Source organism: Abramis brama (assembly GCF_963993115.1).
Source record: "Abramis brama genome assembly, chromosome: 12".
Lineage (NCBI taxonomy): Eukaryota > Metazoa > Chordata > Actinopteri > Cypriniformes > Leuciscidae > Abramis > Abramis brama.
The window spans coordinates 23686650-23809708 of record NC_139974.1 but is presented as its reverse complement, the minus strand read 5'-3'; the positions used below and the strand labels follow the sequence as shown (position 1 = coordinate 23809708).

The window sequence follows — 123059 nt, the reverse complement described above, 5'->3', positions numbered from 1 at the left end:
TTGCTCAACCTGTTTGCCTGTCTTCCATATTGTAATTAAAACTTTGTATTTGTAATAATCATCATCATCATCTTCGTCTGCCTTCCTGCAACCAACCGTGACAGCAGGTTAGCACAGGTCACAGCGGTGAACTAACAGTTTGAAAACAAAACAGGAGCACCAGGATCCTTGACCTTCCTGCACTGCAAAAAATGATATGACCAATAAGTTATGACAGCATATGTTTTTACATTGAACTCATCAAAATAAGTCAAGCAATTTCTATTTTTGTTATAAGTTATACAAGATTCATCTAATTTTTAAGTCAGTTTACAGTAATTTAAGTTGAAATGACTTAAACATCCAAGTTACTTGTACTTAATTTAAGTCAGCAACTTTTTTATAGTACATTTTACAATATGTTGTGTTCCTGTAAAGATGATTTTCACTGTAAATGTTCCTAAAAAAAAAATCAACAAATAATTACCACTAAGCCACAAAAAGCTTATTGCATACATTTAGTGAAGTCTCATTTTGTTGGGTATATAAAATGTTGAGTGGTCTGAAAGTTTTGCCCTTCAGTCTTATAAAGAGGCACCGAAGAATGCCAAAAAAATGTCTGAAATATAACAAATTAGTTTAGAGGAGTGAAAAAGCCAATTATTTATGCATTCAGTGATGAGTTTGGAAGATCAAAGCAAGACGTCATGTCATTATCAGTGTTTACAAAACTGAATAGACTGGCTGCAGATACAGACGTAAGTTGACCTGTTATTAGTATTATATCAAGACTGAAATGGCTGTTTTATGGGCTTTTTATTGTTGAGTTGAAAGTCTCTTTACCAAAACCTGTTCCTATTTCTTACAGATAAAGCATTATATTGTCATAAATATAAAAATGATATCTGTATTAAGATGTTTAAAAAACAACAACATGAAAGTAGTTTTTTTGTTTTTAGTCTTATACACCATGAGGGAGTAGGGTGCATTTCATTTCAGCACAATACCGTTATTACAAAAAAAGTCAATTTTAGATTTCCAGAAGGACGTTTAAAAATATAAAAAAATACTTACAGAACAATATAATTAAAATATAAAATAAGAATACAGCTGCAAGCGGCAATCATCAGGGTCCAAGCACTAACGGCCCATGTAGATGTTTATCAATCCAACTGAAATGTATCTTATGGTGTGGTTTTTATTGCAAAGTCTATCTTAAATCTTTACTGAAATTTAGGGTTTGATCATAATATGCGTGATAATAATAATAATAATAATGCGTTACATTTATATAGCGCTTTTCTAGGTACTCAAAGCACTTTTACATATGGAAGGGGGAATCTCCCCAACCACCACCAATGTGCAGCATCCACCTTGATGCGACAGCAGCCATATTGCACCAGAATGCCCACCACACACCAGCTTACTGGTGGAGAGGAGACAGAGTGATAGAGCCAATCAGTATATATATGGGGATGATTAGGAGGCCATGATGGAGAGAGGCCTATGGGCAAATTTGGGGAAACGGTTTTGGGGAAAGTTACTTTTAAAAGTAACGATTACAATATTGCGTTATACTCTTATAAAGTAACTAACTGATTTACATAGTTACTTTTATGGAAAGTAATGCATTAAGTTACTTTTTCATTACTTTTTCTCACCTGGACTGGGCTTGCTTGTTTGTTGTTTAATAACAACGGCAACAACAAAGTTCTGTTTTGGCAAATGTAAAGGCCCTTTCATATGATGTTATTAGCTGCTGAAATTTGATTGGCTGCTGGCGGCCATGTTTTTTTTGTATCCGTTTTTTTGTGTCTTTGGCCCAGTTTCACAGACAGGGCTTAGATTAAGTCAGGATTAGGCCTTAGATACCTAAATGCCCTAATTGATCTAAGGCCTAATCCTGACTTAATCTAAGCTCTGTGAAATACTGTGAATACTGGTGTGCATCTTGAGACAAAAAAGGCACTGATATATTTTAAGATATGTCAGTGCAAGTTTGTTTCAGTTAAAACAGCTCAATATGCATTTTAGTCAGGGACTATAGTCTTAAGGCCTATTTATACTTCTGCGTCGAACTGCCGCCGTAGCTACGTCGTAGGCTGTGTGTAGCGCGCGTACCCTACGGCGTACCCTGACGTGCACCTCTCCAAAAATGTAACAACGCGTCAATTCTACGCGGATGCAAGCGATGTGATTGGTCTGCCAGAACCCCTCCATCGGGGTTTCACATGCTCCCTAGGTGCGCGTCAACGCGGACAATGACGCAGAAGTATAAATTAAAACCAACTCGTTGCCTACGGCGTGTAGGCTCCGGCGTAGGTCCGACGCAGAAGTATAATGAGGCCTTTAAACCTTGTCTGTGAAATGTGGATAGTGTGTCAAGTTTAATTAAGCTTGGACATTGCATTCAGCAGCTGTAGGTCAGCTCGTAAAAATGGGCATTGCCTTGGCGGTTAAATAACTTTGCAATGCTTCAACAAATCAAAATATTTTTTATACATTTTTGCCGGCACCGTCCCAAGCTGCAGCTGCTGTGTGCCTATTTTGGTGAAGATCGGACCAACGGCCATGGAGGAGCTTTGAACTGTTGAACTGATTTTTAGGAACATTCAAAATGGCGTGAACATTTTGTTGGCAGAAATAAAATAGAAGGAATGGCTCAAGGATTCTGGCTGTAGGCCTACAATAATTTTGTTTCTAGCCCTTATGGTTCCAAAGTTATGATCCAAAATGTAAATTGCCTTATTTAATGTAAAGCTTTACAAAATGTAAAGCGCCACATACTGGCAGAATACAGGAAGCAGAAGAAGATTATCAGTGCCTTCGGTGCTTGCTCGGGCCCCTAAAAACAATGGAATCGGTAACCTATGAAGGTCAGCCCAATGAGCCCATCAACTGCATAAGGTATCGAACGAACTACAAATCCCACAATCCTTAGCGACATCCGGTATTTACCCAGTATTCCCCGCGACTGTGCAAAATGGCGGTGAATGCAAGCACAAACACAGCTGCCTTTGACTGCCCGTCATGGTGAGATGAGAAACTAATTACATCGTTATTGAAATTAAAATAAAAACATGCATGCACGCATGTTTGTGGAGCGGATGAGTAAATTATGACTGCATAAATAAAAACAATGCAACTCACTCCTATATGATCATACAGGCGCGGACAGTAACTCAATACACAGCAGCATATCAAACCACTCAGCATGAATGCATTAAAATATAGCCTATTACAATATTTGATCTCTCTTTTATGTCTGATTTATGGTATATATAAATCCAGGGATGTAGTGATGCATTGGCGATTCCGGTGTTTAGTGTTGAATAAAGTTCATAGGACGAATCAAGCAGACTAATCTGCCTTTATTCTACTTTAATATGATAATTTATTAAGATATATAGTACATCAATCTTACAAATAAATGCACTCATGCATTTGTGCATAGAGCATATATAAGTTAAACTGTTAATATGAAAGTTCTAAGAGATTAGAGAATGAATTAATTTTGTCCCATTGATTGATTATTAAATGAAATTTAACCTCAGGGCAGGAAAACCTCCACCTGGACTCCATCTGGACGTGGTTAAAGGAGACAAATTAGTAGAGGTAAGACTGTTTTAACTGAGTATAATGGAAATTATTATTATGACCCTTGAACTTTGACGTGGTGGGCTTGTTTTCACACTATATAAATGTTTTCTGCTGAGTCAGTAAGTTTTGAAAAATAAACAAGGTTCCAAAACAAGCATGGAAATGTGTAGTAGTCACACACTTTTGGAAAAGTCATGGAAATTCATTGGTGAAAATTGTGTTAAACTTCTGCTTAAAGGTTTAGTTCTTTCAAAAATGAAAATTCTGTCATCATTTACTCACCTTCATGTTGTTTCAAAACTGTATAATTCACTTTTTTTCTGTGAAACATAAAAGAAGACATTTTGAGATAACTGTTTGGTTACCAACATGCTTCAAAATATCTTATTTTGTGTTCCACAGAAGAAAGTAAGTAAATCTGGTTTGGAATGACAAGAAGGGTGAGTAAATGATGACAGATTTATTTATTTTACATTTTTGGGTTAACTATCAGCCCTCTCTGAAATTGGCTGTACTATCAATTTGAACTTTTATTTGAAGATAAATGAACGTTGACCCCATAATAATGGTATTAATACTTTTGTGTCAAACTCATTTGAATATTGTTGGTGTCATATTCTTATATGTCTTAATAACCCAGGCTATATATCCTTCTTGTCATCTGCAGAAGTTGATTATTGATGAGAAGAAGTTCTATCTGTTTGGGAGGAACCCCGACCAATGTGATTTTACAATAGACCACCAGTCATGCTCGCGTGTCCATGCGGCGCTGGTCTACCACAGACACCTTAAGAGGGTCTTTCTCATCGACCTCAACAGCAGTGAGTGCAGCTCCGCAGAAGACACAAATGTAACAAATTCTCAACAGAATTGTTTAGCTTTCATCTTATCTTGATTTATCCTTGTTTAGCCCATGGCACATTTCTGGGCAGAATTCGCCTTGAGCCCAACAAACCTCAGCAGGTGCCCATCGACTCGACCATGTCGTTTGGGGCGTCCACGCGAGTGTACACGCTGAGAGAGAAGCCTCAGACACAGAGCAGCTCGGCTGCAGGAGACAGTAAAGGAGTGGAGGATGAGGAGCTGAAGGGATTGCTGGGACTGCCAGAGGAAGAGACAGAGCTGGAGGTGTGTGTGTCTGTGTGAATGAGTCACATACAGCTGACCTCATGGTAAATTATGCTCTTTAGTGGTCAGACTGTTATTGATTACTTTTTGGGTGTTTTCACACTGGCACTTTAGTTCGAGACGGGGCATGAAAAACTAGTAATGTGAAAACTGTCACACAGACCCGGGAGCGCACCAGTGTACCGAATATCTGTAGAATACGCCTGTTGGAGGTGGTCTGTGTTCGGTTGCACTGGAACTGTGGCGCGATTCGCATAAATGTGAATGCAACTCGAACTCAGGCAAATACTTGCTTAGGAAGTAAAGTAAATGCACGTACATTTTAGTCAATGACGGCGGAAATAAAATCGGAGATATGACTCAAGGATTCTGTCTCTCTTAAAATAATTTTGTTTCTAACACTTATGGTTCAAAAGTTATGATCCAAAATGTAAATTACCTTTTTATAGCGCCACCTACTGGCAGAATACAGATAGAAGGAGATTATCAGTACCTTCGGTCCTTGGGTAACCTATGCAGGTCAGCCCAATGAACCCATTAAATGCATGAGGTATCGAACAAACTACAAATCCCACAATCCTTAGTGACATCCGGTAATTACCCAGTACCTTACGACTGTGCAAAATGCTTCTGTTAAAAGTGCTGATGATTTACCTTGGATGCAAGCGAGAGTGAGTGTGCAGTGTATTTGTGCATAGTGAGTGCAATCAGAGCAGCAAATGAATGCCTCGTAGTCCGCTGTCGGTTTGCAAGGAGCAGAAAGCCGCTTTCATGCAATGCACATTCGGTAAACCCAAGTGTCATTCACTCTGCTATACTTAATAGTAGCAAATTGATAAAAAATACAATATATTGACCCGTATCCTGTTTTCTATCATGCAGTGTTCACTTTTGTGATCATGTAAGGTGAATGAAAATGCACTTGGGTTCAATAGAATCAGGTTGGCTGTGAAACCAGACTAACGCTGCGGGGGAAGCTTGTTTCTGATATAAACTCGCAATTGTGAGGGAAAAAAAAAAACAGAATTGCAAGTTCATATCTTACAATTCAATTAAATGGAGGGGGATTATTAGGAGGCCATGGCTGATAAGGGCAAATGGAGGGAATTTTGTTTGAATTGCTTATTCTAAAAAAAATGTTTTTAAGAAAAATGTCACCTTTTTCACCTTTCCAGAGTTTGCAGGTATAAAATATACGGACTGCGTGTCACCCCAATTATTCTAGAATGATTAATTCTTTTCACATTCAAATCATCTAGTGAAAAGAGTGCTGTTCACTGTGGTTGAAACATCTTATGTCACTTTCAGGGTTTCAAGAACTTTCGAAATTGTTATTTCCATTATAATAACATTTTTAATAGTCAGTGAATATGAATTGTGTTCTTGTTAAAATGCTTAATCACAAATGACAGGAATTAATTTGTCAAGTGTGTGGGAACCTTCTACTGTTATATATTTGTATATGTATGTTAGAGCTGCACATTTAATCATTAAAAGATTGCAGTCTCGATTCAAACACCCATGCGATCTTATTCCTAAATGTCAAGGATTTGTCTATTAAACCTTTGACTAGTACGATCACAGAGAACGTTCAGATCTGCGTTGGTTCTGCCGCTGGGCCAGAGAGAGCAGTTGTCATCATGTATAGATATGAAAAGATATGTCTTTTCAACCACACAGTCTCATTATTTTGTCTTTTACAATAATTCATATTATCGCAGAAATACTAGAATAAAGTTTATAGTTTGTATATAAACAATATGGTAGCGATCAAAATAGAGGAAATCACCTTTTAAAAGTAACTTGACGCCCCCCCAGGCCCAGAATATTTTGTTGAATGAATATCTGAACAGGTAATATATCAAAAGAAAGAACAGAATCTCTTTTTTCTGCATCTTCCTCGCACATGTTTTGATTAGGAGATTCAGTACTCTTTCAGAAGATGTGTAATAGTGTCCCCTACCATATAACAGTGAAAACACAGAAAGCCGGAAAATTCCGTCAATGGTGGGGAAAGAGTTAAATATATATTTTAAATATTTGTTTAATTGTCTATTCAGAATCGTGATTTCTGTTTAAAAAGAAAATCATTATTCTCAATGTGTCCAGAATCATGCAGGTCTAATGTACAGTACAAGTCAAAAGTTTGGAAACATTATGATTTTTTTATATTTTTGAAAGAAGTCTCTAATGCTTATCAAGGCTGCGTTTATTTGATCAAAAATACAGAAAAAAAAGTAATATTGTGAAATATTATTACAACTTAAAATAATAGTTTTCTATTTGAATATACTTTAAAAAATAATTTATTCCTGTGATGCAAAGCTGAATTTTCAGCATCATTACTCCAGTCTTCAGTGTCACATGTGACATCCAGTCTATCACATGATCCTTTTTGAAATCATTCTAATATTCTGATTTATTATGAGTGTTGGAAACAGTTCTGCTGCCTAATACATTTGATGAATAAAAGGTTAAAAAGAACTGCATTTATTCAAAATAAAAAAATATTTTCTAATAATACAAATCTTCTTTACTATCACTTTTTATCAATTTAACACATCAAAGTATCCTAAAAAAGTATCACAGGTTATGAAAAAATATTAAGCAGCAGAACTGTTTCCAACTTTGATAATGAATCATCATACTAGAATGATTTCTAAAGGATCATGTGATAGACTGGAGTAATGATCCTGAAAATTCAGTTTTGCATCACAGAAATAAATGATAATTTAAAGTATAATAAATTGAAAACCAATTATTTTAAATTGTATTAATATATCACAATATTACTTTTTTTTCTGTATTTTTGATCAAATAAATGCAGGCTTGACGAGCAGAAGAAACTTCTTTCAAAAACATTAAAAAATAGTAATGTTTCCAAACTTTTGACCTGTACTGTATGTATTGTACATTCAAAGTACAACATGTCTATACTGATGTTGCAGATATATTCATGCAAATGAAAATCAAACAGTGTGTCAGTTTAATCAGATATTTGTCATTGCATGTTAAATGTGCTTATGTGAAATCCCGTATGTAACACGCTTGATGCAAAATATAGAAGTGTCACTGGAGTTTCATGTGGTTAATTCCTAGTTTTCTTAATGTCCCCCCCCAGAACCTGACTGAATTCAACACGGCTCATAACAAACGCATTTCTACACTCACCATTGAGGAAGGAAACCTGGAGATCCAGAGACCCAAGAGGAAAAGGAGAAGCTCACGAGTGTCTTTTAGTGAAGAAGAGGAGATCATAAACCCAGGTACACAAACAACTACTCATAGAATGTAAATATAAATGTAGATTGCTGTTCAAAAGTTTGGGCTCAGTAAGAATTTCTTTTAGGAAAGAAATTAATACTTTTATTCAACAAGAATGCATTAACTTGAGCTAAAGTGACATTAAAGACATTTATAATTTTAGAAGAAAAAAAAGATCAATATTTTAAATTAATGCTGTTCTTTTGAACTTTCTATCAAGGTATCTTGATAAAATGTTTATTAATAAAATAATAATCACAGAGGGCAAAATGTGTTTTTTAAGAAGAATTACAATTTTTCATTTTAAGAAGAATGCTATGCAAACACTAGTTGTATATCATTTGAAAGTACTACGGAAGCAAGGAAGATGCATGAACATTAATTTGTGTTAATGTTATGTTTAGTTTTTCCTAAAACCCACCCCATTCAGACAGTGATACACAATTGTGGACATGTCCACATTCTAACACTGCATACAGTGGGCTTAAACAGCTTGCCATTTTACAGCAGATTTAGTTCACAAACTGAACTAAATATAATTTTCATTTACAATATATAATCTTAACATTTTGCATTAGTAACTTACTTTTTGCGCCAATAGTCGTGTGGGCACTATATAGGGTTCTTCATTTTTAGTCTCATGTGAATTCAATGAATTGTTAACTGGAAACTCACTCCGACCTGATCATTTGAGTTGTTGACTCAAGAACAGATGCAATCGGATTGGTCCAATTCACAAATGAATCATTAGGTGTGATTAGCAAACCGATTTAAAGGGTTAGTTCACCCAAAAAATGACATGTCATGTCGTTCCAAACCTGAAAGACTCTCGTTCATCCTCGGAACACAAATTAAGATTTTTTTAATAAAATTGGAGAGATTTCTGTACCTCCATTGGCAGTATACGCAACTACCACTTTGATGCTTCAAAAAGTTTATAAAGAGATCATAAAACTAATCCATATGAACTGAGCGGGTTAGTCCAAATTTTCTGAAGAAACAAGATTTGTTTATATGATAAACAGATTTACCCGTACACTGCTATCGCATCTATGAGTGGGAGACGATATCTTCAGTTCAAAATAAGGAGGAGCGACATGTTTTTGTGAAATGTAGGAGTAAAAAGTATATTTTGCTTTAGAACGTAGTAAAGTAAAAGTTTCCCAAAATAAAAATTCTCCTATAAAGTACAGATACTTGCAAAATGTACTTAAGCACAGTAACAGAGTAAAAAATACTAAATTACTGTCCTAACTATGGAACCCCTGAACCGCAACGAAAAAACAAAAAAAAATTGACAATGACGAGAATACACATAGCATTTCGAGAGTAAAGTCAAAATATTTCGAGATCAAAGTTGAAACATTACGAGAATAAAATCATAATATTTTGAGAATAAAGTCAAAATTACGAGAATACAGTCTTCCGTAAAAGTTTTTTTTTTTGTAAAGAAATGCGCTTGTGAAGTCTAACTGCCTCGGGCATGGATCTAAACATAATAGTAGCTTTTTACTTTTATCTGGGCTTTCAACAGAATGAAATTCTACAGGTGCTAATCTACCTAAAAAAAACCTGAAACAATCTATATTGTTAAAAGCGCTATATAAATGAAGGTGACTTGACTTAGATTTGTCTTAGGATTTTACAAAATATACTGCGCCAGAATAGACTTTACAGGCGAAAACACTTTTCAGACTGGATGGAGAGAGCCAGCTTTATATCTGAGGAAATCACGGGATTTGGTACCTCCTCCGGCGGAGTGTTCATGCTCGTCTATAGGCAACGCCATCTGGGTCGAGAATACTTAACAATAACCGTACTGTCTCCCTCTTCACTGTAAATCCTTTCTGGATACATTTTAAGTGCATCATTCTGTATCCAATCATTTGGCCGGATCCCGTGGTTTCCTCAGATATAAAGCTGGCTACATCCAGTCTGAAAAGTTTTTTTTTTTTTTTTGCCTGTAAAGTCTATTACGGCACAGTATATTTTGTAAAATCCTAAGACAAATGGCAATGTCATGTTGGTAGATTAGTACCCATAGAATTTCCTTTTGTTGAAAGTTTCTATGGAAGACTCGTAATTTCGACTTAATTCTCAAAATATTTCGACTTTAATCTTTTTTTTTTTTTGGAATGACTTTATATGATTTTATATAAGTCTTTATATGCTCTCTTCTCTCATTCTTTGTTCATGTTGGGACTTTTGTTAAAAAGCTCTTCTCTTTCCACAGAGGATGTGGACCCTTCTGTAGGACGCTTCAGAAACATGGTGCAGACAGCTGTTGTTCCTATTAAGGTACAATCATTGGCCTGCTGGTTTACGTCGTTGTTTTAGCTTGTCATCATTGATTTTAATGGATTTGCGAACAGCCGTTCTCTCAATTCAATTTAAGTTGTTTGTTGCATGGCTCGCAATCAGGAAATTGCATAATGCGGGAGTAATGGCTTCTAAAAGGCTTCCTCATAGTCTGACTCGTCATATCTATCTCATATCTTTGGATGCCTTTAGGCCTTTGTCTTTCTTTGCAATAGCTTCTTTTCTTTTCATGCTACTTAGGGCTGTTAAAGGGGTCCTATAATGCCCTTTTCAGAAGATGTTAAATAAGTCTCTGATGCCCCCAGAGTGTGTATGTGACGTTTTAGCTCAAAATACCCCACAGATATTTTTTTGCGCCGTTTTTGTATACGTCCCTTTAAATGCAAATGAGCTGCTGCTCCCGGCACAGAGGGCGGAGCTTCAAGAGCTCCTGTGTGTTAGCAGCTCCGATTACCTCACACAGACACGCACTGAATATTTCAATAACGTTTAGCCTTTTAAAAGATGGGGGACTCAAGAAGTGACAACATGTAGAATGAAACAGGATTTTTCAGAATGGTTAGTTGATGAATTTATGTAGCTGATGTGGAGTTAACTGTCATAATCTATAAATCGCGCTCCCTGGTTTATGTAAATTTTAGGGTTAGTGATGTCACCAACCCATGAAGAAGCTCGTTGTAGTCCCTACCAGCCGTTTGTTGTAGTCCTTAAAAAGCGATTTCTGTAAAAGAAAATATCTCCCTTTCCTTTGAGCGTCGTAACTTTGCAGATGTTGTTTATGTTCAAACAGCAACATTACACACTAACTACAATTAAAAAAGTGAAATCATAATCAACCACCCCTTTAAAGATTTTTTTTTTCTTCTGTACCGCAGAAAAAGAAACTGGAAAGCCACAGCACGCTGGGATTGGACGAAAGCATAGCACGTCGGTTACAGAACTTCCCCCTCAGTGCTGGGCTCTACGGCGACCTGCCGCCCACCAGTCACGAGGCAGGCGGACAAGGGGGCGGAGGTCAGGGAGGAGGGGCATCTGCCATCATGGGTGGGATGCCTTTGCCCTTCCCCAACCCCGCGCCAGAGGTGGATATCTCGCCCACAACAGTGCAGCCCCCCACTATGTTGAACCCCACCCCTGCTCCTGGACCCTATTCGGCCGAGCCACTCAACGAGCCTCGCAAGAAAAAATATGCCAAGGAGGCGTGGCCTGGCAAAAAGCCCACCCCCTCCCTGCTGATTTAACATGCCGTTCCGCTACTCAACAGGTTAAACACAACCAACAAATGACAGATTTGAAGATTACATCTTGGAGTTCATTTGAAGTTATTGGTTCCAAACTTTATACTTGCAACATTTCTGATACATACTTCAAATACATAATTCTACCTGTGACTGGTTGAGGCATTACTATGAGGGTTACTCATGGTGTGGCGTCTGAAGTTGACACTATAAACTCTGATTGTATCTGTTGGGGAGAGGGAATGTCACAAAGTAATATTTAGTTATAAATCCAACCCACAACTGGAAGGAAAAAAATTCCTTTAAATTGAATTGTATATAATTTATCAAAATGGAAGTACAACAAAAACTACCATGATGTTTAAACACATTAGTGAGGATGTTTGGAGAAAATGTTTAATTATGACATTTTGTAATGCAAAGAAATCTTAATGGTTTTAATTTCATTTACTTCATGCTAAATTTAATAGCCCGGACACAAGTTTTTTTAAGGCTTAATGGTAATCCTGGCCAACATGTCAATGTACAACACAACCAGTCAAAAGTTTGGAATGATTACGTTTTTTTAAAATTGCTTTTGAAAGAAGTCTCTTATGCTTACCAAGGCATTTATTTGATCAAAAATACATTGAAAATAGTAACAGTACTGTGAAATATTATTACAATTATAACTACGTTTAGTGTATTTGATCAATTAAATTTAGTGTCTTGCTGAGCATAAGAAATTTCTTTCAAAAACATTTAAAGAAATCTAATTTATTCCAAACTCACAGGTTGATTGTTTCAGGCTTTCCTGAGATGAATGTTGACCGACTACAGTAGGAAAGTTTGGACCAGATTCAGTAGATATGAGTACACTGCGTTTTACTGACATGTATTTAATACATAAATTTTGCTTTTTTTTTAAAGCCTATAAGAGCTTATTCCCTGCGCAAACGTGCCACAGAATTTGCAACTGAACGTATTTGACGTACAAACCAAATGTTACATTATGAAATGTAAAGCTATAGGAATTAAGTCTGTCCGTTTGAGCAAAGTGTTTAATCTATTTCACTGTTATCATGAGGCAGATTGTATTACAAATAGGATTTTTTTAATGAAATGGTTCAGAATACTGAGGCTGTGTATAGCCTACATTGACTTATAGAGAGAAATACAAACTCAACATCAAACTGACAAAGAGAGAACAGGTGATTTGTGTCTAAACCCTGGGAGTTGCCTTGTAATGTGAACTTTTGTTTAACGTTTTTATATATATTTTTTATATCTGAATGTGATGGACTTGAGTGAAAAGCACAGATGAAAAAGACTAAACATGAAAAGATGAAAGGAATTCCTGTTATTGTTGGATTATTTGTCTAATAAACAGTATTCCTTGCCCTTAACATTCTTTGATAATAGGTGGGTTCTTTTCTCCTTCTTCAAGGGGCTCTATGTAGAATTCAGAAACCCTTGTCATCTAGTATGACCAACTAACAGTTAGCTATTAGGCAATCAGTCTTACTTTTTGATGTCAAATTAGACCAATTTGCATTTTTAAGTAACTGACTTCAAAAAAAAGTTGATGACAAACGAGTTTATGCAACCAGCCCAGTGAAAAAAAAAGAAAAAAGTTTGCTCTGTGGTTTACTGGCATCATTACGACAGATTAGGAAATTAAAATGATAGTTACTGTATATATTTGATACTAGGTATGGCTATGTGAGACTATGGTTTGAATTAATCCCCTTTATTTGCATGACACAACATTACGGTACAGAATAGCTCTTTCGGCATTATCCTGAACATTGTATAAGTTTCATGTGTCAAAATGAAAGAGGTTCTCAGGAGCTCACATACTTTTGATTTTCTATAGGCAAAAACGTCTTCATAGACAACCTAGGAAGTCGAGGATGGTCTTGTTTGTTTTGTTTTGTTACAAGCTGTTCACTCATTAGCAAATTATAATAATAATAAAAAAAAAAAATTAATACATGAAAATAGTACATATAGCAGCTTTAAGAAATTCACCAACATTGTACAATGGATGTGGGTGTTGTAGAAAACTGTCCCAAGTCAAACCGGGTCTGTATATTCTGATTATAAATATCTAATCTGATGGTAGAAATCTCTGGGATTTTTTCCCCACCTAATCAAAAATCATAAACCTCTGATCACTTAGAGAATGTAATTGCAGACTTTAACAAGCTTCAAGGTATTAAATAGCCTACTTTGCAATTTTCGCAATTATTGAGTAATTTGACACTCTTCAGGATGATGAGTGATGAACAGTTTTCCATTGTTTGAAATCCACAAAAGCCTTCAATGTAGAGAGGATAAGTAATGAAGTTTGTCCACTAGAGGGTAATGTGTGACAAAGCTGTCTATGGGCTTCACATTCAACACACAAATGCATGTATACAAGCCAATGGCAAGATGTGAGAAAGCTGCAAATGGGAAAGATCTTTTTGGGTTTTTTGACCAGCTATCCATTCATTCAAACTGCAATTTTCCTTTAATATTAACACAAAAAAAGAAAGAAAAAAGAAGAAGAATATAATTAATGAAAAAAGATTCCTATGCACTCTAATTAGCATTTAGGTTCTTCATATGGAAGGATATTGCATTTCTTTTATTGCTAAATTCGCACACAATATCGCTCTTAGTTCCCGCGTTCAAGGTCTCAGCTGCCCTGTCATTGTTTCGGCAGAGTGTCTTTGTGTCCCACTAGGGGTCTCGCGCGCTCCTCTATGACTGTACTGTCTCACTGGCGCGGATAAATGGCACCTCATTAATCAAATGTGCATGAGTGCGCTCAGGTTGCCATGGCAATAATTATCAGAGCTGCCTAATTAACTTTCTCAATTGCTTAATGATATACGACCCTATGAACTCCCCTCTGTTTCTTTCCTCTCTATAATTCGTGCTGGGGTTTTTTTCTCTTCATTTTTTTCCCTTTCCATTCTCGCTGTTAACCCGTGACCACCATTTTATGAGAATAAAACAGGAACAGATTGCCAGTAACACTGATGTTAAAGTTGAGTCCACTTCCAGCTCTGACTTTATGTAGTAGGCTACCACACTGCTGCGACAACAGGTGGGAAAAATACAGCTATAAACGATGAAATACAGCTGTAGGCTACTATTAAATTACATATTGTGTTATGGAGAAATCTCGCTAATGTGGGTTTGGGACAGATAGCTACGCATCGTGTAGCCTGTTCACGCATCTGTTGATTTACAGAAAATTATAGTATTTTAAACTCGTCCCTCAGTGTGTAGAAGAAAGAAAAATGTAATGTGATGGAATATTTAAAAGTGTCACTATAATAACTTGTTACTTGTCTAAATCTTCATTTTAAGATGGGATTACTTTGCATGAAGGAACTGGTTATTATGGGACATATGCTGTCACGTTATTAGGCTATGTGGAATAGGCTACATAAAGGGATAGTTCACCCCAAAATGAAAAATCTTTCATCATTTACTCACCCGCCTCACGTTGTTCCAAACCTGTATACATTTCTTTGTTCTGCTGAACACAAAGGAAGATATTTTGAAGAGTGTTTTTAACTAAACAGTTGTGGGGCACCATTGACTTCCATTGTATGGGGGAAAAAATACTATGGGAGACTGTGTGTGTCTGTGTTAGGGGGTGGGAAAAGTACTGTAGTAGCAGAAAAGCAGAGGTTACCAAATACCAAGATAAAAGAAAAGAAAGTATTTGTAGGGCTGTGAATGTTAATTAGTTAAAGTATTTCAAACACAAACTTTTTTTAAGAAATAAAAAATATATAATGAATTGAATAAATATGCAAAATATTCAATTTGAAAATCTGTGATAATATAGCCTACTAACCTCCTTATTTTTTCAACGCAGAGGTAAGCTATTTCCTGTTAATGTGCAAGACTTCTGATTCATTATGTAAATAACTAGAAGAAGAACAAAGTGCTGCAATGGTAAAACTGTTAGTGCTGCAAACCAGTGTTTACGATTAATGATTATAAAGGTGATCGAATGTGTTTACATACCAGCTCAAGGGAACTTTTCTGGAAAGTTTTCTTTGGCTTATAAACACCTTCGAACATTGGTGTGTGGCGATTATGTAGCAGGTAGGTGAGTCTCCACCTTCTTTGACATGGAAATCCAGTTAGTTTCTTGTGTTCAGTCTGTTGAGGTTAGACACAAGTAATAACATGAACACACTGGAGAGCTGTGTTATATTGAAGTTGTAATTCTAATTGAAAGCAACACTGTCACTGTTTATGTTTAATACTGTAAAGTTGCTTGCTTTAAAACAATCAATTGTATAAGTGCTATATACATAAACATGACTTGATTGCAGAGCTTGTGCAAACATATCCACATCGTTATGATCAGATGCTTTCTTAACTGCTGTTTTCTCATAGTCACTTTTGTTGTATGTTTATTGTGTTATTGAGTGGAACGCTCGCAGCACATATTGTATTCACATACTCATCTAATTGACACTCTCATCAGACAACACTGGGATGTGGAGCGTAAGCAGATCGTAATTGTATGAAAGAGATTGTCCAAATTCATACGAATTAGCCACCAATTTGGCGAAACGTATGTATGTTGCGCTAAAAATGGCTGTGCTCGCTCTTACGTTAAAAATTAGTGGGCAAAGAAAAGATACACTGTCAATTTAATAAAATGAAAATTTTCCAGATAATATTTTAAGAATTGCATTGGCATTCACAACTGCAACAATATCAAAGTTAATTATTTTAATTTGCAATAAACATGTTATCTTAAAGGGGTCATCGGATGCCCATTTTCCACAAGCTGGTATGATTCTTTAGGGTCTTCATGTAAAGTTTGTGGTTAAAATTCCTCAATGGTTGTGTAAAACAACACCCTTTTTACCTCCTCAAAAACAGCTTTGTTCACAGTGATCTGTTTCGGTGCATGTCTCTTTAAATGATAATGAGCAACTGCTCACCCCACCCCTCTCTTCCGTGGGGCGTGTCGACACAAGACATGTAAATTGCTGCCTTGGTGGACAGTATACAAATGGCTGAGGGTGGAAATATGCTAATACGGGACAGTCCGTCATTGGTCGTGGGTGGAGCCATTTGGTCAGAAAATCCAAACGGCTTGATTACTGAGAGTGTTCAGACTTTTTAGGATTAAAAAAGTGAATGGATTTTTTTCATTGTATGGTGGTTGTGTCCACACACTGCAAAGACACATTAATAGGCAAACACCATATAAAAGTGAATTTTGCATTCGATGACCCAGTATAAATGGGTCATTGTAGATTAAAATATATAGCAGTCCTCACAAGGGGATCACACTATTTTGGGTTCCTATACATCAAAAGTTTGAAAACTCCTGTTGTAGAGGGGACCCCTTCATCACGTGGCCTGGGGACAATGTCAACTACAGTCCTGTATTAGGAGAGTAAAATCAGTTACAATCTTGTTTCAGGTTGAAACTTTGAAATATTTCTACTTTTGTAACAATGTGTTGATCAGATGAACCTTTTAAGTGTTTCCTCATAGTGATGAAGCACACCTGCCATCTAAATTATCGTCTGTGGTAATCGGCATTTTTTCCAACATACAGACATTAGATTGAAACAACCCTTTAATATTCTAAAGTCCTCGTGCGATCACTGATATCTTGAATCTCTACGAATCTCTGTAACTATGTGTGTATGAGTGATGAGCGCCCGGGGCTGCAGGTGACCTCGCGTGACAGGTTGACTGAAGGGGCCGGTGAAGGCCTGTCATCTCCTGTTCACTCACTCAGTGTCTGACGCAGCCAGGCAGAACTCTGCACAACACCTGCTGACACTCACGCTGGCCCTGTGCCTTCATGTCATACACACTACCGTCAGGATGCACTCGTAAGGTTACACGCTTCTTATACTATGCACCCGCTGCCAGCATGTCACAATTGTGTCCCACACAGTATCTCTCTGAAGATCTTCTCAGAACGCATTTATCAAGACTCCAACTAACTATAATGTTCGTTTGCATATATCTCCCTGTGTTTTGTTCTAGGAAACACGTACTCTACGCCTGCAGAAGTAATGCTAGAATTTCCTTAAAAAGTAAAGAGCCATTAAACCAAACTTTTAAGTATTTTTCCTACCACCTGATAGATATCACGGAAGACAATGACCTTTTTGCCCACTTAATTTCACAGAAATTTTGCTAATGTGACTGCACCTTAAAGGTGCAGTATATGTAATTTTTTAATGTACTAAAGCATAAAAATACCATAATATGTTTGCAAACATGCTAAGTTCACATACTCGTTTCTCTGGAAAAACAATGCTACAGCCAGTTATTTTACATGTCGAAATTTCTGTTTTTATTTTGGTCTGTGTGATTCCGCCCATTGCCAATTTATCCAATAGTATTTCAACACCCTGGGTTGTCAGTTGGTGTAAAACACAGCGTATTGCAGCCATGGAAGCCAGCAAACAAACTGGGTCAGAGATCGCAGATTCCATACCTGACCTAAAAAGCCTCTATGAACATAGAGCATATTAAAATGCGGATAAATCAACTCATCAACTTACAGTGTGTAAGTCTCCTCATTGTCCATTGTGCTTGGTCCTGTTGCATGTCCTCAATCTGGCAACCCATGTGAGAGTGGAGTCTAAGGAGGAGGGGGATGGAGAAACAACCCTCTCAAATATTTTGAATTTGGACTTTCAAACGCTAGCTGTCAATATTACATACTGCACCATTAAGGCTCACATATCAGTCACTTTGAGTGTTGAAATTTACATCAGTGGCTTAGTTTTGCGGAAGCTAGTGAAATGGCTAACATCATGACATCTTTTATGGTCTTATAGATCGTGTAGCCATTGACAATAGTGAATATTAGTAAATATAGTGCAGAATGACCAATCAGAAGGTGAAGGTGAAGGTGAACTAATCCAGCCAGATGGTATAAATGGAAAAATCCCGTAACCACTTGTGTGAATTTCTCGCATTAATTTATGTGAGAAAACTTTTTTTTTTCCTGCTGTTGGTTGGGACTGTCTCTTGACCAGATGTCTTGCACCTCGTCAGCGTTGTGTTGTGTAGTAGGTGCACTGCTATGACAAGACAACTGATGACAAGAAACTTTGTTGAGTAGTGTGAGCACTTACAGTCATGTAGCGTGAGCTTCTCCCTGTCGACCAACAGAAAGAGGCATGGTTTGAAAGTATGAGCCGTGCTTCATTGCTAAAGTACTGACAATCCAAATTTTGCCTGAAAAATCTAGGAGAAATTTCTCTAATGTGACTACATTCTAAGAGATTAAAGAATGCAACAATGTGGAAAATCTAACCAGCGTAGCTTGTGTTCATGTATCTGTGTAGAATATTACTCTTTCTCCCAGTTGTCTGTGTCTTTTAGATTCCCATCTTAGATTGTGAAGCCAGCAAACTAGGGAAGATTATCATGGTGACACCCACTGAGTTGGAATTGTAAGGGATGTGCCTCTACATCCCACTTCATTGAAGTCCCTTCCTCAGCTGAGGAGAGAGATTAATCGCTTGTGTTGGATTTTGTGCATTAAATCACTCTCTTAGCCAGCGAAATCTCCACAATTCCCTATCTTATTATATCATTCCTCTAGTTCAAGTTCACTTCCAGATCTAAATCCTGCATGTGAGCCCTATAAAGTTGGAGGCCATATTCCAGAGTGGTTTCCACATCTTAAGAACGAAAAAAGAAAAAGAAAATTGGGACTCGACTCACGCATTCAAGCAGGAAGTATTAGTCAAAGTACCGTGTGTTGCCAACCCAGAGGGAGTGAGCCCCAGCACTCTTTCTTTGGACAGGCTCCCGTAGCCCCGAGCCAAACGCTTTTCCCTCCCTCCTCTCTTCCTCACATGCGGTGACATTGGGAGCCCACATTGTTGGCGGTGTCCCAGGTGTGAGGAGGAGACGCATTCCTGGGATGGCCATCGGCTCTGCCGGGGCAGGAACGCCCAACCGCCCCCCTCTCCCGCACTTTCCCGCCCCACTCAGACAAACAGTCTAAAAACTGTGACTTATGTAACGAAACACCAGCCAGCTGAGAGAGGAAGGAGGGTTCGTTGAAATTAAAAATGTCATAGAACTAGCCAATGATAAGGGAAACTTGAGGACACATCAGGAAGGAAGAGAAAAGAATGAAAAAAACAACAACAATGCTTGCAACAACACTTGCTACAAGACTCAAATTTCTCATATCCCAGCTCAATATGCAGAGATAACTATAAGTAATAAATTGTAGGTTGATTTCCCTGATAAGTGTAAACACTGCATCTATGTGGTGTTTTAAGAACATTAATCTGTTCGGGAATCCTGACCAGCCTGATATTGCAGCATTGGCTCAAACCAATGGCATGAGTTTGGGTTGTGTTTTTTTTTTTTTTTTGTCTGACCAGTGGCAGACAGGGGGAAACTGTTTGGAAACCTCTTTAGAAAAAGTCAATATTTTTGCAATTCCAATTGGTGATAGTGGTGCAGAAAACAGGCACTTCAGCTTTAAATATTTATGTTACGCATTTTACATTTTATGTTAATGTTTATGGCATTATTGACAAGTAAAACCCACAAAGACACCCTGATGGTTTTATAGTACCAAAAGATTGTAATAGCTTAAAGCTACAATATGTAATTTTTTTCGCCGCTAGGGGCCGCTAACCTCTTACAATAACAAAGGCGTATGTTGATGATGCATAAGCAGAATTATGGAAAAGCCGTCATGCCGAAGGATCTAACAATGTTTATGGATGAGTGAATACATTTATGTTTTTAACATGACTGTGGTATGAAGCAGGTCGCGATTACTAATGAGAGACAGATAATCAGCGCCACACGCGAGTCCCGCGGATATAAAGGAATAAGGACATTTCATTCTACCGAACCAAATTACCTGCAAGTGCTGAATAATACTCACACAGGTCAGTTTATTAGACAAATTAAACTTGTGAGGTAACGCAGCGCTGTTTCACTTGGTCTACACTATCACACTAAACTGCATTTGAGTGTGTTGAAAGTTATAATGTTATTCTATGTGTTAGTTTATCTGTATGAGACTAGCAGTAAGCTAGATCAACATTAGAATAACATACTGATCATATTCTAACATTTCATCATGTTGAGCTATATAACATTGATTAGTTTTATGTACATTTGCTCACCTCTACATTAGCGCGTCTCTGTCAAATCGAAGTTTATCACAGATCTTTCTATCTCCTTTTGTCCCAAAGTCTGCTTGCCATGGTCCATAATGTTTGAACAAAACAACAACAGCGTGAGTGTGCTGCTAGACGTAACGCAGTTGTCCACGTCTGTCGCCATGGTTACTATGACAGTATGAGCGGAAACCAGGGATAACGCGGATATTACGTCATTGACAGGCGACAAGTGGGACAGGGCGACAGGGACGAGCCATTATTTAAAATTGGAATTTCTCTGAAATTAAAAATCTTTGGGAACTTTTGGGATATTGTAAGTACACAACTGCAGGAAATATATCACACTGTGCAAGTGATTTTTGGATATTTTATTACAAAAATCGTACATATTGTAGCTTTAAATAGGCTGCTATAATAACATTATATAATTTAATGGCATATATCGTTAGGAATTATAAAACTTATAGGCACCAAGGGTTAGTTCACCCAAAAATTTCAATCTGTCATTAATTACTCACCCTCATGTCATTCCAAACCCAAAGACATTGTTCATCATCGTTCATCTTCGGAACAAAAATGAAGATCTTTTTAATGAAATCTGAGAGCTTTCTGTCCCTCCATTGACATTCTATGCAACTGCCACTTTCGAGACACAGAAAGGTAGTAAAGACATCAGGTGACATTGCAGTTCTTCTTCATCATAAAAGTTTATTATCTGCATGTTTCTTAAAGCCATGTCAGTCTAAACTTCTGATCACACACATCCGAAGCACGCGCACAGAAAGCTGGATGTCAGACAGCGCGTCTCATGAGTATTAAACTAAGTTCTCTTTCACGTCTTGTAGCGCTTAAACTGTCAAAAACACACAAAGTTCATATAATGTTATGTCAATGAATGTAAACAGCAAGTAAATGAATCGCATATGCATATTAGATCTGTGTGTTAAAGTGAAAGCAGCATAATATACAGTACCTACTGCTACATATGTATGCTGTTAATATGAATCAAACAACAAAAGAAAAACAGAAAATCACTCATTGCTCTTGATTGAATAACTTTAGTAGCTTGAATAAGAATACATTTCTTACTTGAATGCTGCTGTTAAATGCTCTGGCGAGGCGATAAACATGGCAGACTGTACAGTTCACTCAGGGCAGGGTCTATGGTAATAGGGTAGAGTCAGTCAGCAGTCGTGGGCGGGGCCTGTGCAATGTGACATCATATATGCTAAAATCTGAAAACGGCTTATTCTGAGACACTGCTTATGACATGGGGATAAAAAAAAAAGGACTGGGTGGATTTTTACCATTATGGGATGGTTGTGTGCACACACTGCTGACACACATTTATGTTCAAACTTTTAATGTAAAAACAAAAATAAAAACCTTTAATGGAACCATCAATGCCAATAAAGGACCTTCATTTTTAAGTGTATACGTGACTCAGGTACCTCGATCAATGTAAATCTGTGGGATTTGAGATATCTGTAGCACAAAATACACACCAAAGGGACTAGAGGTTTGTTCAAATGACTAATCCAAAGAATGAGCAATAGTAGTACTGATGCTTGCCCCAGCAAACACCAATTAGAAAAGTACAAAAGGGAATGTGACAGAGACACAAATAGAGATAGAGAACAGAAAGTGGGGTTAGGGACAATGCAGTCATACATCCAGCTGTAAATCATTTTAAGCACATTTATTTGATGCCCTAGTTTTGCTTCCCTATGACAGACCCCTTAGTGCAAAGCACGCTGGTTTCAGCACAGTGTAATCTCACTGACAGAGCTCTGATGTGAATGCTTGAGGCCCGGTTCAAACCCAACAGCAATTGCATGTTTACTTCCTTTAATTTGCTGTCAAAGATATTCTCTATCACTTCAGCGAGTGTGTGCGTAAGCGTCAGTATGAGATAAACAGTTGAGAAGAGCCATTAAAGATGGAATATCTGGTATGCAGATATACAGTAGTGTGATAGAAAGCTCCTAGCTGAGATCACAGGTTGTGTACTGTACAGTATGTGTGGTCTACAGGTTTCAACTTTAGTCTTTTAAAAAAACATATTTTAACATAAGAAAGATTATTATTTTTTTTTATTTTTTTTTCAAGAATCTTAGTTTATATATATATATATATATATATATATATATATATATATATATATATATATATATATATATAATGCCGTATCAAAATTTAGCATGACACCACAATCAACACAAGTTTTCAGTCCTGGGTCTGTAGCCTGAAAGGTTTGTTCGTTGAAGAATTTGGCTTCAGGGCAAACCGTTCCAATTCCATGTATCTTTCGACAGTGATGAGATAAAGAAGCTTTGAAATGGTCCCTTGCATAATTATTCAAATATTTCACCAGCCATATATCTTCAATGCTGACAGAAACAGGGTCATGTCAAGAAGAAAGGTATTAAGCCTGATTTGAACTTCACTAACATCATGAAAGTAAGAACATCTCTTACATTATCAGCAATTATAAAAATGTTTTTTTTTCATATGCATATTTAAAATGTATACTGTCTTGTACACATTGCACTTTTACAAGTATTCTACATAAAAAAAATAAACAACCAAACGCTAAATTATTTAACACTCAGGCCTAGGTGGAATTCACCCCCAGATTTGGGGTGGCAATATGCAAATGGACTTAAAGTGTATACTACTAATCCACTAATCCAAGATGAATTTGAAAAATAATAATTCTTTTCAATCAGGTTTTCACAGTGCTTTGAATAGTTATAGTTACTTATTAGTTGTCTCACCATGTCAGAAAGGATGGAAGTATCTATCCTTGAAAATCATCATTTCACCTGTAGGCAGTGTGTAAAACTGAGCTGAGAGTCCTTTACGCTCTAATTGCTAGCATTGTGAAATTTTTAACTAAAAGATTTACGTGAGGAGGAGGGGTATTGTAGGACTTTGTGAATGATGTTCCTTCTCTGTGAAATATTGCAGAGCTTTACTGTGGAGTTCTGCAGGTGCAGATTCCGTGTGGGCCTGCTAATAAGCTTAGATCAATTGTAGTGAGGGAGGATCAAGTCTAAGCTTCTTTACCACACGAAAAAAAGGAGTTTAACATTTAAGTAACTAAATCACAATTACAAATGAAGCTGCGAAGGTGGGTCACATTAGATTAGCCACCTTAGCCAATTAGCAGTATGCGTCAGCTACAAAGAAATGTCTGACGTGCTCCAGAGAAGCCAGATTGAAGGTGCATCAGTCAAAAGCTACAAAATTAGTCTTCAAAAATGATTCCACCTCTCTAACAAGATTCCAGAAAGGCCTTCTGAAGAATACTCCACATTAGGACATTGAAATCTTTAGGACATTTGCTTTTTCTTTACAGAGACAGTGGCGAGTAAAAGGAAGTAGGAAATCAGAAAGAGAATGAGATTGAAACCTGCATCTCCCACATGAGAGCATGGGCTTAATGTGTCAGAGTCTATGCACTATAACCACTAGGCCACAGCTCAGAACTTTAACTAGGGAAGATTCAGTCAGTTTTTCTCAGTGGAGGTTTTTTTTGTTTGTTTGTTTAGTATAAAAAAAATTCACACAAAAATAAAAATGATTTTATTAATTTCTCACCCTCATGTCGTTCCAAACGTATAAGACTTTCATTTATCTTTGGAGCACAAATTAAGATCTTTTTTTTATCTGAATGAGCTTTCTATACCTCCAGATAGCTATAACATTTTGAAGCGTCAGTTGTGTACTAGTCAATGAAAGGACAGAAGGCTCTCAGATTTCATTAAAAAGATCTTCATTCGTGTTCCAAAGATGAATGAAAGTCTTAAGTGTTTGGAATGACATGAGGGTGATAAAATAATGAAAAAATATATTTTTTTGAGTGAGCTAACCCTTTAAGCATTGAACTGTTGAACATTTCCGCCATTATTGGCCTGGAAAAAAAAAAGAACAAAAAAAAAAAGATACAATTTATTTATTTATCACCAATCTTTTTTTTTTTTACTTTTGTGAAAACGTGCCCAAATAACTGTCAGTAAAACAATTTTGCAACACACACAAAAAAAAAACAACAAAAAAAAAAAATTAAGGGGAGAAAAAAATGTTAAATGTTGACATTTATTAAATTAGCCCTTATCCTGAGAAAGCAGGTTTTTATTTTTTGTTTATTAATTTTTTTACATTGATTGTAAAGTTGGCTTTTTCTAAAAAAAAATAAATAAAAAAAAAAAGGTATACACTACACTATGTGGTTGAACAATGAAAAAAAAAATGATATTGAAATGTTGGCTTGATGGACAGAATTTACACATAATTGTAATTTAAGTTTTTTTCTAACTAGGTGTTTTAAATATACACACAAAACCACAGCGAGATTAAACTGACATTTGTGTAATTGGAAGGTTAACAGTAAATCTTATATAGCGTTTGTGACAACTAGCCCCGGTCTCCTATATGTCACAGCATAGGGTCTTATGTTTTTGCCCCTCAGGCTCTTTCACAAAAAAGACAAATTCATCATTAAATCTGTTAAACTGGCTCAAGCTCAGTGTTTTCATTCCATACTGTAGGAGTCACACCACATTCCTGTTACAACTTCATTGTGGTGCATAAAAATCTCCTTTCCAAAACCACAGACCCATGTGTTATGAATTAAACCTCTGTTTGTTCTCATTTACAACATTTCTCTCTCTTATCCCTACCTTCCTTTGCGTGTACCTCTCGCTCACGCTCTCTTTTCCACATTTTGTGTTGTAAAAGCAGCATTTAATCACGATGAAAGCATTCCACTACAAAGCATTGGAGGATTAGGTTGCCATTGACGACCAGCTGTCAATGGTCCACCGTTACGTCACCGTTGGGGGATTTTCCACCCGAAAAGGGGGTTACGGCTTTTATACGTGCAGATTGTTACCGCCCACCTGTATCGCAGGACAGCCAATGATCGCAAAGCAGCGTCTGTAGGCAGGCGGTGATTGGCGGAGCGCGTCTGTGAGCCCCTCCCGCCTGTCAGATTCAATAGAATCTGATACGCGCGCTCTGGCTCGCGGCGTGGGCGGAATCCCCTCGGTCAATTTATCAGCGATTCACACACGAACTGTACACTGAATGTCACACTCACTCGTGTCCCGCCCACCGCACTTGCTCATAGACAAGAGAAACGCCTGCCAAGACCCATCATATCCAAAAGAAATACACCCCTCCTCATTTTTTTTTTTTCATTTTTTTTTGGCGCTTCAGTGTCTCTCATGGATAATGTGATGTTGGGGTGGAGATTATCTACTGACATGCATCCATGAATAGCTGCTCCCGACTGTTTTTCATGGGAACTCATCATGTGGGCAGTAAAGCCGTGTTAAATGCACTCACGGTCAGTGCAGGTCTCGCGCATGGCAGTGTGAGCGCGGGTAATTTCACGCACTCTGGTCACATCCCTCCGCCTGTCAAAGCAACAGGTTGCATTGCATTTCCGAAAATGAACACTGACAAAATACAGACAAATAAATGCAATTGTAAATAAATTCAAGTCTAAATGCATTGCAATTTCGTTTTTTCTTCTTCTTAAAACCTTTCAATCTTTTGAGATAGGGTATAAACAGCTTGAACATTATTCATTCAGGCTATTGTATAGTGAGGATTTTATCAAGTAATTCCTAGTTACCCCCCCCCCCCCCCCCCCCTCCCACACCCCCAGTGTATGTAAATAGTCAGTACAGTGGTTTCTTTTGCAATTTCAGTAGTAGCCCAACTATTGCCTAGATAGCACTTGACATCTCTAGTATCTATTCAGTATGTCACTTAGTACTTATAATAATTGCTTAGATATAGCATTTTTCCCTTTCCTATCCCACGACGAATGACTATTGCATTGTTACTTCTGACAAATGATTTTTTTTTTTTTGCCACTGATATCTTTTACACAGATCTCCATAGAATTCAACTATTCACTTTCAACTTGTATGTTATTTGTTATCTTTATTTATAGTTAATCGTTATTATCTATTCCAATGTCCCCATTTGTATTGTAAAAAAAAAAAGTTCCCTGAAATTCTTAAGTACAATCAACTTGGTTGTTTAGGTCATTTCAACTTACATTACATTAAACTGACTTAAAAAATGAGTTGAATATCGTATGACTTATAAAAAAAGTTGAACATTGGTTAACTTATTTTGATGAGTTAAAGCAATGCAAAAATATATGTTGCATAACTTATTGATCATATTCATATCATATCATATTTTCACAGTGTATAGTGATAACTTAACCTGTTTATTAGACGGTAATGTGTATTCCATTTGGGTCTAGCAACATTTTTGTGTGTAATTATATAGGCTATTGAATTAAAAATGCACGTAGTGTATATTTATAATATAGCCCAATTATAGTTGAAATATGATTAGCTACTTAGCTATAATAATAATAATAATAATAAAAAAGTAGTTCGTTTTAAAGAATAGGCTAAATGTTTTGACTTCACTTGCCATACGAGATGGACGTGCAAGGAAATTCTGCAAATGTAAATCTTTCTAAAGAGGCATGAATGTTGTATGGTTGAAGATGCGCGTCCCCCGGATAAACCTGTTCTGGAGGGAGTGACTTGATTCAAGCGCCGTCCAATTATCTGATAGCAGCATTTATCCGCCGCTACAGCCCCGTCTAGTCATCCGAAAACAGGCGTGAACCGATGTGGAAGGAATGTTCGTCTGAATGTTTTATCTAACGAAAAGGAAAGAAAAAAGAAAACGTGTGGAGAAATTTATTATCGGGAAAAGACGCGGCTGAATTGTGCCGCTCCATTCACGCGACCCTATTTTTAGGGCGCTCTCGCCGTGTCTACTATCAGTAATAGTGACTGCGCTCGCGTGAGAGACCGCTTACAAATCTGCAGAGAGAGAAAAAAAGGGGACGGGAGAGCTCCAGACAAACGGAAACTGTGGCCAGACTCCAGAGGAAGTCAATTGATTTCGCCCTTCTTGATGAGATAGATTTACAAGCTTTGCCCAGCGTGTCTGTCAGACCGTCTGTCAAAGCAATCAACAGTTGGTGCGAGCGCGCGATTAAAGGGACTTTGCATGCACGAGACGCTTCAGTGATGGGTGTGTGATTTCAGCACCTCAGTCATATGGACACCCGCTTGCGTGTGACTGAATTGTTCAGTAATATGGAAGACAGACTGTTGCATATCGTGATGCCTTGGATGCTTTTGCGTGTTTAGTACATTACAGCAGACTAGAGACACAAGAATGAGCAGTCTATTCACGGCTCCCGGTGCTTTTGCTTTTATTCACGTATTGCATTTGGTGTAAAAAGACTACAGACAGAGATCACACACAGTCCATCTTTACTGGATTTAAGGGTATATTGTTGTTTTCCCCTTGACCTTGCCTTTTGAGGCGCAAAAGCAGCATGTTAATGATGGAGAGCAGCGGGATAGACGCGCATCAGGTTGAACTGGACGCCGACTATGAGCCGCACTGCCGCCCGAGGTCGTGCACCTGGCCGCTGCCGTGTCCGGAGGAGGAGAGCCGAGCGCTGCCTGTGAAAGTGGAGCCGCGCAACGTGCCGGCGTGCCGGAGCGGAGGGGCGCCGACGGAGTTCAAGCATCCAGCCGGCGCCCCTGCCCCTATCGCGGCCGCCCCTGCGTGCATGTCCGGCGCCGCGCTGGATGTGGCCGGCCAGCTGCGCAAATCCAAGTCGTCGCGACGGAACGCGTGGGGCAACCAGTCATACGCGGATCTGATCACGCGTGCCATTGAGAGCACCCCCGAGAAAAGGCTCACCTTATCGCAAATCTATGACTGGATGGTGCGATTTGTGCCCTATTTCAAGGATAAAGGAGACAGCAATAGCTCAGCCGGCTGGAAGGTACAGTTCCCACCTGATCATATAAGTCATATGTAAGAATTGCATGTTCTGCGCTCGTTATGTAGTTATCTCGCATTATACAAAAGGCTTTTCGCTTATGTCAGATATAGGTATGCATTTGACACGTTGTGGTGAAGGGGAAATCTCTGCTTCTTTTGTAATAATCATGCATTTTAAACGTTTTCAGAGCATCGACTAGAATGGGGAGGGAGTAGACGGAGTAGAGTTCAATGAGTTCATTGCTCTTACAATATTTAAATAAAATTTTCTTTCTGTTTATGACGAAACAATGGCGTTTATGACGCATTAAGTTTGATTATGACGCCGTCATCGGGATGAGCTGGAGTGCGCGGGCCAAGCTCGTAAGGCAGGTCACCTGGGGGACACGCACGGGTCCGGTCAGCTTCCCCGCGCGTCGGCCACGCATGCACGCTAGCACGCCTGTCTGTCTGCTCTGAGATCTCCAGCACGCACCCTCCTCCTCCTCCTCCTCTTCACCCCCTCCCTCTGCTGTCTCCTCTTCAGCTCTGACATCCATCCAAAAGACTATGGGAAATAAAATAGGCGGTGTAAAATTGTAATTAAAACATTACATAATCGAAAAGGGTTATTTAGTGAAGCAAATGCAACCGCATAATTGCACCACATTGGTTGGCAAAAGAATAAACCACGCTGAATGTTTCAGCTGTTAATTTTTATTTATTTTTTATCATATGGTTATGTCAAAGGTTTTAATTAGATCAGATTGGATATTTTGAACTATGCGCATGCTCTCAAATGTACATGCTTCATGCAGGGACCTCTGTCTGTCTGACTCTCTTTTTCCCTCAGCACCAACATCTAACTTTGAAAATGATAGTCAGACACAGCTGAATTTGAATTCTGTTTCTCTCTGTGGTTTGTGGCTTTCTGGCAAACATTTTAGATCACCGAGATCATATCACAAAACATCCAAAGGAAGACAATTATGAAGTGACTTCTTTCAAGCAATCATTGACTATTTATTGTAGATTTTGGCCTTTGAGAACAAAACCTTATAGATCTCAGAATACAAAGCCAGAAGAACATCATACTTTTTGTTCTAGGGAACAGGAATATTTTAGAATTAATATTATATATATATATATATATATATATATATATATATATATTAAATATTTAAAATAATACATCAACATATTGACAGAAAATCATTATTAATGGTTTAAGAGGATGGCGTGCTTTTGTTTGAGTTCATCTCATCTTAGAATGTTTTTGTTTTTCAAAGTGTGTGCAATAGTTGATACACACAGGCCTTTTATTACATCATCAAAACAACAGTCTTTAATGTCTCTAAATGGGATATTTACCTCATGCTAGATCCTTGTTTTCTCATTGGATACAGGGGACAAAGAGATGGGCTAAACTAATCTTAAGCCTATAGTTTTTAAACTGAAATTAAATCTGGTTTAATTCCTTTACGTCTTGTTTGTGCTGCCCAGGGATGCACAGCTGAATGACGCTCATATGTTCCCATAAGGCGAGAGATTTGATTGGCCGGCAGGAGATCAAAATGGAGAAAAACAACTTGATTCAATCAAAATAAGGTTGTGGAAAACAGACCATGCTCACACATGTTGGCCCCATAACAGTTGGCGTCGGATTTTAATGCGCATTTAATTCTGACACATGTGGACCGTACGCTCACACAAACAATAAACACAAATAGGTATAAAACATGAAAACCGATATTTAGAATGTAAAGCACTCTCATACACACACACACACACACACACACACACACACACACACACATATAGATATAGATATAGATGATGATGATGATGATGATGATAGATAGATAGATAGATAGATAGATAGATAGATAGATAGATAGATAGATAGATAGATTATCCACCAGTGGCCAGTTGATGATGGAACATAGAAAGGTCACATACAGTCAGTGCCACTGAAAGCATTAATAGCTATTGTGTAATCCTGCGTGTCTACACTGTGGCAGCCAGTTTCACGTCTCTGGCTCGGACATTGAGCCTCGCCGTTTTTGGCATCAATTAGCTGCTATTATTAGTTCTGGGTTTCCTGTGACGGGTTGGATTATGGCTGTTGTACGGCGGACAAGAGGGCAGAGAAGAACACGCATGGCTCATTCCAATGACCATTGCTTGTGGTTCATGGAGGGATGCCTTGTTGGAGTGTTTTGCTTTTATGTTCACATTCTTTTAAAGTGTGTCTATGTGTCTGTGGTACAACATGAGGTTTTCAGATGAGCCCGGTGATGCAAAGCATCTTGTGTAATAATACGGTAAGAGTGTGTCACATCCTGTTACAGACTGTTGAGATGCAGAAAATCACTAATCAGATTTTCTCATCCTTCCAAGTATTTATTGCGTTTATCTGAGATTTAATGCGATGGGAGCTCGCCGTTAATGCATGTGTGTCTACAGCAGTTTATAGGTTTTTCCAGACACGGTTAATATTTTGAAGATGTTGTCTGTATCTCTGTCAATACCCAGAGTAAAATTTTATACCTCAGTAGTTGCTTTTTCAAAGGTCAGGAGATTTAACAGAGATATCAGTCATATTTCATTTAAGTATCACTTTGTCTGAGTTTTTCTATAAAATTCCCAAGGAACAATAAAACTAGACAAAAACGCACAATTGTTGACATACAGTAAGAGTTAAAATGAATGTGGATAGTGGCTCAGATCATTCAGTATGGGGAGATATTGATGAGAAACTTAATAGATCAGTTTGAGCCATTATTTGAGCCTTGAAAAGCAGGAGAAGCAGAAGAGTAAAAGTCAGTAAACGTCTCAATTTGATCAATCTCAATCCTTTCTTGGAGAATCAATTGAAGATATTAAGGTCTCATTTGTGATTTTTGTGTCGTATAGGTATCTATCTATCTATCTATCTATCTATCTATCTATCTATCTATCTATCTATCTATCTATCTATCTATCTATCTATCTATCCATCCATCCATCCATCCATCCATCCATCCATCCATCCATCCATCCATCCATCCATCCATCCATCCATCTGTGTGTGTGCGTGCGTGAAGGGACAGAAAAAAGGGAACAGAAGTTATATTTCTAAGTTAAAAGTAACAAAAAAAGAAACTTTGCTTTTATTGTAACTTTTTATTATAGCTCTATATCTTGTATTGAGCATTAAAGTGAAAGGAATAGACATGTAAACTGTAGAAGAGGTAATGAGCACACACAGAAAAGAAAGAGCGAGAAAGAGACGGAGAGATGTGAGCAACAGTGACAGTAATTTTGTAATAGTTGAGTGGGCTCTGTGAGCACCCCAGCTGTGGCAGCTCTGGCCAGCCTGGCATTGATGCAGGGCAGATCTCAGTGCCAGGCTATTTGGCCAGAGCTGCGGTTTAGTTGGATGCCCTCAGTTCTGGAGAAACACTGTCATTGTTACTCCCACAAAAACTGTGTAGAAGAAGTGACTGTAACACAGTTTGCAAGACTAGCATCCAGAGAATGATTTGAGGAGTGTGGCATAGCAAAAACTCCACATTTACTGTGTAAAAGCTGGATTTTCTTTAGAACTAGACCAATAATGACAAAAATGCATACAGTATAGTTGAAACATGACGTATTGAAATGAATTATAATAGCTATTAATAGAGGCTATTATTGGAGACAAGATCAGTGTTGCCAGGTTGAGGTATCTGGAAAAAAAATCACAATGACTAGTCTTATCCTTAGAAGGCACACCTGATGCATATCACACACACACACACACACACACACACACACACACACACACACACACACACACACACACACACACACACACACACACACACACACAATAGTGTCGCAATATAAAAGTATTGACTATAGCCATGATATGTAAAAGATAAATACTTCACATTTCACATCGTCACATCATAAATGATTAAGTTTTCACATTATTTTGCACCATTATTTGAACAGGCTGCCACTGAGTTCTGCTTCAGTCTATTGTTGTGGTTGTATGATTTCCATCAAATTCACACACTTCTGCACATTACAACCACGACTGTGGCTGGTTGTTGTCCATGTTTGTCAGTTGGTTCTTAAGTCAGCCAGCATAAGCTTAAAGTAGATCAGACTCTAGGCCAATAGTCAAAATAATCAAAAATCATTTTAGTCAGTGAAAAGATCCTGTTATCTGCAAGGACTTGACTGCACCTGGCAATATCATGCGTTGGCACGTGCATTGTGGTGGAAATTAAATTTGAAATATGACTTAGGATGTTCTAATAAGTATTGGTTGGGTGAGCCAAGGAAATAAAAACTTTTAGTTGCTCTGTTGGTTTGATGTCATGTATTTGCTAGCGTACTCTTAAAAACGGCTAAATTAACTTTTAGCACGTCATACATCTTTCTCTTCAAGGAAAATGGACCAAACCGTCTATGGTGTATGCAAATCTTTGTCCAGTAACATGCTCTAGGACAAGAATGTCTGTTTCTTTAACTCTTGAATGCATGAATGTTTTGCCAATAATTATTACATATTCAGGTCTTTAGTGACCCAGATCTAACATGGATGAATCTCTACCTGTTGTGATAATATAAAACTCTCCTGATATTAGAGTAACAATTACAGGAGAATCAAATAAAGCATATTTCGTTACCTTTTGAAGCTTGGAAGGATCAGCTTGAGCAGATGTTTTATATCATCACTGTTCTCATCAGAGCTCATTTCCCAGTACATTCAGCATGTAGCTCATATTCGCAATCTCAAACATATTCTCAAAACTATCATTTTTAACATCTTCAAAATCAATATTTTGATCGCTGACAGCTTCTTCACCAGATCCACCATCAAGAGCCAGTTACACTAATATTACACTAATATTTGATTGCGTCCAGTACTAGCTCTGCAGTAAATCTCTGATCCATTTCAAGTTTTGCTGATGATACTTCCTATTCTTTTGTTTTCTGCCTGCGGTAACTATGAGTGAAACGTCACTTCATCATTGTGTATCAGACATTGCCACCTTGGGGAATGAAGGTAAATTGCACTTATTCAGTTATCAAATATTAAATTATTGTTGTGGAGAAAAAAAAAATACTTACACTGTTACACACCTCGGGTCGTTTTGTACCCCTATACAATTTTTACAAAAAATGAATGGGAAAACAGGCTTTCTTGTATATATATTTTTTTCTTGTTATTTTGTTTATAATGAAGTGATTAAGGAATACTAAGAAGGTTGATGTCTAACTTTAATAAATTAATGGGAAGGAGGGTAGTGAAGGTTTCGTTTTTTTTTTTTTTTCTCATAATGTTTAAACAAATTGAATCTGCCGACTTCTCTCTAATGTATGCAGGACTTCTCTAATCATTTAGTCTGCCTATACCAAGCTCACATTTTTCTGCCTCGCCTTTTGAAAGCCATGCCCACATCTTTAAATCCAACCAATAACTGATGGAAGTCCCCGTCCTATTCCCCATCTCATTCGTACATTTTCGTTTCTGCTTATGATGCACTGACGGTTAGATTTAGGGGTGGACCTTTTGTCCTGTCCCCCTTTTTTGTGAATAAAATTGTACGAATTGATACAAATTCACCACCAATTTATCAAAACTTAAAATAGTTATGTTTTTGTTGCAATACGTCCACACAGAAAAACAACTTGCACTCATCAAGGCAATTCATCATGGGGCCTTTAAAGTGCTGTATTGGAATGTAACAATATTGGCAATTAACTTACCTAACCACAGGACATAACAATTAATATATATATATATATATATATATATATATATATATATATATATATATATATATATATATATATATACGGTAACACTTTTTTTAGTGTCCTTGTTACATGTACTTACCATAGTAATAACAGTAAATTATGCATAATTACATGCAACTAACCCTCAACCAAACCCCAATCCTACCCTAACCCTATGGTTCAATACTTAAAAATCTGTAACAATGACACCTTAAAATAAAGTGTAACCAAAAAAAAAAATATATATATATATGTATATATATATATATATATATACTGTATATATATATATATATATTGTTTTTTTTTTATTATTTTTGTTTTTTTTATTACGTCTGTCATAATTGCATAAGAAGGTTATAATCTAACTGTTTGATTTGTCCATACATACTATATATATGTGATGTCTTGTACTAAGAGATTATTTGTGCATTATTATATGCATGTTCTGGAATTGTTTATTTGCGTGTGTGAGAGACAGTCTGACGGGATTTCACGTCCAGGGGGGTGCAGCTCTCGTTAATAATTCAGATGAGGCTCGTTATCACGGCAGCACAGATCCTGCTCTGATTCCACCTTAATTAAAGCCATGAAGCTCTGCTCACACACACACACACACACACACACACACACACACACACACACACACACACATGCCCAGCCTCCACACGCTCACACACATCCTCGAGTGTCATGTGGCTGCTTGCGCCTTTTCCGTTGTAGTTTCTGTGCTTTCAGAAAAATGATACAGTAATGTTGCTGCAGACCTTGTATTTTAATCAGATTCCCTTGCATGATTTTTCACCTGGTGTTGCTGCCCATAGTGGTTTAGCATCAGAATCGAGTGAGACAGGCGCCTTCGTGACCTCTGACCCTGACCACAGTCTATTAGATAACTTCATAGAGCCTGTACACATTAAAGACAATTGACTCTGAAGCCTGGCATGTGCTGCTATTAGCAGGTGCTTACATATTTAATCAGATCTTCATAAGATTCCCCACCCCCCCACAGGAGCGCTGGGCAAACTGAGATTGATGAGCTGTAATGGGCGAGAGGAGAGCAGCCATGATTAATGCATGCGCAGAGGAAAGCCTGCCAGTGCGGCTCACTGGTGCACTCGAGATCCAGTCAGGCACTTTCAAGTGAATGAGTGACCATAGTCTCACAGAGCAAACTTTGACTATCTACATCAAATATGGTCCACACCACAGCTTGTGTCTCTACATGTCATTTAGAGATGGATAAATTTGAACCAATTATACCACAATTATGGACTTTAGATGAGGTAGACATTATTGACACAAAATGAGGCCATGGGATATCTGATCAAATTAAGAAATTTGCAGAAATTTGCAGAAATGTGGGTAGACCAACCTGACCTCTCAGAAAAACTGAACTATTTTACAAGGTGGCAATTTCGCATGAATTTGAACGATGTGAATTGTACGAAAACGTAAAGCAGATTGTACGAAAACGCACAAATGATAATTAATTTCTATGAATCAGCCACCAACAAAACAAAAATGAACCATCACTGAACTTTCTTAAGCTGGACTGTAACACTATTTTCTTCTAGATCTGCTGTACAGCCGAAACAAACTTTGTTGCATTATTTTCCTGTTATCAAGGTAAAGCTGCTTTGAAACAATCTGTACTGTAAAAAGCGCTATATAAATAAAGGTGACTTGACCAATTCGGCCAAATAAAATAGTTGCGAATAGTTATGAATAGTTACGAATAGTTTGTAAAATAGTTATGAATTGCTATCCAAGTGTTGACTTACTGGCCTTTTCCAAGTATAATATTTCTAGAAACCGTTTGGGTCCTTAATGTAAAGCCATGTTCACACCAAGACAAATGTTCTGTGCGAAAATTTTGCGCGATAAACAATTTAATTGAAATAACGTCTGTTAATGTGTCTGTTCAGACTGACTCTGACATTCACAAGCCGTCAATGCAATATAATATCTTTTTTTACGGAGAGGTGTTCTAATATATTTCCATCCCACTGTATTTTGTATTTTGCTAAGGCAGTGAATAGCAGAAGAAGAATTTGGAACCATAATGTCTTTGTACTTGTCTCTGTGACAAGTGGGTGCCAGAAATGGTCATTTTTTAAGCATATTTCTGCAAAATGAGGGTGAATATGCATATTCATTTAATTTGTCTGCCTTTTTTTTTTTTTACACATTGATCTGAACAGACAAATGCATTGCGGAAATTGGTGTGAACAGGCCTAAGGTCTATATAGGGCCTACATTTTCTTCATCTGTGTTATCGCTTGCCAGGTGAAAACATAATTGCTTATACAAATCTTTTTCTGAGCTAAATTACATGAAGTATCATTCATGTCTGTAACACAAACAGTGATGCTAACCCTAAAGCTTAGCATCAGGGGTTTGTTCAAATGAACAATCATGCAATAGTTTGCTTAATCAAATGTTAGATCCTGCCAGACAAACCAAGAAGTTGGATCCGCTCTCTTTACCAGATCCTGTCAGAAGATATCCGTTTTGTCTGGTATCCAAAAGCAGTTAACATACAGAGGGGAAGAGCAGGAAGCAGGAGACAAAGTAAAAAAAAAATGAGCAGCGTTTAATGAATAATCTTAGTTATGTAGCCTATTTATCGATGTTCAGCTGGACTTCATTCTACAGAATTTCGCTAGTCTCATTCAGAATTGGAAAGTTTGTTTAGAGCAATTTGGTTTGAAATCAGTTTGGTTTAAAATCAAATCTTTTCTCTTTATGTTTCTCAAAGGTATTTCTAGTCATGGAAAGAAAATGCGAACTGTTTCTCTCTCCGCAATCTTCACTTTCTGGCTCGTATATTTTATGTGCATAACTAAATGGTAGATAAGCGTGTGCGTCTGTGTGCGGAGGAATATTTTTATGAAGCAGACAGTGTATTTAGTTTGTCAGTTTGATGAAAATGGGTCAGGATGCAGGCCCAAGCGTTTAATATGCTGCCCGTGTCACTGCTAACTCTCAGACACGGCACATAGCCTGGAATGAACCCTTGTAGCACCTCTCCCCGTGTCTCGCTCGCTGCTCGACAGTCTCATTCTCTATCAGTGTCTCTCTGTTTTTTTTGGTTCCTCTGTCTTTTACACGCTTTTAATGATCTTTCAGAATTTCTCTTTCTTTCTGAAAAATGTATGTCTGAATTTTTATTATTATTTGGAACCAGTCCTAAAGGATTCTAAAAGAATCGAACAATTGAAAATTCCAGTTGTCTTATTTTCAGAATATCAGTTTATCCACACTGGCTTTTGATGCTTTAGACACATTTATCTGTGCGTGGGATACCTAGATGACCTACACATTTTTTTTCCAAACTGTGTAATATACAACAGAGCACAGTGTGTGGAATACTGTATCCCACAATGGTAAAATCCACTGTTCTTTCTCTTGTCTTTGTTGACTGTCAGACATCTTCAAAAATGAAGATGTTTTTTTATTTATTTTTTTATAAAATGATGACTAAATGTGGTAAATCGTGATGAACGTCTTTTGTAAACCATACAGATCGGTATACACAAAAGTCACACAGTTCACCTTGGCTTTTACCCAAGATTATATCCTTCTGATGATGGATAAAAAATGTAACAGTTCACCCAGTTTTAGAGGATGCTTTAGGATTAGTTTCAAATTATGATAGAAGGAAGCTTGAGCATTTCACTTAAAGGGATAGTTTACCCAAAAATGAAAATTCAGATATCATTTTATACAGTCATTCAAACCCTGAATGACCTTCTTTCTTCTGCTGAACACAGATATTTTGAAGAATGAAACGGTTTGGGTGACCACAGACTTCCATTATATGAAAAAAACAACATCAACTGACATTTCTAAAAATATCTTCTTTTATGTTTCACAGAAGAAAGAAAGTCATACAGTGTTCAAATGAAAGGAGCGTGAGTAAATGACAGAATTTTCAGTTTTGGGTGAATTAAACCTTTAAGGAATTTTTTTTTTTTTTTTTTTTTTTTTTTTTTTACTTCGGAATCATTTGAGGTTGTAATTTTCTCATTCTCTATGCTATAAGTGTGCAATAAGTTTGAATGAAATCTTTCTTTATGTTTCTTTCTAGCACTCTAACACACACATTCACACACTTTTTTAATTGCTTAAATTATCATCCCTATTGATTTATAGCTTCACCCCAAATTTTGACTGCATCAAATCCTGGATTCCATTAGGCATCTTTATTGTTTTTGATGGCTTGCCATCGGACTCCATCAGTGTGTTAATAGTGACATTAATCTGCGTATTAACTAGTGCCAAGGAAAGAAGGATGGAAGAGAAAACCATGAGGGAATTAAAACGAGGGAAAAGGCTGTTGGAAGAGGGGTGGTAGAATTGAAATGAGACAGACATATACTTGAAACAGTCCTTTTTACTGTTTGAAATGATTTAAATCTATGTCAAAACCAGACAGATTTAGGAGGCTCTTTTCTTGAGTGACGCCATTTGAGCTGTGAATACCAAACTATTTCATTTGAGAACCTCACAATATGACTTTTTTTTTTTTTTGTACAAAAAGAAAGTATACTTATCAGATATTGCCATGAAACATAAACAATAGCATCTTTAGCTATAGATTCACACTCAGCTAAATGGCAATACAAATAATACTGTACAGTGTAGTCCAATTCACAAATATATATATATTTTTAAATAAATGGTAGTGGTTTTGTTCTTATAAAAATTGTATTTTATTAAAAAAATATGAGAAGTCTCGTATGCTTACCAAGGCTGCATTTGTTGATCAAAAATACAGTAAAAACAGTAATATTGTGAAACATTATTACAATTTAAAATAACAGTCTTCTATTCGAATATATTTTAATATGTAATTTATTCCTGTGATGGTAAAGCTGAATTTTCAGCATCATTACTCCAGTCTTCAGTGTCACATGATCCTTCAGAAATCCGTCTAATCGGCTGATTTGGTGCTTTAGAAACATTTCTTATTATTATCAGTGTTGAAAACAGTTTTGGTGCTTGCAAATGCTAATAATAAAAACATTTTTTTATAAAAGCATTTATTGAAATATATATTGTTTGTAGCAATGTTTTGTGGTTCTTTACTGTTGCTTTTAATCAATTTAATGCGTCCCTGCTAAATAAAAGTATTAATATCTTATATAGAAATAAATATAGAAAATGAACATAGACACAGAGAAACATTAAACCCTTAAAAACTGTGATTGAGAGACACTCAAAGACATAAACTGAAATGGGTTTGAGAATTGGATGGATATGTGGAGAGACGTCTGTGTGTTTGCAGCTGTAATTGCGTGACTGTGAACAGTGAGTTGGCCAGTCTGCGTTCTTTTCCTCTCAAGACAGATAATGAGAAGCCCAAAGCCTATGTTCAGAATGACACACTATTTCCACTCCTACTACAGTATATACCCGGATGACCTACTTCATTTACCGAAATGTGCAGTATATAAATATGCAGTACAATGTTTAGATTACTGTATGTGTGACCAATGTGTGTTCAGTGAGCCAGAAGTAATACAACAGCTGTGATTTAACCTAACTGATTTATTTTTTGATCATACAACAAAAGTTAATCATTTTTACACAAAGCTAATGCTTTATGACCCTATTGATTTTTAAATGTTTATGGCTGTATAGTGTGTACCATTTCATAGAATATATATATTTTAAATATTAAGTGTATACTATGTAGTAAGCAGTATGCTAGCGTTCCATTCTGAACACAGCCAGTCTCTCTCCTCCCGTCTCTGTTAATGATCTGCTCGGCCTGCAGAGCCGAATCTGAGCGATGCCCACCGACAGCGCCACTCAGGCGGAAAGACACACACACTCACACAAAGACATATAGAAGAGAGGAATAACGCAGTCAACATTTATCCAGAATATATGAATAAACCCACACTGACACGAAATCTCTCCATCACATGTGCAAGAGCAGACCTCACCACTTCAGCACATGTAGAGTTCAGACTCTCAGTGCATGCTAATGCTGCTAACACACTTGCATAATTGTGCCAGAAACCACACACAAAAATCCACAAATAGAGTACATAAATCAGCATGAAGCAGTATAACACACTGATAATCGACATATGCTCATGCATAGTGTTGTTCCTGAGTGTTCTCACTGAAATAAGTGGAGGAGGTCAAAAGTGAGGTCATATTTTGTGTATTATTTCGTATGGTCCACACCGCTTGGTATCACCTCACAGACTGCTTGAGAAGATCAGTGGTTTGTCATTATTATCATAAGGTTTTAGAACAGCTTTAGATTTAGAAAAGAACCGTCATGTACTCACCATCCTCATCATTTCAAACGCATATGATTGTTTTCTTCTGTAAAAGACAAGAGATGTTTATGTTCTTGCAATGAATGAATGAGTACAAATGTCATTTGCGTTTTTGCATATTCAAATTTTGGTAACACCTTATTTTACAATGTCCTCGTTACACATATTGCATGTAGTTACTATAATAATAACTATAAATTATGCATAGTTACATGCAAGTAACCCTAAACCAGACCCTAATCCTATCATATCATAACCTAATCCCTATAGTAAGTACATGTAGTTAATTAATATTACTCAGTACTTAAATGTATAATTACTCAAACAAGGACACCTTAAAATAAAGTGTAACCCAAAATTTTAATGCTTAGGTTAGTTTTTATTGAATAATGATAATGCAGTAGTGTGTTGAATATGAATTTGATGAAGCTTTGGAGCAATTGTGTTTTTCTTTCTTTCATTGTAACATATTCAAAAGAAACATCCCAGTCAATCGCAACACCCATTACATAAAAAAATAAAGATACATTTGGATGATTTCTTGAGTGTATATAGGTGACATGTGTAATGTCAAATTTTGAATTAAATATTTAAAATTTCATCATTATACTGTATGTATGGCAATTCTGAGAGAATATGTTTCATACACTGTTTGGTGACAATAAATATTTCACCTATAGGTCTTTAGGAGACGTATATTAAGTGATATGCGAGTGTGTATGCATGTGAGGGTGTTGAATATTCTCAGTATGTGTGTGTGTGTATAGACTTCATCTTTTTAATGAAGTTCTCTGTTAAGTCTCCCAAAGACTTCACATTCCTCATACCCCCCCATACACACCCCCAAGCACACACACAACCAAATGACCCCTCCCCCCCGTCGCAACACACACGCTCACGCACACAAACACTTAAAACACACATTCCAAGCATCCTCATTAGCAATTCATGAGCTGAGTCTCATTAGACACTAAGTTTTAGCGCGGGCCTCTGAAGTCGATGGCTAGAGCTGTTATTAATATTTCATATGTCTTCCCATTGAGGAGCTAAAAAAAAAAGAGAAGTTGCTTCGCTTCGGCTACAAAGTCGCTCAAGCTCTCCTCTTTTACCAATCTTCCTCTATTTTCCCTCCTTTTTCCCCTTCGTTAGACTGCTTTTATGGACTGCCTCTTTCTTCGCCGCTCCATATCTCCGCCCCTCTCTTCAGTGCACAGACCCTAACTCAAACTGACTTAATTGGGCTGTCTTTGTTCGAAGAAATGTGGACCTACCTTACGTTTTCCCATAGATTCAGACCAAAGAAAGAGACGAAACCCAGAGGAAAGAAATTAGATCACTAATGAGATCTCTTTGATATCTCAAAAGTAATCTCAGATGTGTCTCCTGTAGACTTTCAGAAGAGATCTCTAAAATGTCTCAAAATTTTCTCATATTTTCCAAGATACCAAAGTCTGCAATCGAAAGTCTCAATATGAACTCATCAAATGAGCTCTATATTTTTAGTTAATGTCAGAAAATATATCGCATTTGTGTCTATTAGTCTATGAGACTTGAACTTGTAAATTAAAGATATCTGAGAAATCAAAGCTGAAGTGTGTTTTTGGATGTTGTATATAAGCATTGACTAACTTTAAGCAAGCCATCCATACAGGTGGATGATTTTCCTCAAAATAGGTCAGTGGAGCATTCAAAACATTGCTCTGTTTGTTTGAGAATCCTGACCAGGGCTGAATTTCCAAGCCAAAGCATTGCAAGCCAAAGTTGATCATAGAAACCATTGGTATAGTGGTGGCTTGATGTTTTTGGGAATGCAGCCTCAACACAGCAACACCGGCTCACCTATCGTGGACTGGGCATCTGCTGTCCAACCAATGGCAGACAGGGTAATGTATTTGAAAACAATTGTTATTTTTGCATTCACTAGAATGAATGAAGGTGGAATGATGGAAAGCTAATGGGAAGAAGTAATAAGCAAACACACAGCAGAGTGCTCTTCATGTAGAATTAGTATAGCTCTATATTTTTAGTTAATGTCAGAAAATATGGGAGCTAATATGGGAGAAATACAGCTAATATGGGAGAATCCCAAGTGAATCCTATGACCCCTATAAAGAGGTTGGGGGAACAGAGGGGATCAGGCATGGCAGACACGTTGTGCTCTGGAAATAATGCATGCATGAACAAGTCAATAATGGCCATGTCTCGAAATGTGTGCATAAACAAATGAACGAATATGTGCGTGTTTGTCCATGTGGAAGGCCAGACTCCCGTTCTCGACAGACGCCACATTCCTTGTGAATGAGAAACAGACCCGGACAGAGGGATGAGAGTCAGAGAGATGTCTTTAACAGCCTGATTCGACCGTCTCTGAGTGAATTCCGAGAGCCCCCTCCTTCCGAAACCAACTTTATTCCCACTTTATCTGTGGGAGAATATGTGCCAATGCTCCTCTGTCTCTCATTTAAACAGAGCTGTTATGAGAGCCGTAATCGAACCAAAAAACCCCACAAAGGCAGACGAGCAAGGAAGTATGGAACCAATTGTGATCTAACAGCAGTCAAAAAAATTCAGATTCAGCTTTCTCTCCTCATTTGACCCTCTTCTCCAAAGCTTGATCAATATATCATCTCCTTTTCTCTTCGTCTTCCCACGTTTTCTGTCACTGTCTCGTTTCAGGATGTTGTCTCCACAGCAGCACCGCTGCGTTTTACAGAGGTGTTGATTTGTTGCGATGTTGTTTCTTGCGTCTCCCCTGAATGTTGTTTAATGAATCTTTTGCGCAGTGCAGCATAATTAATTTGTATTCTTTCAAGTCTTTTATCAGACACACCTGTTATGACATGTCGCTTATATCAGGTGACTTGATAAATGGGAGCTGTGATGTGCCGTAGCGTTTAATGAGGAAACACGGAATTCAGTTTCAGAAAGTTCCCAAAAGCCAGGCGAGTTTTATGTTAGTTTAACGAGCGAGGCCGGGTCGCTTGACGACACAGTGCATGCTGGGAGGTGGCGTTCAGCACGCTGGAGTGTTCGCTTTGAACAATTAGAGGTAGTTTTGCGGCCATCTTGTGCAGTCGCCGGCGGACTAGCACAATAGGACGCGGTGCGGTAAGCCGCCGAGCCGTTTCATGGGAAAGAGCGCCTGAAAATGGCGCTCCGGAAGGCGTCCTCGCTCAGTCTCTTTACAAGCGCCCCTTTTATTTTCCCTCTTTCGAACTCTATCAATTTTCCCAGCACATTCTCTCCTCTGGTTTTGTGGTTTGTCTGCCACCCCTCCTCCATTGCTACCCTGCTTGCTGTGCTCTTTATAAAGTCTTTCTCTTTCAACATCATACCCATAACCCCTTTTACACCCCCAACACACCCTCACACGCACTCCGACTCTCCTACATTCAATTCCCTGTCTTCCTTTCTTTCTTTCTCTGCCTACTATGGTCAGGTCTCATGGGGAAAGACAGTTGGCAGGAAGCAGGCTTGCTGCCATAGCAACAGGATCACTCCCTCTCCCACAGGTCTCCTTAGCAACCGGTAGCTTGGCATTGTTGTAATGAGCGGACCCTATGTGCCAGGCTAACAGAGCACAAGTGTGTGTGTGTTTGTGTGTGTGTGTGTGTGTGTGTGTGTGTGTGTGTGTGCATGTGTGCGCATGCATGTACGTAACCGAGCGCATATTTATGTGCTATGTCCCCAAGATGTTTTTGGGGAGTTAATACTGAGCACCAAATCTGTTTTGTGTATTTTTGTCCTTTGACACGAAATTGAGTATTAAAGGATACATCTTAAACGCATTAATGTAGCAGGTTTTAATTAACAATCATGTGACCAGGTGCTTCCCAATCTGTTTGGGGTTTGATTAAAGCGATCAGCTCATTCCACGCCCTGCAACCGAAATAATCGATGCGTGACTTAATTAATGATTTACTAATTAATTGTGCATGCTCTGCCTGGAACAGAGGATGACTTTGTCAGTCATAGTTGTTCATGCTTGTGTTTTTGCTTGCGGAGAAAGCGACAACACAAAAGACTTCAAAAAATGTGAATCAGTAGCCTACTTTTCCCCCCCCCTATACATTTACTCACTGTTATTTACCTTTTTAGTTGAGTCAAAAAACTAATTATTTCATTTTTGTGTTATTCAAATGTAGTTCTTTTACTTATGCATCAAGCCTCACACTGTAAAAATCAGCATTTTTATCTTATATTTTCAGTAAAACATTTTAAAATCTTACAATAAAATACAATTACTATAATCCAGATTATAATATTAATATGATCATTTTTCTAACTTTTTTTGTATTTTAAGTATAAAATTTTTTTGGTTCGATTTGTGCTTAAAACAAGAAAGAAAAAAACATTGCCAACGGGGTAAGCAAAGTAAGTCTTCAAATCTTACGCAATTTTTGCTTCTCATGTGAATTTATCTTGCTTTAAGGATGTTTTGATCATTTTAATGGAAAACAAGACACAAATACTAACTAATAAAATAACTATATATAGTGTCTAAATGATTGAAAATTATTTTATGTTGTTTTTATCTCAGCAAAGCTTATACCACGACAAGAAGTGTGCATCTGTGCATAAGACCCAGGTGTAAGACGTTTCTTCTGAGTCTGTGCGATCTCCCACAGGTGTCTGTACTCTCCACCTGTTGTGTGAAAGCTTAGCTAGGGACCGTCATCATTTCAGGCTGACGCTGCTCTTAGCGCTGCCCCAGTCTGGGCTGTGTGCCACGCGACGACCGGGCAAACGTATGCCAGGGGGCGGCTGTGCTATGCCGTGCCCCTGCTACGCAATGGCGAAGAACTGGCTTTTGTGCCCCGAAGGTCTGGTCAGCTCTGGCATGCAGGGCGGATTTTCCGATCCCCTGCACCGCTCTCAGATGCTCCTTAATCTGCCTGCTCTATTTTTAAACCTCCCTCCCCTCTTTTTGCTCTATCTGTCCATCCTTCACTTCCTCCTACTCTCCCTCCCTCCCTCAGGCTCTCCCCGTTCCCAGGGAACTTGGCCCGGCTCGCCCAGCAGCTCCAATTAGAGCTCGGTCCTAGGGGATGGAGCACACTAGCTGGCTGCTCCCACCTACAGGCCCCCAGGGGCCCCGGCTCATTTTCCGTGCCCAGTCTACCTCTCTCAGGTTAGGCTAAAGCTCCAGACGCAGTCCCTCCCTCCCTCCCACCCTGGTCCCTCTGGTGAGCGGGCATTCCACAGGGAAGCAAACGGTGAGAGAGGCCTTCTGTCGCGTTGGCTGTAATGATGACAATGCTCTGTTTTTTAGGTAATTTAGGTAATTTGTTGATTTGAAGACAAAACATTAAATGTTCAGCCAAAAAGTAAAATTCTGTTATTTACTTACACTTATGCTATCCGTTTTTCCATGGACCACCAACGGCGAATTTTCGAAGGATCGTTACAAAGCTCTTTTCCATATCAGAACATTGTGTAGAAAACAGTGATCATGTCGGAAAATCTCTACTGCAGCTTTCAAGTAGCATGCAACTTTCCACATATTTAAACTGGCACATCACTTTCAGTTATGACATGCAAAGAACCAGTGGGGTTTTAGGAATAAAGATATACAGGGTTTGAAATTAACACCTGCCAAATGTGGGTAAAAATCTACTGTGGCGGGTAACACTGTCAAATCACTAGCCAATTTGGCGGTTTACTTATTATGTTTACTTACTTTGCTGGGGAAGTTCGTGAAAGCCAAATCTGTGCAGATTTAGTGCAAATAGGCTACTCAACTCGTGAGTCATCATGATATATTAAATACAGCGTATTGCACAGAATCTGCGCATATCTGGCTTACTTGAACATACACGTCACTGCACAATAAATGACGGCACACTTGTTCATTTTCATTGAAGCAATGGCGAAGATTAAAAAGCATTTGGTTAACAGAAAAGACATGGTTATTTTCTAACATCCTAAGCATTTTTTATGTTCTTTGTACTGTTTTGATCTGTCCACCTAAAATACATTTTTGGTGATGAGGATGAAAGAGGAAGGGATGAGATGGCAAAATGACAGAATTTTGTTTGAATGAGAAAGAAATGTATTAAATCCAAATTTTATATATATATATATATATATATATATATATATATATATATATATATATATATATATATTATATCTTTTTTTTTTTTTTTTTTTTTGGCTAGTAGAAGTTCTGAATGGCCGGTAACTTAAAAATTTTGTAGCCATATTGGCCAGTGAATGAAAAAGTTAATTTCAAACCCTGATCATATATATCAAAAGATTCAAAATGTTGCATGTCAGTCGTATGGAGACCTTTAATGGTGTTTTCTAACAGATGTTAATGGAACAACATGTGGGCACCGAAATAAAGATTTTTGGGTGAACTAAGAGAACAGCACAAACACTCTCAAATTAAAACATAAAATACATTCTGTATTTACCAGAAATAATGTTGTTAGCATCATTTCCATATATTAGGACTGTTATTAGTCACATTACCCACACCTTTCTCTGCTCTTCACCATTTCCATTAATCGCCTGTGAGTTCTTTCTTTTCCCCCAAACAGCCGAGCACCGCCCGTGACATCACTCACAGGAAGTGCATCTTTAGCGTTGGCTAATTTCCATCGATTGCCTCCAGACAGGCTTAGCAGACGCGCCCTGTTCCCACACAGAACTCTCATTTTAAGTCTCCTCGCCTGCAGGAGTCCTCTCTCGCTCTCTCCCGCTCGCACAATGAATGCAGTCAGCGCTTTTATCTCCTACCCCACTTGTGCTTATTATCAAATAAATGCGAGGCAGAGAGATACCCATTGACAGTAGCATGCATAATGACTGCTGGCTGTGTGAAATGGATTAATAAATAATGGGTGAACGCGGCTGAAAACAGCTTTTCCAGTCCTGCGAGCGCACAAGAATGCTCGACAGAACAATCCCCCAACACACGAGCCGTGCGTTCCGAACCGCGTCGAATAGAACACTGGGCAGAATGTAAAACAGAACACTGCCTTGAATACTCGGAGGAGTCTGCTCAGTAAATTAGAACGCTTCTTAAAATGAGAAACAGATCGCTTGGCAAATGCTACATGGAATAGTTTGCTAAAACTTTGAGGAAGATAGCATCTTAAGCATTGTCTTTTCTTTTCGACTGAAATGTTGGCACTACCATAACTGTGGCCTTTTGTTCTGCTCAGAAATTGAGTGAAATCTTAGGCACTTAGTGATTTATGGGACCTTGAAAAATGAACTGTGATCCTTCTAAATCTCATTCATTGCCCATAGTGAAGCTGATCCTAGGGCCCTAATCCAAGGCATACATCAATGAATAGTGAACTGAAACACAGTATCATAGCATCATTTGATGAAAGCTCTTTTTTGGATCCACTTTGAATGGATCATACCTTGGGTATTCATAAGTGAGTGCTTTTGGGAGATTATCTGACTAGGGATCTTACTTTTTCAGATTTGTTTATATGACATCTTTGTTCACCCTCTTTTAAAACTTTTTATTTTTGGCTTTAACACTTATATTACTCTTGTATTTACTTAAATTTTTCTCTCTGGATACAAACACAATTTCTCTCAGATTTTTTCCAAGGCTTTGTGTGTAAATCCAACCACTAACAAACCACTGTGTTAATGTAAGTGTTGAAACCATCTCTTTCTCGCTGTATGATATTTTGTTTTTGGTGTGTCAGGGCAATTGTTAAGGCTAAACTTTCCATGTAAAAGCAGCATTTTTTTTTTTTTTATGACTTGTCGTGGGCAGATGTGCCTAACACGAAAACAAGAGGGCAGAGGCGACCAATGGCGCCAGGCGGTCAAATATGTAATGATCTCGGCTCATAAACCTCAATTTAACAAAAAACATAAAAAAAAAAAAAAAGATTCTTAAATTGCAAACAATGTAAAATAGTTTCTAAAAATAGGGTACAAAGTAATGCTTGAAACTATAAAAAATTTAGTCAGTTGTTTTATTATTTTCTGTTATAAATATTCCAGAATGAGTTACACAGTTACAAGTAACAAGTTATTTTAAGCCCAATGTTGGTTTGTTGTTATTAATGAACCAAAGTTTACCCTATCTGTGTGTAACCGGTGGCTCGTGACCCAGTGTGATGTGCAGCCGGCGACACCAGTTATGAAACTTTGACTCTGCGTTGTGTAGCTTTGTGGTTGTTGGAAATCAGACACGGGACAGCAGGCAGCAGTTTCACTGGATCTTTTAATCCCGATAATTAACACAAATAAAAGTTGCCTCTTTTAATGAATTGCCTTTGTTCTCTCTCTTGAATGCAGTTAACAATGCAAAAGGGCAAAATAGGATCATGAAACTTAAATTGAGTAGCCTACAGAAAAATTACATTAAACAAGAAAATACAACAGAGAAAACATACCTGATAATTAACACAAATAAAAGCAGCCTCTTTGAGTAAATTGCCCTTGTTCTCACTATAAAAAATATATATATTATGTATCATCACCATGTGCTTTCGCTTCCACATATTTAGGCCAAAAATGTAACTCAAAAAGGGTAAAATTACAAAAACAGGTAGTAAAATAAAATTGGACTGACAATATAGACATAAAAGCAATCATTACAATAAAGATTAAATACGATTATCAGAAACCTACCTCTTCAATGCAGTTATCAAAGAAATAGGGAAGAGGAGGAGACAGAACAGGAAATTATGTTGGTTCGTGACATCACAACAATTTAAGGGGAAATAAATTGTATTTAAGGGGAAATTAACAGTATAGTTTTTATACATGTTACATGTGGAATGAGCCAGTTCTTTAAGGAAGCATGAGTACCCTAAATTATATAATGAAACTTTCAATTTGATCTCAATGCCAATTATTACACCCTTCATCACTCTTTCTCTACACACCTCCTGCCCGGCCAACATATGATCCCTTCAATCCCTGTTACTTTGTTGCGTTCCAGGGGTTATAGTCAGCTAAGGGGCCGCCAGATTTAACCAGGATTAGCCCTAGATTTCTCTGGATTATGCAGGCTGGAGTGGGATTAAACCTGATTGCCAGATGTTTCCGGTTTGCCGGGCATATTTGAAAGGGTCTGTATATCATGTTATGTTTGAATGTATAGTGAGTTTGTGTTTGAACATTTCCTCCACTAAGTTCTATTTGGAAGCTCAGCCTTCATGTGTGTATATGACTAGTTAATAATGCTTGGGATTAAAATAGTGGAGGTCACTGTCGGCCACTAGTAGACATTACTTGACTGTATCAGGTGGAAGTGAGCTTCCCTGTCTGCATTTGTAGTTGTTACAATTTGTTGCATTGCCAACATGCTTGTTGCTCACTTTATATTGCTAATTATCATTTACAATGAATGACTTCCAAGCTTTATTGTCACTATAAGTCTCTGTAAACCAAGTGACTTGTTGTGACAATAAGTGTGAACCAGAATACACCAACGATGTTGAGGCATCACTAACCAGCTTACACTGTTATACCTCACGTTTCATAGAGGGGTCGTCATTTCTGCAGCATACCACTGGGACATTTTGTAAGCTTTGGTAAGAAAGTATCATCTAAGTTAATTGTTGCAGATGTGACAGTGTGTAGAATAGTTGCAGAGAGTGTGTTTGTGTGTCTCAGAGAGAAAAAGCAGGTCATAAGCAGACGGCTACTTGGCTGGCCAGCAAATGACTCAGAGGCAGAAGAGCTTGAAGGTGTCCAGGTCAAAATCCCAACCACAGACCTGCTATTTATAACGCTCACCACAGGCCACACCACCACAGTAATTGTGACTTCATGAATAATCTGCTTTCATCAAACACCCGATGCTCTACCTCTTCCCCAATTTTAATGGAGCCACTAAGGGCAAAGAGTGGATCGTTTCACAGACTAAACGACAACGCTTGGCCTTTCAAGCCTGAGAGTTGTCATGTTTAAAAAATGCAAGCTTTCTACAACAAGCTCATGTGTAGACGGCTGTTTGGTGAGCTGATCTGTGGAGTGGCGGGGTGCTGGTAGCTACTGTGAAGTCATGCAGCTTATAGTTGACTTGCTAATCACTGTTCCTCTGAGACAGCTCAAGCGACGGTGTGACTGCTTATGATTGAAGCTCTCTTGCGAGTTGGGCGAGTCGTCTGACTGTCAGAGATGAAAGGCTGTTTGCAGTTTACCTGCAGCATCAAACGGCATCTGCCTCTCTCTTCCCCCCCGCTTCTCGCACATAGCTCCTCTCTTCCCGTTTCCACAGTAGTCATGGTTACCCCTGCAACAGACCGTGCTTTGCCGGAGCTGTCAGGGGCGTCGCGCTCAGATCACCTCGCACAGGTCGCTTCGGCACGCAGTTCCCACTCGTGACACCGTGCTTCAATTTGGCTTTGATTAAGTCGGCCCAGGAAGCATCTGGCTCTTTCACCAGCACGGGGGCTCGTGTAATTTGGCAGAATAACCGATGGAGAATAAAGCCCCTTCCTGGGGGGTGAGGGGACGTAAATACATCTTGCTTATCCAATTTCTCACCGCTCTGAAAGGGAGCGGCGCAAAAAGCAGCAAATCTGCCACTGGTGTTGGGAGAAGAATTAGCCCCTCAGGTGTGAGGTGACACTGAAACAGCACGCTCTCCAAGATTAGACTGCTTTACAGTCGATATCCAGCTGTAGTGTAAATTTTGCCAAGGTAATTGGCTCTTTTCAGCGACTGATATCTGACCACTCATGTGAGCGGTAATGGTTCTCAGAATCACTACGGAAAACAAGAGGCTGCTTTCCGTAAGGGGTGCGATGGGGGATTATGGAGTATAGATGGGCTGATAGACGCACTTGAAGCGTAATTGTATTGTGGATGACTGAGGGACAGGAAGTAGATTTATTTTGTCTTATTTGAATTTTTTTTTTCTTCAGTCAGAGCAGGTGAATGAAATTAGTGGTGTGATTTGTTGCGGGATGGAGAGCGAGTGAAAAGAAAGTGATAAACAGATGCGGGACACAGGGAAAGAGATGAATGAGTGTGAGAACGAGGGAATTTGAGTGAAGTAGGGTGTGAAAAGGCTATGTTGCTTTAAGAGGGATATATGGTGTGTGTTTGTAAGAGTGAAGCTCGCACTACATTTCTGTTGTGTGTACACATGTCAACACATTACATGGATTGCTGGTAATGTTGAGAATTTGATGGACAGATTATGGTTTTCCTGCTGAAGAAAGAGAAACTGAGAACTGAGTTCTTTGAATGATGCTTTCCAGACCCATTGTCAGGGGTGGAAGATTATCCGTGGACCCATTCATTAGCCTATTCATTGCACCTGGGGAAAGGGGGTCAACCATAAATATTGTCCCAGGTCCCATGAATTTTAGGCATGACCATGGTGTGAGCACAAGGGTGCTGTGACAAGAGCATGCAACATGGAGACATGGAGAAGCAGAACAGTGATTTGGCCCTGTTGCTTTTTTCAGGGATAGGTAGGAACATGCTGTTCCAGTCTTTTCTGAGTATTGATGCTTTACTGTCTCAGAGTTGTTGGCCTTATTCTTTTTGTATGTCTTTCTTACTTTATGATGTCCTGTAAGCCTAGTGCATCATTCTCTCCAGCTAATCAAAAAATAGCTATTTTCAAAGGAATCCATTCCAACCTCAGTAGAAACATAATCAATAAAAACGTTTGATTGCAACAGAATTTTATAACACGTAAACATTATTTAATAAATATCTTTGAATTCTGCTATTCATGTGTAAAGGTAGTGGATAACATAGGGTGCAATCTTTACTCTGAAATAATGAAGCTATAAGGTATGGGAGACCTTGCTATGTTGTGAATATATGAAATGCATGAATAGACATGATGCACAGCGGAATGTTTTGAGAAAAGCATTTGCTGTGACTTTTTATAAATGTGACTGACTTTGTTTACAATATTGCACAGCCTTGAGCGTCTTATTGGTTTATTAAACTGCATAATACAATTAAGTCCACATAATTTCATTAAAATTGTATTTATTAAATCCAGAAGACATAGTCATGTGAAATAACTGAGATTAATAAAGGGCTTCTGTAAGTTCTGTGCAGTAATATACACAACAGCTATGTGAACAAGTGTTTCATCATAGTTGCTATATTGCACTGCTGGAACAATGTATTGACCAATTCACATCCGAGACAGTAACTATCATTTACATTCTTGACTCCATTGTTGTTGTACACCAAATAAAAAGATGCATTTCTCTGCTGCATCTGTATCACTAAAGTCTTTCTCTCTCTCTGGTTTTTGTTTCCTTTGTCTGGTGCTTCTCCAGGATCGCTAGTGTGCCAAAATCACGCCTCGTTCTCGCTTTCTCGTCTCACTCTCTGGCTTTCCCTCATATTTCCCCAAGACTGCAATCGATAGAGGCGTCTGTGATCAGGTTGCCACGTGTGATTCATTTGGGTAACCTTGACTACGGTTTGATGTGCGTGTGGACTTGGCTTGGCTAGCTGCAGCGTGAGTCAGAGAAAGCGTGTGCCGTGCAGGAGCTGGTCTGCTTACAGTATTGATTTGCCTGAGCAGCCAAGAGGGGTTTCACCTCTTCCTGCAATGAGTTTTTATAGGAACTTGCATAATTCTTGTGAGAATACCTGTTGATTTGAACAATGCTTTTGAATACACCTTAAAAAAAAAAAAAAACTTATACAGCCTACCATTAAAGATTTCTTAGAATAATATTTGTAATACACCATAGTTCAGGGGTCTTCAGCAGTGGGGGTGTCCAATTACTGTACATTGTAAATGATTACTTTGGCTCTGCAATGTATGTATCATAATAAATAGGGATGCACCGCTACCACTTTTTCCAGAACGAGGTAGATACCGATACTTTCATTTTTTTGCTACTCATCGATACCAATACCGATACCTGTATGTTCACTGCATTTGTGATTTTTAAATATATTAAGTAGAGAAACCAGCAAAATATGAATTATATTTGTTGATTTAATTTGTTTAGCAAAAATATATTTCCTTCAGTTATTTTCTAATTATGCCTGTTAAAATGGATTGTACAAGCCTTTGTTACTTTCACTGTTCATTCTATTGCTCTATCACATTTTATCTGATAGCATAGCACATTTAATAGCACAGCGCATATTTAGAGCTGCTTCAGCAGGGCTTAATGCTAAAAGTTTTTTTTTTCTACTGGCCTGATTGGGTAAGTGGTTCAAATGTTTAGATACCAGTGATACATCACAATTTTGATACTACAGAAAACAAAAATCTAATTAATGTAGAATTGTTCATTTAAAACATTATTAAAGACAAGTAAACAGTCAATGACAAAACAAGAACAAATCATCCAATTACAATTAGCACAAATAAAATAAATTGGAAAAAAGGTACAAATGAAATAAACAGTGCTTTTCAGGTTTTCAGGTATAGGTTTAACAGCAGTTTTCAGGTACAGATTTTTTTTTAAAGTAATCAAATATAAAAGAACACAGCTTAGTCTTCACTGTATGTATTAAACATAGACAAATCTTTATTAAAGTTACAAAAGTAATTTAGTCAAGAGCAGTGAGTGATTTCTTTGTCCTTTGTTGTTTGATTAACATTAAAAACACTGCTGTCCCTTTATGACCGAATTCATGGATCCAATATACTGTTACATATGCGTTTTATATTTCTGTTTACATTCACATTCTAAGGGATGTACCCTCGGCAAGCATGCATGTCTGTGCCGTTGCACGCTCAATCCACTCAGTGTTTCATTTATCAGCTCGTGCACAGCAGCTATAGGAGTAAATATTTAATTTGTTTAATATTGTATTAATTCAATACATTTAATTCATAGACATCCTTCTCTGATATATCCATTCTGCTCTCTGTTTGCTTCTGCACTGTACTGTATATGCTGCATGGTATCAGGGCATTTGAATGAGTATCAGTACTAGTACACGAGCGCAGTATCGGGGTGCATTCCTATTATAAAGTATGTAAATATATGGTGCAGTATGTTATTATAGGTCAGGCCTAAAATGTAACACTACATTTCATTAGTTTATACAATACATAGTTTTTATACAAGATATAACAGAGGCTCCCTGCTCAGTCTCTCTTATCTACCAGGGGGAATTAGCCTAAAAAAAGGGTGTTTAAATATTGTGATTTTCTACATAAGTTTAAGACACACAATACTAACAATCAATCTTTTTTCTTCCTGTTTTATATCTACAGAACTCCATCAGACACAACCTCTCCCTACATACTCGCTTCATCCGTGTTCAAAATGAGGGAACAGGAAAAAGTTCCTGGTGGATGCTTAACCCAGAGGGTGGAAAAATGGGTAAAGGACCCCGCAGACGAGCTGTTTCCATGGACAACGGAACTAAGTACCTGAAGAGCCGAGGCCGAGTCAGCAAGAAGAGAGCGGGAGCTGTGGGAATGGGCAGAGAGCTTGGAGGACCTGGAATACAAGGATCGCCAGAACATGGAAGCCCAGCGGGTAAGGGAGTAATGGGAGTTGGGGGTGAAGAGTTTGATGCCTGGACAGACCTCCACTCCAGAACAAGTTCCTCTGCTTCAACATTAAGTGGATGCTTGTCTCCTATTCTGGCTGAGACAGAACCTGATGAACCAGAGGAAGGAGGACTATCCTGCTCTGCCTCCCCACGACTATACCCTAGCCCCACCAGCACAAGATCTCCAGCCCTGGGAACAGGTGGACATTGTCCATCTGTCGAGCTCCCGCACCTAGCTGATCTAACTGGAGCCATCAGCTTGGAAGAGGGCTACTCTCAGCCTCTACCGCTTAAGCGCAATGGCTATCACTATGGCCCTGGACCCAAAGGAGAGACCTCCTACTGTGGAACAGTCTATGGCCAACCATCCATGGGCATGCTTAGGCATCATACGCCTATGCAGACGATTCAGGAAAACAAGCCTACCAGCTTCCAGCGTGCCCTTAGGGCATACTCAGAGAACAATGCCCTTGAAAGTCTACTCGCTGGAGGGCCACAATACTGTGGTAAGGACATGGTTGTGGGGCAAGGAGGAGCGTCCCATTCACTTATGTCACAATCTAACAGTGCTGTGCACTCTCATGGCCACAATCAGAGCCACAATCACAGCCAGAATCACAATCATAATCCAGAGCATGGCCACAATCGCAATTCCAGTCAAAGCCTACACAATGGCCATGGAGTAACTCATGAGCAAAACCCAAGCCATCATCATAATCCCAATCAAGCTCATAATAAGCATCACCCAGGTCTTGACTACAATCACCACAAACACCACCGTGGCCATGACTATGTTCAGTCTCATGACCACAAACTCAATGCTAGTCCCAATCCCAACCACATGCACAATCACCTGCAACACAGCAACTCCAGACAACCAGACCTTTCTCCCAGGGTGAACAATGACATGTTGCAACCCTACAACCACAAATCACCCAGCCTTTATGGGTCACGAGCTCACCTCCCTTCCACTGCCCTGCCTCCTAACCCTGCCAGTGTCTTGGATGTACCCCAAGACCCCTGTCGCTTGGCTTCAGCCCCCCATCCTCGCCATCAGTCCTACCCAGGTTCCCACCTCCATCAGGGCATGACAGAACCCTGGCAGGGGTATTACCACCACACTTCACAGAATTCTAATTACCATGGCAACCACCAAGCTAACCATCACCAAGATCCTCACAACCGGTTGCAGTCTGAGCTGGAAATGGATGTGCACCAGAGCAGTCTGGATTGCGATGTTGAATCCATCCTCCTGAATGACTTCATGGACTCAACAGAAGGAATGGACTTTAACTTCGATGGGTCGCTATCACAGGGCGTTGGCATGGGAATGGGTTTGGGAATGGGGATGGGAATGGGGGTTTTTGCAGGACCTCAACAATCACACAACAGCCAGAGTTGGGTGCCTGGGTGAACTGTGGGGGCATTGAGAACCTACATATAGGCAAACATTCAACCATACAGCCTTCTGAAGGGCAGCAGGTCAAGTTGGGAACTCGAATGAACAAACTGACCAAGATTCCCTTTTGGTGATGTCAGATTCTGGAATTATCCCCTACCCATCCTCTCAAAATGCCCCCCCCCCCCCACACTCCATTTACCCTGCTGTGGAATAATGTCATAGCACCCTAACAGTCCTTTCTGTGGTTCATGTCCTTCAGTTTGTGCTCAATTCATCACTTTGAAGCACTTTACATCGCCATCCATTCCAATGTTGTAACGACCACCCCGCGACCTGGGAGGAATCACATTGTCCGCTGGCCTGGGTTTAATGTATGCAAACGACTTTGTTATCCTTCCTGAACAAAAAAGTAAATAAATAATTAAGCGTTGGTGTTGTTTTACTAAACATGAGTACAGGATTGAGCAGTTGCTATAGCTGTCTGAGTGTCTGTGCTGTCATTTGTGCATTTGTCAATGTGTGCGGGTGTATGAGTGTCTGAGTGTGGAGCAGCTTTTCATTGGTAAATGTACGCACCTCCTCCCAAGGAGGTCTATTGGATGTCCCTTTATTGTGGGCCAGGACAGTCATCCATCAGACACACTCTATTGATATTCAGCATATCCTTTTTAATCTCCAAAGTAATGCACCAGCTATGCATCATTGTTGCAAATAGAATGTGATGCTTGGAGTGCGCAGGGCTGTTTTTCCCCCGGACACACAACGGCTTAATGTGTTTTGGCGAAAGTGATGATTAAAGTCACTCTGAAGTAAGTGGGGGGCCGGGGGAGGGGGTATTAGAAAGAGGTAGGGAGGGCAGAGATAGAGAGATAAAGGGGGAAAAGGAGAAATGCAAATATTATCACTATGCCCCCTTCCTCTCCATTCTGTGAATTTATAAAGCTTTCCCTGTAATGAAATAAGGAACGATCCAACACTACCGCACATCCTGTGCAGAGCTCTTTCCTGGTTTACCTCGGCCTAGCTACTCTGTGGCAGCCATTCTCTGTCTTCGGCCAATGCATTGGCTTTATTTTGGCTACAATAGCATTCTTCATTATCTGTCTGCAGTGGTACGCTAGGTAATCAATGATGATTGATCAAAATTGAATCTTTGTCAACCCTCATTAACTTGTGTTAATTTAATACAGAGCTGAAATTTGGAAATTTATCCTTAATGAATTAAAGCTTGCCTAACTTGACTAAGTAACTATTTGATGGTAGCGCTACCTCAAGGTTGCAGAAAGAATCTGGTTTGAGGTCATAACTTTACAGAATGACAATTCCACCATCTTCCAGAGCTTTTGTGTCCTACACTAGTGAACTGCATGCTGATTAATTCAGTCAGCAAAGCAAAAAATGGGTGCTATCTTCTCTTTGCAGACTTCCTCTATCATATTGCCCTTATCCAGTGATCTCCAGACTCAAGTAATTAAGTGCAAGTGTGTATTTTCTCATTCTGAATGTAATGTAACACCAAGGATTCATAGGGAAAGACTCTAATTATACCATGGCTTGGTGAGGTTGAAGGAAACATATGTGGCACATTTATGCATACATTGACGATCCAAATTCCAATATCCTATAATGGCCACTAGATAGGGGTGGACAAAGTAATGGAAACACCACATGGAATAGGACCAGTATGAATATAGCTACAAAGGAGAGTCTATTAATTTGATTGCCAATTACAAAACATGTCAGGTATAAAAGAGGTCTGACAGTTTGCACTTTGATATGAGACGTTTCGAAGCAACGTGAGACAACTAACAGGCTTTCAAAGCTGAATAGTCCGTACGTAAATTGCTGATGCATCCATGTCAAAAATTGCTAAATTATTTTGTTTTGTCAAGGGAGTCAGGATCAAAAATAATGATAGCATATGACAAACATAGTAAAACTGCATTCGCAAAGACAAACAGAGGTCACAAGTCAGAGCTCTCTGAGGATAGAAAACGTACAAAGTACAGCATCACAAACTTAAGGCTATATGAAACAGCACCTCTCTGACAAAGTCTCCACAATAGGCATTTTCTCGAATTAGACTGTAAGCACTGTTCACACTGCAGTGTTTCATAATTACAGGATTATAATTGCTCCATGCACACTACTAAAATTCAAGAGTGGTTTCATGGCTGCTAGGATAAAGTCCCTCTCCATGGCCAATCACCAAATCGGAACATTCTTGAATTTATAAAGTTCTGGAGCACAAAGAGTAGATTCCACCTCCTTCATTATTAAAGAATTGGAGAAGTCTGTTCCTTTAGAACTCCAACAAGTACTGAATTTGTGGAAGAACTCTTATTATGTCTTCAATATTTATATTGTGTTTAGTGTTTCAGGTTATTTTGTCCACTCTTTGTCTCTTTATTTGCTTTTGTCTACCATTATTGATGTTGCGTACTGCCAGGTGCTTTCTCCACAGATACATGACTTGGATGCAGCTTTTTGTTCTGCTTAAATTTTGATGAGGAAAAACATACATGGAGAGAGAAATAGAGAGGGCGGTTAAAAAAGATAAAGGAAGCTGACAGAGAGTGAGTTGAAAAGGACGGCACTAGGTTGCTTGAAAGAAAAAGATAGAGATGGTGTGTGTGTGCATGAGAGAGAGAGCCTGTCAGAGTAGCTTCCCTCAGCAGAGCTGTTTGAATCAGGCCAAATGTCAAGTGGCTCTCTACAGTGTTTCTCACACAGCCCGATCAGATAGCCATCCGTCTTTCTCACTGTCTCTCTTTTCTGCCAAGGACAATGAGCCCTGTCTTTATCCGCTTTCATTCCCATCTTTATGTTCTTTTCGAGGTGGCCAGGAATCTGTTGTTATCCAACTGTGATTTTGATTGCTGGCCCACGTCTGCTTCAGTGCTCAGCTTCATATGTGTGTGAGAGTGTGTATGTGTGTGTGTGTGTGTGTGTGTGTGTGGAGCACAGTGACGTACCTGATATGATATGAAAATGAATTGAAATTGTGCCCTGGTATTTACAATGCCTGGCTATTCATAATATAATATGCACAGTTTATATTTATTGGATATAAAGTTGGGCTTGTGGATGATGGTATGGAGCTCCTGTATCTCATTTATCTATATTACAAGATCATGATTCTATTACAGTTCATTTCTGTTTCATGCTGTACAAAAATCTGTATTGAGAAAATTGTATAATATTTTTTGACAAGCAAATATCAGTTTTATTTCTTTTTTTAAATGATGTATCTGCTCATCTTGTGGCCTGTAAAATAAAACAAAAGAGAACTTGGAAAAACTTGAACGCCTTTTTCTGCCTGAATGTGTAAAGAATCATGAGTAAGAAAAGAAAAATCACAAATGAGAAATCTTTAATGTCTCAGTTGTTTATTTTAGACAACAATGCACTTAAAGTCTGTGAACTGAAAGTTGTGACCGACTTTATACTATTGTGACATTTTCGAGTGAAACTGAATGAGAATAAATAGAGGCCGGGGCTTGATTTTAGCGTACCTCCTCATCATAATCTGGTTCACAGCAGACTGACAATTGGAGAGGAGTGGTTAAGGGTGTTCTGCCCAAGCGGTACAACTTACGTCATCAGAGAAGGAATGCCATTCCAAGCAAATTTTTAGATTTTGACTAAGGATTACAAAGACAAAAGAAACTTCACCACGGGTAATGTGCTAACAAAGTAAATAGGGTCAATTTTGATTTCATGCGGACATCAAATGGAGATTTTTTCCTCTCAAGTTTTAGAAGAAATCTGAACAAAGTCTCAAACTGTGCTTAGATTTGCCAAGTCTTCGATTTCAATATGAACTATAGGGTTTTGCACCTACATTAATTTATGTCTCTCTAATTATTATCTTTATTATCCAATTATCTCTATTTTATCGCTGTACTCTTACTGTATGTCAACAAATTTCTCATTAATAATTATTTTATTATTATTATTATTTAGGCGAAAAATGTCATTTTAGAGAGACATCTGAGGCAAAGTAGATATTAGAGAAAACATAACTGAGAATTCAATTAAGTCTCCTGAACTATAAGAGCAATAAAAATGTTCCTCTGGGATGCAGTGGAGGTCAGTGAGAATTATGCTCATTCTGCGTGTTTCCATGTGTGTCATGGGAATTGAATACGGTTACAACACAAAATGTAGTTCATATTCAGAATCAGCTAAATCGGTAGCTGCGTTCCTGCCGTTACTGCCCACATAGGCAGCTGCCTTTTAAGGTGACATTACCGATTTGAAACGCTTTACACAGGCAGCAACTCCATACAAAAATGGCTCCTCACACAAATCACATTGATTTCAGTAGTTTGACATTAGCATGTTGCTAAGCTAACAGCACAATTCTGTAATTACCATAAAAATGCATAAAACACAAATATTGTGGAGAAAAATACACTTAATTACATTTAATTACACATAATTGTTTGTATTGATACTTTTCAGTTCAGAATAAAATATACATTTATTTAGAATTTACATTGTTCATTTACTCTGCCCTCATGAAATTTAGTTTTCGGGATTCCCTTTCCACAAAGGATACATGTAATGTTGCCTTAGAATTTGGCTAAAATGACATAGGCCTAATTATGCTGCCTACCTTTTGGAACAGCATTCATATTGAAAGCACATTTATGATGTAGGCAGTTCACTAGGTTTTGAAACAGAATGTGTATGCCATAATGTAAAAGTGCATTAATTAGTATGCATGTGTGTGTGTGTGTGTGTCTCTCTCTGTGTGCGTGTGTGTGTGTGTGTGTGTGTGTGTGTGTGTGTGTGTGTGTGTGTGTGTGTGTGAGAGTGTGTGTGTGATAAGGCTCGTTAACACCCCTGATGCTATTCCACAGCTGTCCTTGTCCCTATGGAAGCATTCTCACTGAGGGAATGCCGGCATCTGCAGTGCCATACTGTTCCACATCTTTCTCTGAGATTCACATACACACACACATATACACACACACACACACACACATTGCTGCTCGTCTAATTGACTCCGCTCATCTCTGGCTCTGCCTCGCCTCCACAGGCGACCGTGCGTGAGCGAGAAACGGACAGCTGAGTCGTGAGAGAAACAGAGAGAAAAGAGAGAAAAGAGAGAGGGAAACGGTTCTGGAAACACATGCTCTCTCTGAACATGACTCCTCCCCTCTGCCATTGGGAAAATGATAACCATAAAAACAGATTATTTTAATTTAACTTTAAAGGAATAGTTTACCCATGAAAATTCGGTCATAATTTATTTAGATCATTAACCTCTTGTTGTTTCAAACCTGTTTGACACAAAAGCTTCAAATCAAGCTGACTATACACTATGCTTTATTTTGTCATTTAACATCAGCCCCTCCCTCTCTGGTATGTAAGAAAAGCTGTGACATTTGAGTGCATGACATGTCCAACATTCCACACTTTGTTTTTCGGTTAATTAAGTGCATCATCTAGGTATTTATTATGGTGGCCGAGAGAGCTCAACGCGCTGCAACTGAAGAAAATACATGTGAATAGAGAAACACCCGCAAATTAAGAAAACATCTTCATCAGTTTCAGTTTAGCTGATGGACACGTGCTGCGTTGTCATGGGAACATCCCAGGTAAAAATAATGAGGAAATTACGTCGTCTTTCATTGCTCCCTTCATCAAGTGCGTTCCAAACCGCTACATAATGGCACACAAGTGCCCTGCTCACTCCAAAGTTCCCACTTCAAGGGCTCTGCCCTTTGAAGGGAGTAGGACATAGGGTTCTCACGAGCAATAAGCATGTCCCAGCCGGGTCCGGCACTTATTGGGGTCCCCTGGAAACATTTCCGTTGTGGTCTGTGCTATTTGGCTGTGCTTTGCTATTTGTTTCTGTATTTGGTTGTGTTGTGAGTATTTGGAGCACACATGTGTTGTGAAACTGATGAAGATGTTTTCTTAATTTGCGTGTGTTTTTCTATTTGCATGTGTTTTCTTCAGTTGGCGCACGTTGAGCTCTCTCGGCCACCGTAATTTATGTCTGTCAAGCTTCAAAAAGGACTATAAAACCACTATCAAAAAGCTTTAGTAGTCCAGATGACTTGTCCCAAAATCATGCCATAATTGTGTGTGAAAAACAACTGGAATTTACATTTTGCTTTCAAATGATCTTCCCCTCTACTGAAGCTCTGAATGTGTGTACATTTTTAGATTCAAAACTAGTTTTGATGTCATTTAAATTTGAGAATTGCTGCAGAAGGGGATGACAAACTTTCTCTTTTTTTCTCACATAAAGGCCTCTGAACACTCAAAATATTATTCAAGATCAGAATAAGCTACTTTTATGATGATTTATGAATTATTATGGGGTTTTTTTGTGGTTTTTTTTGGAGTTTGAAAGGCTAAAGTGAGTATGAAGAATAACTGTGTGAAGATACTTCAAACATTTCCTTTTGTGTTCCAAGGGGGGAAAAAAATTCACACAGCATACAATTTTGGAACAAGATAAAGGTGAGTAAATAGCGATGGCTTTTTTCATTTTAAGTGAACTTATGCTTTAAAACCAGGACCCTATTGGACAAGCGGCTTGGAGACTGTATGGATGATTCTGTATACCATTCCAAATATCAGGTCAATTTAATGTCTGAAAATGTGCATGAAACCAAAAATTAGCAATGTGCCCAATCTTACATGCGAGGCACTATTACAGGCCTCTGTCTCCGCGTATCAAGAGCACCCATTAACGTCAGACAATAGAAGCTTCCGGATTCACGGGTCCTTTTCATCCCTGAGAGCAGGATTTGTCAAAGCAGCATGTGTTATTGAACCTGGGTTTCTCACCATGCTCAATGCAAATGAGAACAGCCTGATTTATTCCCAGTGTTTGATGGATTTATTCTGACAGAGGAAGTGACAGCTCTGTGACAGCCAAGCCCCCCCAACCCTTTTCTATTTCAATTCTTATTCTATAATGCATTCTATTCTGAAATTCTTTCTCAGCTCTCGGGGCTTTTTCTCAGCATTGTGTTGTAGAAAGGGCTGCATTATTCATGATCATATATTCATTGTCATTTCATATACCACCTCTGATTTGCATTCAACTCCATCCTCATACTCACTGATAACTGCGGATACTTTGTAAATTCTGTGAGGAATAGGCTGATATGTATTTTCAATGACTTTATGTTCATGATGTACAGACCATGACGTTATATGGACTTGTTGAAATAGTGTTTAATATGGCATGGCACATAAGCCTAGAAATATATTTGACCGTTGTTTTAATTCTGAAGCGCCGTTCAGACTGGCAGTGTTTTGTAGAGGCAAAGCAACCAGAAGTCATTCATTTTTAATGAGAGTTGGTGATTTGGAGCAACTAGCAACAAAGTCCAGCAGTTTAACTTTATGTAAATGAGTAATGTAGGTAGCATGAAGTACAATGACGCACTTACACTGGCAGAGCCACAACAAAGCGACCGAAAATCATTCTTTTCCATTGGGAGTTGGTGATTTGACATTACAAATGACAAAGACCACTGCTGACGCAACTTTGGGCTCCAGTTCATACATATGTGAATGCGGGAGACTGGAAACGCAAGCTCATGCAGAACATTTTGCATGTATGAAAGTTGTGAATTCGTATATGAGATGTCATGTGACCAAAACAAGATCTAAACATCACAGATTAGCCTCTTGGCTGAAACCAAAGAACTTGCCGGACAGGAGAGTATACGTACAGTATACTTCCACATTTTGAATGAATTGTTATTTGTGATTATTATTAATTAAAAATCCTGATCATTCCAGTGTCCAAAGAAGTTTTGCATTCTCCAAGACAAGAGTTGACCCGTGGTTTGAAAGGATAGTTCACCCAAAAATGACAATTCTGTCATCATTTACTCGCCCTCACACAGTGTCAAACCCTTCATTTTCAGAACATAAATGGAGATCATTTTAATATTCTGTCATCATTTGTCCATTCATTGAAAGTCCACAAAAACAAAATAGTCAATCTTCAAAAAGTTCATCAAGACATCACCGTAATCAATGTGAACTGGGTTGTTTAATCCAAATCTTCTGAAGAGACACAAACACAATATATGATGAACTGATTTAATTTAGGCTTTTATTCATGTATAAACATCTATCAACGCACGTACATAAATTAGAGCACAAACAATAGGGTAAACAGAATCTCATGCATAACTGACGCGCAAGAAAAAATTGTGGAATCTCAAACATGCAAGAACAACCTCATTGGTTTGTTACCAAATCTGTGGAATTGTGTTTGCTTGATCACTGATTTATAAACAATGTAGAATTTCAAAGAGTCTGGCTAATGGCTACATCAGCTTTTTAATAAAATAGACCAGATGAGTAGCTGAGAGCGGTAAATTCTCAACTATACTCTTACACAGCAAATACACCTATCCTCAGGCCTGCAGAGGACATCAATGCTGAACTCCTTCTCTTCCTGTAGGCCGCTGGACTGTCTGCTATTATAATGATGGTGATGGGTTGAAGGTGATAATAACTATTGTCTGTGTGAATTCTCCTGGGTCGTGCTATGATGGATAACATCGGAGGTGTTTCGTAACATGCCGGACGTGGGTGGAGGTCATCCTTGCTGCACTGATATTGCTATGTGGGCTAAAAAAAAATCATAATATATTCATGCGGTTGCCTTAACTAGTCCAGAACGAAAACTTTTTTTTTTTTTTGGTATCAGTTTGGCGATTCAGAATAGCTGTCGTGAGGGGTGTGTGGTCCCCCGCTGGCTGGGGTCCCGGCTGTTTGAAGCACGTCGGCCGCAGCGCTGGTTTTGATCAGCGCTGGATCTGCGAGATCAGAAAGTGGATCAGGAGCTCCCAGGGGAAAAGTCATTTACACGTGCCTCCTACTGAGGGGAGAACACGCAATTATACATTGGTTAAGATGCTAATGCTCAACGGTGCCCCTCCCAACACACACACACACACTCATTCACAAAGGCCATTTTTTCTGAACCCACACTTTAAAAGAATCTCATGGCTTCAACTTTATGCATTGAACTTAGCATGATAGAGTCACTATCTTGTCTTTGCAAAGTTACTGTGAAACAGTGGGTTAATGTATGTATGTATGTATGTATGTATGTGTATGTACAGTGAGGAAAATAAGTATTTGAACACCCTGCTATTTTGCAAGTTCTCCCACTTGGAAATCATGGAGGGGTCTGAAATTGTCATCGTAGGTGCATGTCCACTGTGAGAGACATAATCTAAAAAAAAAAATCCAGAAATCACAATATATGATTTTTTAACTATTTTTTTTGTATGATACAGCTGCAAATAAGTATTTGAACACCTGTCTATCAGCTAGAATTCTGACCCTCAAAGACCTGTTAGTCTGCCTTTAAAATGTCCACCTCCACTCCATTTATTATCCTAAATTAGATGCACCTGTTTGAGGTCGTTAGCTGCATAAAGACACCTGTCCACCCCATACAATCAGTAAGAATCCAACTACTAACATGGCCAAGACCAAAGAGCTGTCCAAAGACACTAGAGACAAAATTGTACACCTCCACAAGGCTGGAAAGGGCTACGGGGAAATTGCCAAGCAGCTTGGTGAAAAAAGGTCCACTGTTGGAGCAATCATTAGAAAATGGAAGAAGCTAAACATGACTGTCAATCTCCCTCGGACTGGGGCTCCATGCAAGATCTCACCTCGTGGGGTCTCAATGATCCTAAGAAAGGTGAGAAATCAGCCCAGAACTACACGGGAGGAGCTGGTCAATGACCTGAAAAGAGCTGGGACCACCGTTTCCAAGGTTACTGTTGGTAATACACTAAGACGTCATGGTTTGAAATCATGCATGGCATGGAAGGTTCCCCTGCTTAAACCAGCACATGTCAAGAAAGTCATGTGGTCAGATGAGACCAAAATATAACTTTTTGGTCATAATTCCACTAAACGTGTTTGGAGGAAGAAGAATGATGAGTACCATCCCAAGAACACCATCCCTACTGTGAAGCATGGGGGTGGTAGCATCATGCTTTGGGGGTGTTTTTCTGCACATGGGACAGGGTGACTGCACTGTATTAAGGAGAGGATGACCGGGGCCATGTATTGCAAGATTTTGGGGAACAACCTCCTTCCCTCAGTTAGAGCATTGAAGATGGGTCGAGGCTGGGTCTTCCAACATGACAATGACCCGAAGCACATAGCCAGGATAACCAAGGAGTGGCTCTGTAAGAAGCATATCAAGGTTCTGGCGTGGCCTAGCCAGTCTCCAGACCTAAACCCAATACAGAATCTTTGGAGGGAGCTCAAACTCCGTGTTTCTCAGCGACAGCCCAGAAACCTGACTGATCTAGAGAAGATCTGTGTGGAGGAGTGGGCCAAAATCCCTCCTGCAGTGTGTGCAAACCTGGTGAAAAACTACAGGAAACGTTTGACCTCTGTAATTGCAAACAAAGGCTACTGTACCAAATATTAACATTGATTTTCTCAGGTGTTCAAATACTTATTTGCAGCTGTATCATACAAATAAATAGTTAAAAAATCATAATCATTTTTTTTTAGATTATGTCTCTCACAGTGGACATGCACCTACGATGACAATTTCAGGCCCCTCCATGATTTCTAAGTGGGAGAACTTGCAAAATAGCAGGGTGTTCAAATACTTATTTTCCTCACTGTATGTATTTATTTATTTATTTAAAAGATGGACATTTTTTTCATGACAATAAAATAGTGTTTGGCATTTTTGCTATGTTCCTGGGACCTTTGCACTTCTATAATATCAACAACAATAATAATAACTGGCCAATTATTAAAATAATATTCCAGGTGTACCCCCCCCCCCCCCTTCCCCCTTTCCCCTTTCCCCCTTTTTCCCCCTTTTCCCCCCTTTTTTCCCCTTTTTTCCCCTTTGTCCATATTAGTAATAATAAGCAATGGATTTGATGAATTCTGCGATGTTGTCTTCTCATTGTGTAAATAACCAAGCTGTAATTATAGGTCATTTCTGAATAATATTTCTGAAAGTGTTATACCATTATATAAAACATTTGCCTTAGAAAACAATCTTGTTTTTAAATTATACAGATTTTGATTTTGACAAATTAGTTTGTTCATATTTTGTCTCCTATATATACTGATGAAGAATAGCTCAATTACCCACCTAATGCATTTACTTTGCTCTTTATTTGGTTGTACTTCTAACTTTTTGAGAAAATATAGACATGAAGTTCATCCACCCTTAAAGCCCCAACTCAAAAGATTTACAGCAACAAATATTGTAACAGAATAATTCATATTTAATAATTTATTATGTTTTTTAAAAAATAAAACGAGCTTCTGCTTTTAAACCTCTGGTATAATTTTTTTTTTTTTTTTAAGTCAAATTTAAGTCTGTGGTAATGGACAGAATACCAGTAGTGCTGCCCATATAATTCACACCCTTTCAATCCCATCATAAGGTTCGGAAGAGCCAGGACATTTCTTTATATAACTCCGATTTAATTTGTCTGAAAGAAGAATGTCATATACACCTAGGATGGCTTCAGGGTGAGTAAATCATGGGCTAATTTTCATTTTTGGGTGAATTATCTCTTTAAATAAAATCAAATAATTTAGATGACACCAAACAAAGCACATGTTTTAGTGTTTAGCTCCATATTTTCAGTGTTTTACCGGTACCCCTGGATATACTGTATAACTCAGCCACCAACAGACAGACACACATCCACTCTCAGCAGCTAATAATGAGCTGTAATGGATGCCGGAACCACTGAAGCTCACTGGATCACTGGCCCTGTTCAAGACTCATTTACTGAGATGACACAGCAGCCATAGGCTGAGCTGAGGAATGAGTCAGATGATCTGTCAATCACAGATCATGTGACTACTGACTGACTGCCCATTAGTGTCCATCACTGTGTCTGCATGCACTCATCACATCAGAAATTGTGTGTCTTACGCTGTGTATTTGTGTGAATGTATGAGCCTGCTTGAATTGATAGTGTTATTAATGATTTACATTTTAACACTCCCATCAATCACAGCGTGTGAAGCCATGTGTGAAAGTGCAAGTCACACCCTCCTTTTTTTCAGGCATGTCTGTCGGTGTACTTGAGAGAATTTCCTTGCAGGCCTCTTTTCATAACCATTGTTTATTACCTTGCAGATAATTATATGTGGGTAATTCTTAGGAATAATTTTGCCTGGTAATTATTATCATTTTTTGTATCAATAATAATTACTAATAAAAAACATTATTGGCACTGTTATTAATAAAACAGTATCAGTGCTGTAAATTGAGGGTACCATGAATTGTTTTTATAAATACTTTTTGTTAAACTGGTTGAAACTCTCTTCACATCCTAATAGCAATCAATAATAGAAGTGGTCTACATATTAAAACATATACTGTACATACTGTATATTTTACGTGGAAGTCTCAGGACCGAATGCAATGATACAATGTCCTACCTGCCAGACAATATGTTTTTCCATACCTCCGCGCACCCTGCTCGCGCAGACATCACACATCATCAGAGCATTCCGTAAGTACAGAGTTGTAGACAGACAGTCACTGAGCGCCACAAACAAACAGAAGCCGCCTTTTACATCTCCTCCTGAACCAAAACATCGAGCTTATGCTGCATTCACGCAATGTCATAACCGTAATTCCAAGATGGCAACCTGTGACATTCAACCCATAGCTGATATACAGTTTATATAAGCTCACATATATAAGCGCACACCTTGCAGAATCTGGAAAATGTTAATTATTTTAACAAAATAAGAGGGATCGTGTAAAATGCATGTTACTTTTTATTTAGTACTGTCCTGAATAAAATATTTTACATATTTTTTTACATATAGTCAATGTACACTCACCTAAAGGATTATTAGGAACACCATACTAATACTGTGTTTGACCCCCTTTCGCCTTCAGAACTGCCTTAATTCTACGTGGCATTGATTCAACAAGGTGCTGAAAGCATTCTTTAGAAATGTTGGCCCATATTGATAGGATAGCATCTTGCAGTTGATGGAGATTTGTGGGATGCACATCCAGGGCACGAAGCTCCGGTTCCACCACATCCCAAAGATGCTCTATTGGGTTGAGATCTGGTGACTGTGGGGGCCATTTTAGTACAGTGAACTCATTGTCATGTTCAAGAAACCAATTTGAAATGATTCGAGCTTTGTGACATGGTGCATTATCCTGCTGGAAGTAGCCATCAGAGGATGGGTACATGGTGGTCATAAAGGGATGGACATGGTCAGAAACAATGCTCAGGTAAGCCGTGGCATTTAAACAATGCCCAATTGGCACTAAGGGGCCTAAAGTGTGCCAAGAAAACATCCCCCACACCATTACACCACCACCACCAGCCTGCACAGTGGTAACAAGGCATGATGGATCCATGTTCTCATTCTGTTTAAGCCAAATTCTGACATCTGAATGTCTCAACAGAAATCGAGACTCATCAGACCAGGCAACATTTTTCCAGTCTTCAACTGTCCAATTTTGGTGAGCTCGTGCAAATTGTAGCCTCTTTTTCCTATTTGTAGTGGAGATGAGTGGTACCCGGTGGGGTCTTCTGCTGTTGTAGCCCATCCACCTCAAGGTTGTGCGTGTTGTGGCTTCACAAATGCTTTGCTGCATACCTCGGTTGTAACGAGTGGTTATTTCAGTCAAAGTTGCTCTTCTATCAGCTTGAATCAGTCGGCCCATTCTCCTCTGACCTCTAGCATCAACAAGGCATTTTCGCCCACAGGACTGCCGCATACTGGATGTTTTTCCCTTTTCACACCATTCTTTGTAAACCCTAGAAATGGTTGTGCGTGAAAATCCCAGTAACTGAGCAGATTGTGAAATACTCAGACCGGCCCGTCTGGCACCAACAACCATGCCACGCTCAAAATTGCTTAAATCACCTTTCTTTCCCATTCTGACATTCAGTTTGGAGTTCAGGAGATTGTCTTGACCAGGACCACACCCCTAAATGCATTGAAGCAACTGCCATGTGATTGGTTGATTAGATAATTGCATTAATGAGAAATTGAACAGGTGTTCCTAATAATCCTTTAGGTGAGTGTATATTTACATATAGTTAAAGATATTTTGCATATAACAAATGATCCCATTAAAAAATGTATATATTTGAGTCTTAATACTGTGTGTCGTTACCTGGATGATCCACGGCTTTTTTTTTTTTTTTTTGGATGGTTGTTCATGAGTCCCTTGTTTGTGCTGAAAAGTTAAACTGCCTAATGTTCTTCAGAAAAAAAATCCTCCAGATCCTGCAAAATCTTTGGTTTTCCAGCATGTTTTGCATTTTTGAACCCTTTCCAGCAGTGACTGTATGATTTTGAGATCCATCTCTCACACTGAGGACAAATGAGGGACTCATGCGCAGCTATTACAAAAGTTTCAAACATTCACTGATGCGCCAGAAAGGAAACACGATGCATTAAGAGTCTGGGGTGAAAACTTTTGAACAGGATGAATGTGTAAATGTTTCTTATTTTGTTTAAAGATAAGATTTTTTTTCATTTAGTACTGCCCTTTCGGATGCGATAGAAGATACTTATATGTTTCCCGGAAGACAAATTAAGCAAAGCTGAATTTTCAGCATCATTACTCCAGTGTTCAGTGCCAAAAATCATTCTTATGACTCATTGTTTTTTATTATTATTATCAATGCAGCTGAATTGTGTTTTTTCCCCCATAATTCTTTGATTCTTTTTTTAAAATAAAATCTTATTAACCACACACTTTTAAATTGTATATATAATATGTATTGAGCTCAGCAAAATAAACAAACAAACAAACAAACAAACAAATAAATAAATGTAACTATAAAGAATTACTAACACTGAGAAACTTTGAACCATGTGATTAAAAACACGTGTTGTATTGATGTCATGTCTTCAAATATAAAGAGTTTAAACCATTACTATTTCATGGTAGGAAATGTTACAGCATAACAGTGTTAAACTGTACAGGACAAGAACAAATTCCGTATTATTTCAGAAACTGTATGAATTTTATTTTAGGAAGAAAAGATAACAGAATGTAATTTTGAAAAAATATAACTAATTAAAATGTAAGGTAATATACACTGTATTCTATACAGTGAAAAAATCATGATAACTCCTGACTGAAATCATTGTAAGTTTTTGAGGTTTTGTAAGGTTTTGGATAGTAATTCCTTCCGATGGATTTGGTAACACTTGAGTCATTACTAGTGTGTTACCAAAACCTTTTCTTTAGAATACTGATCCAAATAATTACTAATTCCTTTAGAAGGATGTAGTAACCTTGAGTCATTACTATCCAAAACTTCTCATAACGCTCCAAAGCTTACAATGACTTCAGTCATTAGAGAGTTATCATGCTATTCACTTTAGAATACTGTTTCAAATAATCTTCACTATAGAATTAATTATACATTATGCATTCTTTAAATTAATAATGAACCTGTATATAGTAGGTTTTGGTAGTTCTCTGTGTTGCACTTTATTTTACAGTATGTGCAATACGTGTACTCACAGTGCACTTACCAAAGACAGTACTGGGTAATATCAGCTAAGTACATGGGTTAAGGTTAGGTTTAGGGGTAGTACCTAGTTATTACCCAGTTATTGCAATTACTATAATACTTAAGTATAAGTACTGTATTATACTATACCGAGGTATGAAAAAACAGTATTGATTAGCTAATAGTGAACTACCAAACAACTGAGCACTATTACTAATTCATTAATCAAAGTTTCTTGTTAGTTAATATTACTAGAATGTTAATAGTGCGTTACACATTTTTTTCCGGTCTAGTTATTCATTTACGACGGAACAGTATTCTAAAGTGTTACCAAATGTAATGATGATGAAAGGGGAGATGCAAAAAGGCTGATAATTCATTAAACAATAAGCAGAATCACTGTACGGTTCAATTTGTTAATAATTTATACATTTGGATTTTACAATACTTTTACTGCAGGTGAATTTTTTTTTTATATCTTGTTAATTTCAAAGTTATTGTATTATGTATCAGGTTAATTTCATTAGTTAAACAAACATGAATTAACAATGAACAGTATATTTATAAATTAACATTAATGTAGAATAATAAATGTCGTAAGTTGTTCATTGTTCATGATACCTTATGTGTTAACTAATGTTAATGAATTGAACTTTGTAAATTGTTTCATTCATGGTCCAACACACTGAGAGAGAGAAATGGAAGGAAGGAAGAGAGAGAGAGAGAGAGAGAGAGAGAGACGTCTAAAAAGGTGTCATAGACATCTCATTACATTTTCATGTGCCACTAACTGCCCCGTATCCAGCGGCAGGTCACGTGAGAAGAGGCGCAGTATCATCCATGATTTAGGGAACTGTTTTGCTAGAGGCAGACGCCTGTGCTCACGCTCCTGAACGTTAATTAATTTCCCACTCGTCACTTCACACTTCCTTCCCTGCAGCCATCTTCCTCTGCTCTGTCCCAGGTAGCATCTTGTGTGCCTGGGATTAATTCCGAATGCTTTTATATTGACAGGTCAGATCCAACAAAAGTCTGGAGGCTCTTAATTGCCTTGTTAGGGCTTCAGAAAGCTAGTCTAAAGATGAGGAAGTAATCCCTGGCCAGTCCATATGTTTGATGGTGCAAGACGATTTAGAGTGACTTTTCTTTATTCTTGAAAAACTGCATACATACGTGTACAGATTTTAATGTTACACAATGATGCAGAAGAAAATGTGACTTTTCTTTCACAGTTCAGGAGTTATGTTTCATTTAAGGGGTTAAGGGATTAGTTGAGTCGAAATGAAAATGTATTGAATGAAAAATTGTTTACTAACCCTTCCGATGCTGTTTGAATTCCTTTCTTTCATAGAACACAAAAGGAATGCTGACTCTTCTCTGACACAAATTATACTGATGCTGTGATTTACAAAAAAACAACAATGATAAAAGGAATCTATATGACTTGTATGCTATATTAAATGTATTCAAATCAAACAGTATGACAGCTTTGTGTGAAGAACAGATCCAAATTTAATTGTAGTTCTAGTTTAGGATTTCTTTTTTAATGTTTCAATGTTTATATGTGAATAAAAGCCTAAATTCAATCTGTTCATCATACAAAGTGGTCGAGTCTCTTCAGAAAATTTGGAATAAACTAAACCACTCAATTCATATGGATTAGTTTTACGATCTCTTTATGAACTTTTTGAAGAGTCAAAGTGGTAGTTGTGTGGACTGTCAATGGAGGTACAAAAATATCTCAGATCTCATTAAAAATATCCTTATTTGTGTTCCGAAGATGAACAAAAGTCTTACGGGTTTTGAAAGACATGAGGGAGAGTAAATGAGGACAGAATCAATTTTTTTGAAAGGATGTAACCTTTTAAAGTCCCCATGACTTTAGTTTTAGTTTGAATATGTTAGCCTTAAAGGAGAACTCCGGTCAATTTTAACATTGAGCTCATTTTTTTGTAAATTTGGAGTGCTGTCAGTACAGAGAACAACGACAAAAATCGGTGTTGCCTACACCCTGTTATCCTCTTTTAAAAATTTGGACCCTGTTGAGTTTTTAACCTGCTTTTAGCCTCTTAACATCCTTGATGTGTCATTACAAGTGCCCAGCCAATGTGAGTGATTCCTTCAGAGTGAACACGGTGAATCTGACTGCAGTAGATGTGAAAGATATGAATAAAAATGAAGTTAATTCGGCCAGCGCACATACCTGTATTTATTTCCTGTTTTCGGTCGAAGTCCATAGTAGTCGATTGTGCGTGATCATAGGTAACTAAGCAACAGTGGAGAACTCGACAATCGACTACTGTGGGCTTCGACCGAAAACAGGAAATAAATACAGGTATGTGCGCTGGCCGAATTAACTTCATTTTTATTCATATCTTTCACATCTACTGCAGTCAGATTGACCCGTGTTCACTCTGAAGGAATCACTCACATTGGCTGTGCACTTGTAATGACACATCAAGGATGTTAAGAGGCTAAAAGCAGGTTTAAAACTTGCCCCATTGAAGTCAACAGGGTGCAAATTTTACAAAGAGGATAACACGGTGTAGGCAACACCGATTTTTGTCGTTGTTCTCTGTACTGACAGCACTCCAAATTTACAAAAAAAAGAGCTCAATGTTAAAATTGACCGGAGTTCTCCTTTAAGGTTATATATAAGTTAGTGTGCTTCAAAACAACGACAGAATTCGCATTTAGAAAATATAAGCGTTCAAAACTTACAGTCTCTCACTTCCGCCAATATGGATCACGGATTAAAAAAAAAGAATAGATGACGGAAATTGCTGTTAATGGATGGGAAAGATTTAACATGGATTTGGGACAATTATAATGCAGGATTTTGAAATGGGCACTTCTCATCCAGCCATCCAGTGTGCGAAGTTAGTTTGGGTTCATATCTTATATGGAACACTTAAATATACATAGAAATTATTATTATTTATCATTATTTATATCATTATTATTGTGAAAAATTACACTAATTACTTTTAATATATATTTTTTGATGTTTGTTTGGAAAATAAGGTAAACAATGGTTGACAACAAGTAAGACAATTATTCATTTAGCTATGTATTAGTTATTCATTTTCACTTTTTTTCAAAGCGACATATGAGAGAGTTGTAAAATGAAACGGATAGTATTTGATAAAATATTTGAATGTTTACAGGTTGGCAAATCTAAGGACAGTTTGAGAGATTGCTGAGATTTTGTCTGAAACTCTAGACATGTATGAGATTACTGGGGTCTTTTTCTCAGGAGAAACCTCTGAGAAATAAAAACAGAAGTCAACATGAAATCAGAAAAATGGTGCACATCTTTATCTTGCCATTCTTTCATCAAAATGTAATAACTTGTACCACCTCCGAAACAACATTCCTGTTTGGCTTCCTAACTCCCACTTTCACAATCCAATCCTTTCTGACTAGAAAACTCAAATCACAGGCTACATTTTTGTCATTTTTTTATTAAGTAAATGCCATCTCTTCTAAGAGAAACATCTGAGCTAATAAAGAGATAATTTGTATTTTTTCTCCTCTATGAGGAGGTGCTTATTCGTGTACCATTCATGATGCATTGGAAATTAAAAGCTGCCTTTCTTGTGCAAGATATCACGGAGACATGAACAGACATGCACATGCGGTGCCCTGCGGGAGGTTTGAGGAGACGGTAGAATCAGACCCCCCACTAGCTGGAGGGGTAGAGAGAGAGAGAGAGAGAGAGAGAGAGAGAGAGAGAGAGAGAGAGAGAGAGAGAGAAGAGAGAGAGAGAGAGAGAGAGAGAGAGAGAGAGAGAGAGAGAGAGAGAGAGAGAGAGAGAGGAGAGAGGAGAGAGAGAGAGAGAGAGAGAGAGAGAGAGAGAGAGAGAGAGAGAGAGAGAGAGAGAGAGAGAGAGAGAGAGAGAGAGAGAGAGAGAGAGAGAGAGAGAGTGTGTATCCACACCTCCACTCATCTGCCACGCTACATCAGTTACTTAGGCTTTGAGTCTACAAGGTCCCAGGACCACATCCCCACAACGTCAGCAAATTCAACTTATGGATGGACACTACACACACATTACTTAAACGACATACTTAAAGGGATAGTTCACCCATAAATGAAAATTCTCTCATAATTTACTCACCCTCAAGCTGTTCTAAACCTGTTTCTGTTAAACCGTTTCTGGTCCCCATTGACCTCTATAGTATATTGTATTCATAATATGGAAGTCAGTAGGGACCAGCAACTGTTTGGTTACCCGCATTCTTCAGAATATCACATTTTGTGTTAAACAGAACAAAGAAACTCATACAGGTTTAGAACAGCTTGAGGGTGAGTAAATGATGACAGAAATGTCACTTTTGGGTGAACTATCCCTTTAAGGTAGTGTATAGCCTACATAGGGATTTACATATCTGTTACTTTAAAGAACAAAGTAAATTGTGACAAAGTTGATTAACAGACAAAATTGACCTAAGAGTATGACAAAACCTTTTACAACCCCCCAAATATAATTCTCAAGTAAATGATTCATAAGTAAATTAAAAAAATAAATATGTAAAGGAAAAGTATGTTTATTTTTTATGTTATATGGTTATATGCATTATGTAATATGCAACTAGGTTATTCATAAATTGATTTCTAATTGAAGTACAAATACTCCGTCTCTATGCAGCACAACAGTTTGAGGTCGGTAAGATTTTTTCATGTTTTTGAAAGAAGTCTTTTCTGCTCACCAAAGCTGCATTTGTTTGATCAAAAATAGAAATAGTATTATTTAAAAAAAAAAAAAAAAAAATATATATATATATATATATATATATATATATATATATATATATATATATATATATTATTACAATTTAGAATAACTGTTTTCTATTTGAATATAGCCTATGTAAAAATATATTTTTTTCCTGTGATGGCAAAGCTGAATTTTCAGCATCATTACTCCAGTCTTCAGTGTCACATGATCCTTCAGAAATCCTTCTATGCTGATTCGCTGCTCGAGAAACATTTCTTATTATTACCAATGTCAGAAACAGCTGTGCTGATTAATATTTTTATGCAAACAGTTATCCATTTTTTCTGGCTTCTATGATGAAAACGTGTTGAGTATTTAACAAATATTGCATCTATTTCGCTTCATAAAGTACGCAAAGCATGCGAGCGTCACTACGGGAAGTAGAAAGTGTCCAACGTCACGTCTCCATTTTTAAATCCTCACGAGTGGCAGATCTCCCAAACCGGTTACATCTAGCTGCAGAAGTCGAACACACATTTTGAGCACCTGAACAAAGCAACATTTGCTCAATTTTGTGAGTTAGGGGCAGGACCATCTACGAACTGGCAAAGGTGAATGAGAGGGAGTGTTTAGGAAACTTGTTTGAAAATAGTCGTTATTATTTAGTGTTGCAAAAATACTCCAATTGACCTTTCAAATTCCTCATAGTAGTAAAGTTAGAGCTAGTTTGTAATTGTTATTAGCTATAAATAATAATAGTAGTAATAATAATAATAATAATAATAATCATAATAATAAAAATAAAACATTAAAAGTCTTTATCCTAAGGTTGATAATTATCTTGGGTAAATGTGTGTTTGTGTTCTAGAAAAAAGTCACATTCAGTGGTCTCGGTTCGGTTGCCATCATGCATATGAAGAAAAATAATTTGTGATTTGCTTGCTTGTGTGTGTGTGTGTGTGTTAATGAGGATTTGTGGTGTTTTGTGTGGTGAAATTTGCATGTTTGTGTGTGTGTGTTAGTGGGTGGGCGAGGAGGTGTGTAAGAGTGTGTGAAGAGAGCTGAGGTTTCAGGCCTCCTCTGAATTCACACACAGCATACAAATACATTCAATTAAAGGCAGTCTATGAATGCTGAATCTGAATGGAAGCTGACTTTTAATTATCCTGTCGTTTATCTGTATGTGTGTGTGTGTGTGATCTGTCTGTGTGTGGGACAGTGTGTGTTTTGTCTTTGTTGTGTGTATTCTCTTCTGGTGCTGTGATCGCCTCTGATGAGCCCTGGGCTGAATAATTGATTGGCGGCTCTGAAAGTTTGATGCTTTTGCCTGCAGGCGGGATTAACCTGCAGTCTGTCTGTCACACACACATAGTAGACGCCGACCCGGTGCTCATCTACAGAAGCTATATCTACACCCTGTGGCCCTCATTGAGAATGCACCTGCTGTTCACAAACTGATGTTTTATCATTTATTTAAACATTTTCATCCAGAGTCTCGACTGAATATCTTTTTTCGTTGCTTTAGTTCAGTCAAATTCATTTGACATTACTTAAGTTCGGCAACATACAGTGGGCTCAAAATTATTTAGACACTTAAGTGACAACTTAAAAGGAATTTCATTGAATTGTTCACAAAATACCACAGCAAGTGTCATCTGTGGTCAAATGCCGTTAGAGCTAACTTCACTTTTTGCAATGACTTTTAATCAGCTGGTGTTTTGGTGATTTTTAGGTGTTCTAACTGAGCAACCACAAGTTTAGAGAATCACATTAACTATGCCATTGATAAAAATAACACTTTAGCATACTTTTACTTTAAAGGGATAGGCCTAGTTCACCCAAAAATGAAAATTGTGTCATAATTTACTCGCCCTCAAGTTGTTCCAAACCTGTATGAGTTTCTGTTTAACACAAAAGATGATGTTTTGGAGAATGTTGGTAACCAGACAGTTGACGGCACCCATTGACTTCCATAGTAGGGGGAAAAAATACTGTAAAAGTCAATGGCTGGTTACCAACATTCTACAAAATATATTTTGTGTTCAACATAAGAAAGAAACTCATACAGTTTTGGAAAATTTGAGGGTGAGTGAATGTCAGCATTTTCATTTTTGGGTGAACTATCCCTTTAATACAGAAATAATATACTTTAAAAGAATAGACTTAAGACGCAAGTTTTTTGATCCAATTAAGTAGGACTTTAGTACATCTTTATATGTAATCTCATAATTACATTGAATATGGTTGAAGTGTACTGCCGATTGTCCTGACAAGCATTTATGGTAAATTAAAACATATTGGAATGTCATCTCTATGATACTAATATATTTGTCATTACCAGTGTTGGGGAGTAACTAGTTACATGTAAATGAAAGTCTTATCTTGTTGCAGGTAGTGAAGAGAAGTGGCTGGTGGGCTGAAGACTGGCAGACAATGACACACAGAAGACTGAAGATGATGACGACGAGACAGTTTGATGCACAGGTAAGTTTTCCACAGGTTGAGTTTATGTTTGGGCCCTACTTACGCTACAAACCATCATTATGGAGTAGCACAAAATTTAAATATGCTTTGAGGTTCCTAGAACAATTAATATGCAACATGCCTATAGTCAAAGTTTAGTGGTAGGCTAATATTAAATAGTCATTATAATACAATATAATGCAGGATGTGCTCTCTCAGTTGAGAGAAGGTCAAAACTCCAATAAAGTCGGAGGATATTAAGGCCCGGATATACTTCATTTTCCGTGCTCCGCTCCGCCTTTCAAAAAAGGTATAGGCCTACTACTTCAATACAAGTGTACATTCAGTACAATGAAGCACGCTTCTTTTTCACAAGGGGGAAAATTAACCACTAAAGTTTCACAACCAAAATAATTACGAATAATATTATTACAAACCAATTCTTTTCATGAAGTGTTTTGTTGTAAAATTGTGTTTGTGATTTTTTTTATTTATTTTTTTTATTATTAATTAATTAATTATTTTTTTCTTAAATTATTATTATTATTATATATTTTTTTATATATATTAAAAAAAAGTTATAAAGTGTTATAAATTATCAGTAGAAAATGGAAAGGGTACTGGTAATTTTCGCTCGATGGTGTTTTAAGCCCCCAATGGCTCCTTAGAGGCAGCTAACCCTACCCTCAACCTTAAACCTACCCATCCCCTCGCTGCCTGGAAGGCGCCGTTGGGGGCTTAAAACACCAAACACCGTTATTTTCTTCCACTACATTATTCGTTAATTTTACATTTACAGTATACATTTCTTTTAAAAAACAATTTCCTTCAATGCAATCCTTCATATTAACACGGCTCCTGTTTTTATGGAGTTTTCTTCATCTTGAAAGATGTTGTCTCTTTATAGCTGAAGCCATTTGTGTGCAGCTAATAAAAAAATAAAAAAAATGGTAAAGCTGGGATATTGTAAAATATTTGAACAAATACACTCGTCACAAAATTATGGTTCTTATTTTGTAGTGTACATAACTAGGCTACTTTATCAAAAGTGTATTGACTGAATTGCTTAAAATTATTTGTTTGTATCTTGACAAGAGCTCTGACTGATGTGAACATTTTATTCCACATGCATACATAGTTATTGTAAACTGTCCTTGAAATATGTCTGACTTTAATTCTGCTTGCTAGTTCTCTTTCTTGTTTTTTGTGTCCTTTTCTTCTTGCCATTTATTCCGTCCCCCATCCTGACCTCATTCTGCCCATCGACCTTTCTGCTGCTTTAACTGCCCTCACAGTAACATTTGCCAATGTGTTTTGAAAAGTCTCTCTCTCCTTCTGTGTATTTGTCACTTCACTGATGTACGTCTGCTGATTTATTCATGATATGACACTTAATATTATTCACAATGAGAGGAGTCTGCATTCCAGAGTATCCTCTGGGCTGTGTGTGTGTTTGTGTGTGTACGTACTTGTTTAATCTACATTGTGAGGAAATGTCCCCATAAGGATAGTCACCTACATTGTGGGGACCATCCAGCGGTCCCCACGAGGGAAATGGGTTAATAAATATACTAAATGATGCTTATTTGAAAATGCAAAAAGGTTTCTGTGATGGGTAGGTTTAGGGATAGAATATACAGTTTGTACAGTATTAAAACCATTACGCTTACGGAGAGTCTCCACAAAGGTAGTGAAACTAAGTATGTTTGTGAGTTGTGGTTCAGGTAAACCTCACACCATGGGGACAATATGTCCCCATAAAGATGGCAATATCTGAAATCCTTGTCCTTGTGGGGACATTTTTTGGTTATTAATTGAAAATCTAAAAATGCAGAAAGTTGTCTATGATAGTTAGGTTTTTGGGGTAAGGTTAGGAGATAAAATCAGGCTGTTGGTTTGTATTGGAAAATATGTGAAATTTAAAACTATCTAAAGTAAATGCACAGAACAATATTAAAGTCCCCACAAATGACACATTTAAAAGTTTTTTCAAAAAAAAAAAAAAAAACCTTCATGCCTTAAAGGTAAACTGTATAGGAATTTCTCCCATCTAGCAGTGAAATTGTATTTTGCATTCAAACGAATAGTGCTCTCTAGCGCCCCGCTTTTTCAAATGCGTGTTGCAACTACGGTAGCCGTTATGTACCAAGAAGCTATGACAACATGTCTTCCAATAGCGCTTCGAGTTTAACTATACATGTTCTACTGGTATGCTGCCTATGTAATGAATTACACAACCAAGCAATGAAAAAAAGCTTGTAATTTAGACTGTAACATGACTTGCCTGTAGAGAAGAAAGCAGGTAACTTCAGCGTTCCTTTCAAAGTCTTTCTCCTTCATTAGCTCTTTCCACCTTGGAAAAGCTATCCCGATATTTACCCTCATTTTCTGAATTCGGCGGTCACGTTTCCTTTTGAATTAAATTTTTTGCTTTTTTGGCGACGAGGATTCCTTCTCCTGTGGCTCGGCATAAGTATGATCCTGCATTATGAATTACCGTGTAGTACAGCCTTTCAAATTTGCCGGGCAGTGACAAGCGCCTCTCACCGTTTCAGCTGGTTTCAGTCACGTGATGCTGGCTCTGAACGAGAATGCGTTGTGGAAACACATTGAGGTAGGCTAGTGCTTTTTGTCCCTCTCTGCTATTATAGTTTTTCAGCATGGCGGAACGACATAGAAGCCTCCTTGGACTTACCCGTCCAATGCAAATAAAAATAATAAATTCTTTGCTTACGAGGATAAGTCAGATCATTGGCAGAGGTCATTTTACACCAATGAGGACATATTTTTTTAGTCTGTCTGGTTCACTGCAGTTTTAAGGAGAAAAGACTCAACAATGGTGTTGAATTATGAATTTGTATATGGTTTGTCTTAAAGCATATTAAAAACGCCACATAGACATATAAACAACATTTAAAAGCTTGATTTTCACCACAGGGAGACTTTATGACATTGAATATGAATCAATTTTAGATTAAGGCGACTATTTCTGGAGAAAAGTCACTATTTTTTAGCACTTTACAATAATTAAGGATGTCAACACAGTAGTTAACATGAAAAAACAATGTTCAGTAATGAAGATTAATAAATGCTAATATAGATGCTAATAAAAAGTAATGTTGATGTAAAATTAAAAGGATACATTACAACAAAAAAACAATGAACATTATCCACTTTTTCTTTGACATTTTTCTCCAGCTTTACTCCTGGTTTTCCACTCATTGGTGAGGAAAAACCCCACACTGAGAGACTTGAGCAAGAAATCCACTGACACGCTATTTACCAAAATTGAAATTTAATTTAATTTTTTGTAATAAATTTGAAGCAATGTTACATTGTCATTTACTCAAACTAAAACAAAACAAAACAAAAGAATTTTCCTACTTGAAATAAAATAAAATAAAATAAAAATACGATAAAATATCTTTTATTTCGGCTTGTTGCCTAACAACATTTCTCATTTTTGCTAAGTTCAAGTTGAAGTACAAAAAAAATAAAAAAAATAAAAATAAAAAAAATAGATTAATTATTCTTGGCACACAAAATCTCACATCTACGCATTGACTAGTAGATTTGTAGCATTTGAGGAGAAGGAGTTACAGAATGTGTACCAAGCACATGTGAACAAATATGTATGAATTGTCAATGAATCAGTCATGACCATTAGCATGTTTAAAGGGGTCATATAATGCCATTTTTGTACAAGCTAATATGATTCTTTAGGGTCTAAATTAAAAATTTGTAATATACTTTAATTAAAAATTCTCATTAGTATTGTAAGAAAACACTCATTTTACCTGGTCAAAAACAGCTCTGTTTTCAGCATGCCGTTTAAGTGCATGTGTCTTTAAATGATAATGAGCTTTGCTCACCCTGCCCCTCTGTTCTGTGCGTACACCGTTTGTAATAATAACACAATAACCATAACACGTTGTTCATTATAAACGTGGGATTATGAATTATATTGAGAACGTCGTACATAGAAAACATGCCGTAATGCACCCTGAGTGTAAACAGCCGCATTCATCGTGAAGCGTGCAGCAAGCGATTTGCAAAGATTAATATAAATATTAATATAAAGGTTAATAAAACGTTACACTCACTTTAGTTATTCTGGAGGTGCAGCAGAAACACGAATAGTTGGTACCGATCCTTTTTTCAGGAGCAGCTTCTTAGCAAAACCAACTTTATAACGTTACTGACCCTCGTTTGTAAAGCAGTCTGGTGAAATGATTCGCGCAAACATGAAAGCATTGACGTTGATCGTGGGGAATATTCCCTTCGAAAACAAACTCAGCCACTGCGTCTTCAGCTGTACGGATTTAGGAACATCAAAATGACTGACTGTGTTCCTTATTACACCCAAGAACAGAACACCACAATCGCTTAGACGCCATTCTGCTCATCGACAGTGCTCAGTCTGGCTGAATTTAAACACCTCGCTTTCATTTCGCATGGGCATGAGTGTGTTTGTATGTGGGTTTGTGTGTGATAGTAAGAGAACCTGTGTGGGTGGATGGGTGCTTTTCTGAAGTGTTTTATGTTTAATTGAGCGGGCACTAAATGCAGCATTGATGTGCATGTGACAGCAAGTGTTAGTTTACATGTGCATATGGATGTAGCGATACTGTTTGTGTGGGAGAAACAGTTTTAAAGAGTCAGTTTTAACTCTAAACAGAATTAGCGTGACCCCCATGTATCCATTTTGAGGTCAAGCTAAGACAACACACCGACCAATCAGAGTCCTCCTCCAAACGTGTCTTTCTTCATTTATGTTTCTTGTTTTAGACTTGCATCATTACTACAATTAGTCTATACTGCTTTTAGTATATTAAAAACAGAACTGACATGCTGTACAAACAACCTTCTTATTAGAACAAAATGTGTTGCTGAGAACCTGAACACAAAAGTACAAAGCCCCACACACGCCATGGAAGAAAAATAGACATTGTTATAGATATAAAAGATATTGTTGACACAAATTAAGAATTCACTCTCACAACTTATTAATTCTTGACCATTTTTATGAATTCTTTCCCCGTTTTAGTTAAGATAATCTTTTCTTCCCTATTATGACGCATTTCTGTATGAAACAGCTTCTCGGATGAGAATAAAAATGTAGGGCAGGACATGATTTTGTCCATCAGGAATTGATTAGATTTTTGTCATTTTCTGTTATTGCCCAGCCATTTCGCCAGTGCACACGTCATCAGAGAAGAGATTGTTAATGTTAACCCTTAAATGCATGAGTGTTTCGCCAATCATTATTACATATTACATTTTTGCTGATGATGCTTCTTATTCTGTTGTTTTCTGCCTGCGGTAACTATGAGTGAAACGTCACTTCATCATTGTGTATCAGACATTGCCACCTTGTGGAATAAAGGTGAATTTCACTTATTCAGTCATCAAAGATTCAATTATTGTTGTGCAGAAAAAAAATATATAATCGTGATAAATATAATCGTAAAAAAATAATCGTGCCTATGATCTTCATTAATGGCCATAACATCTTGTTCTATTTCCTCGCATTTCATGTGGATGTTTTGAAAAATGTTCATGCTGCTTTTTGCAAACAATGATATGGTCTGTCACACTCCTGAAAAAAAGCACCACATAAGTATTATAAAAAAAAAAGTCAATGATATATGTGTTATATTCCAAGTCTTCTGAAGCCATACGATAGCTGTATGGGAGGAAACAGACCAAAATTTAAGTAATTATTCAATGAAAATCCCTTTGCTGTAGTAGCATCATAATGATATAGTATGAGTAAACGATGACACCATTTTCATTTTTGGGTGAAATTGGTGTGAAAATGCTCTCCTGCTATCTGAGTTAGAATTGCATGTTGACCTTGCAAAACTGTATTTGAACTCGTCTGCTACACTTACTGTCAGCAGGATTAACAGTCAGATTCAATAGAATATTTAGAGAATTTTTGGGTGCAAAATAAGAAAGATCATCCGTTATTGACTGAGACAACTGTCATGCCCTCATCATCAATCATGCCACTAAACTGGCATGTGGTAACAATTTATTCTCTACAATGTAGCCTCTAAAGTCAAATTTCCACAATCAAAACAATGGAATGGGACAAAACAGACGGACCAAAAGGACAAGAGAAAACAAGACACCCTGCCCAGAAGGAAACTAGAAGACCGTATAGGGGCAGAGGAAGTTAAAGCCAGAGACTTTGTGTGTGTGTGTGTGTGTGTGTGTGTACTGTATATCAGAAATAGTTTGAGAAGGACTGAGAGTGTGTGAGTGAGTTGGTGTGAGGAGACGCGAGGCTTCGCCCTCTGTGTGTGTTTTGATGTTGATGTTGAGCATGCACAGAGAAAGAGTGAGAGAAACGCTTGCCTTTTAATGTTATGCAACTTTGAAGACTGTGCGTTTGAAGTTATGCATGAGTTGGACTCATTTCCAGCCCTTCCTGATTTTTTCCCCCCTTTTTTGTTTTGTTTCTCATTCCTTCGATTTCTTTCGGGGGCCTTTTACTGAGCCTTATAAGTACAGCGTTTGAAGTGTAGCCGTTTTTTCAAGGATATCTGCCTATGTGCCTGTTCTCGTAATGGTCTGATTCCTGTTCATAACTTAATTGTGTCTCTATAACTATTTTTTTTCTTCTTTCACACATCCAGCATTTTATAGCTCTCTTTTTCTTGCTTTTACCAATGCCAGCGGTTTATAAATTAATATGTTTACAATCTTTAAAGCTGGTGTGTCTAATTTTTTTTTTGTTAATATTAAAATATGTCCCCCTATTTCAGCTTAATTTACAGAGACAACTATATCTAAAACTTTGGTGGGTTGTGCCTCTGTGGCTCTTTCAAAACATTGCTGTGTTTGTTTGACCAGCCCTAGATCTGCTCAACATTGACTTAATGGCTCTGAATTAACTGTGAGACTGTCTGCTTGTCCAACCAATGGAAGATGTTCATTCAAGAAACCTGTTTGAAAACGGCAATCAGTGGTAAAGCCAAGCAAAATAACAGCAATTCGGGTGCAGCAATTGCTTGAATGGTGGGTTCATTATTATTCTTAATTAAAAACACAACAACAAAACAATGACAAATTCGCATAAATAGGTGCTTTTACATTTTGCTTAACAAAATGATTTCTGTCAGGACCACTATCGTCAAATACGATTGGCAATTGCATACATTTATGATTGGTGGTATGGTTCTGTTCTGGGCAAGAACTCCCTGCGCATCCATGCAGCCTAGCATGGATAAGAGCAGGGAGAGCAGCAATAACCCCCCCCCCCCTTAGGGTAAACAGAACATAACTAACATGAATGTATTGCATGTTAGTGCAATACAGAATCAGAATCAGTCAGAATGCAATACTGACTGACGAGAGGAGGAACTGGGGATGGAGGAGGGTAATTAGCTCCTGAGAAATGGGACAGCTGCTGATAATACTGAAGGAGCTTATATATGTATACAGTGATGGGCGTCGTTTTCTATAGGTAGACGTTTTCTATAGGTAGATGTGGATCAGCTGAGTGTCAGCTGATGCGAGCTTGACTAACGTGACATGCCAGAACTGACGCTACGCTTAATTTTTATTGCTAGGAAAAAATGAAAAAGTGGGTTTGGGGGGAGGGGTGGTGGGCAAGTGATGTAACCGGTGTTGCGGCGCTGACAATCACAGCAAGCCTAATGCGATACATACAGTAATTTCACAAACAGCAAGAAAGTGATTAAGCGCTACCCCATCCTCTCTCTCAAAATGCACACATGGCATCACAACACCACATCGTCTGTACAAGCGACCTGCATGCTGCAACACAAGACTTTCACTCTCGTTTTGGGACAGAATTTTCACTTGCCTAATTAAAAAGTGCATTTTCTGTGCACTTGTCAATTTAAACATTCAAGTGATTTTAAAGCATTCAGTAGTACTTGCCTGCTCTCTGAGAGACAATTTTTCTGTCCACTCATACCCAGAGTGCACACACATAAAGCTGCCTTTTTCATAAAGTGCTTTTTCACGGATTATTGCACTAACGGTCAGAAATGCACACAATTGTCAAATGCCCGTCTTGGCGAGCACTCATATAAACACAATCAGTGAAGTCTTGATGTGAACGTAAAAAATCGAGAGAGAAAAATTTGAATGCGTATCAGAATTTTGGATCCATGCGCAGATCGGTAGTATGTTCCTGCACAACCGGAGTCTGCAGTTTCAGGACCTTAGTTCTAGGACCGCAGTTCCAGAACCCTAGTTTTTTTGTGACAGCGCCACCTACAGAACTGGATGATATAGCGGTGGCTGCAGTTTCAGGACCGCAGTTCTAGGACTCAGGTGGTTTAGTTTGTACATAGTATCAAGATCCACCTATTATCTTAAGTCTTGTTGGAAAGAAAAAAAAACTATTCTTTTAAGATAAGATTATGGAATAGAAAAGCTCCTGCAGCAGGTGGATTAGAGCAACACGTCTAGAGCATCAAGCTACATGACACAATTTAAAAGATTAATATTACACTTTTACTTAAAGCTCACTTTAAACCACCGTTGAGAATTTTTATCATATTCCGGTCGCGGTTTAAAATGGTTTTAAGGCAAAAAAAGATGTTGAAATATGTTATATTTAGCATTTTATATGCAGCTAATGGCTACACCTTGCTTTGCAATACTATAAACACTCTTTATTCACATGAAAATACCCCAAATTGCACGAAAATCACACACAAACCACATATACTCGAAATTGTGCGTTTATTAGCTTCTTGTTTCAGGTGAAGAGATGTGTCTTTAGCTTTATCACAGAGGTCAGAATAAGGAAGTGTACACAGGGCTGCGTCATGCAGAAGGGCAGGATTATGGTCACGTTGAACCATGTGAGATGATTGACAACTATACAGCGAACGAGAGAGCGCTGAGATCATAACTGACGCAAATCAGGAAGAGGAGAGACAGAGCTCGCTGTGTTCGCTGTTTGAGCTCTTCAGATCGCATAATTCAGTAGAAAATGAATAGAAATGTTATTCTGTATGATGAAATATTTTACAAATGTGTGATGATAAATCATTATTTCTCCAAATATGCGCACCATTGGACTTAAGAGCCCTGGCGGATGCTGTATTGCATGTATGTGAACACAAATAAACCGGAGAAGACGTGAATGACTGCTTTATGAGTGATGATTTCTATTTAAAATAACGAACGTTACAGTTTTGCACTCCTGTCATAAATTAAGAAATTAATGTAACTGCAAACCAGTTTTATCATAAACAGTGGTCAAATATCAAATATCTTAAATCTTTCTAATGATGCTCAGTTTGTCCAGATCAAGAAAGAGTGTGATGTTTTAACGAGTAATGAATGTTGAACAACAATAATCTGGGGCCGTCTGTGATCTTTGCCATGAAAGGGGTTAAATTAGTGATTTTGGTGATCCAGTTTGGTAGGTGGTGCTATCATAAAAAAACGAGGGTCCTGGAACTGCGGTCCTAGAACTGCGGTCCTGAAACTGCAGCCTCCGGTTGTGCAGGAATACCCTTCTTGTGCAGATGGGAGTTTTACTCAAAAATGTTCTGAGGGCAGAAAGGAAAATGATGGTTTACAGCTTCAACCAATGAAACGGAAGCAAAGGGCGGGGTCAAGATGTTTGAACGTGCGTAGGGAATAGTCGGAATACAAGACAGCTATGCTCGTGGGAAAACGCCTCGGTTACGACTGTAACCTCGGTTCCCTGAAGAGGGAACGAGCGTTGCGTCGAGAATGACGCTATGGGGAACGCTTTGCGTGATGACGTCTTGAAGCACATGTAAAATCAGTCCAATGGTGTAGCGGGACGTCAGAGGCGGGTGACGTCACGTACCAGGAAGCTATAAAAGCCGGCCCGAAACAGAAAACGAAAGCTTCGTAAAAGTCTGAAGTCGAGCTGACAGGCATGAAGGAGATATGGCAAGGCGACGCAACGCTCGTTCCCTCTTCAGGGAACCGAGGTTACAGTCGTAACCGAGGCGTTCCCTTTCAAGGGAACTCCCGTTGCGTCGAGAATGACGCTATGGGGAACGTCTATACCAACGCCTCCATAGCTACGAATGTCTGTCCTGTGTGTAATCTAATAGAGCAGCACTAGGATGACAAAACATGAGACCCTGGAGCAGAGTCTAGATCCAAAGAGTAAAACCTGACGAAAGTGTGCGGTGAGGACCAGCCTGCCGCATCACAGACATCCTGTAGTGAAACTCCTGAAATAAGGGCCTTAGAGGCCGCCATACTCCTTGTAGAGTGCGACCGGACAGCCAAAGGAGAAGGCTGCCCAGCCGCCTCATAAGCAAGTGAGATAGCCTCGACCACCCACTTGCTCATCCTTTGCTTAGACACTGGACCTCCTTTGTTAGGGGACCCAAAGCACACAAATAATTGATCACTTTTTCGCCACAGGGCAGCTCTGTGGACATATGCGTCTAACGCCCGCACAGGGCAAAGCAAATTATTAGCCTCCTGGTCCGCATTTTGAAAGGGAGGAGGACAGAAGGCCTGCAGAACAATAGGTCTGACCACATTAGTGGGGACCTTGGGGATATAGCCCGGTCTCGGATGAAGAAATGCTTTGATCATACCCGGAGCAAACTCCAAGCATGACGGAGCAACCGACAACGCTTGGAGATCCCCAATTCTCTTGAGAGAGGAAATAGCAAGAAGGAAAAGAGCTTTCAGCGTTAAAAACTTCTCAGGAACCTCCTCAATAGGCTCAAAGGGGGCCAGGGACAAGCCTTGTAATGCAATGGACAAGTCCCATGGTGGCACCCTAGAGCGAACTGCAGGCCTCAGCCTCCAAGTGCCACGAAGGAAACGAGATATCAAAGGGTCTTTCCCCACAGACATTCCACCCAAAGGAATGTGGTAAGCACCTATGGCCGCCACATAAACCTTTAAAGTGGACGGGGTCAGACCTGCAGTGAACCGGTCCTGCAGGAACTCCAGCACTGTACCAATTGGGCAGTTAACTGGGTCCAACCGACGGTCACTACACCAAGAAGTGAAGACTCTCCACTTCAGGGCATAAAGTTTCCTCGTGGAGGGAGCTCTGGACTGTAGAATGGTCTCAACAACCTCAGTTGAGAGACCTGACTCTATGAGCTGGGCCCCCTCAGAGGCCAAGCCCACAGGTTCCACAGTTCTGGGCGGGGGTGAAATATTGAGCCCCCTGCCTGGGACAGAAGGTCTCTCCTGACGGGTAACTCCAAAGGATGCCCGTCGAGGAGGGAGACCAGATCGGGAAACCATACTCTGCCCGGCCAGCGCGGGGCTATAAGAAGCAGGCAAACCCGGTCCCTGCGAACTCTCTCCAGAACTCCCGGGAGCAGAGCAACTGGGGGAAAGGCGTACAGACGTAGCCTCGGCCACGTCTGAACCATAGCATCCAGTCCCAGAGGAGCTGGATGCGTGAGGGAGAACCAAAGTGGACAGTGAGACGTCTCTCGAGACGCAAACAGATCCACTTGTGCTTGGCCGAACTCCCTCCATATCAGCTCCACCACCTCGGGGTGGAGCCTCCATTCCCCGGGCCTCGGCCCCTGCCTCGACAGAGTGTCTGCTCCTATATTCTGGACCCCGGGGATGTAAGCTGCCCTGAGTGACAGTAACTTCCCCTGGGACCACAAGAGGATATGGCGTGCCAAGTTGGATAACGGGCGCGAGCGCAAACCCCCTTGGTGGTTGATATAGGCGACTACCGACGTGTTGTCCGTGTGTACTAACACATGGTGTCCCCTGAGATCTGTGATAAAGCTCCTCAGAGCCCGGAAGACAGCTAACATCTCTAGGCGATTGATATGCCAGGAACGATGATGGTCTTCCCACAGACCTTGAGATGAGCGACCCTCCAGGATCGCTCCCCAACCCGTGAGGGAAGCATCCGTCGTTAGCAGTTTGCGACGACAAGGAGCTCCCAACACTGGGCCCTGGGACAGGAACCAAGGTTTCTTCCACATAACCAGGGCACGTAAGCATCGCCGCGTGACCCTGATTGTGCGAAATGGGTTGCCCCTCGGGGAAAACCCCCTGGTCCTGAGCCACCACTGCAGGGGCCTCATGTGCAGTAGTCCAAAAGGTATCACGTTGGAAGCTGCTGCCATGAGACCCAACAGTCTCTGGAACTGTTTGACAGTGAGTAGCTGGCCTAGCTTTACACCTTTCACAGCTGCAAGGATGGACTCTATACGTGGCGGTGACAGGCGCGCCTGCATCGACACTGAGTCCCAAACCACGCCTAAAAAAGTGGTCCTCTGGAGTGGAGAAAGCACACTCTTCTTGGCGTTCAGCCGTAACCCCAACTCTTTCATGTGGGCGAGAACAACATCTCGATGTTGAACCGCCAACTGATGCGACTGAGCTAAAATCAACCAATCGTCGATGTAGTTCATGATGCGAATACCCTGGAGGCGCAGCGGCGCCAGAGCTGCATCCATGCATTTGGTGAAAGTGCGGGGTGATAAAGCTAGGCCGAATGGAAGAACCCGATATTGGTATGCTTTGCCCCCGAAAGCAAACCTCAGGAACTTCCAATGACACGGACGGATGGAAATATGGAAATATGCGTCCTTGAGGTCTATCGTGACAAACCAGTCCTCGGACCTGATCTGTGGCACGATCTGTCTCAATGTTAACATTTTGAACTTGAGCTGCATGACTGACTCGTTCAGAACTCGAAGATCTAAAATGGGACGCAATCCCCCGTCCTTCTTTGGAACTATGAAGTACCGGCTGTAAAACCCGGCTTCCCTGTCGGAGGGAGGTACATATTCTATGGCCCCTTTCTCTAACAGAGTGTTTACTTCCTGTTCCATAACCAGAACCTGCTCGGGGCCCACCACTGTGGGCAGGACCCCCATAAACCGAGGTGGGCGTTTCTTGAATTGTATCTGATACCCTTTTTCTACGGTCTGCAGGACCCAACGAGAAACATTTGACAGTAGCTTCCACGCTGTCAAAGATTCTACTAGAGGTACCAGCCTCTCGAGACTGGTTTCTGGATTTTGTTGTTGTCGAGTAGTCAATTCGTCGCCCTGTAACGGCGCACCGGCAGGGAACGACCGAACAGACTGCTCTAACACCCTCCTCGGAGGGGGCGGGCATCCCGAGGCCACTACGTTTCCGGGTGGTCCTTGAGATATGTGCTCGCCGGAGACCGCTGCGCCCTGTAACACCTGAGGCAGCAGGGTTGGCAGAACGGTCCCCTGAGGGTACCGAAGAGAGACGGGCACCGTAAAAAGAGGTGTTAACCGCTCTGCTTCGGGGGGGACTACCCTCATTAGTCCTGAGCCCTCGGACGTCAGGATTTCTTCCCAGCAGCCTTCTTGGCAGTAATAACGGTCCGCAGATCCGCTCTACCCCTCGAAGACTGCTGGGTTTGAGCGCGCCCTCCGTGTCCCCGAGATTTTTGTGGGGGAGCACGGGAGGACACACTCTGCTTTTGAGTGGCACGATGATCAGCGCTCTTTTTAGAGGAGTGAGGCTGCTCCCGCTCAGCAGCCTCAATGAAAGAACGGCGGGGGAGAAGTTTCTGGAGTGCAGCAGCCTGTTTTGAAGCTTCTTGCGATTTAGCTACCGCACTGTTCACTGCATCTCCAAATAGCCCAACAGTAGAAACCGGCGCATCTAAAAGAACATGTTTTTCTCTATCTTTGATGTCACTCAGATTGAGCCACAGATGCCTCTCAGTGGCCACCAGGGCTGCCATAGACCGCCCGACTGATTTAGCGGTCTCCTTGGTGGCCCTGAGAGACAAATCTGTGGCTCTACGCAGTTCGGCTACTGTGTCAGGACCAATACCCCCGCCCTCCTCTAAATCACCCAGTAATTCTGCCTGATAAGCCTGCATAAGGGACATCGTATGCAGACACGCTGCAGCTTGACCAGCGGCTGCATACGATTTATGAATCAGGGAAGATGTAAACTTTACTGGTTTAGTGGGGAGTGTAGGAGTCTTCAAGGAAGATGCCGTTGCTGGAGAGAGATAGTTCGCCAACGTCTCCTCCACCTTCGGCATCTCCCCATAACCATGCTCTTTATATTTATAGATGGAAGAGTAATGGGATGTTTGTGGTGTGTATACTCTGTATGACATTGGTTTTCCCCACGATCTCGACACCTCGGTGTGGAGATCGGGGAAAAACGGAAGACTCCTGCGCTGAGGCTGTGCACGAGATGGCAGGAAGCGTTCGTCGAGTTTGCTTTTCGAACGAACGTCCTGCCTATCCTCTGGCCACTCAATAGAAAGTCTGTCAACTGCTCTAGTAACTACATCAAGCAGCTCTTCAAATGCATGAGACTGAGGTGGCGAATCCTCAGACTCAGCTTCAATACTGACAACATCCAACTCCTCAGAGCTGGATAGTTGTAGTACTGGTGCCTCTATCGGGGGGGAAGAAACCGCAGCGCGTGCTTCCACACCCTGATGAGAGGCACTGGATCTGTCAGTAAGAGGCTGAGATAAGGCAGAGCCCGTCTCAACATCCACTGACAGATCCATTTGCGAACCCCAGGTCTGAGATCGCCGCCGAGCCTCAGCCGCGGCGGGACCCGAGCCCTGGGGAACGTGGTCGGGATTGAACCGAGCCAACCGGGATCGGAGCGTCCGCAATGGAAGCGCACAGCAATGCACACAGTCACCACCCTCGAGTGCTGACTGGGCATGCTCCTCTCCCAAACAAACAACACAAAGAGTGTGTGTGTCACCTCCCGTTAAATAACGCGGGCAGGGATGGACACACACTCGATACTGCTGCTTGCTCGCCATATCTGAATAAATATATATATATATAGACAGACAACACCAAATAACAAGGACAGATTTCAACACAGAGCGCGACTGAAGACTCAGAAAGCTTTCGTTTTCTGTTTCGGGCCGGCTTTTATAGCTTCCTGGTACGTGACGTCACCCGCCTCTGACGTCCCGCTACACCATTGGACTGATTTTACATGTGCTTCAAGACGTCATCACGCAAAGCGTTCCCCATAGCGTCATTCTCGACGCAACGGGAGTTCCCTTGAAAGGGAACGCATTTATTGCAAGGTAAGTGGATTTACTATAATATTTTGTTAAAATTCAACATCCTCTAACGTTTACTAAGATAATTACCGAACATTAAAAATGCACAGAACTAATAATCATCGTCTAAATATCTTATTGTATGCATTTTGATTCGACTGTTGCATCAGTTGACCGCAGCAAAGCTGCTTATGGGGTGACTGGTGTAAAACATTATTTTCCAATGCTACCTCGCTGTCTGTGAAATTGATATATGCAACAACAGAACTCGTTCAAATCTCCGCGACATTTCAATCGTCAAAATGATACAGCTCCCGCCCTAGCTCTGCTCTCAGGGCAGGAGTACTCAATAGATTCAAATCGCTGTTATTTTAGATTTTAGGGTATTAGGCTCTCAGGGCAGTAATGCTCAACATCTATCTATAAATTCTAAATATAATTCTGAATATTATATTTTATTCATGGCCATCATTTGTAGTAACCTGTTCACAAACTGTTTGCTCAAGCGTAGCATTTTTTCGGAGTTCACTGTGTAGCCTGCTCCCTGAATCGTCACGCTTATTCATTTGTGGATGTTAACTGAATCTGTAAGTCACCTACGCTGTTTACTAACTTGACAGGTGTCTTTCTACGGGCATGAGTAAGTGCAGTGCCAAGTTTGACGTTGTTTGGATTAGAAATGCAAAATATATCGTTAAATATATATCGGTAAAAGAAGCACACACTGGCTTTTGCCGCTCTAGCTGCTGGCTCCCCCTCTCACACTGCACACTGAGTGAGCACAGCCCAGGACCAGAGACAGAGAGGGTCGAAGAAAGCAGCGGAGCTTAAGTAGCGTTTTCTCGGAGTTCACTGTGTAGCCTGCTCCCTGAATCGTGTAGTTCAATTTTCCACATTTATTGTATGTCATTATGTCAGTATCAGTATTTGCTTTCTACCATGCACACATAAAAATGTCACTGAACTTTTGCTGTGTAATTGTAACAATGAGCACTCAAATACACCAAACCAACAATTACTAAAAACACACACAAAAACTGATTTTGCATGGGCACTTTGCACTGCTCCCTGAATCGACGCGCTTATTCATTTGTGGACGTTAACTGAATCTGTAAGTCAGCTATGCTGTTTACTTCTGAATATTATATTTCATTCTGGTGCGCTTAACGTTATCGCTTCTGTGTAATAGTAGCCTATGCTATTCACCAACTAAACATATCCTATTCAATGCGTTCACAGTCTCTTTCACGGGCATCATTTGTAGTAGCCTATTCACAAACTGTTTGCTCAAGCATAGCGTTTTCTCGGAGTTCACTGTGTGCTTTCTACCATGCACAAATAATAATGTCACTGAACTTTTGCTGTGTAATTGTAACAATGAGAACTCAAACACACCAAACCAACAATTACTAAAAACACACACAAAAACTGATTTTGCATGGGCATTTTGCACTAGTAGGTTTAAATCGCTGTAATTTTAGTGTATTACGTGCTGCTCTCAGGGCCGTAATACTCAATATAGGTTTAAATAACTGTTTCCTTTCAGTCGCTCACGTTCGACGTAGTCGTACGTTACGACTGATTGGGATCACAATGTTTCTACAGTGTGTGTACAGCGGTGATCGTGAGCTACGGAAGCTCTCAACTGCTGTTTTAACAGCATTTAAATAAGAATGTTTTGGTAACGGCCGGTTTGAGGGCGGAAGTGGTGAGTGCTTCACTGAAAAGTGCCGCGGTTGTTCCCCTATGTATGTGCTCCAGCACTGGTGACGGGTCCCATTTCCTAAAAGATTCCATTCCATCCGTGCGTTTCTGGGTGCGTTAGGGCTCTGTCCCCTTCTGACGGTCACAATAGATGCATCACATGCTCTCGTGGATGACGGATGACTCATGTTCTCACTTCGGGGACATGACCATCTCGGTGTTAAGATCGAGACTCATCTTCGTTCGCGAAGGTGGAGTCCCCACCCCTATGCCCCACTCTAGTCTTTCTTCTGGGCCAACTTCCCAGAAGAATGCTGGAGTGCCGCATAGGCTGGGTGATCTGAGGATTACAGTGAGGGGTAATCCGCCCGGCAAATCCCCGTGGATCCCTCACTCCTCCTTCACACCGCGACCGTTGGAGCTCCCCGAGGAACGCGCTGGTCCCTCTGTAGTGGACCGACCAGACGCTTTGTTCGGGGCCTCTCCAGAGGACAGGATGTCCATCGCAGCATCGGAAGGAGAGCTGGGATCTGGAGATAATGACTCGGCTCCGCTGCCTCCCTCTGGAAGACCAGCGCTTCCCGAGCCAGATCCAGAGATGGCAGCTATGCTCAAAAGGCCCGCCGAGGCGGTAGGGCTCGTCTGGAATCCTCCATCGTGTCCCGAACCGTCTCGGTTGGATGATTGGTTCCTCGGGTCGGGCCGGGCCGCCGCCCCAGTACCTTTCTTCCCTGAAGTGCAATAGGAGCTTACTAGGTCATGGACGGCACCTTTCTCTGCCAGAAACCCCCTGCATCGGCCCGTTGAAGCACTAGATGGTGCTCCCGACCGATACAGCCGTTTCCTCCATGCCATCAGACTCGGCTAGACGATTCAGTTCGTCCGGCACCCACCCATGCTCAGCACTATTCGTTACACTCATTGTTTTCAAATGTGCATCTGTCGTGCACGCGGTCATCGCATTTTTACTGGTGAAGGATGCAATTGAGCCGTCCCTCCAGCCGAAATGAAGACCGGCTTCTGAAAGTTGCCCATACTTCATTGTACTCAAGTATGGTGAGTTACAGCCATCTTGGATCTGTCTCTCTTGATTCTGACCCTTTTTAAAAGCTTCCGTTCACGTCACAAACACAGAAACGCTCCTGGGGCATGTGGCAGATGCAGCCGTATATAACCGGCTTCCTCCATATGAAGACTGCTTCAGCACTGGCTTCATGACCGAGTCCCGAGGTGGCCGTGGCAGAGCGGCACGCTCCGTATGTCAAACACCTGGCCTGCCGCCAAACTCTCAGCCATGTTTAGACCTTTTGCTTCTCTGGGCCAGACGCTCCTAGAACAAGTGTCTACATAACACCAACTGAGGGGTCACGTATAACGGGCATGCAGTAACGGGGGTCTGGGCGAAACTCCCACTGCATTGGCATCCATTGCCTCGAGCTGTTAGCAGTTCCCTTGCCTGATGCCGCTGCTTAGCAAGCCTGCACTGCTCAGTACAGCGACCGTTGCTCATACACTTCCCTCGCATGTCACAACTCGCCCACCACCTTCTCCTATGGAGTCAGAAGCTTCTGAGGTCGCTTCTTCCACTTTAAATTCCTGCCTGCTCAATCGTGCCACCCACGAGGCTTCATGACAGCCTGTAGCCGAGGAGAGTGGAGACTCCATCCCCAGGCGGTTCAGTTGTTTTGGGATCACTTAGGGGCCGCAGTTAGGGGCCTGTTGCCTCTCCAAACTCGTCCCCTTGCCGGTAGTTTACTCCCTGAAACACGGAGACACTGGCATACAGCTGACCCCGGGGCCTATGCAAAATGCGTTTCCCCAGCGAGCCTTCTTGCACAACATTGTGCTAAGTCAGGAAGGAGAAGGAGCAGGTCTCTTAGTTGCTCCGTAATGGCCCAACTGGACATCGTTCCCCCGAACTTTTGCTCCTCTCGACAGCCCTTCCTGAACCTTTCCTCTGAGACATCTCAGGGATGGGGCACCATTGGCACCCGCACCAGACATCTGGAAACTCCATGTCTCGTTGCGGAGGTTCAGCTATCTACCTTAAAATGACCATAGATACCATAACTTCTGCGAGAGCTCCCTCTAAAAAGTAAGGCTTGTTGTTGGGCCTATACGTTGTTGGTGTTCTTCCCTCGGAAGACCCCCGATGGTGTTTCGAGTAATTTTGTGCTTCTTTCCTGCAAGATGGGTCGGAGCGTGGGCTGTCTCCCTCCACCCTCAAAATGTATTTTGCCTTTATATTAACGCACATCATGATGCTGTAGATCTTAAGGAAGCACGACTTGATCGTCAGGTTCCTGAGGCGAGCAAGGAGATTGAATATGCCTTGCGCCCCCTCTATACCTTCCTGGGACTTATCTCTGGTGCTAGACCTCCCCTTGAGTCACTGCAGGCAGCTGAGTTAAAAATCCTGTTTTTTTTTTAAAAATTCTCCTGCTTGCTTGCTTCTGTCAAGAAGGTAGGGGACCTGCACACATTTTCGGTCAACGAATCGTGCCTGGAATTCAGGCCGGCTAACTCTCACAAAATCCTGAGACCCCGACCTGGTTACCTCTCCCTTAAGACGGTACCAGGTGGTGAGCCTGCAAGCGCTGCCCCGGAGGAGGCAGACCCACCCTGGCTTTTCTCTGTTCCTTCCGCCTTGCAGTTATTCAGGACAGAATGCAAAGCCTCAGGACCTTATCCAGCTCTTGTCTGTTACGGAAACCAGCAGAAGGGAAGGCTGTTTCCATGCAGAGGTTGGCCCACTGCATAGTGGTTGCCATCATCTTGGTGTTATTTTCCCAAGGTGCACCGTGCCCTCCTGGGTAGTGTGTTCCTCCAAAGAGAGACTGTAGCTCCTTCCTGGGCGTTGACACAGAGTGATCTTTTAGAGCTGCGGGCTGGGCGACACCAGCACACGAGCCGGTTGCTTTCCGTGGGCTCCCTTCACATGAAGCCAGCTTCACTGTTAGCCCGGTTTGTAGTGTCAGCTTGCTGCGCCATTCCCCTCCTATGGACTGAATACGTGTGCCATTTTTCTCCATTTGAGTTCCCCTTTAGCCAAACCCTGTTGAGTCCTCCACACCCCTTCGCCGTTGGACGTGGCGGAGCATCCGATGCTAGGCCTACCAATTCTATGCACTGGTGGAACTTGTGCCAGGCTGGGTCCATATGTTGCGATCCCCTCGGCGATCCCATATGTGTATTCTTCCACAGTACGGCTCCTCTGCCGAGCCCGTGTCTTCCTTTTGCAGAACCTGCTCTGCCGTCACTGACCGGTTGCGTTTCCCCCGTTATCGGCTGGAGCCACCTCAGTGACATTCCATATGTTGTACTGCCCGGTAATTCACTCAGTCCATATGTGTTGTTTTCCACGTTATCTCCCTGTGGGCTGGATGTGGCTTCCGCAGCGTATGCCTTCCAACAAAAGGTAACGTTTTCCCAGTGGTCTTGTGGAACAGCAGTGACTTTCCTGGCCTCAGCGCTGTCCAATCTCCACCTTAATATGCGGGAGGATCAGGAGGCTTTTGTCTAGGCACTGGAAGGTGGCAGCACTAGTGGCATTTTAATAGGGATCCCAATCAGTCATAACATACGACTACATCAAACGTGAGCGACTGAAAGGGAACGTCTCGGTTACGTATGTAAACCCTCATTCCCTGAAGGAGGGAACAGAGACGTAGTCCCGTTGCCACTATTAGTGGACCACCGCTGACCCCGGGCTCTGCTCGACTCCTCAGCGAAAAACAACTGGTGCGTGCATCTGCTTCCGTGTTTATACCCGCGCTGAGGGGCGGAGCGCGAGATGCAATTCACTCGTTTTAACAATACTTGAAGATGACAGGCTCCCTAAGCGTGATCCCAATCAGTCGTAACATACGACTACCTCTCCATTCCCTCCTTCAGGGAACAAGGGTTACATGCGTAACCGAGACGTTATTTTTAGTGTATTACGCGCTGCTCTCAGGGCAGTAGTACTCAATATAGGTTTAAATCGCTGTTATTTTTTGTGTATTACGCACTGCTCTCAGGGCAGGAGCACTCAATAGGTTCGACTAAAAAAGAAAAACACATATCACTCATAAAAACATGAATGAGCTGGCAGAAACTGGATGAATCAGAGGAGCTAACACTGAAGCTGTGTGCTGATGCTGCCCAGATTGCAAAAAGCCTGGATGCAAAGATGGAGAACATTTGGTTCCACCTGATACAAGCGCACAATATCACAGAGCTGACTTTGTGATTAATAAATGTGATTGCAAAAGATCCCAATGTGGATCTATGTACAAACACTTAATTTTCTCACTGAGTATTGCAGAGAAACAAGGACTTTTCATGTAAAAATGCTCAAAAATAGCAAAAATGTTTCATATTTTTTTTTTACTTTTTTTTTAATCAGGGTTCCTACGCAATTTGGAAAAGTATTGAAAAATTATTGTTTCCAGACTTTTCCCCCCATTCTGTTTTCTAAAATGTAAAATTAAGATTTTCTAAAAATAAAATGATCACAAAAGCAGATTGAATTCATGGCAAAAGTTTAGTGATCATTTAGAGATTGTTTGTCTTTATCATAAGTGAGTCTCTTTTGAACTTCACTAAATGAATGTGCATGTGCCACTCTACCAGCAACAGATAAAGGAGCAAACTACCATTAGACTGCTTGGTGATCGTGAAACATCAAACCACGCAGGTTATAATAAAGCATTTTAGGTTTCTTCTCATCCTGTTAGTGCTTATCACTTCGAGAAAACCAATGAAAAAAAACCTTTAGAAAATATTTACAGATTGTACAGTATACCAAATATAATGTTGTATGAATCATTTGTTGGGTTGGAAATTTAAGTCGGTGTGGAAAAAGAGTAAGATATTTATTAAAGATATTTGAAAATGAACAAAGACATTTGCTTTTGCTTTTACTGTTTCAACCCCTCTCTTTCCTACCCCAAGGACCTTTTGGAATTCCTAAAGGCAGAGGTGTTGACAGTGCTCAAGGCCTGTAGGTCAAAATGCGTCTCTCTCTCTCTCTCTCTCTCTCTCTCTCTCTCTCTCTCTCTCTCTCTCTCTCTCTCTCTCTCTCTCTCTCTCTCTCGTTTCCGGTGTGAGTGTGAGCGTGAGCGTGAGTGTTTGGAGCGTCGTGAGTGTGTAGCGTGTTTTTCTGAGTGAGTTTTCTTTTTTTTCTCTCTCTCTTTTTTTAATTTTTTTCACCCTTTATTGCTTTTTTATTGTTTAGTTAGTGTTTTGGTTTTTTTGGGGTCGCGTGGGGGTTTCCCCTTGTGTGGACATGGCGGACTCACGAGTTGGTGTTCTAAAGAATCTCACGCGTCGTCACGGTGTTAAAGTGGCGGCCACGGTGAGTGTTGAAGATAGTTGTTTGGCAATGGGGGAAGTTGTTGGCCACGACAGTATTTTGTCGGCGTCTAAAATGAATAGTGCTGTTGTGTTTTTTTTTAAGTCAGTCGAAAAAGCAAACGAACTAGTGGAAAAGGGAATAGTTGTAAATAATCTCTTCACACCTGTTCTTCCGCTTTCAACACCCTCAAAAAAAGTAACTTAATCTAATATTCCACCTTTTGTTTCTGATGATACACTGGTTAAGATCCTTTCCCGCTATGGAAAGCTGGTTTCACCGATCAAGAAAATTCTTATTGGTACTGCTTCACCACTGTTAAAACATGTAGTTTCTTTTAGAAGATTTGCCTACATGATTTTGAAAGATAGCGAAGAACTTGACTTGACTTTTAACATTAAGGTTGACCATTTTGATTATGTTTTCTATGCCACAACGGACAAGATGAAGTGCTTTAACTGTGGTGGGGTAGGCCATCTGATTCGGACTTGCCCTAAAAGGAGTAAAGAGGATAATACATCGACTGATGGGCAAAACATGGAGGTTAGTCTAAACAGTGATGATGAGGACAGGGTTGTAGCAGGGACTTCTAATGCTCCCATTCTGAATGTGAAAAAGGTGACTGTTGTTGAGAATAATGGTGGTGTTTCTGAACCTCAGGATGTAGTTTCTGATATCACTGAACCAGTAGTGTCTTTGCAGGAAGATAAATTGAATGCTACTGCTGTAGTGAGTGAAGGAGTCAGTGATACCATTACTGAGTCAGTTTTAACAAAGGATAAAAGTGATAATGTGAAGGGTCAATCGTTCGAACTGTGTGATGATGTTGATCTAGAATCAGATACAACTGAGTTTAAGATTCCAGGTAAAAGGAAAAGTTCAAGTGAAGTTCAGAGTGTTAAACAGAAAAAAACAAATTTTGTTGATGATGATGATGATGATGATAAGGAAGGGATGGAAAGTGGCAACGAATCTTCGGATTCAAATTTCAGTTTTTCTCAAAGAGCTTCATCCAGTCGTGATTATGAGGTAGAAGACATTAAAATATTCCTCAAAGCAACGAAAAATAAAAGAGGAGTACGTGTCTGTGAATATTTTCCAGACATCAAACAATTTGTTGACAAAACCAAGATGTTCATGGCGGAAAGCTTATTCACAAACAAAGAAATTTATCGGTTAAAGAAAATTGTGAGAATTTTAAACCCTGATCTTGTAAATGATAATAGCTAAAAAGCCAAACATGACACATGGGTTTCTAGTTTTGTTTTTATCAGCTTTTGTTTGTTTTTTATTTTCTTCTTTTCTTTTAAAAATGAATGAAATTAATATTGCTTCCTTGAATATTAATGGAGCAAGAGATTTTAAGAAAAGAATGGAAATTTATGAATTTGTGAAACAAAGTAAGTTAGATGTGGTGATGCTGCAGGAAACTCATAGTGATCTAAAAAATGCTTCTGATTGGGCTAGAGAGTGGGGTGGTCTTTCGTTTTTAAGTCATAATACTTCACTTAGTGGTGGAGTAGCCATTCTTTTTGCGAAATTTTTTAACCCTCACTCTTTTCAAGTAGAAGAAATAGTAAAAGGTAGACTTTTAAAAATAAGAGCAAACTATGACAAGATTGTTATTGTTTTTATTTGTGTGTACTGTCCGGTCTCCACAATAGAGAGAATGGTGTTTTTAAATATATTGTCTTCTGTGTTACAAAAATGTGATCAAGAAGAGTTTTTGTTTTTGGGAGGTGATTTTAACTGCACTGAATCTAATCTAGATAGGAATCATTTAGAACCTCATATGCCTTCTAGAAATCGATTGATTCAATTTGTTAAGATGCATGAATTGTGTGATGTTTGGAGACGACAAAAGGGCATGCAAAAACAGTATACTTGGACTCACGTGCGTGATAGAATCATTTCTATGGCAAGATTAGACAGATTTTACGTTTTCAAACACCATTATAATGTTATAAGGAATTGTCACATTGTACCTGTTAGTTTTTCTGACCATTGTATGGTCAAATGTTCAGTTTTTATAAATCTTTTAAAACCCCAAAGTGCTTATTGGCAATTCAACACTTCATTATTAAGTGACAAACATTTTAAAGAATGTTTTAACTTTTTTGGGAGGATTTTAAAACTAAGAAAGGTTTTTATAACTCTGTACAACAATGGTGGGATGTAGGAAAAGCCCAAATTAAACAGCTTTGTTTACAGTTTACTCGAAACATCACTACAGAGACGACTTTTAGAATGAGTATCTTGGAGGCTGATATTTTAAAACTCCAAGAATTGGCAGAGTCTACTCGTACAAGAGGTTTCTTAGACTTACTTTTAGATAAAAGAATAAAATTGGCTGATCTACTTGGTTCTAGGACACAGGTCGAGATTTCAAAACGTGAATCAAATGGATGCTTCAACTAAATTCTTTTTTAATTTAGAAAAGAAGAATGGTCAAAGTAGAACCATTCATGCTTTAAGATCTGAATCTGGAATTCTTTTGACAGATCCTTCGGATATTCGCCAGAGGGCAGTTGGTTTTTATGAGAATTTATATAAAAGTGAAGTTGCTGTAGAGCTAGAAAATGAGGGTGAGTTCTTCTTTGAAAACTTACCTCAGGTGCCTGAAAGCATCAACACTGGAATTTCTGGCCCTCTGAGTATGAGTGAGCTACAGAAGGTAGTTCAGGGAATGGTGTCTGGAAAAACACCAGGCATTGATGGTATACAAGTGGACTTTTACAAGTCTTTTTGGTCAACAGTAGGAGAAGATCTCCTAGAAGTGTTGAATACCAGTCTGGCAAGGAGTAAACTGCCTCAAAGTTGCCGGAGAGCTGTGTTGACCCTCCTACCGAAAAAAGGAGATCTTGGAGATATAAAGTGTTGGCGTCCAGTTTCTTTGCTCTGCAGCGACTATAAGCTTTTATCGAAGGTCTTAGCTAACAGACTGGCTAATGTAATGGATAGTGTTATTCATCCTGATCAAACCTACTGTGTCCCAGGTAGATCGATATTTGACAACATTTCTTTTATTCGTGATCTTATCGAAGTCTCCAAGATGCTAAAACTAAATTGTGGTTTTATTTCGTTAGATCAAGAGAAAGCTTTTGATCGGGTAGAGCATTGTTTTTTATTGGAAGGTTTTAAACGCATTTGGCTTTAGTGATAGTTTCATTAACTACATCAAAGTTCTTTATAATGATGTTGAGAGTATTTTAAAGGTCAATGGTGGTTTGTGTACTCCTTTTACAGTTTTTAGAGGCATAAGACAGGGTTGTGCATTATCTGGTATGTTATATTCTTTAGCGATTGAGCCTTTGTTAAATCAGATAAGGTGTAAGCTTCAAGGTATAATTTTACCAGAATGTAGGAATAAATTCACACTGTCGGCCTATGCAGATGACGTGACTGTGTGTATCAATGGACAAAGTGATATTCAGGCTTTGTTAAATTTGTTGAAAACTTTAAAAAAAATATCTTCTGCCAATATAAATTGGAAAAAAAGTTAAGCTTTTTTAATAGGGGATTGGAAAAATGATAAACCAAAACTTCCTATGGGCCTGGAGTGGGGAAAAGTTGGTTTTAAATATTTAGGAGTTTTTATTGGAGACGAAGTAGTTACACAGAAAAACTGGGAGGGTATAATTGAGAAAGTTAAAGGTCGACTTGAGAAATGGAAATGGTTGCTTCCAAAAATGTCATTTAGAGGGCGAGTTTTAATTGCAAATAATTTAGTGGCTTCTTCGCTGTGGCACAAGTTTGCTTGTTTAGATCCCCCATTAACTTTGTTAATAAAACTACAAGCACTGCTTGTGGATTTTTTTTGTGATAAGCTGCATTGGATCCCGCAAAGTGTTTTATTTCTGTCCAAAGAAGAAGGTGGTCAGGGACTGATACATTTACAAAGTAGAATAGCTGCTTTTAGATTACAATTTGTGCAAAGACTTTTAACTGTTCCAGATGTTTTTAACTGGAATGCTGTAGCAAGGTTGATTTTGAACAGGTTGGGTAATTTTAACTTTGGAAGGACAATTTTTTTGATGGATCCACTGAAATTAAGTTTTCCTATGTTACCTGTATTTTATAATAATGTCTTTAAAGTGTGGAATCTTTTTACTTTTCAAAAAGTGGAAGACTCAAAATCTCTTTACTGGCTATTAGAAGAGCCTTTAATCCATGGGACGCGTTTGGACTTAACGAACAATTTTTTCCTTCCCGGAATAAACAAAGCACTTATTGACAACAAAATAGTGACTCTTGGCCGTTTGCTGGAAGTAGCTGGACTTGATTTTAAAAACAAGGAAGCAACATCTCGATGTCTTGGAATCAATTCTACTCGCGTTATAGCACAACTTCTTCAGAGATGGGAATCTGCAATAAGTGATCAAGAGAGACTTTTGCTATTGGACTGTAAAAACAAACGGTGTAATCCAGACTCGGAAGAGTGTTTTCCGGGTTTGTTTTTTTCTCTTAAGTTGGATGGGTGTGCTGGTTTTTATCTTGAACAAGTTGATTCTTTAAGTGTTGATTTTTTTTCCTGTGATAGAAAGCTTTTGTATAAATATTGTGTAATTGTTTTAATAAGAACAAGTTGAATAATAGAATAGATACACCTTGGCGTGGTTTTTTTAAGTTAAATGAAGACAAAAAACCTGAATGGAGAGTTTTTTATAAACCACCATTGACCAAAAAAACAGGAGACTTGCAATGGAGAATTGTTCATGGTGTTATTGCAGTCAATGCTTTTACTTCTGTTTTAAATCCTGAAAGCACTGATAAGTGTCCTTTTTGTGATGACAGAGGAACTATTTTTCATGCTTTTTTAAACTGTTATAGACTTGAACCACTGTTTTCTGTTTTAAAAGATGTTTTTAAAAAATGTAATGAGGTATTTTCACAAGAGATTTTCATTTTAGGATGTAAATATGTCCTAAAAAAAAAGTTTGTGTGTCAACTGCTTAATTTTGTCGTGGGACAAGCAAAAATGGCCATCTTTTTGAGCAGGAGAAAAAAAATTGAACAGGATGTAATACAAAACATTGTTGTATTGTTTTTTAACTTGGTACAATCTAGAATCTTAATTGATTTTTATTATTATAAAAGTATTGATGATCTGCTTTCTTTTGAAAATATTTGGAGCTGTAATGATGCTCTATGTGTCATTTTTGAAGATGAATTAATTTTCACACTTTATTGATTTTATTTTAAAAGTTTTTTTTTTTTTTTTTTGGAGGCTGTATCATTGTAACAAGATGAATTTTTGTAAATAAAAGCTTTTTGAATCTCAAAAAAAAATCTCTCTCTCTCTCTCTCTCTCTCTCGATTTTGTAACTGTTTTAAGTGTAACCATATATTGTCATTAAACCCTTTCAATTACTGATAACTGATAACTTTCCTACTGATAACGTTTATTTAGCCTGAACCCCTGTAGGAAATCCATCCTTACAAAAGTATGGAATTTTGAAATGGAAAATGTGTAGGAACCCTGTTTTTACCTTGCTGTTACTTTCTTTTCATTTAATGACTGTTGTGCAGATTCCTTGTATAAGAACAAAATGAAAGAAAAAAACTTTGATTGTAAATAATCAGTTTACTTATTATATTTTTATTGAACTGTCTTTTGGTACAATATTACAATAAAATGATCAATTGTAGTAGAATTATGACTTTCCTTTTTTTATAGTATTACAAAACATTTCCAGTGAATTAAATGTATAAAACAGAAACGTATCACAAAAAAATGCAGGGCAAAGATGTATCATTAAACTGCTGTACTTTTAACTAGTTCATTTCATCATTATTAGAGGTTTTTAATTGCTTTCATTTTTTTTCTTTTAGACAGGTGTCGTTGAACTTGAATGTGCTCCCCATTAAAACAGGCCCAAGGCCATGGGTCGCCTTCCCAAATGTCTGTCAGTTCCTCCTTAAATTCTCCACAAGTGTAGGTCTTCATGCAAATTAATTACATAAAGATTTTAGTTTCAATGTACACTGATAGTCATAAAAAAACAAAAACATAAAATGTATTTAACCTGCAGGCTTCAGTTTTGGATATTGAACAGTGAACATCTTCATTTTCAAATATTATTTCCTGGACTACTTTCTTTTGTGGAGTAAACTTGGTGCGATGAACATTAATTGAACCTTATTGTAAAGTGTTACCAATGTAGCAGTGTAAACAAATAGAATTACTTGTAAAATTCTTAAGATCTTTAAGCTAAAAGACATTTATGATGCCCTAAAAACCGCCAATTTCTTTGACAAGTCATACAACAATTAACCTATTGAGTACTCCTGCCCTGAGAACAGTGCGTAATAGGGGTGTGACGAGATCTCGTGTTACGAGATCTCGCGAGATTAAAACGCGACGAGACTTCTCGTCGAGGTGAAACTTTGTCTCGTGAGTTGTTGTGATGTCAGCGTGATTGAGCGTGAGGGTGAAATTAGTATTGAAGATGCCCCTGCCACTTTTAAATCATTTGTGTGCCGGGCCAATCACACACACACTCCGCGCACACACACACAATCACTGTCCCTCGCTCACTCACTCACTCGCGCGCACACACACACACGCTTACTCCCGCGCGCACACACGCACACTCACTGTTGCTCGCACTACTCACTCGCGCACACTCACTCTCGCACACACTCAACCCGTCGTGGAGGACCGTTAAAATTAAACATGCTAGTCTTTCTGTCGTGATGTCCTGAAGCATCGCAGACGCGTAGGTTGTCGCCCACTATGACACACTATACGAAATGAAACGATCGAATCTTGCGTCCCGACGCCCGTTGTCCTTTACGAATCTCCACGAAACGGATCGTGCCAAAATCGCGCTAAAATATTGTAATCTGAACCAGGCAGGTAATAAACATTTGACCTATCACGCAAAGAACCTATTAAAGCACTAAGACATGGGAACAGTATAGCTAACATTCACATATCACAAGTCATATCGACATCGCAATATTAAACAATGTTATCGCACATCGCAGCTCATATCGTGCAGCCCTAGTTACTGCCCAAAGGTCTCAACTGCTGCCAGAAATCGTCGACATGCTTAAATTCTTGAAAAAGAACATGACCATAATCTTAGGCTGTTCTGTGTAGTTAATTTATCTCTTTTTCATGCTTGAAGAAAAAATTTGTTTCTGTTTGAACTTGTAGTTTTGAGAGAGCAGTACTTTGAGTATGGATACACACTTACTGTTTGCATTTAAAGTGTTATTTCAGTTATTTATATTTATTTTATTTATACTGTTTTATTTTTTTTATGTTCGATTTGTGGAAAGGAGTTAGATTTCTCATGTGAAATCGTACAGGGGAGAAGCCAGACGGTAGAGTTTATAGCAAAACATTTTGCAGTGTTTGCATGTCCTTTACTGCATAGAATTCATTATAATAGAAGTAAAATAACATTCATTACAAGTTGATTTCAAAATGCACCTAAATTGTTTTGCATTTTGTGATTTTCAGTTGAATAAAAGATTATTTTCCATTCATATATTTCATCATTGAGGATTTCTTAAAAATTGTGTAAAAATCTCGTCTTGTCTCGTTCTCGTGAACCCAATCTCGTGTCTCGTCTCGTCTCGTGGAGTAAGCGTCTCGTCACACCCCTAGTGCGTAATACACTAAAAATAACAGTGATTTAAACCTATATTGAATACTACAGCCATGAGAGCAGCACGTAATAAACTAAAAATAACTACGATTTAAACCTATATAGAGTACTCCTGCCCTGAGAGCAGTGCGTAATACCCTAAAATAACAGCGATTTGAATCTATTGAGTACTCTGCCCTGAGAGCAGCGTGTAATACACTAAAAATAACAGCGACTTGAATCTACTGATTACTACTGCCCAGTGCCCTGAAAGCAGTGCGTAATACACTAAAATAACAGTGATTTAAATCTATTGAGTACTCCTGCCCTGAGAGCAGAGCTAGGGCGGGAGATGTATCATTTTGACCGTTGAAATGTTGCGGAGATTTGAATGAGTTCTGTTGTTGCATATATCAATTTCACAGACAGCGAGGTAGCAAAAGCATGTTTTACACCAGTCACCCCATAAGCAGCTTTGCTGCGGTCGACTGATGAAACAGTCAAATCAAAATGCATACAATACGATTATTAGTTTCGTCGAATACGATTGACAATTAGCATACCGTTTGGATTGGCGGTATGGTTCTGTTCTGGGCAAGAACTCCCTATGCATCCATGCAGCCTAGCATGGATAAGAGCAGCGAGAGCAGCAATAACCCCCCAAAACAAAACCATATGCCAATATCCCCCAAACCCAAACTGACAGCGCAAATCTGGATGCCTTTTTTTTTTTTTTTTTTTTTTTAAATACCTGAAAAGCTTGAACAACAGCATGTTACCAACAATACCAGAAAGCCTTAAGCAACAAGTATGTTGCCCTTACCTGGATGTCCTAAACGAGTATGTTGCCAATACCCGCATAAGCCATAGCAACAAGCATGTTGTCAATACCCGAAATGCTTAGCAGTAAACATGCATATTGCAAGGAATGACATGCCGCCTGAAATAAAGAAGTGAAATTGAGATATCAAAATGAATCAGCTGCTTGCTTGCTGTATATCTGCAGTCCAGCTCCAGTTTCTTTGAGTGACGACTGTGAGCTAGAGATGAGAGATGGAGATTTCCTTTTAATGTAATGCTGGTGGAAACTTCCGGTTCACACAGAATTAGCAACACATGTCATTAATACAGCTTGATGGTTTAATGCAACAAGCGTGACGTTGATACTTGGATATATTCAGGCACAAATATGTAGGTTTGAATAAATTCCAATCACTAGACAAGTTATTTGTTGATGTGTACTGCGTACACTGTCACCTGTCAATGACGCCATAACCTTGTTATACTTGGTTGTAGTTTACTTCTCTAGTCAAGTCAAGTCAAGTCATCTTCATTTATATAGCGCTTTTAACAATGCAGATTGTTCCAAAGCAGCTTTACATTGATAATAGGAAATTTAAAGTAAAGTGTTTTGGCTTTATAGCAGCTCTAGAATAAAGTTATTGTCCAGCTAAAGTTAGTTTGATTGATTCACTTCCGTCACAACGATCATTAGTTATTAACTTAGGGGCCGCTAACACGACACCGTTTTAACAGAAAACTCTTAAGTTCTTTCTGCGCAAACTTCAAAAACGCGAACCAGTGAGAACGCCGATGGTGTGCACATGCGTATTACGAGTTCAGTCTATAGGTATGCGCGTTTGAATATACACTCACCTAAAGGATTATTAGGAACACCTGTTCAATTTCTCATTAATGCAATTATCTAATCAACCAATCACATGGCAGTTGCTTCAATGCATTTAGGGGTGTGGTCCTGGTCAAGACAATCTCCTGAACTCCAAACTGAATGTCAGAATGGGAAAGAAAGGTGATTTAAGCAATTTTGACCGTGGCATGGTTGTTGGTGCCAGACAGGCCGGTCTGAGTATTTCACAATCTGCTCAGTTACTGGGATTTTCACGCACAACCATTTCTAGGGTTTACAAAGAATGGTGTGAAAAGGGAAAAACATCCAGTATGCGGCAGTCCTGTGGGCGAAAATGACTTGTTGATGCTAGAGCTCAGAGGAGAATGGGCCGACTGATTCAAGCTGATAGAAGAGCAACTTTGACTGAAATAACCACTCGTTGCAACCGAGGTATGCTGCAAAGCATTTGTGAAGCCACAATACGCACAACCTTGAGGCGGATGGGCTACAACAGCTGAAGACCCCACCGGGTACCACTCATCTGCACTACAAATAGGAAAAAGAGGCTACAATTTGCACAAGCTCACCAAAATTGGACAGTTGAAGACTGGAAAAATGTTGCCTGGTCTGATGAGTCTCGATTTCTGTTGAGACATTCAGATGGTAGAGTCCGAATTTGGCGTAAACCGAATGAGAACATGGATCCATCATGCCTTGTTACCACTGTGCAGGCTGGTGGTGGTGGTGTAATGGTGTGGGGGATGTTTTCTTGGCACATTTTAGGCCCCTTAGTGCCAATTGGGCATCGTTTAAATGCCACGGCCTACCTGAGCATTGTTTCTGACCATGTCCATCCCTTTATGACCACCATGTACCCATCCTCTGATGGCTACTTCCAGCAGGATAATGCACCATGTCACAAAGCTCGAATCATTTCAAATTGGTTTCTTGAACATGACAATGAGTTCACTGTACTAAAATGGCCCCCACAGTCACCAGATCTCAACCCAATAGAGCATCTTTGGGATGTGGTGGAACGGTAGCTTCGTGCCCTGGATGTGCATCCCACAAATCTCCATCAACTGCAAGATGCTATCCTATCAATATGGGCCAACATTTCTAAAGAATGCTTTCAGCACCTCGTTGAATCAATGCCACATAGAATTAAGGCAGTTCTGAAGGCGAAAGGGGGTCAAACACAGTATTAGTATGGTGTTCCTAATAATCCTTTAGGTGAGTGTATGTACGAACCGGAATTATCCCGACAACGCATTATCTGTAGATAGGTAAAGGGAGGGGAGGGAGGCCTTCACAGGGAAGAGCCTAGTTGACATTTCAGGACTGCGCTGTCGTCGCGTCCAGGCGCAGGTCCTTCATCAGATCTGGATACAGCCTGGATCCGGCGGACTGCGGTAAACCTCGGGATAAATAGAGAGACTAATATTAGCGTAGATGCCATTCTTCTTATGATGTAACGAGTACATCAGGTTTTATGGGAAGTGTTCCCGGTTCCGGCTGACCTAATCTATGCAGCCTAACATTGAATTATAAAAGTCTATAATGTGTTATGTGTATGCTAGGTCAAAGAGCTGTGTTTTTAGTCTAGCTTTGAACTGACAGAGTGTGTCTGCTTCCCGGACAATGTTAGGAAGACTGTTCCAAAGTTTTGGTGCTAAATAGGAAAAGGATCTACCACCAGCAGTCGATTTTGATATTCTAGGTATTATCAACTGGCTGGAATTTTGAGGTCGCAATAGACATGAAGGACTATAATGCGTTAAGAGCTCGCTCAAATACTGCAGAGCTAAACCATTTAGTGCTTTGTAAGTAATCAGCAATATTTTAAAATGTATATGATGTTTAATAGGGAGCTAGTGCAGTGTTGACAGAACCGGGCTAATATGGTCATACTTACTGGTTCTGGTAAGAATTCGAGCTGCTGCGTTTTTTACAGATACTAGACACGTGACTTTCAAATGAAAGATTGGTATCAAATAAACCAATGAAACCTGTAGAAACCAAGAAAATTATTATTATTATTATTTTTTACACAATACCCCCACCACGACTGAGGCTGATAGAACGGTTACATTCTGATGTTAGTAGGATATGTTGAGCAGTGAGCACTATAGATCCAATCTCATGGGGGAAGCATCACCCTAAGCTGGAGCAAGCAAGGACATATGTTGTATAATCGCGGAACTATTGCTAAAACTAGTGTAAGGGAAGCATACACCCTACAGCAATAGCTCCGACTAGCGGCAACAAAACTGATACAACAAAAGCATGTTGTATAATTGCGGAACTATTGCTAAAACTAGTATAGTTTGGCAGGGGAAGCATACACCCTACAACAATTGCTCAGACTAGCGGCAACAAAACTGATACAACTAGCATGTTTGTATAACCATAGGACTAGTATTAAAACTATTGTAGTCCGGTCGGGGAAGCGTACACCCTCTAGCTCGGAGTCAGATGCAGTGCGCAGCTAAGCTATGAATACAGTGCTCCCGTCCTACAGATTCCATCAGCTATGGAGGTGAAGATGACGACTCCCATGATTCCACACTCCTTCACAGGACCATGAAGCTACGATGTGTTAGTGTTGAATACCAGACCTCTGCAGTGATTGTCCTGTGTATTTTGCACAAGTATGTTACCGATATCTAGATAGCTTTAGCCACAAGCATGTGGTAACTTTGACACAGCATGTTGCAATAATCGGATGGAATAAAGATCGAGCATTTTTCCAATGCAATCAGATAATCTTAAAACAACGCATGTTGCTAAGGACAGTATGCGCAAAAATACTAGAAGCCGAAGTAACAAGCATATATTCGATAACATTACACTAGCAGCCACCATACAGTACTGATAGCAATGTTGCTGAAATGACAGCATATTGCTGATACCTGATAAGCTTAGCACAGCATGTGATAATGACACCAGGTATAAGCCTAAAACACAGCCATGTTCCAAATAACGACTGGGCTAAATAACCTTAAAAGTAAAACAACATGTTTCTAACAGCAACTAACAGCTTTTAAAGCAAGCAGTTTTTCAATAGCCACTAGATAGCCTTTAGAACAAGCAGTGTTTCAATAACAATTTTTTTTTTATATATATACACAGCTTAAATATACAACCATGTTGAATTTCAGCCTTTAAAAATGCAAGCCCTTAAAAAACAATGCATTAAAATGCAAGCACGGTATACAATACACTAGCTTTAAGAACGCCGTGTTTCCAAGAACTAGATAGACCAAGCGTGTCCGATAACGCTGAAGTGACTCAACTGAATAGTGACTGTTTACTATGTCTTTTTTAGAGCTGTGCCACAGCAGAAATTATTCCGTTTGCATCATGAATTGTTAATTCTTATCACGGCAAGCTGCTTGAATCTGTGCTACATAGTGCTAAAGGCATAGCGTGTGCAACGCAATCAGTTGCCAAATACAACAGATTGTAACGCACATAGCCAATATAATCGCATAAGCCTAGCAAGAGCATTTTAATGAAAACGACTAAGTTAGATAAGCCCAAGCCACACGTCTAGCATTAGCAACAAGCATGTTGTCAATACCCTGATAGCCGCTTGCGAAAATCGCTTCTCATTTGCATAAACTTGAAATTTCTGAACTTTTGTCGCGTCACGCTTGACACGCCCACATTCTATCGCCAACGGTCACTGTCGCTTGTGTCGACGGAAGTCGCCAGCGCTCCATTGAAATGAATGGGATCATGTGTCCCATTCATCAATAAGTCATGACCATCAAATACCATTTACATAACCGACCATTTAAATAAATTTGAATTGAATTGAATTGAATGTGTCGATTTGTCGCTGTGTGCCGCTGGCGGTGTGAACGGGGCTTAACGTGACCTGCCAGAACTGACGCTACGCTTGATTTATGTGCATTAAGGTTCACTAATTATCTTAGTAAAAGTTAGATGTTGAATTTTAACAAAATACAATAGTAAATTCACTTACCTTAAATGCATTCTCCCACGAACATAGCTGTCTTGTATTCCAACTACCCCACCCCACCCCCCTGCACTTTCAAACGTCTTGACCCCTTGACCCTTTGTTTCAGTTTCATTGGTTGAAGCTGTAAACCAATCATTTTCCTTTCTGCCCTCAGAAAATTTTTGAGTAATACTACCATCTGCGATCCATGCTTTAGCTTTTAAAGTGACAGCAGCCTAATATACCTGCTACAGTTTGTGTCAATAATGTTAATCAAACAACAAAAGAAAGTGAGAAGAATTAATCTGTATTTAATAAAAAAAATTAAAAAAACGATCAATTTATTCAATTTCTGAAGTATTCATGTACCTGAATACAGTTAGACCTATCTGAAAATCTTAAAGCACTCTTTATTTTATTTCATTTGTAATTTTATTTTATAGTTTTTATTTGTGCTGCTGCTTGTAATTTGTTTATTTTTTTCTTGCTTACTTGTCTTTTTTTGTAAATTTAATTCAAGGCTGAGATCAAGCTTCCTTGTGCTGTGTGTAAACTCTTGCACAACAAAATTACCCTAATGTAAAAACACAAATACCTAGAATGAGCAAACATTCATAGGTGAGTCACTTAAGGGGGGCTAAAACAAGCTTCCATACTTGTGATGGTGAATCAGTTGAGTCAGTTTGTAGAATCAATTCAGTTTGCTAAAAAAATTGTATAAGAAAAAACGTACTCGGTTACTAACGTAACCTCGGTTCTCTCTAGAAGAGGGAACGAGTACTGCGTTCGTAGAACGCTGCGGGAAAAGTCTCTTTTCACGAAATACTGAAGCAAAATTATCCTTAATTTTCATATTTGTAAAACGCATTGCGGCAGTGCACAGCCATGGCGAGACGGCTCGCTCACTCATTGGCTGTTCTGCGGCAACTGCATGAGCCTATCGAGCGAGGGCTGATGCAACATCAGACCAATGAGAGTGCTTCGCGCGCTCCTCGTCACATCCCGCCGAAACGGGTGTGGCCATCCCCTATAAAAGGAGCTCGAGTAGGCTGATTCAACTGGTTTTCATCGCCGAAGCGAACCAGAGCGAACCGCGCGCACGGCAGGGAACGCAGTACTCGTTCCCTCTTCTAGAGAGAACCGAGGTTACGTTAGTAACCGAGTACGTTCTCTTACGAGAGTTCTCTCGTACTGCGTTCGTAGAACGCTGCGGGAACCACTTGTAAGACGCCGTGCGTGCTGGGATGAGAAAACACCGACCACTGGAAGCTAGTCCAGGTATACAGTGCATAATCACCCGGTAGACTTCGGAGAGTCTGGAGGGGGGGGGGGGGGGGACAACCACCCTCAGATAGCTGCGTCCTAAGACGCGATATAACATCACATAGGCAGGGGGAGGCCTGGCTAATGTGGGAAATGTGGGTCTTACGTAATTTCGCCCAAATGGATGCGCCCTTAAGCGCGATACAGCGTCACATAGGCAGGGAGAGCCTGGCTGATGTGGGAAATGTGGGACTTACACACTTTCGCCCAAATAGGTGCGTTCTAGACGCGATATAACATCACATAGGCAGGAGGGAGCCTGGCTAATGTGGGAAAAACATGGGTCTTACACAATTCTGCCCAGAAAACTTCGGCGGCGCTGTGCGTCTACGATATCAGTGCCGTGTTTAGACAGCTGACTCGAATACACCGAAAATACTTGGCTTGCAAGTGCGGTGAAGTCTTCGGTGGCGCTGTGCGCCTGCGAAATCAGTGTCCTGGTTAGACAGCTGATTCGGCTAAACCGAAAACAACCTGGCCTGCAGGGCGGGAACTTCTAGGTTGTAGAACCTTATGAATGTAGACGGCGAGGCCCAGCCCGCCGCCGTACATATTTCCTGTAAGGAAATCCCGCTAGACCAGGCCCACGATGAGGCAACGCCTCTCGTGGAATGCGCTCTAATGCCCAAGGGGCACTGAAGGCCCTTGGTGGTATAAGCCATTGTTATGGCGTCAACCACCCACCTGGACAGGCTCTGTTTCGAAACAGCCGTTCCCTTGGAACGTCCACTGAACGAGACAAAGAGCTGCTCCGTCTGTCTGAAGGCAGCGGAGCGGGACACATAAGCTCTTAAAGCCCTAACGGGGCAAAGACAGCTCGAGTCCCCTTCCTCGTTTGATCCCGGCAGGGCAGACAGGGAAATAACCTGAGCCCTAAACGGAGTGTTGAGGGATTTCGGCACGTAGCCGTGCCTAGGTTTGAGTATGACTTTGGAGTCATTGGGCCCAAACTCCAAGCACGTTGGACTCACAGAGAGCGCGTGCAGATCGCCTATGCGCTTCACCGAAGCGAGGGCCATCAAAAACACCGTTTTGAAAGACAGATGTTTGAGGCTGACAGATTGGATAGGCTCAAAGGGGGGACCTTTCATGGCTGCCAAGACCGTAGAAAGGTCCCACACCGGGACTGAGGGAGGTCTGGGGGGATTCAGCCTCCTAGCTCCCCTGAGGAAGCGGATGACTAAATCGTTCCTTCCCAGTGACTGGCCTGGCGTTGCTGTCGAGCACGCTGCGATAGCCGCCACATAGACTTTGAGCGTGGAAGGGGATCTGCCCTTGTCCAACAGCTCTTGTAGGAAGGAGAGAACCTCCGTCACCTCACAATCGAGGGGTGACAGGCCCCGAGCTGTACACCAGCTGGAGAAAACCGACCACTTCGAGGCATAAAGCCGCCTGGTGGAAGGCGCTCTAGCCTGAGTGATGGTGTTCAGCACTCCATCCGTGAGACTAACGGGTAACCGTTGAGCGTCCACGCATGAAGGGACCACAGCTCTGGGTGTGGGTGCCAAATCGAGCCCCTGGCCTGCGAGAGGAGATCTCTCCTCAATGGCACTGGCCATGGAGCGGAGTCTGCTAACTGCATCAGGACTGGAAACCAGGCTTGGTTGTCCCAGAACGGTGCTATAAGCAGTACTGGGCATTTCACTTCCCTGACTCGCTCCAGCACCTGAGGTAGGAGGGAGACTGGGGGAAACGCGTATAGCGGGCAGTGCGGCCACTTGTGGGACAGTGCGCTGTCGTTCTTCGAAAAGAACACGGGGCAATGAGCGTTTTCTGGGGACGCGAATAGGTCCACCTCCGCCCTGCCGAATCTCTGCCACAACAGCCGGACTGTTTGTGGGTGTAGAGACCATTCGCCCGTGGGAACGTTGTTCCTGGACAGCCTGTCTGGACCCAGGTTGAGTGTCCCGGGCACATGCACCGCTCTCAGCGAGCGCAGGTTGCGCTGAGCCCATATTAGGAGGCGCTCGGCCAGCCTGAAAAGGGAACTGGATCCGAGACCGCCCTGGCGATTTATGTAGGACACCACGGCCGTGTTGTCCGAGCGGACTACGACGTGTTGGTCCTTGATGTGGGGACAAAAGCGCGTCAGCGCGTTGTGAACTGCTAGCATTTCCAGGCAGTTGATATGCTGGAGCTTTTCTCGTTCTGACCAAAGGCCAAAGAACGGCCTGCCCTCGAGCAGCGCTCCCCATCCCGAGGTGGATGCGTCCGTAGACACCACTTTCACTCTCGAGGAAGTCCCCAGGCTTACACCTGAACGGTACCAATCGCCCGCCGCCCATGGTCTCAGGGCTGCTGCGCAGTCTTGATCGACTTTGAGGCGCAATCGGCTGAGTGCCCACGCTCCGCGTGGCACTCGCGCTTTCAACCAGAACTGCAGAGGGCGCATGCGAAGCAGGCCCAGCTGGAGAACTGATGATGCTGAGGCCATGAGGCCCAGCATCCTCTGAAACCGTTTGAGCGGGATAATCGCACCGCAGCGGAAGGACCTCGCTGCGTGCTGTATGCGCAGCGCGCGCTGTTGCGACAGCTGCGCCGTCATAGAACGAGAGTCCAGAACGATGCCCAGAAACGATATAGTTTGGCTGGGGTTCAGGGAGCTCTTCGTCCAATTGATCATGATACCAAGATTCTCGAGGTGATCGAGTAACATGGTTCTGTGCTCCACGAGCTGAGATCGTGATTGAGCTATGATCAGCCAGTCGTCCAAATAGTTCAGCACTCGCATGCCCCTGAGTCTGAGGGGAGCGAGCGCTGCGTCCATGCACTTCGTAAATGTACGGGGTGCCAGGGACAAGCCGAATGGCAGGACTGTATACTGGTATGCCCGACCCTCGAAGGCGAATCTCAAGAATCGCCTGTGGCGTGACGCTATCTGTATTTGAAAATACGCGTCCTTTAGATCTATCGACATAAACCAGTCTTCTCGGCGAATGTGCGCGAGGATTTTGCTGGTCGTGAGCATTTTGAAACTGCGTTTCACTAAAGCTCTGTTTAGTCGTCTTAGATCTAGTATGGGTCTGATACCACCGTCCTTTTTGGGGACTAGGAAGTATCTGCTGTATAGCCCCCCTTCGCTTTGAGCTTGGGATACATGTTGTATCGCCCCTTTGCTCAACAGTTTTGATATTTCGGCGCGAAGTAGGTGTGCTACTTCTGAATTCACCGTAGTTTCGACGCGCGCTGTGAAGCGTGGAGGGCGTCGACAAAACTGTAGCGAGAAGCCTCTCTTTATAATGTCTAGCACCCAGTCCGAAACCCCTGGAAGCGCGGCCCATGCGTCTGCATGGCCGGCTAGGGGTTGGATGCGAAGCGCGCTCTGTTCGCTGTGCGACGGCGGCGCTTCGGGGTGCGCTAGCATAGGCGTTACGCCTGAGACATTTGAGGCGGGGAGCGCGCGTAATACAGCGGGCAAAACGCTCATCCTCGACCGCGCTACAGTGTTTATCTGAGCGGGGGAGGTCTGAGAAGGTCTCATGCAGCCTACAAGTGAACGTGGGCGGGGACCGGGTACGTTTACTGCTTTGGCCGCGCTGTCTGCTTGAACAGAGCGGGCGCGCACAGGTCCCGTTTTTACAGGGAGCCTGTGGCTTGCCAGACATAGTGTTTGTGGGCACTGGGAAGTGGGCACTTTGACTATGTTTGGGGCGCGATCGAACTGCGTCGATCTTATGAGTACGGGCCCTGTGTGCAGGGCTGTGCTTGTGTGTAGAGATGGGCACAGAGAAGTGGGCATCAACACTACATTTATAGCACCATCGGCCATGGCCGGGACACCAGAAAATACACTCTTTTCGGGATTTATCTGGGTAGCCGTAAAAACGGCTTTTGTGTGCAGGCAAGCGGGCAGCTGTGCGGGCTTGTGCTCTGCTGAGAACGCTGAAGCAGTCGCAATTCCTGGGACTGAGACAGCGGTGCGCTTTGGTGAGGGCCCGGTCGCAACGGGGCTTACACACCTGCGCTTTCCTAGGCGTGCTAGGATTTCTTTGGGGCTTCCGGCTTCAACACAACCCTTGGTCGCGGCCCGCGGTGAGTGGGGCGGCGGCTAGTAGAGCGAGAGCGAGGGCGTGAGCTGCGCTGCTGTCGCTGTGAGGGGGCGGCCGAAGGCGGGGGCTGAGGCTGTGAGCTCCGAGGGGCCTGTTTCTCACGGCCCGCTGCAGAACTGGGGCGCTTCGGCAGGAAGTGCTTGAACGCCTGTGACGCTTTTTGGGCTTCGGAAAATCTCTCCACGAGCTCGGAGAGAGAAGATCCAAAAAGGCCAGCGGAGGATAGCGGGGCGTCGAGGAACGCGTTGCGCTCTGCATCAGCCATCTCCGTGAGCGTCAGCCACAAATGCCTCTCGGCTACGGTAGCGGAAGCCATACAGCGTCCCATGGCTTGTGCTGCAGCCTTGGTAGCGCGGAGGGAAAGATCCGACGCGCTTCTCAGGTCCGCGATGCAGATAGCTTCAGGTCCTATCTCGTCCAGTTTGCGGAGGAGATCGCCTTGGAAAACCTGAAGCGTGGCCATGGTGTGGAGAGCCGATGCCGCCTGCCCAGCGGCGGAGAAGATCCGCGCGAGCATCGACGACGTCATGCGGCAGGCTTTTGACGGCAGCGCAGGCTTAGTCCGCCGTCCAGCAGAGGGCGGGCAAAGGTGGGCTGCTATCGCCTGTTCCACCGGCGGCAGAGTGAGGTAGCCTCGGTCCTGAGCATTATCCAGGGAGGAAAATGCTGGGGATACAGACGAACGTGTTCGTGCAGAAAAGGGAGCGTTCCAGGCCTTCGCCACTTCTTCATGAAGCTCAGGAAGAAACGGAGCGGGCTTAGACACAGGAGAAGTGCGCTCACCAGGGAGGAAGCTACCATCAAGCCGGGTGCGCGAGGGGAGTTCCGGTGCAGACCACTCGAGGCCGAGGCTCGCCGCGGCCAACGCGAGTACTCGCATGAGCTCCCTCTCGATGCTAGCTCTAGCCGACGGCTTTCGGGCAGGAGGCGTGAGATCCGCAGAGCTCGCCCAGTCTTCACTGCCTGAAGCTAGCAGAGAGCAGGAATCCTTTTCGACCGACTCGACTTCAGAAACAACTTCCTCAGATGAAGCGGCGGCAGACTGCGGGCGCTGAGCATCAGGAAGTGCTTCGGGGGAAGCCGGTGAAGCTGGCGGGCGAGCCGGCGAGCTTTGTCGGGAAGAGGTGGGTTCCGGGGCCCGCTGCGAGCGGCGCTTCTTACGGCGCGGCACCGCGGCGGGGGGCGCAGGCTCGGAGAACTGTGCCAGGCGAGTCCGCAGAGTCACCATCGGCAAAAGCTCGCAGTGAGGGCAGCCGCCGTCAGCGAGCGCGAGCGCTGCGTGATCTTCGCCCAGACAGGAGACGCAAATAACATGGCGGTCTCCCTCGGTGAGCGGGGCTCGGCACGAGCCACAGGATGGCATCTTGAAAAAGACGCGGCTCTTTTAGGGGTGAGTGTTCGGGGAACACTGCACACACACACACAGAACAGAGCAGATAAAGGATATGAAGCGCCGGAAAGCGCAGCAGGTACGGCAGTAGAAGGCGGCGAAGGCCAGCGGCTTCAAGGGCTCGTCCCGCTGAAAAGCTTGCCTCGACGACGCTTGCTTCTCCGTGATCCAGCGATGCGTGAGCTTCGCTGAAGAGATGAAAATCAGTTGAATCAGCCTACTCGAGCTCCTTTTATAGGGGATGGCCACACCCGTTTCGGCGGGATGTGACGAGGAGCGCGCGAAGCACTCTCATTGGTCTGATGTTGCATCAGCCCTCGCTCGATAGGCTCATGCAGTTGCCGCAGAACAGCCAATGAGTGAGCGAGCCGTCTCGCCATGGCTGTGCACTGCCGCAATGCGTTTTACAAATATGAAAATTAAGGATAATTTTGCTTCAGTATTTCGTGAAAAGAGACTTTTCCCGCAGCGTTCTACGAACGCAGTACGAGAGAACTCTCGTAAGAGAACTGTTTGTTTATAACCACACTTTGTGTAAGTTTCTGTTAGCCAGTAAATGTTTTTGAAGTGTTAAAAATGTTTAAAAAAAACAAAAAAACAATTGTGCCGCAAAGCTGGCATAGAGTAGGCAAAATACATTTGCAATTGCAAACTTAAATAACATATCTGTGCGCTCTGATTAGTTCACTGTTACATCCTTCATACTCTACTTACAAGCTAAAACTGTAGACAAGCCTGCATGCAATAGAACAAATATGTGTAAGCAAACAACCCTCATTCATTTTAGAAAACTGGTAAACGGCAATTTGAGAAGTGTGATGCAGTCCCTGATGAAAAAGTGTTTCTACAGTTAGGCCTGGTTTGAAACAGAAATTTCCAAAGTATGAGACCGTGGATGGATAGTAAAAAATTGCTCAAACTGTGTAAGTTCATAAGGTAAGGAACAGTTTAAGAATTTTTTTTTTTTTTTTTATTCTGTTTGGTGCGGCTTGTGACACAGAAATTGCACTCTTCACCTTTGGTATTAGGAATTAATGCATTTAATATTTGCTCAAATATCTATTGACAGAGTTCACATGGCCACATCTTCTCCACTCAAGCTTCCAGACCTTTTATTACATGTTCCCTAATGTTCTGGTCCTCTGAAGTTGTGTATGCATATGTGTGTGTCAAGTTGGGAGAGGCTCTGTATGTGATAGGCACTTTTAATGAGCCCTATTAAATCAAGTGGCAGTTCCCCACAAGACAAAAAAGAGGGTTGCTTAGTATTTAATAGTTCCACCACAAGCTTACATAAGCCTTTTAATTCCGCCGCGCTCTCGCACTCACTTTTCCGGGCAGCAACAGGAGAGAAGTTTCCCTCGTTTCACGGAGAGGCACGCAACAGCAATTAGCGGCTCTCTGGAGTCTTAATTAGTCGACCCAAAGACGCGGGCAATCGAGGACCATGCTCACGTTGGTCAACAGCCAAACAAAAATAGATAAAGAAAAGAGTTGCAGCTCCAATTAATGGGCAACTTCAAATGATCTATGCAGGAATGTGTCAAGGACTTCACGTGCGAACCTAATGGGTGATATCAGAGCAGTGACAAGTCAACATGATAGACAGTGAAGACAGTCACTATGACTGCTGTAGTTACAAACATTGTGCTGCTGATTGTTATGGTGATGACAATTGCTCTACAGACTGTTGCGCTAATGACAATGTGTTGTCATGGAAACAGTAATGTTACTGACTGATTGTGAGATTGCTAGTGGTGAGGATGGGCGTAACCTGATCAGTATATATATTTTTTGGTGTAGTTGTGTCTCTTGATCTCTTGAAACTTCAGGACCTTAATGGTTAGCTGATTAGCATGGTCCAGTTAGCCGCTGTAACTACACCATTATAGGGGAAAAAAGTAAATTGATTCTGAAGTAGCGTGTTGTGTGTGAA

At 40.2% G+C, this 123059-nt stretch overlaps 2 protein-coding genes across 3 annotated transcripts; both read left to right on the top strand.

The window, feature by feature from the left end:
• The first annotated feature begins 2951 nt into the window (after positions 1–2951).
• Positions 2952–12913, top strand: ppp1r8a (protein phosphatase 1, regulatory subunit 8a). Of its 2 annotated transcripts, XM_084131255.1 has the most exons (8): positions 2952–3012; positions 3534–3594; positions 3982–4019; positions 4247–4400; positions 4490–4707; positions 7829–7973; positions 10205–10269; positions 11166–12913. In XM_084131255.1, exons 3-8 carry the CDS (start codon positions 4008–4010, stop codon positions 11529–11531), a joined length of 960 nt encoding a protein of 319 aa, XP_083987381.1. In that variant the 5' UTR covers positions 2952–3012; positions 3534–3594; positions 3982–4007; the 3' UTR covers positions 11532–12913. The 2 variants fall into 2 exon arrangements, with proteins under 2 accessions (XP_083987381.1, XP_083987380.1); XM_084131254.1 differs by lacking the exon at positions 3982–4019 and having other exon boundaries at positions 2958–3012.
• A 14389-nt stretch (positions 12914–27302) lies between these two features.
• Positions 27303–59713, top strand: foxo6b (forkhead box O6 b). Its single transcript, XM_084130563.1, has 2 exons — positions 27303–28517; positions 54728–59713. The coding sequence occupies exons 1-2, from the start codon at positions 28059–28061 to the stop codon at positions 56423–56425; spliced, it is 2157 nt and encodes a 718-aa protein (XP_083986689.1). The 5' UTR covers positions 27303–28058; the 3' UTR covers positions 56426–59713.
• The last annotated feature ends 63346 nt before the right edge of the window (positions 59714–123059 follow it).

Coding starts and splice junctions, on each gene's coding strand:
- ppp1r8a (XM_084131254.1), top strand. CDS start 2,963: ATGGCGGTGAATGCAAGCACAAACACAGCTGCCTTTGACTGCCCGTCA. Junction 3,013..3,533: donor GCCTTTGACTGCCCGTCATG/GTGAGATGAGAA, acceptor ATTTAACCTCAG/GGCAGGAAAACCTCCACCTG. Junction 4,401..4,489: donor TCTCATCGACCTCAACAGCA/GTGAGTGCAGCT, acceptor ATCCTTGTTTAG/CCCATGGCACATTTCTGGGC.
- foxo6b (XM_084130563.1), top strand. CDS start 28,059: ATGTTAATGATGGAGAGCAGCGGGATAGACGCGCATCAGGTTGAACTG. Junction 28,518..54,727: donor ATAGCTCAGCCGGCTGGAAG/GTACAGTTCCCA, acceptor TTATATCTACAG/AACTCCATCAGACACAACCT.